General features: G+C 47.2%; 5 protein-coding genes across 12 annotated transcripts; 1 reads left to right on the top strand and 4 right to left on the bottom strand.

Moving 5' to 3' along the window:
- Nucleotides 1–9,121: 9,121 nt before the first annotated feature.
- Nucleotides 9,122–36,452, bottom strand: LOC146355943 (uncharacterized). 7 transcript variants are annotated; one of them, XM_084830897.1, is made up of 8 exons: nt 36,362–36,452; nt 26,270–26,784; nt 25,938–26,076; nt 25,540–25,610; nt 24,976–25,102; nt 16,927–18,111; nt 14,484–14,554; nt 9,122–11,778 (listed from the first exon to the last, which is right to left on the bottom strand). In XM_084830897.1, exons 2-6 carry the CDS (start codon nt 26,681–26,683, stop codon nt 17,078–17,080), a joined length of 1,785 nt encoding a protein of 594 aa, XP_084687023.1. In that variant the 5' UTR covers nt 26,684–26,784; nt 36,362–36,452; the 3' UTR covers nt 9,122–11,778; nt 14,484–14,554; nt 16,927–17,077. The 7 variants fall into 7 exon arrangements, with proteins under 7 accessions (XP_084687023.1, XP_084687019.1, XP_084687025.1 ...); XM_084830893.1 differs by having other exon boundaries at nt 14,484–18,111; XM_084830899.1 differs by having other exon boundaries at nt 14,484–18,108.
- Nucleotides 36,453–40,467: 4,015 nt separating this feature from the next.
- Nucleotides 40,468–48,843, bottom strand: LOC146355942 (uncharacterized). Its single transcript, XM_084830824.1, has 6 exons — nt 48,589–48,843; nt 44,551–45,065; nt 44,221–44,359; nt 43,830–43,900; nt 43,265–43,391; nt 40,468–41,749 (listed from the first exon to the last, which is right to left on the bottom strand). The coding sequence occupies exons 2-6, from the start codon at nt 44,962–44,964 to the stop codon at nt 40,545–40,547; spliced, it is 1,956 nt and encodes a 651-aa protein (XP_084686950.1). The 5' UTR covers nt 44,965–45,065; nt 48,589–48,843; the 3' UTR covers nt 40,468–40,544.
- A 16,303-nt stretch (nt 48,844–65,146) lies between these two features.
- Nucleotides 65,147–74,586, bottom strand: LOC146355941 (uncharacterized). Its single transcript, XM_084830833.1, has 7 exons — nt 74,526–74,586; nt 73,004–73,166; nt 72,096–72,610; nt 71,790–71,910; nt 71,541–71,611; nt 71,083–71,209; nt 65,147–69,253 (listed from the first exon to the last, which is right to left on the bottom strand). The coding sequence occupies exons 3-7, from the start codon at nt 72,507–72,509 to the stop codon at nt 68,046–68,048; spliced, it is 1,941 nt and encodes a 646-aa protein (XP_084686959.1). The 5' UTR covers nt 72,510–72,610; nt 73,004–73,166; nt 74,526–74,586; the 3' UTR covers nt 65,147–68,045.
- Nucleotides 74,587–78,545: 3,959 nt separating this feature from the next.
- On the bottom strand, nt 78,546–87,975 carry LOC146355940 (uncharacterized). Of its 2 annotated transcripts, XM_084830774.1 has the most exons (7): nt 87,443–87,975; nt 86,285–86,451; nt 85,405–85,910; nt 85,089–85,209; nt 84,837–84,907; nt 84,379–84,505; nt 78,546–81,817 (listed from the first exon to the last, which is right to left on the bottom strand). In XM_084830774.1, exons 3-7 carry the CDS (start codon nt 85,807–85,809, stop codon nt 80,361–80,363), a joined length of 2,181 nt encoding a protein of 726 aa, XP_084686900.1. In that variant the 5' UTR covers nt 85,810–85,910; nt 86,285–86,451; nt 87,443–87,975; the 3' UTR covers nt 78,546–80,360. The 2 variants fall into 2 exon arrangements, with proteins under 2 accessions (XP_084686900.1, XP_084686901.1); XM_084830775.1 differs by lacking the exon at nt 86,285–86,451 and having other exon boundaries at nt 87,443–87,948.
- LOC146355939 (uncharacterized) lies at nt 87,526–95,736 on the top strand. The gene is made up of 2 exons (XM_084831136.1): nt 87,526–87,801; nt 93,099–95,736. Exon 2 carries the CDS (start codon nt 93,308–93,310, stop codon nt 93,725–93,727), a length of 420 nt encoding a protein of 139 aa, XP_084687262.1. The 5' UTR covers nt 87,526–87,801; nt 93,099–93,307; the 3' UTR covers nt 93,728–95,736.
- Nucleotides 95,737–114,728: the final 18,992 nt, after the last annotated feature.

Genomic DNA, 114,728 nt, shown 5'->3' with positions numbered 1-114,728 from the left:
AGATACGATGGTCACCTGAATTAAATTCGCCCATGCCTGTCCATTTTAGTTCGCTGATTCCCAAGATGTCGATGTTCAGTCTCGCCATCTCATGTTTGACCACCTCCAGCTTACCTTGATTCATTGATCTTACATTCCAGGTTCCTAAACAATATTGTTCTTTACAGCATCGGATTTTCTTTTCACCACCAGACATATCCACAGCTGAGTGTCCTTTCGGCTTTGGCCCAGCCGCTTCACTCTTTCTGGCGCTACTTGGAAATACCCTCTGCTCTTCCCCAGTAGTATATTGGACACCTTCCGACCTGAGGGTCTCATCTTCCGGCGTCATCTCTTTTAGCCTTGTGATACGTTCCATGGGGTTTTCTTGGCAAGAATACTGGAGTGGGTTGCCATTTCCTTCTCCAGTGGACCACATTTTGTCAGAACTCTCTGCCATGACCTATCTGTCTTGGGTGGCCCTGCACGGCATAGCTTATGGCTTCACTGAGTTTCGCAAGCCCCTTCGCCACAACAAGGCAGTGATCCATGAAGGTGCTGGCCTACATTACCCCTGCCCAAACAAACTGTGCATCGGATTCGCAAAAGGCTTCTGCTATAAGGCTGACTCCAAATATGTTCCAGAAATGTCTGACTCTGCAGAAAAAACTCTTAAGAGAGCAGATGACACTACTTCACCAAGCTGAGCCACCGCTTATTATATTCTGCTGCTGCCTCTGCTTCTGCCTCTGGGACTCCTGATCCACCACATCACTGTGAGTGCTGCCTCTTCGCAGGATTAAGGCCCTGACTCAGCAGCTCCTCCCAAGATGGCCGCCCTCTCCCAACCTAACTGTGTCATCTTCCCAGGGCTGGGGGCATAAACGCTGGGCTCCTGCGGGGGCAAGATGGCCACCAAAAGGGAAACACCAAAGGGGGTCGCCTCTTTGGGGGAGCCACTTCGGGGGAACACGAGGGCGAGGGCCCTGCCCCTTGTCAACAGAGGGGTGGGGGTGTATTGGTTACACATCTATCTTTTGAGGGATGTGCTTCAAAGAAAGAAGGGAAGATGAAGGGACACAGGGAGCAGCCATCACAATTACACAGGGCAGAGGGAGATATGGTGGGGGGAGACAGTTGCTTGTTCAGGGGATTAGGGACCATAATAGGGTCTTGGTTGCCCCCAAGCGGTCCCCCCCAAGCGGTCCCCCCCAAGCGGTCCCCCCCAAGCGGTCCCCCAATACAAATAACCTGGATAGCCTTGGCAGCAGTCCCCCTGGGTTGAAAATACTGCTGGTGAATGCCAGGTCGGTGAATGGTAAGACAGCACCATCCAGGACTTGATCCTGGATGAGCATGCCAACCTGGCATGTATTACAGAGACCTGGTTGGATGAAGCTGGGGGTGTTAAATCTATCTCACCTTTGTCCCCCAGGGTTTTCTGTAGATCAGCAGGTTAGACCTGGGGGGGCGGGGCAGAGTTGCAGTGGTCTGTCATGATACTATCCCCCTCACCAGGTGCCCTGGCCCACAGTCTACTGGGTTTGAGTGCGTATATTTAAAAGTGGGTGCTTGGGACAGAATAGGGATTCTGTTGGTGTACTGCTCACGCCGCTGCTCAACAGTCTCCCTTCCTGAGCTAGCTGGGGTGATCTCAGCAGCGGTGATGGAGACTCCTTGGCTTGTTCTGCTGGGAGACTTCAACATCCATGCTGAGGCTGCCCTGTCGTGAGTGGCTCAGGACTTCATGTCCTCCATGACGACCATGGGTCTGTCCCAAGTGGTTTCTGGCCCCCCTCATACAGCACGTCACACTCTAGACCTAGTTTTCTATGCTGGTCAGGATGACGGAGATCTGGGTGTGGAGGAACTTTCTGTTGTTCCGTTGTCATGGACAGACGCCAACGTCGCTCTAGTCTCTGTCTCATTCGCTGCATCACCGCCAGTTCCCTAGAGAACCAGGGTGCTGGTTTGGCGCCACTCCATGAGAGGGGACACACAGGAGTGATTGTATCCTCCGCCCCAGCCATTTCCCTATTCCAGAGATCAGCCAGGGCTTCGACAGAATCGACTGCCAAGGCAGCAGGAAAATCCCCAAGAGCTGTCAGGAAACCATCTGGATCCATCAGCCTCCTGGGGCAGACCAGCTTAATCGATCCCCCACCCTGCGGAGGCACTGAGTTCCAGTGAGTCTAAACCCCACCAGGATCCTTGGAGCAGTGAGAGCCACCACATGTATGCTGGATCCTTGCCCCTCCTGGCTTATTAAAGAGGCCAGAGGAGGACTGGCTGAGTGGACAACAGGAGTGGTTAATGTCTCTCCGGAACAAGGCATCGTTCCATTATGCTTAAAAGAGGCAGTTGTGAGACTTCTGTTGAAGAAGCCTTCCCCGAATCCCACCATACTAGCTAACTATCGTCCAGTCTCTAACGTACCATTTTGGGGCAAGGTATCAGAGCATGTGGTGGCCTCCCAGCTCCAGGGGTTCCTGGATGAAACGGATTATCTTGATCCATTTCAATCTGGTTTCAGGCCTGGGTGTGGGGTGGAGACAGCTTTGGTCGCCTTGGTGGATGACCTACACTGGGAACTGGACAGGTGGAGTGTGTCCCTGTTAGTTCTGCTGGACCTCTCAGTGGCGTTTGATACCATCGACCATGGTATTCTTCTGGGACACCTCACTGGGATGGGACTTGGAGGTGCTGTTTTACAGTGGCTCCATTCCTTCCTAGGGGAGTGAACTCAGAAGGTGGCGTTGGGGGATGCCTGTTCAACTCCATGGCTGTTACCTTGTGGGGTCCCTCAGGGTTCTGTTCTGTCCCCCATGCTATTTAATATCTACATGAAACTGCTGGGAGAGGTTGTCTGGAGTTTTGGAGTTCGGTGCCACCAATATGCTGATGACACCCAGCAATGCTACTCCTTCCCACCAAATTCCAAGGAAGCTGTTTCTGTCCTTAACCAGTGTTTGGCATCAGTAATGAACTGGATGAGGGAGAACAAATTGAAACTTAATCCAGATAAGACAGAGGTGCTCCTGGTCAGTCGAAAGGCAGATCAGGGAATAGGGATTCAGCCTGTGTTGGATGGGGTTGCACTCCCCCTGAAGACTCAGGTTCGCAGTTTGGGGGTGCTCCTGGATTCGGCCCTAAGCCTGGATGCTCAGGTTTCAGTGGTGGCCAGGAGTGCTTTTGCACAGTTAAAACTAGTGCGCCAACTGTGCCCGCTCCTGGAGATGTCTGATCTGGCCACGGTGACACATGCCTTAGTTACATCCCGTTTGGATTACTGCAATGCGCTCTACGCGGGGCTTCCTATGAAGAGTGTTCGGAAACTGCAGCTGGTCCAAAGAGCTGCTGACAGACTGTTGACTGGGGCTGGCTACAGGGAGCATACAACTCCCTTGTTAAAACAGCTTAACTGGATTCCAGTCTGTTTCCGGGCACAATTCAAAGTGCTGGCTATGACCTATAAAGCCCTATACGGCTCTGGTTCAGGTTATCTGAAAGACCGTATCCTCCCTTATGAACCTGCCCGTGTCCTAATATCTTCTGGGGAGGCCCGTCTCTCAGTCCCACCACTGTCACAGGCACATTTGGTGGGCACCCGGGAGAGGACCTTCTCAGTGGCTGCCCCACGGCAGTGGAACACCCTTCCCAGGGAGGCTAGGATGGCCCCCTCCTTGATGTGTTTCCAGAGGCAGGCTAAAACATTCTTATTCCAGCAGGCCTTTGGAACATAGTTGGAACCTAGGGGTAAGCTGCTAAAATGCTGTTTTAAAATGCTGTTTTAGTGTTTTAATATAATTTTAATTGTATTGTTGTTTAATTGTATTTTAACTTTTGTATGTCTTCATATGTTTTAATTGTATATGTTTTAATGTTTGTAAGCTGCCTTGTGTCCCAGTACTGGGGAAAAGGTGGGGTATAAATAAAGATAATAATATTCCCCTCCTCCACATTTTCAGCCAGGTTGTGGATACAGATATTCTGGTTTCTACTGTGGCGTTCCAAGTCCTGCAACATCTTGGTTGAATGTTAAGTCCCTTAATTTGTTGACTCTGGCTAAGGCTAAGCTCTATGGTCGAGTTAGCTCTGCCTTCGATTTATGACAGCTGTTAAGACATCCTGATCAATTTTTGTTTTTGTTTCTGCCCCCGTCTACAGGTAAATCAAGTGTCCAGCTTGCTGGATAAAGAGCTGGGAAGTGGGTGGGGAGTGTTTTCCTGGGACCTGGAAGACTGGAATCCACTGGGGACACACCCTACAGTGTCTGGTTTTGACTCTGGAACCGCCATCATCAGCTACTCACCAAAATAATCCTGGCACAGATGTTTCCGAGAATGTTAAGGATCACGATTCCATTTGTAGCTGTTCGACCAGTAGCATCCTGGGTCCACACTACTGAACCCTTCTTGTTCTCCTGCCACTATTGGCAGGATTCCACCTGCTTTTCAGGGCATTGCAAATGTCAGAGTTCTGGTGCGCTGAGACAGAGAGAAGCAGATGTCTTTCCCATCCTTCCAACCCCATTAAGGAGGCTGTATACTGTGTGTGTGGGTGTGAAGAGAGACTGCAGTTTGATAGAAAGACTAAGCGAAAAACAGCTCACTTTGGGGTCCGTAAACTAACTGCATTTTGGGGTGCTTGCTACCTCCCTAAAGACCTCCCTCTCTGGCTTCAGTACAGCTGATCTGTCAAGCTTCTGGGATTCTATGATGGATCAGTTCTATATTTCCATTTTTTTAGATCTTAATATTTCCTGATGATTTGAGGACTGGATGATGGTCGTTGTTTTGATTCTGTTATGGTTTTCTAATATTCCGTATTCATGTCTCACCAATATTAGCTCCTGTGTGGATTGTTGTTCAATGGAAAGGCAGGATTAGGAATGATTTAGTACATAAAAACTGACAAATCCTGGTAGACTGAAAGAGGGATCTGGAGGTGCTGAAATTATCAATCGAACTCCACATGGCCCTTGCAGGGGAGGCCTTCAGCTATGCCTTGAAAGTAGGTCTGTTCTGGACTGCCATTCCCAAATCAGTGTTTTGCTGCTGGTGGCGTTTGGGACTCTGAACTGTCTTAATGTGTCTTGTGAAAATTTTATGGCATGTTTGAGGCCTGTGTCTTTAAGCTGCTGCCTTAGAATAGTGTTTTAAGTATTTGATGATTTTAATATAACTCAATGTATCTCATTTTCTTTTTGAACACTGAATGAATAATATAGGACATGTGCCAAAAAATTGTAAGATTATGTTCCTCACCATTATTGCATTTGGAACCCAACAGTATAATGAAACAAGAGAACAAGGAGCCTTACTGTGAAGGGAAGGGAAGCAGGATCCCAGCCGCCGGGACCGCCCCAACCTCCCTGTGAGGGAGGACCGCTCAGAACCCGATCCCAGAATCCCCTTCCCAAAAAACAGGACTGGCCAAACCCGGACTTTCAGTCTCCCCAAATACCCTGTAGCCACCCTCTTAAGCCAAGAGGCACTGAAATTAGCACTGAGGTTATGCAGAGAGAGCACACCCACTAAAGGTTGGATAAAGGTTTATTAAGATCAAAATAAAGGGGCAGAGAGAAAGGGAAGAATGGAAATAACAAGTTACACAAAGGGGTACAAAGCCAAATCACTTAACTATAAACAGCTTCATGAACGCACATCCAAGCACAATAATAAATCTACCTGTCCTGTCCTTGCATACCTAAGTATGGATCTCCCTGGATAGGAACCAGCTGGCTGCAGGTCCAGGACCACCAGGATGAAGGGAGACCCCATGCCTTGACCTCAGCCCTCTTTTAAAGCCCAGCCCTGGCAACCCAGGGCAGATTTTGCCTCAGCCAATCACTGGCTCAGTCCCTGGGTGGGCCGCCCTGGCCTCCGAGAGGCTGAGACTCCTCACCACCTCCAGCTTTTGCAGGGACTGCGCCCGGCCTTGAGCAAAGGGCCGAGGAGCCACTAGAAAGCACACAATCCCAGGTGGTTACATCAGACGCGACAGCCTGACTTTTCTTATGGTGGAAAACAGGCCCCTCATTCTTGACACTTACCAAGAGAGGCCACGATCCCACGGTTCTCCTCCATGGTTTGCCAGTACAGAGCTCTCTGGTCAGGATCCAGCAGTGTCCACTCCTCCTCAGTGAAGCACACAGCAACCTCCTCAAAGGTCACTAGTCCCTGGATGAATGAAGAAAATATTTCCTGCTTAAGGTGGGTATTACACTGCAGGATTGAAACCTGCTTGCTGTGAAAACCAGTTGCTGGGGGAACAAGAGCAAGAAATGGCTGTGGCCCTCCTGTCCAGCTTGTGGCTTCCCAAGAGGCCTCTGGTCAGCCACTGGGAGAAACAGGATGCTGGACTAGACAGGCCTTTCGCCCCATCCAGCAGGGCTTTCTGTATTAGCTTAGTTTTGCCAGAACCAAACAGAAGGAGAGAGATGTATTCTGGCCCTTGGAGGTGAGCAGTTTTTGGAGACACCCAGGCTCCTCCCTCCTGTCTCCCCAGTGTACCTGATCTGGTTCCACTCCGTCACAAAGAAAAATTGATGGCTTGGTACCCATTCCCGGCGTCATTCCAGCCCCTATGAGAGACAAAAGGAACGGGGAGCCAAGTGCAGACGGTGTCTCAGCGATTGAGATTACAGTCCTCCTGGGAAGTTAGTCGCTTGGAACACAATAGGACTGACGACCCAGTCAAATGCATAGAATAGCACTGAACAGCATAGACTAGCACTGGAAGTCTAAGTACGCCTGGGTGTTACAAGATGTCTCATCTTTAATTTGCTGTTTGACAGTTCATTTGAGTACAAATGCATATGTCTGTATTGTGTTCTTAGCCACAAATCAAACTGTTGGTTTCCATGTATAAAGTCTTCAAGTGTTGAAAAATAAACATAGTTTCAAATTGTGGAAAAGGCTAGAGACAAGCATCTTCTCCCTAAAACAATCCAGGGGGGACATAAAGGCAGCCCAACTTTCTCTTACATTCTCCAGAGAGAGAGAGACCAGGTTGAAATACAGCCACCCTGAAATTAATGCTTACCCTGCAAGGCAGCATGTCCGTCACCCTCCTGCCTGGTCCCCCTTTGTGGGGGCTCTGTCTGGTGTCTGATGGACCCTTCTCTGCTGCAGGGAAATCAGGCCCCACGTCTGCAAACAGACTCTGTACCTGAAACAGCAATGAGGATTCAAGACATGGAATGGTAAGGATTAGGAAAGGAATAGATGCAAAAATGTTGGGGGCAAGGTAAGGGATATCTCTCTTCGGGTGATTTCCAGAACGGGTTGGGCAATTAGTAGAATTCTGGGATGCCCCCCCTCACATTCCTAACCCCTTAGATGAAATGCTCTCACCTGCTGCTCTTCTGGCTTCCTGTCCTCTGCCTGGCTCAGGAGGAAACCTTCTGCCAGGGCCACCGCCTGGGAACTGGTCTCTGCTCCACAGTCTCTCACCCAGCTCGCCATCTCCGCTGGCAGGATGGTCAGGAACTGCTCCAGGATCACCAGGTCCAGGATTTGTTTTTTTGTGTGTTGCTCTGGTTTCAGTCACCCACGGGAAAGATCGTGGAGTTGGTGGCAAACCTCTCGGGGCCCCTCAGCCTCCTGGTAGCGGAACTGCCTGAAATGCTGGTGCAGCACGTCTGAGCTGACCACATCCTCACCTTGGATCTTCTGCACTGTTCTTTCCCAGAATTCCCCACTGCTCCCGGGCTCAGTGGCATCAGGATCTCTTTGTGCTTCAAACCCACCTGGGCCTTGCTTGGCCATCTCTGATCTGCATTTCAAAAAACACTCCAATTTCATCCAAGTCCCCAGCCTCATACCTTCTTTGTGACACCTTCTGCAGCTGCCATCTTCTCCTGAACCCTTGCTTATGCTAAACATCCTTAAAATTTGTTTAAATTAGGACTGTCAGTCATTTAAAGAAAGCTTTGTGGATTACTCATCTCATTTTTAAGGTCAATGTATTAATCAACCGAATTCACTAAAGCATAAATGCCAGAAATTCAGTTGAATTCACATGTTTCTCTTTACTTTATGCAAACTTTGTTTTACATGATACCATTTTTAATAACCTAACATTTCTCCCTGATTTTGTGAGGCATACTGCCTCAGATGGAGGCTCCATTCCTAACTACCATAGCTAGGAGCTGTGACACTGGAACACAGGAAAGTTTCTCCCAGGACAGCATCCTCCGTCTGAGGAGACCACAAGTGGTGTGCCCCCCAGAAACTCGGGGTCACTGCTCACTTGAGGTTTACTTTTTCCCTGTTCAGAATTTTTAACACCTCTTTTTCATTCTTTTTTATTTCGCCTCTCCCCCCTTCTATTTATTCAGTTATTTTATTTATTGTTTCTGCAGGCCTGCATCATAGGTTTGGACCAAGATCTTTTGCAGCCTTTAGGAAAAAAACAACCACAAATACTTCTCTCCTCCTCCCACACTGGTAGTAAAAGGCCATAAATAGTCATTCAAATAACTACAATCTTCTCTCTGTCAGGCCTCCCCAAATCAGCTGCCTTATGGCGGGGGGGGGGAGCTTTGGTGGGGCCCCTCATCTCCCTTTGTCCACCTTTGTTTGCTTTTGTCAGTCTAGCTAACCTAGCAGAGAACAGCGGGGAGTGTCTCAGCCACATGCAGAACTGCAGCAGGGGACCCACCTTTTTGGAGTGTGAGGAACAGAGCCAGATTAATGGGGGAATTATTTGAGTCGATGTAGAGCAGTTTAATCTGTGAATCAGTTTGAGAAATTGACTCAACGTTCCAGTTCTCCTTTAACCCCTCCCTCCCCCAGATCAAGGAAACCACCTGGCCTGCGGAAAGGAGAAGAGTGAAGTTCCCTGACATTGTGGGGGAACCCCAGGTGGATCAGCTGCAGAGGAGACCTCCCTATGGAGTGAAATGTGTGTGTGTGTGTGTGTGTGTGTGGGGTCCAACTCCCCTCCATGCCGCTAAATCAGATCTCATTCTGACACGCTGGGGGTTGAATTTGGGGATCTCCCTCCCCAAGTCTTCCCTCCCCATTCTCTCTCCTGCCCTCCATGTCCCCCCTCCCCTATAGCCAGAGACCCCCTTCACCCCAATGCACAAGGCAGGGAGTGGGGGTCTCACCTCATCCCACCCAGGAGGCACTGATGCAGCTCACAGTATGCTCCAAGTCGTCTTTCCTCTGGAGGAAGAAGGGGACACAGTGGGGCCTTTGTGGGGGAAAGTGTTGAGTGTAAATATAATTTTACACTCAACACAGTTACTTCATAAATAAGTGCTCATAGACTACATTTTAAACATTTATTAACATGAAGTGTATTTGAGTATACAAAGAAACTGATACTATATTTGCTGACAAAGGTTATAACAGGAAGAGAAAACAAGGCAAGACGCAGTGCGCACACGACCAAGACAGATTTCTGCCAGCAGAGATTGCTAAGAACGTAAGACATGCCCTGCTGGATCAGGCCAAGGGTCCATCTGCTCTAGCATTCTGTTCACACAGTGGCCCACCAGCTGTTGACAGGAATCCCACAAGCAGGACAGGAATGCAACAGCACCCTCTCGCCCATCTTCCCCAGCAGCTGGGGTTCACAGGCTTACTGCCTCTGATACTGGAGGCAGCATAGAGACATCTCCCACACGGGAGCAAACCCCCCCCCCCAATATCTCCCCTTTACTTTTACAAGTTTACACTGGCGCTTCTCCGTGTGTGTGTCCCCCCCCCCCGCCTTTTAACACTCTCCCCAGTCTCCAGCTATTCCAGAAAGGCGAGATATTAACTCCCCCCAACTTTCCCTGGCTCCTTTTTGGAGCCCTTTCCACTGCAGTTACTGCAGCTCCCTGACGGTTCTTTAAAAAAAAAAAAAGAGCCCTGAGAGGGCAGCTACAGGATAGTCAAAATGGGGTCCCACTGGGGAGGGGGCGGATGAAAGCACCACTGGTGCCAGCACCCATTTGCTCCGTCTTCTCTTCTGCCACCCTCTAACGGCTTTTTTATAATGCCAGGAATATCTGCACATTTTGGGGGACTGGCAAGTAAATGGAAGGGAGGTGCATGCAAATTTAAGGGCTGGGAAGTTAATGGAGGTGAAATTTGTCCAGATTTAAGGGCTGGGAAGTTGATGGAGGTGAAATTTGTCCAGATTTAAGGGCTGGGAAGTTAATGGAGGTGAAATTTGTCCAGATTTAAGGGCTGGGAAGTTAATGGAGGTGAAATTTGTGCACCTGCAGTAATGGAGCAGTTCATGCAGGTGCGGAAATTTCCTGTCCATGTACTTCCAAGCCCTGAAATTTGTGCACATTTTGACTCCATTTACTTTTGTTGTTGTTGTTCAGTCGTGTCCGACTCTTCGTGACCCCATGGACCATAGCACGCCAGGCCTTCCTGTCCTGCGCTCTCTCCTGGAGCATGCTCAAGTTCATATTCATTGCATCGGTGATGCTATCTAGCCATCTCAACCTCTGCCGTCCCCTTCTCCTTTTGCCTTCAGTCTTTCCCAGCATCAGGGTCTTTTCCAGAGAGTTTTCTCTTCGCATTAGGTGGCCAAAATATTTGAGCTTCAGCTTCAGTATCTGTCCTTCCAATGAGCACTCCGGGTTGACCATGAAATGTGTGCACATTTCTGCCTTTAAAAAAAAACTGTCAGGGGACCACAGTAACCACAGAAGTAATTACTGTGGAAAGGAGGGAGTGTTAATATCTCCCCTTTTAGGAGTACCGGAGACTCAGGAAAGGGCTGAAAGGGTGGGGGACACTGGGAAGTGCCAGTCAAATTCTTATAATTGTGAGGATCTCATTGGCAAGGGGGAGAAACTGTTCCCACCTCCATGGGTGCACCTACTCTGTTGGCTCCCCCTACCCCCCTTGGTACTTCTGAATGGCACTACTGGTTCCCTCCTTCCCTTTAGTATTATTTCTCCCCCATTCCTTCACAACTGCACAAATTAGACTACGCAACCTCATTTTGTCAATTTCCCTGTAGAATACCTTTTCCCCTTGGCTGTTGCCTTTGACAGTGGGAACAGACAAGGAGATTAACCAGTCAAGACTACACAGATGGGACAGCCGTTAAGCGTGCACTACTGGACTTGTGAAATAAATTCAAAATAAATTAAAACAATTTCAACCCTAGTTGTGCATTTTGGGGGCACTGAAAAATTGAAAAAAATGCCAGAGAATGAAAAGGACTAGTGATCAGAGCAACCAGAATTGCACATTTTTGAGACATCAAAAAATAATAATAAAAAAAAACAAGGAAGAAAAAGGAGGTAGTGATTGGATCAGGGAGAAAATATATTTTTGCTGCAAAATCCCCTGGAATGTGTGTGGGACCCAGCTGGAGTAGTAAATGGGAAGGAGAGGGAGAACAACCAAGAGCAAGCCCAATTGTCTGTTGGGCATACCATGGGTTGTGCAGCAAACGACACACACTGTGCAGCTTATTTGCAGGGGTGGCTTAGCGTTATGTGCTAAACCACACAATCAAATGCTTTCTCCCCTTTGTGAATTCGATGATGTTTAGTGAAAGATATCATTTGACAGAAGCTCGTTCCGCACTCCAAGCATTTGTATGGTTTCTGCCCTGCGTGCATTCTGTGATGTCGAGTGAGAGTTATCTTCTGACTAAAGCTCTTTCCACACTCCAAACAATTATATGGTTTCTTCCCGGTATGAGCTGTTTGAGGAAAAGTAAGAATTCCCTTGTCACTGAAGCTCTTTTCACACTCCAAACATTCATGTTTTCTCCCCTGTGTAAGTTCTTTGATGAGAAGTGAGATGTGTCTTCTGACTGAAGCTCTTCCTGCACTCAAAACAAAAATATGGTTTCTCTCTGGTATGAAATCTTTGATGATGAGTAAGATGTTCCAACAAGAAGAAAAGGTGGAAGACAACAGAAGAAGCCAATGTGGCTTCACAAAAAGCTTAGGGATGACCTGAAAACAAAAAAGGACACATATAGGAAGTGGAAAAAAGGCCAAGTAACAAAGGAAGAGTACAGGCAGATAGCACAGAATTGCAGGGATGGCGTCAGGAAGGCTAAAGCTGAGAATGAGCTGAGGTTAGCAAGGGATGTTAAAAACAACAAAAAGGCTTTCTTCAGCTATGTGCATAGTAAAAGGCAGAGGAAAGAAATGGTGGTTCAGCTATTAAATAAGGATGGCAAAATGATAACAGATGACAAAGAAAAGGCAGAAGTGCTCAATTCCTACTTTGGCTCAGTCTTCTCCCAAAAGAGGGTCTATGACCCCCCTGACAAAGGCAAAGTACAGGCTGAAGGGGTAGGATTGCAGCTTGAGATCGACAGGCATATGGTCAAGGAACACCTCATTACTTTGAATGAGTTCAAATCTCCAGGGCCAGATGAACTGCATCCTAGAGTCATAAAGGAACTGGCAGAAGAACTCTCAGAACCGCTGTCTATTCTCTTTGAGAAATCATGGAGGACGGGGGAAGTGCCAGATGACTGGAGGAGGGCTAACGCTGTCCCTATCTTCAAAAAGGGTAAAAAGGAGGAACCTGGGAACTACAGACCAGTCAGTCTGACATCAATCCCTGGGAAAATTCTGGAGCAGATCATAAAGCAATCCATCTGGAAGCACCTTGACAACAATGCCGTGATTACTCAAAGCCAACATGGATTTATCAAAAACAAGTCCTGCCAGACAAATCTGATCTCATTTTTTGATCAAGTAACCTCCCTTGTAGACCGTGGGAATGCTGTAGACATCATATACCTCGACGTCAGCAAAGCTTTCGACACAGTGCCCCATGATATCCTGATGAGCAAACTAGCTCAAAGTGGGCTAGATGAAACAACGATCCGGTGGATCCACAGTTGGCTACAGAATCGGACTCAAAGAGTGCTTATCAATGGGACCTTCTCAAACTGGGGAGAGGTAACGAGTGGGGTACCGCAGGGCTCAGTCCTGGGCCCAGTGCTCTTCAACATTTTTATTAATGACTTGGAGGAGGAGGTGCAGGGAATGCTGATCAAATTTGCAGATGACACAAAATTGGGAGGGATAGCTAATACTTTGGAAGACAGAAACAAAATTCAAAGTGATCTGGATAGACTGGAGTGCTGGGCAGAAAACAACAGAATGGCATTTAATAGGGACAAATGCCAAGTTCTGCACCTAGGAAAAAGAAACCAAATGCACAGTTACAAGATGGGGGATACGTGGCTCAACCACACTACGAGCGAGAAGGATCTTGGAATTGTCGTCGATCACAAGCTGAATATGAGCCAACAATGTGATGTGGCTGCAAAAAAGGCAAATGCTATTTTGGGCTGCATTCATAGAAGCATCGCTTCCAAATCCCGGGAAGTACTAGTTCCCCTCTACTCAGCACTGGTTAGGCCTCATCTGGAGTACTGTGTCCAGTTCTGGGCACCACACTTTAAGAAGGATGCAGACAAGCTGGAGAGGGTTCAAAGGAGGGCAACAAAGATGATCAGGGGACTGGAAACAAAGCCCTATGAAGAGAGACTGAAAGAACTGGGCATGTTTAGCCTTGAGAAGAGAAGACTGAGGGGAGATATGATAGCACTCTTCAAGTACTTGAAAGGTTGTCACAGAGAAGAAGGCCAGGATCTCTTCTTGATCATCCCAGAGTGCAGGACACGGAATAATGGGCTCAAGTTACAGGAAGCCAGATTCCGACTGAACATCAGGAAAAACTTCCTGAGTGTCAGAGCAATACGGCAATGGAACCAATTACCTGGGGAGGTGGTGGGCTCTCCCACACTGGAGGCCTTCAAGACGAGGCTGGACAGCCATCTGTCAGGGATGCTCTGACTTGGATTCCTGCATTGAGCAGGGGGTTGGACTCGATGGCCTTGTAGGCCCCTTCCAACCCTACTATTCTATGATTCTATGATTCTATGATCAGGAAAAACTTCCTGACTGTAAGAGCAATACGGCAATCGAACCAATTACCTGGGGAGGTGGTGGGCTCTCCCACACTGGAGGCCTTCAAGACGAGGCTGGACAGCCATTTGTCAGGGATGCTCTGACTTGGATTTCTGCATTGAGCAGGGGATTGGACTTGATGGCCATGTAGGCCCCTTCCAACCCTACTATTCTATGATTCTATGAAAGGAGGATGTGAGGGAAAAAATGACAGATAGAAATCTAGGGCCATAGAAATAAAGTGAGGTTTTGTTTACATCGAAACCTTGTTTCTGGATCCTCCCGAGAAGAAAATACAAACGTGTTGCTGCTCCATCTTGTGCTGCCGTGACCAAAGGAGGACCTGGAGTCCGTGGCGGTGCAAGGTGCCCCACTGCCCAAGGCGGGGGGATGCCTGCTGCCACTGCCGCCACAACCTAGCAGTCCAACCAGCTGCCTGTGGAAAACCCAGAAATGGGAGGAGTGCAAGAGCACCCTCCCATCCATGATCCCAGCAACTGGTGTACACGGGCATACCACTTCTAATACCGGAGGCAGCATGTAGCCATCAGGACTAATGCAGGTTTACTGGCTTCTGGTATTAACCACTTACTTTTAGTTCAGGAACCACTCTCTGAGACCAAGTGTTTGTCTCTTCTGCCTTTAATTATTTCAAGTAGATCTCTGGAACAGAATTAACACTAATTATACAATGCTGGTACAAGCAGAAAGCAGAACAACAAATCTTCAGGAACAAGACAAAACATGAGGAGCAAAATAGCATAGTAAATAAGGCATCATACCCGTTTTCCCCAATCAAGGAAGTTGTCTTCTGTAAACCGCGGTAAAAAGGGCTTTGACAATATTTGCCAAAGCCCAATAGTTGCCCCTCTGGGGGATAATTATTATTTTAATATATAATTATTTCTTTCATTTCTATACAGCCCAATAGCCAAGGCTCTCTGGGACAGTTCACAACAATTCATTAAAAAATACACAAACTACAACATTATAAACTTCATAATAAAACATTATAATAAAAAGTGGTCTAATTTTTTTTAAGATACAAAGTTTAAAACAAAATTCAGTACACAATTTCAGTAACAGACCTATTCAAGGCAGCAGACAAAAGTGCCCCATCATAAGCCACTAAATGCATGGCAGGAGAGAGCAGTCTGAACCTGGCACCAAAAGACACTTTTGGTGGCACACAGGCCTCAGTGGGGAGATGGTTCCATAACTGAGGGCCACCACTGAAAAGACCCGCTCCCTTGTTGCCACCGTCTGAGCCTCCCTTGGAGGAGGCGCTCGGAGAGAAGCCCCTGATGTTGATCGTAGCATCTGGGTAGGTTCATGTCGGGACAGGTGTTCCATCAGGTACTGTGGTCCCGGGTCATGTAAGGCCTTACAGCTTATAACCAGCACCTTGAATCGGGTTTGGAAACATACAGGCAGCCAATTCAAGGGGGCCAGAATTGGTCTTACATGCTCAGACCACCTGGTCCCAGTTATTAATCTGACTGCCGCATTTTGCACAAGCTGCAGCTTCTGAACAGTCTTCAAGGGCAGCCCCATATAGAGTGCACTGCAGTGTTCTAACTTGGAGATAACCAGAGAATTAGATTATAGAAACCAGGTTATCCCTGTCCACATAGGGTATAGATAATGAATATTTTTCATTCATACACCCAATCCATTCTATCCCAACCAAACGTCCCACATTCCAAAGCAATCCCAAATATCTTGCAGCACAGCTGTTCGTGGAAATCTCAATATAGTGGGAAATGATTTTTCATTCATTCATCGTAGTGCAATTCAAAATCTCTCATGGAATGTAGTCACCCTAGTAACTCAAAAAGCAGCGTAAAGATGGTGAGGGTCCTAGAAGAGGACACACAAACTCCTTCCAGGGACTGATGTAAGCAACAAACAGGGCTGCTGTCAACACACAGAAGGATTCCTCTAGTGTTAGATTAAGACTCAGATGGCAATACAACATGCGGCATCTTTCTTGGTCCCAGGGACTCTGCCCTCCTCATCGGGATTTGGGCCTGAAAGACCGATGGAAAGTGTGGGTGCATGGAAAGTAAGTTGTCAGAAAGCACAATTTGTGACATTGCACAACATCATCTCTGATCACAGGGCATGTCAATTAAGCTATGGGCCTTAGATTCAGTTCTCTGGCTTTGTGGAGCTTGATCCAGCCTGAGAAAGGCTTAACTCTGGTCTTAAATTAGCAGGTTTTTTGGATCAATGAATATATATTGGTTGAAGCTACACAGATCAGAAGCAAAGGCTGCTGCCTTAACAGACATGCCCCGTGATCAGCGAGGATGTTGTGCAATGTCACAAATTGTGCTCGCTTATAACATAGCCCTCCCCACCCCAAATGCACATGCAATTTTCCATATTCTTTCAGGCCCAAATCGATGAGGGGCTCAAGTGCCTGGGAGCAGCAAAGATGCCCCATGTTATCCTGGTCCTGTGTTGCCTTATGAAGCATCTGAGCCTTACTGTCTTGCAGGAGGCATCCTCCATGAGTCAACCCATCCCTGCTCGTTGTGTACATCAGTAGCAGACCTGTACATGAAGTGTTATCTGACCTCATGAAATCACGTTTCAAAACTAAAGGAATAGGCACTGCACACAGAATCCACTAGATTTCCTCTGCAACATCAGATGCATCTGAAAACTGTGGAATGCTGGCAACATTCTAGCTTTAGAATGATTCAGAGCATGCATGACATAACTTTGAGAGCAGTCGCTACCATCAGCTTTAATGGGGCAGGAAAACTGTAATAACTTTGGACCCACTGCTTAGAACGTCACCAAGCCAATGGAAACCTCCCTCCCTTAATTGTTAATGAGCCAACACATTGTTAATGAGCCAACACATGATGGATACATTTTCATTAAAGTTTGGGGAAAATGATCTTTTCTTTTCAAAAACTGGAGAGTGACAATTTCTCCCCTATATTAGGAGTTTGATGCAGAGTGAGATGCTTCTTCTGACTGAAGCTCTTTTCACACTCCAAGCATTCATAATGGATTCTGACCTGTGTGAATTCTTTGATGAGAAGTGAGATAAGTCTTAAGACCAAACGTCTTTCCACACTCCAAACCATGATATGTTTTTTCCCCTGTGTGAAATCTTTCATGATAAGTGAGATGTATCCCCGAGTAAAGCTCTTTTCACACTCCAGGCATTTATCTGGTTTCTCCCGTGTGAGTTCTTTGATGACAACTAAAACGATTCTTCTTACTGAAACTCTTTCCACATTCAAAGCATTTATATGGTTTCTCACCTGTGTGAGTTCTTCGATGACAAGTGAGATTATGATTGCTCCTGAAGCTCTTTCCACACTCCAAACACTGATATGGCTTCTCCCCTGTATGAGTTCTTTGATGACGAGTGAGATGTGCCTTCTTACTGAAGCTTTTTCCACACTCCAAACAATGATATGGTTTCTCCCCTGTGTGAGTTCTTTGATGATGAGTGAGAGTACCTTTATGACTGAACCTCTTTCCACACTCTGAACAAGGTTTCTCCCCTGTGTGAGTTCTTTGATGAGAAGTCAGATATGTCTTCTTACTGAAGTTCTTCCCACACTCGAAACAAACGTACACTTTCTCTCTGGTATGAAATCTTTGATGATGAGTAAGATTTGTCCTTTGACTGTAGCTCTTTCCACACTCTAGGCATTTATATGGTTTCTCCCCTGTGTGAGTTCTTTTATGTCGAGTCAGAGTTATCCTGTGACTGAAGCTCTTTCCACACTCGAAGCAGCGATATGGTTTCTCCCCTGTGTGAGTCCTTTCATGCTGAGTGAGATTTTTTTTCTGACTGAAGCTTTTTGTACATTCCAAGCATTTATATGGTTTCTCCCCTGGGTGAGTTTTTTCCTGCCGAGTGAGATGGATCTTTTGTCCGAAGCTCTTCTCAAACTCCAAGCATTTGTGTGGTTTCTTCAAAATGCGAATTTTGCAATGACCTTTAATGTTTGATTCAGAACTGAAAGTTTTCCTATGCATATGGGACGTATTCTTTTCCCGTCTATTAAGTATTTTTTCTTGAAGTGTGGTGTCATGGTTGCCATTGTCCTGAGAAGCAAAGGAATTCTTCCTTTTATTCCAATTTCCTTCCATTTTCCTTCTCTGCTGTTTCCTATTTTTACATCTGTCTTTCTTTGGTGACTTTCCACATGGTTCTCTCTTATTCTCCACTTCCCACCTGTCTCCTTCTGGAATGAAGACAAGAAATTGGTAAAATCCTGAGTTATCAACAGAATCTAATTAAGCACCCTCAATTAATGTTTTCAATAAAGCGAAGAATTGAGAGTACATATGTAGAATGATCTCAATTCCAATTCAGGGTAAGCCATTTAATATCACAGTGATCCAAATATACGCCCCAACCACAGATGCTGAAGAAGCAGAAGTAGATCAGTTCTATGAGGATCTGCAGCACCTACTGGATAGTGCACCAAAAAGAGATGTTATTTTCTTACAGGAGACTGGAATGCTAAGGTGGGTAGACAAACGACACCTGGCATTACAGGCAAGCCTGGTCTGGGAGAACAAAATGAAGCGGGACATAGGCTGATAGAATTTTGCTATGACAACTCACTGTGCATAACAAACACTCTCTTCCAACAACCTAAGAGACGACTTTATACATGGACTTCACCAGATGGTCGACACCAAAATCAGATTGACTACATCCTCTGTAGCCAAAGGTGGCGGATATCTATGCAGTTGGTAAAAACAAGACCTGGACCTGACTGTAGTTCAGATCACAAACTTCTTATTGCACAATTTAGAATCAGACTCAAGAGAATAGGGAAGACCCACAGATCAGTTAGATATGAGCTCACTAATATTCCTGATGAATATGCAGTGGAGGTGAAGAATAGATTTAAGGGACTAGACTTAGTAGATAGACTCCCGCAAGAACTATGGACAGAAGTTCACAACATTGTTCAGGAGGCGGCAACAAAAAACGTCCCAAAGAAAAAGAAAACCAAGAAGGCAAGATGGCTGTCTGCTGAGACACTGGAAGCAGCCCGAGAAAGAAGGAAAGCAAAAGGCAACAGTGATAGGGGGAGATATGCCCAATTCAATGCAAAATTCCAGAGGTTAGCCAGAAGAGATAAGGAATTATTTTTAAACAAGCAATGTGCGGAAGCGGAAGAAGATAATAGAATAGGAAGGACAAGAGACCTCTTCCAGAAAATTAGAAAGATCAGAGGTAAATTCCAGGCAAAAATGGGTATGATCAAAAACAAAGATGGCAAGGACTTAACAGAAGCAGAAGAGACCAAGAAAAGGTGGCAAGAATATATGGAAGATCTGCATAGGAAGGATAATAATACTGGGGATAGATTTGACGGTGTGGTCAGTGAGTTAGAGCCAGACATCCTGAAGAGTGAGGTTGAATGGGCCTTAAGAAGCATTGCTAATAACAAGGCATAGAATCATAGAATAGTAGGGTTGGAAGGGGCTACAAGGCCATCAAGTCCAACCCCCTGCTCAACGCAGGAATCCAAGTCAGAGCATTCCTGACTGATGGCTGTCCAGCCTCGTCTTCAATGCCTCCAGTGTGGGAGAGCCCACCACCTCCCCAGGCAATTGGTTCCATTGTCGTATTGCTCTTACAGTCAGGAAGATTTTCCTGATGTTCAGCCAGAATCTGGCTTCCTGTCACTTGAGCCCATTATTCCGTGTCCTGCACTCTGGGATGATGGCGAAGAGATCCTGGCCTTCCTCTCTGTGACAACCTTTCAAGTACTTGAAGAATGCTATCATGTCTCCCCTCAGTCCTCCCTTCTCAAGGCTAAACATGCCCAGTTCTTTCACTCTCTCCTTGTAGGGCTTTGTTTCCAGTCCCCTAATCATCTTTGTTGCCCTCCTCTGAACCCTCTCCAGTTTGTCTGCATCCTTCTTAAAGTGTGGTGCCCAGAACTGGACACAGTACTCCAGATGAGGCCTAACCAGTGCTGAGTAGAGGGGAACTAGTACTTCCCGGGATTTGGAAGCTGTGCTTCTATTAATACAGCCCAAAAGAGCATTTGCCTTTTTTGCAGCCACATCACATTGTTGGCTCATATTCAGCTTGTGATCGACAACAATTCCAAGATCCTTCTCGCTTGTAGTGTGGTTGAGCCATGTATCCCCCATCTTGTAACTGCGCATTTGGTTTCTTTTTCCTACATGCAGAACTTGGCATTTGTCCCTATTAAATGTCATTCTGTTGTTTTCTGCCCAGCGCTCCAGTCTATCAAGATCTGGAATTCTGTTTCTGTCTTCCAAAGCATTCGCTATCCCGCCCAATTTTGTGTCATCTGCAAATTTGATCAGCATTCCCTGCACCTCCTCCTCCAAATCATTAATAAAAATGTTGAAAAGCACTGGGCCCAGGACTTAGCCCTGCGGTACCCCACTCATTACCTCTCCCCAGTTTGAGAAGGTCCCATTGATAAGCACACTTTGAGTCAAATTCTGTAGCCAACTGTGGATCCACTAGATCGTTGTTTCATCTAGCCCACTTTGAGCTAGTTTGCTCATCAGGATATCATGGGGCACTGTGTCGAAAGCTTTGTTGAAGTCGAGGTATATGATGTCTACAGCATTCCCACGGTCCACAAGGGAGGTGACTTGATCAAAAAATGAATTCAGATTCGTCTGGCAGGATTTGTTCTTGACAAATCCATGTTGGCTTTGAGTAATTGCTGCATTGTTTTCAAGGTGCTTACAGATGGATTGCTTTATCATCCGCTCCAGAATTTTCCCAGGGATTGATCTCAGACTGACTGGTCTGTAGTTCCCAGGTTCCTCCTTTTTACCCTTTTTGAAGATAGGGACAACGTTAGCCCTCCTCCAGTCATCTGGCACTTCCCCCGTCCTCCATGATTTCTCAAAGAGAATAGACAGTGGTTCTGAGAGTTCTTCTGCCAGTTCCTTTATTACTCTAGGATGCAGTTCATCTGGCCCTGGAGATTTGAACTCATTCAAAGTAATGAGGTGTTCCTTGACCATATGCCTATCGATCTCAAACTGCCATCCTGCCCCTTCAGCCTGTACTTTGCCTTTGCCAGGGGGGTCATACACTCTCTTTTGGGAGAAGACTGAGCCAAAGTAGGAATTGAGCACCTCTGCCTTTTCTTTTTCATCTGTTATCATTTTGCCATCCTTATTTAATAGCTGAACAATCATTTATTTCCTTTGTCTTTTACTATGAACGTAGCTGAAGAAAGCCTTTTTGTTGCTTTTAGCATCCCCCGCTAACCTCAGCTCGTTCACTAATCCACTAAGTCATCTCTGTTGGTTAGGATCAAGTCAAGGATAGCCGATCCTCTAGTTCCTACCTCTACTTTCGGTAGGAGGAAGTTATCCACCACACAAATCAGGCATTTCCTGGAGGGGCCATGTTTTGCAGAATTTGTCTCCCAACAAATATCAGGGAAATATTTGTCCCCCATTATTACTACATCATGCTTCCTTAAAACATTGTCTATTTGCTTTTCAAAAGTTTCATCCTCGACTTCTCCTTGATTGGGTGGCCAGTAGTAGACTCTAACCACCAGGTTCCTTTTATTCTTCGCTCCATTTATTTTGATCCAGATGCTCTTGATGGGGCTACCAAGCTCATCCTCCTGTATTCCTGTGCAGAGATATGTATTTTTCACATACAGTGCAACCCCACCTCCCTTTCTGTTCCTCCTGTTGTTTTTGAACAAGTTATATCCTTCAATTGCTGTATTCCAGCCATTGGGCACTATTAGAGCTGTGCTCTCCGCTGCGGTGCATGAGTCCATTGTTACCCCAACTTTACTTCTCCCTTCCCCATAGGATTCAGTTTAAAGCCCTCCTGATGAAGTACTTCAAGCTGTGGCCAAACACATTCTTCCCAGCCTTTGTGAGGTGCAACCTGTCCCTTGCCAACAGCCCATCTTCCAGGAAGCATAGCCCATGGTCCAAGAATCCAAATCTCTCGCGCCGGCACCACCTTTGTAGCCAGTCATTCATCCGGAGTATTTTTCTTTCCCTTTCTATCCTAACTACTGGAAGGATGGATGAGAAAACTATCTGGGCCCCAAAGTTCTTGAGTTTCCTTCCCAAAGCTACAAAGTCTGACGTGATTTCTTCGTAGCTCTGCTTGGCGGTATCATTTGTTCCAACATGGATGAGAAGGGATACCTCTCAGTGGGTTTTATGAGTGCAGGCAACCTTTCAGTCACATAGCAGGAGACGACTGTATCCCAGCTGAACTGTTTAAAATCTTGCAAGATGATGCTGTCAAGGTGATACATGCCATATGCCAGCAAATTTGGAAAACACAAGGATGGCCACCAGATTGGAAAAAATCAACTTATATTCCCATACCAAAAAAGGGAAACATTAAAGAATGTTCAAACTATCGAACAGTGGCACTTATTTCACATGCCAGTAAGGTAATGCTCAAGATCTTGCAAGGTAGACTCCAGCAATTCATGGAACGAGAATTGCCAGATGGACAAGCTGGGTTTAGAAAAGGCAGAGGAACTAGAGACCAAATTGCCAATATCCAGTGGATAATGGAGAAAGCCAGGGGGTTTCAGAAAAACATCTATTTCTGTTTTATTGACTCTTCTAAACCCTTTGACTGTGTGAATCATAACAAATTGTGGCAAGTTCTTGGTGGGATGGGGATACCAAGTCATCTTGTCTGCCTCCTGAGGAATCTGTATAACGACCAAGTAGCAACAGTAACAGACCACGGATCAACAGACTGGTTTAAGATTGGGAAAGGAGTACGGCAGGGTTGTATACTCTCACCCTACCTATTCAACCTGTACGCAGAACACATCATGCGACATGCTGGGCTTGATGAAGCCAAGGCTGGAGTTAAAATTGCTGGAAGAAACATTAACAATCTCCGATATGCAGATGACACCTCTTTGATGGCTGAAAGCAAGGAGGAGCTGAGGAACCTTATGACGAAGGTGAAAGAAGAAAGTGCAAAAGCTGGGTTGCAGTTAAACCTAAAAAAAAACAAGATTATGGCAACCAGCTTGATTGATAACTGGCAATAGAGGGAGAAAACATGGAGGCAGTGACAAACTTTGTATTTCTAGGCGCAAAGATGACTGCAGACGCTGACTGCAGCCAGGAAATCAGAAGGCGTTTACTTCTTGGGAGGAGAGCAATGACAAATCTTGATAAAATAGTTAAGAGCAGAGACATCACACTGACAACAAAGGTCCACATAGTTAAAGCAATGGTATTCCTCGTTGTAACCTATGGCTGCGAGAGCTGGACCATAAGGAAGGCTGAGCAAAGGAAGATAGATGCTTTTGAACTGTGGTGCTGGAGGAAAATTCTGAGAGTGCCTTGGACTGCAAGAAGATCAAACCAGTCCATACTCTAGGAAACAAAGCCAGACTGCTCACTTGAGGGAATGATATTAAAGGCAAAACTGAAGTACTTTGGCCACATAATGAGAAGACAGGATACCCTGGAGAAGATGCTGATGCTAGGGCAAATGGAAGGCAAAAGGAAGAGGGGCCGACCAAGGGCAAGATGGATGGATGATATTCTGGAGGTGACGGACTCGACCTTGGGGGAACTAGGGGTGGCAACAGCCGACAGGAAGCTCTGGCGTGGGCTGGTCCATGAAGTCACGAAGAGTCGGAAGTGAATGAACGAATAAACAACAACAAGTCATCTCTGAAGTGATCTCCCTGAGATAAGTAAATTACCAGCTCAGGTGCTCAACCCTGAATTTCCTAGACTTTCAGGCATGTTGCAACCATGAATAGCTGCAGGCTCAGCACCTCCGGTAATGAGCACCCATCCCATATCGCACACTTTTACGTTTGAGATGGCTCTGGCAAGGAATTATCTGAGCGCCATTGCTTTCAGCCTGGAACAGTTGTCACCACCTGGGAATCGTCCTGTAACTCTTCCTTGTACGACAGCCTTGGTTATTGGGCAGTATAGAAATGTCGTAAATAAATAAACAACTCCTTTGCAGTATTTTAATAACAGATCTGGCACCCCGTGTGCCTTTGAAGCTTTTCTGGAAACTGGAGAAAAATCCACAGTTGTGTGTCCTCAGTGGGCCGGCTTACTAGAGCGGTTCCAATCGTTGTCTTTCTACTACTATCCCCACTCCACACTACTGAAACCACCTTGGTCTCCTGGCCTATCCACGCTCTGCAGGATTCCACCTGCTCTGAAGAGCATAGCAAACCCCGGAGTTCTGTTGTGCTCAGGCAGAGAGAAGCAGATCTCTTTCCCATCCCTCCACCCCAGCTGAGGAAGATGTAACCTGGGTCTGTATGTGTGAAGAGAGACCGCAATTTGGGAGAAAGAAACTAAAGGGGAAGCAGCTGGGTTTGGGTCCTGTAGACTCGCTGCATTCTGGGGGGCCAGCTGCCTCCCTGGAGACCTCCCTTTCTGGCTTCAGTACAGCGGATGTGTCAGGCTTCTGGGGTTCCATGATGGATCAATTCTGTGTTTGTATTTGTTGCAGCTCTCAGTGTTTCCCGAAGATTTCATGACCAGATGCTCATTAGTGTTTTATGTTGTGATTTTCTAGTATTTGTATTGATGCCTCACCAGTATTAGCTCCAAGTGGATATTTGTTTAATGCAACGGCAGGATTACAAATGTTTTAGTAAAAAAAATAGGCAAGTCCTGGTAGACTGGAAGAAGGGATCTGGAGGTGCTGAAATCTGCAATCGAATCCACATGGCCCCTGCAGGGGAGGCCTTCAACTCTGCCTTGAAAAGGTGCCTGTTCTGGGCCACCTTTCTCTAATCAGTATTCTGCTGCTGGTGGTTTTGGAGATTCTGAGCTGTCTTAACCTGTCTAGTGAACAAACTTGTGGTATGTTTGAGTCCTGTGTCTTTAAGCTGCCATCTTACAATGCTGATTTTCAGACAACTTAAGCTATCTTATTTTCATTTTGAATGCTGCCTTCTGAGGCCTATGTCCTTAAAGGCAGCCTCAAAATATTAAACGTTATATAGGATATGTGGCAAAAAATGGCAATACTCCCTTCCTCATCATGACTGGATCTGGAACCGGGTATTAGAATTAAGCAGGAAGACAGGGAACCTTACCGAGAGATGCCACGATCCCATGGTTCTCCTCCATGATTTGCTTGTGCAGGGCTCTCTGGTCAGGATCCAGCAGTGCCCACTCCTCCTCCGTGAAGCACACAGCAACCTCCTCAAAAGTCACTGGACCCTGGAGGAAAAAAGAAAATGTTTCCAGACGGCTGGTCATTATAATGCAGGACTGAAACCTGCTTGCTGTGAAAACCAGTTGGGGGGGGGGGGAGCAAGAAACGGCTGTGGCCCTATCATAGAATCATGGAATAGTAGGGCTGGAAGGGGCCCACAAGGCCATCGAGTCCAACCCCCTGCTCAATGCAGGAATCCAAGTCAGAGCATAAACCCTCCTGTCCTTCTTGTGAGCGTCCCAAGAGGCATCTGGTTAGGTACTGTGAGAAACAGGACAATGGACTAAATGGGCCTTTGGTCCCATCCAGCAGGACTCTCCTTAGGATCTTAGCTTGGCCAGAAGGAAACAGAGAGATGTGTTCTGGCCCTGGGAGGTGAGCAGGGGACGGAGGCACCCAGACTGCTCCCTTGCCTGTGTTCCCCAGTGATCCTTCCCCCTACCTGATCCGGTTCCACTCCGTCACAATGAAAAAGAGATGGCTGTGTACTTATTGCTGGGGTCATTCCAGTGCCTGTGGGATACAAAGGTGATGGGAAGACAGGTGCACAGAGACTGAGATTACAATCCTAAACTCCTCAGAAGTAAGCGCCTTGAAACACAACAGAACCTACTTCCAAGTCAAATGCATAGAATTGAACTGGAAGTGATGCGAGTCTAAGTACACCTGGCAGTTACAAGATGTCTTATCTTTAATTTGCATTTCAATAGTTTATAGGTGGGTAAAATGCATATTTCCCCATTTGGACTGTTGGCCACAAATCAAACTGTTGGATTCCATGTATAAGGTATAAGGGAGCGAGACCAGGTTGAAATACAGCCACCCCAAATTAATCCTTACCCTGCAAGGCGGCAGGTCTGACACCCTCCTGCCTGAGCCCCCTTTGTGGGGGGCTCTGTCTGGTGTCTGTTGGAGCCTTCTGTGCTGCAGAGAAATCAGGTCCCATTTCTGCAAACAGACTCTGAACCTGAAACAGACTCTGCATGTGAAAGAGCAATGAAGATCCAAGAAGTGGAACAAGGAGAAAGATTAGAAAGGAATGAGGCAAAAATGTTGTAGGGTGGTATGGGACACCTCTCCTTGGGCAATTTCCAGAATGGGTTGGCCAAAGAGCAGAGAGTTTTAGGATATCCCCCCTCACATTCCTGACCCCCTGGATGAAATGCTCTCACCTGCTGCTCTTCCGGCCTCCTGTCCTCTGCCTGGCTCAGGAGGAAGCCTTCTGCCAGGGCCACCGCCTGGGAACTGGTCTCCGCCCCACACTCTCTCACCCAGCTCGCCATCTCCGCTGGCAGGATGGCCAGGAACTGCTCCAGGATCACCAGGTCCAGCATTTGGCTTTTCGTGTGTTGCTGGGGCTTGAGCCACTGATGGGAAAGAGTGTGGAGTTGCTTGCAAACCTCTCGGGGGCCCTTGGTTGCCTCATAGCAGAACTGCCTGAAACGCTGGAGCTGTACATCTGAGCTGACCATGTCCTCACCAATAACCGTCTGGGCCTTTGTTTCCCAGAATACTCCGATCCTCCCAGGCTTCATGGTATCAGAGTCCCTCGGTGCTTCAGTGCCAGCTGAGTCTGTCTCAACCATCTGTCATCTGTGTTCCAGAAAACCTCCAAAGGTTCTGAAGGACCTCTTCCCTCTTCTGTATCGGGGCAAAGATTGCCATAGGAGGCAGTGAGACTAAGGCTCTGTAAAGGTAGGACATGGTTCCGGTAAGCAATTAGCATATTGTGAGTGCAGGAAGAAATGTGCAGGACTCCAGCTAGCAAGCAGGTCCTGTCCCGGAAGGAAAGGCAGCCAAATGCAAAGACTTTAAGAGAACCACAGACTTGGGGAGGGTCGTTCACCTGAGAGGCACTGACCTAGATCTTTCACTTGCTTGAGAGTCTGAAGATCTCTCATCCCCTCCCACCACACAAGTCCCTCACTAACCATTCATCCCATGAAAAGTCCTTCCCCCTCTCGGCCTTCTCCTGAGGTCTTATCTGCTCTTCAAGGAAGCACCTCCGTGACACCCCCTCGCTGTGTCACCTGCTGCCGCCGCCATCTTCTCCCCAAGCCACCCTTAGCATAAACTAACTTCACATCGGTTCAAGTTAAGGCTGACAGTCATTTTAAGGAATCTTTGTTGATTCGTCATATGATTCTTAAAAGGCCAACACAGGATCCTGGGAAGCTGCCCCAGGCCGAGTCAGCCCCTTGGTCCATCTAGCCCAGTACTGGTGGCACTGACAGACAGCAGCTCTCCAGGGTTTCAGGCAGGAATTTTTCCAGCCCTACCTGGAGATACCAGGCATTGAACCAGGGACTTCTGCATGCAAAGCCTCTACTTCTGCCACACAGCCATGGCTCAGACAGGCCCATGTATTAATCAACCAAATTCCTTTATGCACAGAAGACAGAAATTCTGATCAACACATACATTTTCTTTAGTTTAGACAGACTGTGCTAAACATTAAATAATTAAGAAGACCCAAAATATTTCGCTCTGATTTCCTGAGCTGTACTGCCTCAGCAGATGGAGCCTCCATTCCTAAGTAACATAGCTGGGAGCTCCCTCACTGGAACAGAGCAAGCATTCTCACAGGACAGCATCCTCCATCCCAAGAGACCACAGGTTTTGTGCCCCACATTAACTGGGATTCACCGCTTGTGCTCTCTTAAGATTTGCTTTTTCCCTGTTCAGGATTTTAATACCCCTTTTTCGTTCTGTATCGTTCCTCCTCCCCATTTATATATTTATATATTTATTCATTATTATCAGCCTTCAGCTCCTTCTCGAAAGGACTCCCCTCCAGCTGCCTCCAGTGGTGTTCTCCCTGTTACCAGTGCGAATTCCTCCTCACTGAGGTCTTTCTTGCAGCAGGAAGCACCTTCCGCACACACAGGAACATTGCCACCAGGACCTCTAGGCTCAGGTCCAACCCTTTTTACTTTGTCCTCAAGCAGTGGGAACATACTGGCTTGATTATAACCTGTATTATTTCTGTTATTACCCTAACCCTCATGTAGCCAAGAACGGAAGGCGTAAGATTTCATGAAAGAAAGAAACTTTTATTGTTTCCAGCATTAAGATGGTAAACAGCAAGTAAGTAACTTTTACAGCTTCTGTTTGCACATATGCACTTGAATCCTAGTCTTTCTCTGTCTGTCTGCAAATTCTCTTCAATTTAACTCTTCGCAGACCCCATACAAATCCCATCTCCCACAACCTCTCTCTCTCTCTCTCTCTCTCTGATCTATTCCGAGTCTCTGTTCCAAACCCTATCTGACTCACACAGGGACAGCACCAAGCTTATATACCACCCACACTTCACTCCCACCCCTGTCTCACTCACTCACCCAATCATCTCACATATGCAAGTACAGCTGTTTCCCGCCTCCCAGCTGAGCAGAGCAGAGCAGAGGAAGCTGCTCCAGCAGGTCCAGGGACTGCAGAAGCAAGCAAGCTCCCAGACAGCGAGCGACCAGAGTGAGCGAACAGGGGGAGCAAACAGGAGTTGGCCAGGGGAGCTGCAGTGGTTGAAGAGACAAAGGAGACAAAGGAGACAAAGAAGACAGAGGGTAAGCGGTAAGAGGGCTGCAGGAAGCCCAGGGGGCTGCCCTTTATCCTTCTGAGCAGCTGTGAGCTCACCAGGTGCTTCTGAGAGCTCCAACTGAATTGGGTGTGTGTGGCTTGAGTACTCCCAGCAGCTGAGTGGGCGGGAAGCTCCAGTCTGTTTCCCGCCTCCCAGCTGAACAGAGCAGAGCAGAGCAGAGCAGAGCAAGCTGCTCCACAGACTACAGAAGCAAGCAAGCTCCCAGAGAGCAAGCGACCAGAGTGAGCGGACAGGGAGAGCCAACAGGAGTTGGCCAGGGGAGTTAGGTAGGGGAGGTCAAGGGGGAGGCCCCTAACACATTTTTTTCTTTTTTTAACAAACTTTTTTTTTTCATTTATTTGTCTTGTAACACACACTTCCACAACAGTGGGACTCTGCTTTTAACGTCTAGTGAGTTAGCAAGCACAGGCTAGTCTAGAACAATCACAAAGCTAGACGCAAAAAGGGAAAAGAGGCTATGGAAGGACAAAACTCTCCAGCGGTGGTGACCTGCAAGGCCTGTGCCATGTTTGTTTTCTTGCCTGAGAACAACATGGCCTACACCTGTAACAAGTGCGAGTTGATCACACTGCTGGAAGAAAATGTAAGTGGACTGGAGCGGCGACTGTCGACCCTCCGAGGAATAAGAGACCATGAAGAGTTCTTGGACAGAATGGGGGAACTACAGCAGCAAAGGGAAGACCGGAAGCTTTAATGAGTCTTTAATGAGCTTCCGTCATGCATTAAAAACGTGGCTGTTCAGGCAGGCATTTGGGGTGGGTTAGGGTATTTTAGAAAATGTTTTTATTGTAGAATTTTATTGTTTTAAACTGTTTTTATTCTATGTTGTACATCACCCAGAGTGGCTGGGTGACCAGCCAGATGGGCGATTAATAAATGTAATAATAAATAAATAAATAAGCTTGAAGAGCAACAGCAAGATGAGGCAGTGGGAAATGCTGAGGTGAAGAAAAATGGAGTAGAGGATACTCCTTGGAAAAAGGTGACAGTTTGGAGAAGAAGAACTAGACGCCACTCTGCACCAGTAGAAGCAGTGGAGCTGTGGAATCGATTCCAGGTACTTGCGGATGAGATTGGAGGACAGCCTGCAGAGGAAGAATCACAAGGGAACCCACATGAGAGTGAGCAAGAGGCTGAAGGTCAGTCAAACAGAGGCGATGAAGCCCAGGCCTACAACAAGAAGAAGAGAAGAGTGGTAGTAGTGGGAGACTCCTTGCTGAGTGGGATCGAGACCCAAGTATGTCGCGAAGACCCATGGACTCGCCAGGTATGTTGTCTGCCGGGAGAATGGAGTAGAGATATACGCATACACAAGCACACTGCATGTACACACCACACACACACATATATATGAGATGTGCGCTTAGACTCGTATATGCAAATCTGTTATGGGCCTGTGCCCCCGATCTTTTAAGAACCTAGCAACACCCCTGCTTGGCTCAATATTACTACAAGAGAGAAGGATCTTGGAATTGTTCTAGATCACAAGCGGAATACGAGCCAACAATGTGATGTGGCTGCAAAAAAGGCAAATGCTCTTTTGGGCTGCATTAATAGAAGCATAGCTTCCAAATCCCGGGAGGTACCAGTTCCCCTCTATTCAGCACTGGTTAGGCCTCATCTGGAGTACTGTGTCCAGTTCTGGGCATCACACTTTAAGAAGGATGCAGACAAACTGGAGAGGGTTCAGAGGAGGGCAACAAAGATGATCAGGGGACTGGAAACAAAGAAGAATGTTCTTTGAAGAACCTATGAAGAGAGACTGAAAGAACTGGGCATGTTTAGCCTTGAGAAGAGAAGACTGAGGGGGGATAGGATAGCACTCTTCAAGTACTTGAAAGGTTGTCACAGAGAAGAAGGCCAGGATCTCTTCTTGATCATCCCAGAGTGCAGGTCATGGAATAATGGGCTCAAGTGACAGGAAGCCAGATTCTGGCTGCGCAATATGACAATGGAACCAATTATCTAGGGAGGTGGTGGGCTCTCCCTCACTGGAGGAGGTAAAGATGAGGCTGGACAGACACCTGTCAGGGATGCTCTGACTTAGATTCCTGCATTGTGCAGGGGGTTGGACTCGATGGCCCTGTAGGCCCCTTCCAACCCTACTATTCTGTGATTCTATTCTATGAGTCAAGGAGATAAACTGGCTCCGCGCAGCAGCGCCCTCGACATCCTCCCTCCCGCTCGCCACATCGAAGGCGCCGCCTGGGATGCTGAACGGAGGACGAGCGCAGCTCCCTGGCGTTGTGGGCGGCCCAAGCGGATCAGCTGCGCGGGGCGCCTCCCTAGGGGGCGGAGGCCCAGCTCCAGCCGGGACGCTCCTTCAGACCCCCCCGGGTTGAAGTAGGGCATCCCCCCCGCACGGCTCCCCTCCCCTGCAGCCCAGCCCCCTTCACCCCAGGGCGCCAGGCGGGGGGTCTCACCTGCCCCCAGCCAGGAGGCTCCGAAGCCGCACCGGAGGACGCGCCAAGTCCGCCCCCCTCTGCCGGGGGAAGGCGGGGCAGGAAGCGCCTTTCGGGGGGAGGCGCCCCCTGCCCTCCAGGAATCTCCTCCCTCCCTCCCACCCAGCCCTCGGGGGGCCACGCGGCGAGACCCTGCCTCTGCGCGCGGGACCAGGGCGCATCCCGCGGGGCACCGCGCTGCTTCGGCGGCGGCTTCCCCTCTCTGCTCGGGGCGTCGTTTCTGCTCGCCGGGCGCGGCTGCTCCGTCAGCAGGGCGAGTTTCGCTTTCGCTGGCAAAACAGCCCCCCGTCCTGGCCAGGAGGCTCACAAGGCCTCGGGAGCGCCACGTGCCCGCTCGCAAGCCCGGCCCGCGCAGCCCTGCGCGGCTGCCCCGGCAAGCGTGTGCAGCAGCCTTCTGCAGGCCTCCCGTCACGGCTGAGCGGCGCCCTGTCGCGGGGGCCGCTGTGTTCCGGGCTTGGCGTGGGGCTCAGCTTGACGTTTCTACGCGGCCGTTATCGGGCGCTGCATTTTTACCTTTCAACCTGGCTTGCGGTTTTCGTGTGGACTACCTGGGAGGACATTTTGCCATGAAAGGCAGTGTAGATACATACTTAATTTATGTATGGGACTTTAGAAAAAAAATCCCAATCTAAGCAAAAAGTTAAAGGCTTTTAGTGTCCCTTTCACTTCCCTGAAATTAACTTGCGTTACCTCCTTAACTCTTGAAAAGGTGCTTAATATTGGATGGCTTGTATCCAAAGTATGATTATTATACTCACTTCAGAGTCTTAAAATTGGGGCTGGGGCGGGAAAGCCTTCAGGCAAGACAGCTTCAGTATGCCACCCCTCAGAATGGGCTGACCTGCTTCCAACATCTCTACACTTTTGCCCTCACCACCTGGGCCCTCAGACTGGGCCTAAACAGCAAGAAGAACTAAAAAGGGTAGGGCCTGATAGGGTGTGGCCTCAACAGTTGCCTGACAATGGCAACTTCTGATTTTACTATTGTTCTGCAGTGAAACTGAATCCAAACATTGGTGGAAGAGCTAATGGCTATCAGAGGTGGTGATGCAGGGCAGGTGGGACTGTGTCCCCTAGACGGGGTCTCCCTCCACCCCTGAAAGAGGAGGGCCCCCGTTCCCACTCTTGCTCCTGGGAATCAGGTGGCGGCAGCATCATGGAGTCCCTTTTCCCCCACCAGGTGCCTCTGATATGGCTAGAACTTCTGGAGGACTGAGATCTGGCCTCCATCGTCCCTGCTCAAAGAAGTTCCACATCGGATTATTAAAAGGCCTTTGATGCAGGGCTGCCTGTAAATATGTTCCAGAATTGTATGACTCAGCGGGATGAATTATCCAGACAGCAGAGGACAGTACAGTTAACTGAGTGAGATGGGACGGAGATCTGCTGGGCATTTGTAATAGTTGTATGCACTTGCTTGTTTTGAGTTATTAAGAAATTTCTCCCTAGAGGGTCTCAGGAGGAAGGAGGAAGAAGGAAGGAAGAGAGAGAAAGGGGGAAAGGAGGATGTGAGGGAAAAAAATGACAGATATAAATCATGGATCACTGCCTTGTTGTGGTGAAGGGGCTTGCGTAACTCAGTGAAGCCATAAGCTATGCCGTGCAGGGCCAGAGGTGGTCAAACATGAGATGGCAAGATTGAACATGGACATCTTGGGAATCAGCGAACTAAAATGGGCAAGCATGGGCAAATTTAATTCAGGTGACCATTGTTATCTACCACTGTGGGCAAGAATGCCTTAGACGAAATGGAGTAGCACTCGTAGTCAACAACAGGGTGGGAAAAGCAGTACTGGGGTACAAACTCAAAAACGATAGAATGATCTCAGTACGAATCCAAGGCAAACCATTCAACATCACAGTAATTCAAGTCTATGCCCCAACCACTGAGGCCAAAGAAGCGGAAAATGATCGGTTCTATGAAGACCTACACCTTCTAGAACTAACACCAAAAAAAGATGTCCTCCTCATCATAGGGGATTGGAATGCTAAAGTAGGAAGTCAAGAAATCACCGGGATAACAGGCAAGCATGGCCTTGGTGTACAAAATGAAGCAAGACAAAGGCTAATAGAGTTTTGCCAAGAGAACACGCTGATCATAGCAAACACTTTTCCAACAGCACAAGAGGTAACTCTTGTCCTAGATCCTAAAAGATGATGCTGTTAAAGTGCTGCACTCAATATGCCAACAAATTTGGAACACTCAACAATGGCCACAAGACTGGAAAAGGTCAGTTTACATTCCAATTCCAAAGAAGGGCAATGCCAAAGAGTGTTCAAACTACCTTACAGTTGTGCTCATTTCACATGCCAGAAAGGTGATGCTCAAAATCCTACAAGCTAGGCTTCAGCAGTATGTGAACCGAGAACTACTGGAAGTACAAGCTGGGTTTCGAAGAGGCAGAGGAACTACAGATCAAATCGCCAACATTCGCTGGATCATGGAGGAAGCAAGAGAATTCCAGAAAAAGTCTATTTCTGCTTCATTAACCACGCTAAAGCCTTTGATTGTGTGGATCACAACAAACTGTGGCAAATTCTTAAAGAGATGGGAGTACCAGAACACCTTACCTGTCTCCTGAGAAACCTGTACGAGGGTCAAGAAGCAACAGTAAGAACCGGACATGGAACCAATTGGTTCAAAATTGGGAAAGGAGTACAACAAGGCTGTATATTGTCGCCCTGCTTATTTAATTTATATGCAGAGTACATCATGAGAAATGCCGGGTTGGATGAATCACAGGTCGGAATTAAGATTGCCAGGAGAATTAACAACCTCAGATACGCAGACGATACCACCCTAATGGCAGAAAGCGAAAAGGATCTAAAGAGCCTCTTGTTGAGGGTGAAAGAGGAGAGTGCAAAAGCTGGTTTGAAACTCAACATTAAAAAAACGAAGATCATGGCATCTGGCCCCATGACTTCCTAGCATATAGAAGGGGAAGAAATGGCAGCAGTGACAGATCTTATTTTCTTGGGCTCCAAGATCACTGCAGACAGTGACTGTAGCCATGAAATTAAGAGACGCTTGCTCCTGGGGAGGAAAGCTATGGCAAACCTAGACAGCACAGTAAGAAGCAGAGACATCACCTTGCCAACAAAGGTCCGTCTAATCAAAGCTATGGTTTTCCCCGTAGCAACGTATGGCTGTGAGAGCTGGAATATAAGGAAGGCTGTGCGCCGAATAATTGATGCTTTCAAACTGTGGTGCTGGAGAAGACTCTTACAAGTCCCCTGGTCTGCAAGGAGGTCAAATCAGTCAATCCTAAAGGAAATCAACCCTGACTGCGCATTGGAAGGACAGGTACTGAAGCTCAAATATTTTGGCCACCTAATGCGAAGAGAAAATTCCCTGGAAAAGACCCTGATGCTGGGAAAGATTGAAGGCAAAAGGAGAAGGGGATGGCAGAGGATGAGATGGCTGGATAGCATCACCGATGCAATGAATATGGACTTGAGCACACTCCGGGAGAGAGCGCAGGACAGGAAGGCCTGGCGTGCTATGGTCCATGGGGTCACAAAGAGTCGGACACGACTGAACAACAACAACAACAAGAAATCTAGGGCCTTAGAAATAAAGTCAGGTTTTGTTTACATCGAAACCTTGTTTCTGGATCCTCCTGAGAAGAAAATACAAATGTGTTGCTGCTCCATCTTGTGCTGCTGTGACCAAAGGAGGGACCTGGAGTCTGTGGCGGTGCAAGGTGTCCCACTGTCCGAGGCGGGGGGATGCCTGCTGCCACTGCCGCCACAACCTAGCAGCAGCAGCAGCACCCTCCACCTCCTCTCCAGCACTCTGCTCACACTCTGTCCAACCAGCTGCCCGTGGAAAACCCAGAAATGGGAGGAGTGCAAGAGCACCCTCCCACCCATGATCCCAGCAACTGGTGTACACGGGCATACCACCTCTAATACCGGAGGCAGCATGTAGCCATCAGGACTAATGCAGGTTTACTGGCTTCTGGTATTTAGTTCAGGAACCACTCTCTGAGACCAAGTGTTTGTCTCTTCTGCCTTTAATTATTTCAAGTAGATCTCTGGAACAGAATTAACACTATTTATACAATGCTGGTACAAGCAGAAAGCAGAACAACAGATCTCCAGGAACAAGACAAAACATGAGGAGCAAAATAGCATAGTAAATAAGGCATCATACCCATTTTCCCCAATCAAGGAAAGAGATTAAGTTGTCTCAGGGAGAACTGAAATCATGATTACTGGTGTGCCTTTTGGACATACTAAGCATTTTGATGCATATTCATCTGCTTACGTACATTCAGATTTTATGTTTTCTCTTAAAACAATAGAAATATCAACAAATTACTAAACCTACTCTAAAAAGTTGTATCTCCTAGTCTGAAAACCAGAGTTTTAGCTACAAAAAACATGTCCATGAAACTAAATCCGTGACCATTGTAACACACAATTGATATGTCAATAACAAATGAATCAGTTGTCTCAGAATGCATATATTTGCGTTTTTGCCTGGGAGACCTAATGTGTCCCATTTCAAACATACCTCCCTGGGTTGATAACATTCCCAGTTCATGGCTGTTATTTCTCGTGACATAAAACTATTGTGACCTGCTTGATTTAAACTGTTTTTGATCTTGTTTCTTTTATTTTTTTTAATTATAAAATATGCTTCACAACATAACCTCATATAGGTGCAGTGAAAGTTGTTCCACCATGAATTCAAACAATGCCTCTCCAGAATTTACATTTTGCATTCGGAGAACATTTTCCCCTAGAGTTCTTAGTACCATTTGCTATGAAAGGAAACGACTTAATACATTTGTCACAAGTTTCAATCCCTCTTGTTCTCATTTTATGCGTTAATTTCTCTGAGACTGCCAACACCCACACCTGTTGCATCCACTTCCCAGTTTTCCAGTGAGCTCATTACTCCAAGCACACGCCCACAACCTCAGCCACGTGGCACTCAGTGCAATACACGTGATAGCCCCCACTCTGCTACTGCCTTTCCACCTTCAGAAGCATTTTAAAAATTGCTCTTATTGGTTTTGTTTACCTGGAGGGAGATACTAGGAAAAACTAATTGTTTCCTAGGATAAGGTGGGGAATGTATTAATATTTGCTGATATTTATAGTTGTTTATTTACACTCAGGATGAGAAGGGTGGAAAGAGTTGACTGCCCTGGCCTCCTCGCCTTGCTGCTAGCCCCGCACGGTGCTTAACTCACCCGGGTGCCGACGCTTTGTCACGGGGGCTCCTCGCGTTCGGAAAGCTGGCTCGCTCGCAAGCCTGCCTTTTCACACAGCTCTGGCTAGCTCGGCCAACTGCTGATGCAGCCAATCTGATTAGGGGGCCCTGTTTGAAAAGCAAGGAAGGCGCTGAACTATGGTGTGCACTAGCTTTCAGTGCGTGGGAACGTAGGTCAATCGAGCCCCGTGGGAATGGAGATTTTCTATGTAGGAAGAAAGACAACAGTCAATGGGTCATTGGAGGGGACAATGGAAAACGGGTAGGTGATTTGGGAAGGCGTGCACATCAGGTGCCCCTGGGGATGCAAGGGGCTGAGGTGCTGACACTGGATGTCTGATTTAGGAAGGAATGTGGTTTGCAAAGGCCTAGTCCTTTTTGTCTGTTTTTTAAAGTTAAATGATAAGGCGACCTCTCAAACTTGGGACGAGTCTATTTCTGAGCTCTGAGATCTAAAAGCTGAGCCTAAGTCAAGCCCAAACTGAAGCTACCCTCCATTCCTTTTGTTTATAAGCAGACTCTTCCATTAGCTAAACTTGCACAGTGGCTCTTGTCAATACAGAGCTATATATTGCTTTTCTTGCCCTCTCTAAGCTTGGGCTTAGTTAAATATGCAGTTGAGGTTCTCTTCAACCACTCGGGAATGTCTACTGAAGCATAGCTGCAAGAACTGCAAGTTCCTGCTAGATTTGCCCCCTGGGCTTTATCTCCCAAACGGTATGTCTGTAAAGAGTTGCCTGTCTGGGATTTATCTCCCTTTGCTGTGCCCTTGTTTTGCCTTTAGCTGATAATGAGTTTTAAATGAGTTGCTGAGGTAATTCTATGAATAAGTAAATAATACTTATCTTCTGCTCAAACAGGTGCTTAACTCGCCTGTGTGCTGACTTTTTCTGTTTATAAGCAGACCCTTCCACTACCTAGGCCTGCACAGTGGCTCACTGCATCAAGGCTCACTGATAAGTTTCTTGTAGGAGCACTATATCTGGCTCATTATTTTTAACACTTTTGACTATTTTGTATCTCTTTGTGACAGATCTTAACCCTATAAAATGGAGAGACAAAATCCTTAGTTCACTCACATGTTCATTATTATTTTAGAGTTGAAGTCTCTGTACCAGGTTGCATCTACACTCACAACATACACAGCCAAAAATAACATCAGACAACAAAAACAATCCCAACACAGAAACCCCCAGCTGAAATGACCCAGTCAGGGTTTAAGGCCAGGAGGCAGTCCCCAAATACTGAAAACTCACATCTCCGGCCTTCCTGAAAGGATGAAGTGGAAAGGGCTGGTAAGCAACCCACAGCCACCTTCCCCATGCCCATCATTATTACTGAGTGTCCCAAAATACTTGCACACAGAATGGATTGACTAAGCCTCAAGCCCCAGAAAATAGAGTAACAAAGGTCAGAGTTACAAAGAAAAGCACTTGAGGGCTGAGATCTGGAGCACAAATATGGGTGCTCTCGCATCAGTGGTCATGTTCGCTGGTGACGTGCAGTTGTTAGGGTTGTTACAAGATGGCCGACTCATCTTTTCCTTTCACCTAAGAAGCGGTTCCATGTTCTCACACTGCCCAGGCAGTGTAGGGTTGTTCCTCCCTCCCTATTTCTTCTTCCTCCCAGTGCCCCAAACATTTTGCCAGCCCAAGTCTGCTTGAGGAGGCAGTAAGTGATCCTCCTCATTATCTTCTTCTGAAATTTTCCTCAGTGAGACATTTAAGACTTAAGAAATGGCCACCAGTTGTCTCCTCTAAACCGCAGTAAAAAGGCTTTCACAATAGATGCCAATGTCCAATAGTTGCCCCTTTGGGGGGAGAATTATTTCTTTCATTTCTATACAGCCCAATAGCCGAGGCTCTCTGGGGCAGTTCACAACAATTCATTAAAAAATACACAAACTACATTACAAACTTTGTAATAAAACATTATAATAAAAAGTGGTCTAATTTTTTTTTAGATACAAAGTTTAAAACAAATTTCAGTGCACAATTTCAGTAACAGACCTATTCAAGGCAGCAGACAAAAGTGCCCCATCATAAGCCACTAAATGCATGGCAGGAGACAGCAGTCTGAACCTGGCACCAAAAGACACTTTTGGTGGCACACAGGCCTCAGTGGGGAGATGGTTCCATAACTGAGGGCCACCACTGAAAAGACCCGCTCCCTTGTTGCCACCGTCTGAGCCTCCCTTGGAGGAGGCGCTCGGAGAGAGGCCCCAGATGTTGATCGTAGCATCTGGGTAGGTTCATGTCAGGATGGGTGTTCCATCAGGTACTGCGGTCCCGGGTCATGTAAGGCCTTACAGCTTATAACCAGCACCTTGAATCGGGTTTGGAAACATACAGGCAGCCAATTCAAGGGGGCCAGAATTGGTCTTACATGCTCAGACCACCTGGTCCCAGTTATTAATCTGACTGCCGCATTTTGCACAAGCTGCAGCTTCTGAACAGTCTTCAAGGGCAGCCCCATATAGAGTGCACTGCAGTGTTCTAACTTGGAGATGACCAGAGAATTAGATTACATAAACCAGCTTATCCCTGTCCAGATAGGGTATAGATAATGAATATTTTTCATTCATACACCCAACCCATTCTATCCCAACCAAACGTCCCACATTCCAAAGCAATCCCAAATATCTTGCAGCACAGCTGTTCGTGGAAATCTCAATATAGTGGAAAATGATTTTTTTTTCACTTATCATAGTGCAATTCAAAATCCAGGAGACGGAACTCTCATGGAAAGCAGTCACCCTAGTAACACAAAAAACTGCAGAAAGATGGTGAGGGTCCTAGAAGAGGATTCCTTCTCACAATCTCCTCCCAAGGGCTGATGTAAGCAACAAACAGGGCTGCTGTCAACACACAGAAGGATTCCTCTAGTGTTAGATTAAGACTCAGATGGCAATACAACATGCGGCATCTTTCTTGGTCCCAGGGACTCCGCCCTCCCCATCTGGATTTGGGTCTGAAAGACCGATGGAAAGTGTGGGTGCGTGGAAAGTAAGTTGTCAGAAAGCACAATTTGTGACATTGCACAACATCATCTCTGATCACAGGGCATGTCAATTAAGCTATGGGCCTTAGATTCAGTTCTCTGGCTTTGTGGAGCTTGATCCAGCCTGAGAAAGGCTTAACTCTGGTCTTAAATTAGCAGGATCAATGAATATATATTGGTTGAAGCTAAACAGATCAGAAGCAAAGGCTGCTGCCTTAACAGACATGCCCCGTGATCAGCGAGGATGTTGTGCAATGTCACAAATTGTGCTCGCTTATAACATAGCCCTCCCCACCCCAAATGCACATGCAATTTTCCATATTCTTTCAGGCCCAAATCGATGAGGGGCTCAAGTGCCTGGGAGCAGCAAAGATGCCCTATGTTATCCTGGTCCTGTGTTGCCTTATGAAGCGTCTGAGCCTTACTGTCTTGCAGGAGGCATCCTCGATGAGTCAACCCATCCCTGCTCATTGTGTACATCAGTAGCAGACCTGTACATGAAGTGTTATCTGACCTCATGAAATCACGTTTCAAAACTAAAGGAATAGGCACTGCACACAGAATCCACTAGATTTCCTCTGCAACATCAGATGCATCTGAAAACTGTGGAATGCTGGCAACATTCCAGCTTTAGAATGATTCAGAGCATGCATGACATAACTTTGAGAGCAGTCGCTACCATCGGCTTTAATGGGGCAGGAAAACTGTAATAACTTTGGACCCACTGCTTAGAACGTCACCAAGCCAATGGAAACCTCCCTTCCTTAATAAGCCAACACATGATGGATACATTTTCATTAAAATTTGGGGAAAATGATCTTTCCTTTTCAAAAACTGGAGAGTGACAATTTCTCCCCTATATTAGGAGTTTGATGCAGAGCGAGATGCTTCTTCTGACTGAAGCTCTTTTCACACTCCAAGCATTCATAATGGATTCCGACCTTTGATGAGAAGTGAGATAAGTCTTAAGACCAAACGTCTTTCCACACTCCAAACCATGATATGTTTTTTTCCCTGGGTGAAATCTTCCATGATAAGTGAGATGTATCCCCGAGTAAAGCTCTTTTCACACTCCAGGCATTTATATGGTTTCTCCCGTGTGAGTTCTTTGGTGACAACTAATATGATTCTTCTCACTGAAACTCTTTCCACATTCAAAGCATTTATATGGATTCTCCTGTGTGAGTTCTTTGATGACGAATTAGATTATGATTGCTCCTGAAGCTCTTTCCACACTCCAAACACTGATATGGCTTCTCCCCTGTATGAGTTCTTTGATGACGAGTGAGATGTGCCTTCTTACTGAAGCTTTTTCCACATTCCAAACAGTGACATGGTTTCTCCCCTGTGTGAGTTCTTTGATGACAAGTAAGATGTGTCTTCTGAATGAAGTTCTTTCCACACTCCAAACAATGATATGGTTTCTCCCCTGTGTGAGTTCTTTGATGATGAGTGAGAGTACCTTTATGACTGAACCTCTTTCCACATTCTGAACAATGATATGGTTTCTCCCCTGTGTGAGTTCTTTGATGAGAAGTGAGATATGTCTTCTGACTGAAGCTCTTCCCGCACTCCAAACAAAGATACAGTTTCTCTTTGGTATGACATCTTTGATGATATGTAAGATATATCCTCCGACTGAAGCTCTTTCCACACTCCAGGCATTTATATGGTTTCTCCCCTGTGTGAGTTCTTTGATGAGAAGTGAGATTTGTCTTCTGACTGAAGCTCTTCCCACACTCGAAACAAAGGTACGGTTTCTCTCTGGTATGAAATCTTTGATGATGAGTAAGATTTATCCTCTGACTGAAGCTCTTTCCACACTCCAAGCATTTATATGGTTTCTCCCCTGTGTGAGTTCTTTGATGTCGAGACAGAGTTATCTTCCGACTGAAGCTCTTTCCACACTCGAAGCAGTGATATGGTTTCTCCCCTGTGTGAGTCCTTTGATGTTGAGTGAGATTTTTTTTCTGACTGAAGCTTTTTGTACATTCCAAGCATTTATATGGTTTCTCCTCTGGGTGAGTTTTTTCCTGCCGAGTGAGATGGATCTTTTGTCTGAAGCTCTTCTGAAAATCCAGGCATTTGTGTGGTTTCTTCAATATGTGAATTTTGCAATGACCTTTAATGTTTGATTCAGAACTGAAAGTTTTCCTATGCATATGGAACGTATTCTTTTCCTGTCTATTAAGTATTTTTTCTTGAAGTGTGGTATCATGGTTACCATTGTCCTGAGAAGCAAAGGAATTCTTCCTTTTATTCCAATTTCCTTCCATTTTCCTTCTCTGCCGTTTCCTATTTTTACATCTGTCTTTCTTTGGTGACTTCCCACATGGTTCTCTCTTATTCTCCACCTCCCACCCGTCACCTTCCGGAATGAAAACAAGAAATTGGTAAAATCTTGAGTTATCAATAGAACCTAATTAAGCACCCTCAATTAATGTGTTCAATAAAGGGAAGAATTGAGAGTACATGCGTCATCCCTGAAGTGATCTCCCTGAGATAAGTAAATTACCAGCTCAGGTGCTCAACCCTGAATTTCCTAGACTTTCAGGCATGTTGCAACCATGAATAGCTGCAGGCTCAGCACCTCCAGTAATGAGCACCCACCCCAAATCGCCCACTTTTACGTTTGAGATGGCTCTGGCAAGGAATTATCTGAGCGCCATTGCTTTCAGCCTGGAACAGTTGTCACCACCTGGGAATCGTCCTGTAACTCTTCCTTGTACGACAGCCTTGGTTATTGGGCAGTATAGAAATGTCGTAAATAAATAAACAACTCCTTTGCAGTATTTTAATAACAGATCTGGCACCCCGTGTGCCTTTGAAGCTTTTCTGGAAACTGGAGAAAAATCCACAGTTGTGTGTCCTCAGTGGGCCGGCTTACTAGAGCGGTTCCAATCGTTGTCTTTCTACTACTATCCCCATTCCACACTACTGAAACCACCTTGGTCTCCTGGCCTATCCACGCTCTGCAGGATTCCACCTGCTCTGAAGAGCATAGCAAACCCCGGAGTTCTGTTGTGCTCAGGCAGAGAGAAGCAGATCTCTTTCCCATCCCTCCACCCCAGCTGAGGAGGATGTAATCTGGGTCTGTATGTGTGAAGAGAGACCGCAATTTGGGAGAAAGAAACTAAAGGGGAAGCAGCTGGGTTTGGGTCCTGTAGACTCGCTGCATTCTGGGGGGCCAGCTGCCTCCCTGGAGACCTCCCTTTCTGGCTTCAGTACAGCGGATGTGTCAGGCTTCTGGGGTTCCATGATGGATCAATTCTGTGTTTGTATTTGTTGCAGCTCTCAGTGTTTCCCGAAGATTTCATGACCAGATACTCATTAGTGTTTTATGTTGTGATTTTCTAGTATTTGTATTGATGCCTCACCAGTATTAGCTCCAAGTGGATATTTGTTTAATGCAACGGCAGGATTACAAATGTTTTAGTAAAAAAAATAGGCAAGTCCTGGTAGACTGGAAGAAGGGATCTGGAGGTGCTGAAATCTGCAATCGAATCCACACGGCCCCTGCAGGGGAGGCCTTCAACTCTGCCTTGAAAAGGTGCCTGTTCTGGGCCACCTTTCTCTAATCAGTATTCTGCTGCTGGTGGTTTTGGAGATTCTGAGCTGTCTTAACCTGTCTAGTGAACAAACTTGTGGTATGTTTGAGTCCTGTGTCTTTAAGCTGCCATCTTACAATGCTGATTTTCAGACAACTTAAGCTGTCTTATTTTCATTTTGAATGCTGCCTTCTGAGGCCTATGTCCTTAAAGGCAGCCTCAAAATATTAAACGTTATATAGGATACGTGGCAAAAAATGGCAATACTCCCTTCCTCATCATGACTGGATCTGGAACCGGGTATTAGAATTAAGCAGGAAGACAGGGAACCTTACCGAGAGATGCCACGATCCCATGGTTCTCCTCCATGATTTGCTTGTGCAGGGCTCTCTGGTCAGGATCCAGCAGTGCCCACTCCTCCTCCGTGAAGCACACAGCAACCTCCTCAAAAGTCACTGGACCCTGGAGGAAAAAAGAAAATGTTTCCAGACGGCTGGTCATTATAATGCAGGACTGAAACCTGCTTGCTGTGAAAACCAGTTGGGGGGGGGGGGGAGCAAGAAACGGCTGTGGCCCTATCATAGAATCATGGAATAGTAGGGCTGGAAGGGGCCCACAAGGCCATCGAGTCCAACCCCCTGCTCAATGCAGGAATCCAAGTCAGAGCATAAACCCTCCTGTCCTTCTTGTGAGCGTCCCAAGAGGCATCTGGTTAGGTACTGTGAGAAACAGGACAATGGACTAAATGGGCCTTTGGTCCCATCCAGCAGGACTCTCCTTAGGATCTTAGCTTGGCCAGAAGGAAACAGAGAGATGTGTTCTGGCCCTGGGAGGTGAGCAGGGGACGGAGGCACCCAGACTGCTCCCTTGCCTGTGTTCCCCAGTGATCCTTCCCCCTACCTGATCCGGTTCCACTCCGTCACAATGAAAAAGAGATGGCTGTGTACTTATTGCTGGGGTCATTCCAGTGCCTGTGGGATACAAAGGTGATGGGAAGACAGGTGCACAGAGACTGAGATTACAATCCTAAACTCCTCAGAAGTAAGCGCCTTGAAACACAACAGAACCTACTTCCAAGTCAAATGCATAGAATTGAACTGGAAGTGATGCGAGTCTAAGTACACCTGGCAGTTACAAGATGTCTTATCTTTAATTTGCATTTCGATAGTTTATAGTTGGGTAAAATGCATATTTCCCCATTTGGACTGTTGGCCACAAATCAAACTGTTGGATTCCATGTATAAGGGAGCGAGACCAGGTTGAAGTACAGCCACCCCAAATTAATCCTTACCCTGCAAGGCGGCAGGTCTGACACCCTCCTGCCTGAGCCCCCTTTGTGGGGGGCTCTGTCTGGTGTCTGTTGGAGCCTTCTGTGCTGCAGGGAAATCAGGTCCCATTTCTGCAAACAGACTCTGAACCTGAAACAGACTCTGCATGTGAAAGAGCAATGAAGATCCAAGAAGTGGAACAAGAAGGATTAGAAAAGGAATGAGGCAAAAATGTTGTAGGGTGGTATGGGACACCTCTCCTTGGGCAATTTCCAGAATGGGTTGGCCAAAGAGCAGAGAGTTTGAGGATATCCCCCCTCACATTCCTGACCCCCTGGATGAAATGCTCTCACCTGCTGCTCTTCCGGCCTCCTGTCCTCTGCCTGGCTCAGGAGGAAGCCTTCCGCCAGCGCCACCGCCTGGGAACTGGTCTCCGCCCCACACTCTCTCACCCAGCTCGCCATCTCCGCTGGCAGGATGGCCAGGAACTGCTCCAGGATCACCAGGTCCAGCATTTGGCTTTTCGTGTGTTGCTGGGGCTTGAGCCACTGATGGGAAAGAGTGTGGAGTTGCTTGCAAACCTCTCGGGGGCCCTTGGTCGCCTCATAGCAGAACTGCCTGAAACGCTGGAGCTGTACATCTGAGCTGACCATGTCCTCACCAATAACCGTCTGGGCCTTTGTTTCCCAGAATACTCCGATCCTCCCAGGCTTCATGGTATCAGAGTCCCTCGGTGCTTCAGTGCCAGCTGAGTCTGTCTCAACCATCTGTCATCTGTGTTCCAGAAAACCTCCAAAGGTTCTGAAGGACCTCTTCCCTCTTCCGTATCGGGGCAAAGATTGCCATAGGAGGCAGTGAGACTAAGGCTCTGTAAAGGTAGGACATGGTTCCGGTAAGCAATTAGCATATTGTGAGTGCAGGAAGAAATGTGCAGGACTCCAGCTAGCAAGCAGGTCCTGTCCCGGAAGGAAAGGCAGCCAAATGCAAAGACTTTAAGAGAACCAGAAACTTGGGGAGGGTGACCTGAGAGGCACTGACCTAGATCTTTCATTTGCTTGAGAGTCTGAAGATCTCTCATCCCCTCCCACCACACAAGTCCCTCTCTAACCATTCATCCCATGGAAAGTCCTTCCCCCTCTCGGCCTTCTCCTGAGGTCTTATCTGCTCTTCAAGGAAGCACCTCCGTGACACCCCCTCGCTGTGTCACCTGCTGCTGCCGCCATCTTCTCCCCAAGCCACCCTTAGCATAAACTAACTTCACATCGGTTCAAGTTAAGGCTGACAGTCATTTTAAGGAATCTTTGTTGATTCGTCATATGATTCTTAAAAGGCCAACACAGGATCCTGGGAAGCTGCCCCAGGCCGAGTCAGCCCCTTGGTCCATCTAGCCCAGTACTGGTGGCACTGACAGACAGCAGCTCTCCAGGGTTTCAGGCAGGAATTTTTCCAGCCCTACCTGGAGATACCAGGCATTGAACCAGGGACTTCTGCATGCAAAGCCTCTACTTCTGCCACACAGCCATGGCTCAGACAGGCCCATGTATTAATCAACCAAATTCCTTTATGCACAGAAGACAGAAATTCTGATCAACACATACATTTTCTTTAGTTTAGACAGACTGTGCTAAACATTAAATAATTAAGAAGACCCAAAATATTTTGCCCTGATTTTCTGCCTCAGCAGATGGAGCCTGCATTCCTAAGTAACATAGCTGGGAGCTCCCTCACTGGAAAAGAGCAAGCATTCTCACAGGACAGCATCCTCCATCCCAGGAGACCACAGGTTTTGTACCCCACAGAAACTGGGATTCACCGCTTGTGCTCTCTTAAGATTTGCTTTTTCCCTGTTCAGGATTTTTTTTGTTGTGTTGTTTATTTGGTCAGTCGCTTCCGACTCTTCATGACTTCATGGACCAGCCCACGCCAGAGCTTCCTGTCGGCCATCGTCACCCCCAGCTACTCCAAGGTCGAGTCCGTCACCTCCAGAATATCATCCATCCATCTTGTCCTTGGTCGGCCCCTCTTCCTTTTGCCTTCCACTTTCCCTAGCATCAGCATCTTCTCCAGGGTATCCTGTCTTCTCATTATGTGGCCAAAGTACTTCAGTTTTGCCTTTAATATCCTTCCCTCAAGTGAGCAGTCTGGCTTTGTTTCCTGGAGTATGGACTGGTTTGATCTTCTTGCAGTCCAAGGCACTCTCAGAATTTTCCTCCAACACCACTGTTCAAAAGCATCTATCTTCCTTCGCTCAGCCTTCCTTATGGTCCAGCTCTCGCAGCCATAGGTTACTACAGGGAATACCATTGCTTTAACTATGCGGACCTTTGTTGTCAGTGTGATGTCTCTGCTCTTAACTATTTTATCAAGTTTTGTCATTGCTGTCCTCCCAAGAAGTAAACGTCTTCTGATTTCCTGGCTGCAGTCAGCATCTGCATCTTTGTGCCTAGAAAGACAAAGTCTGTCACTGCCTCCACGTTTTCTCCCTCTATTTGCCAGTTATCAATCAAGCTGGTTGCCATAATCTTGGTTTTTTTGAGGTTTAACTGCAACCCAGCTTTTGCACTTTCTTCTTTCACCTTCGGCATGAGGTTCCTCAGCTCCTCCTCGCTTTCAGCCATCAAAGTGGTATCCTCTGTATATCGGAGATTGTTAATGTTTCTTCCAGCGATTTTAACTCCAGCCTTGGCTTCATCAAGCCCAGCACGTCGCATGATGTGTTCTGCGTACAGGTTGAATAGATAGGGTGAGAGTATACCCTTTTTCGTTCTGTATCATTCCTCCTCCCCATTTATATATTCATTATTATCAGCCTTCAGCTCCTTCTCGAAAGGACTCCCCTCCAGCTGCCTCCAGTGGCGTTCTGCCTGTTACCAGTGCGAATTCCTCGTCAGTGAGGTCTTTCTTGCAATAGGAAGCACCTTCCGCTTACACAGGAATGCTGCCACCAGGACCTCTAGGCTCAGGTCCAACACTTTTTACTTTGTCCTCAAGCAGTGAGGACACACTGGCTTGATGATAACCTGTACTATTTCTGTTATTACCTTAACCCTCATGTAGCCAAGAATGGAAGGCGTAAGATTTCATGTAATAAACTTTTATTATTTCCAGCATTAAGATGGTAAACAGCAAGTAAGTAACTTTTACGGCTTCTGTCTGTGCATATCCTCTTGTACACTTGAGTACCAGTCATTCATTCTCTCTCTCTCTCTCTCTCTCTCTGTGTCAGCAAATTCTCTTCAATTTAACTCTTCACAGTTGTTGCTGTTGTTCAGTCGTGTCCGACTCTTCGTGACCCCAGGGACCATAGCACGCTAGGCCTTCCTGTCCTCCGCTCTCTCCCGGAGCGTGCTCAAGTCCATATTCATTGCACTGCCGTCCCCTTCTCATTTTGCCTTCAGTCTTTCCCAGCATCAGTCAGCAAATTCTCTTCAATTTAACTCTTCACAGACCCCACACAAATCCCATCTCCCACAAACACTCTCTCTGTTCCAACCCCTATCTGACTCACACAGGGACAGCACCAAGCTTATATACCACCCATGCTCCCCCCACAGCCGCCATTCAGCCAATCATCTCACATATGCAAATACAATTCCTCCTGTCACTCATCCCACTCTCACCCTAGACATACTCCCCACAAACACATAGAGTTAGAACATCTAGAACCACAGACTCGTTGCAGGTACGTGTATTACACCTCCCCTCTTAAGACCGCATCTAGGGGTGGCCGGAGACCATCTGCTGCCTTCAGCAAACGCCGCCACGAGCACCTGCCCCTCCGCCCGGCCCCGAAATGTCAGCCAGAAAGCGAAGCACCTGCTTCCCGCTCGGGGCTCCCCGGATCAGCCGCCCACGGGAGGGCCGGCCCGGGCGGGGCCCTCGTCTCCCTCCGCCCAGGTTTGTTTGCTGCTGTCAGAAGAGGCCCAGGGCAGCGTCTCAGCCCCACGCAGAACTGCCTGGGGACCCACACCTGCGCGGGGGGGGGGCCCGTCCGATTAGCGGGGGAAGAATCATAGGACCACGGAATGGTAGGGTTGGAAGGGGCCTACGAGGCCATCGGGTCCAGCCCCCGCTCAGCGGGATTCGGGCCGGTGCAGAGCAGCTCCCTCAGCGGATGAAGGAGATAACTGGCTCCGCGCAGCAGCGCCCTCGACGTCCTCCCTCCCGCTCGCCACATCGAGGGCGCCGCCTGGGATGCTGAACGGAGGAAGGGCGCAGCTCCCTGGAGGGGGGTCCCAAGGGGGTCAGCCGCAGGGGTGAGCGCATCCAGCCTCCCCCCGCCCCGAGCGCAGACCCGCCCCGACACGCTGGGGTTGAAGTAGGGCATCCCCGCCCCACCTCCCCCCGCCCCCAGGAGCCCCTCCCCGGCTGCACAAGGCGGGGGGTCTCACCTGCCCCCAGCCAGGAGGCTCCGAAGCCGCACCGGAGGACGCGCCAAGTCCGCCCCCCTCTGCCGGGGGAAGGCGGGGCAGGAAGCGCCTTTCGGGGGGAGGCGCCTTTCGGGGGGAGGCGCCCCCTGCCCTCCAGGAATCTCCTCCCTCCCTCCCACCCAGCCCTCGGGGGGCCACGCGGCGAGACCCTGCCTCTGCGCGCGGGACCAGGGCGCATCCCGCGGGGCACCGCGCTGCTTCGGCGGCGGCTTCCCCTCTCTGCTCGGGGCGTCGTTTCTGCTCGCCGGGCGCGGCTGCTCCGTCAGCAGGGCGAGTTTCGCTTTCGCTGGCAAAACAGCCCCCCGTCCTGGCCAGGAGGCTCACAAGGCCTCGGGAGCGCCACGTGCCCGCTCGCAAGCCCGGCCCGCGCAGCCCTGCGCGGCTGCCCCGGCAAGCGTGTGCAGCAGCCTTCTGCAGGCCTCCCGTCACGGCTGAGCGGCGCCCTGTCGCGGGGGCCGCTGTGTTCCGGGCTTGGCGTGGGGCTCAGCTTGACGTTTCTACGCGGCCGTTATCGGGCGCTGCATTTTTACCTTTCAACCTGGCTTGCGGTTTTCGTGTGGACTACCTGGGAGGATATCATAACATGCAGTTGATAAGTCAATGAGAAATAAATCAGTTGTCTCAAAATGCACATAGTTATGTTTTAGCCTGGGAGAACCTATGTATCCCATTTCAAGCATACCTCCCTGGGTTGATAACATTCTGAGTTTATGGCTATTTCTCATGACATAAAACCATTGTGACCTGCTTGATTCACGGTGCGTTTTTTTTTTTTTTAAATTATAAGCAATTAAAGTAAAATATGCTTCACAACATAACCTCATATAGGTGCAGTGAAAGTTGTTCCACCATGAATTCAAACAATGCCTCTCCAGAATTTACATTTTGCATTCGGAGAACATCTTCCCCTAGAGTTCTTAGTACCATTTGCTATGAAAGGAAACGACTTAATACATTTGTCACAAGTTTCAATCCCTCTTGTTCTCATTTTATGCGTTAATTTCTCTGAGACTGCCGACACCCACACCTGTTGCATCCACCTCCCAGTTTTCCAGTGAGCTCATTACTCCAAGCACACGCCCACAACCTCAGCCACGTGGCACTCAGTGCAATACACGCGATAGCCCCCACTCTGCTACTGCCTTTCCACCTTCAGAAGCATTTTAAAAATTGCTCTTATTGGTTTTGTTTACCTGGAGGGAGATACTAGGAAAAACTAATTGTTTCCTAGGATATGGTGGGGAATGTATTAATATTTGCTGATATTTATAGTTGTTTATTTACACTCAGGATGAGAAGGATGGAAAGAGTTGACTGCCCTGGCCTCCTCGCCTTGCTGCTAGCCCCGCACGGTGCTTAACTCATCCGGGTGCCGACGCTTTGTCGCTTTGTCACGGGGGCTCCTCGCGTTTGGAAAGCTGGCTCGCTCGCAAGCCTGCCTTTTCACACAGCTCTGGCTAGCTCGGCCAACTGCTGATGCAGCCAATCTGATTAGGGGGCCGTTTGAAAAGCAAGGAAGGCGCTGAAATATGAACACTAGCTTTCAGTGCGTGGGAATGTAGGTCAATCGAGGGAATGGAGATTTTCTACTTAGGGGGGAAGACAATCGTCAATGGGTCATTGGAGGGGACAAGGGAAAACGGGTAGGTGATTTGGGAAGGCACGGACGTCAGGGTGCAAGGGGCTGAGGTGCTGACACTGGATGTCTGATTTAGGGAGGAATGTGGTTTGCAGAGGCCTAGTCCTTTTTGTCTGTTTTTTAAAGTTAAATGATAAGGCGAGCTCTCAGACATAGGATGAGTCTATTTCTGAGCTCTAAGGTCTTACGTCGAGCCCAAACTGAAGCTAGCCTCCATTCTTTTTGTTTATTTTTTCTTTTTTTCATTAGCTCTTTCTATTTCTATTTTTACAGTGCTGACAACAGTATATAAAAGAATACAAACAAATAATAAGACCAAGTATTATCAACAATTTAAACAATAGAGAATATAATCAGATTTATCAATAAAACCAACAAATATCACGAGGTTCCCAATAACACAAGAGGCTGCACATTCTCCTGATTCTTGTTACACCAGTACATTACAAATAAGGACTACTTTTCGATAAATTATTATTTTGTTGTCTTCCCTGTCTAACCCTTACTATGTTAGTTAACCATATATATTATTTCCCATACTTCGATAATCCAATCATCAAGTGTGGGGGCTTTCAGTTTCTCCCGTGTGAGTTCTTTGATGACATCTAAGATGATTCTTCTCACTGAAACTCTTTCCACATTCAACGCATTTATAGGGATTCTCCCCTGTGTGAGTTCTTTGATGAGAAGCGAGAAGTGTTTTCTGAGTGAAGCTTTTTTTCACACACCAAGTATTTATATGGCTTCTCCCCTGTATGTGTTCTTTGATGATAAGTAAGATGTGTTACATAGCACAACAGATCTCCATCTTGGCACAATTCACTTCGCCTCACAGCTGCAGCAGAGGCTTTTTCCCCATAATCAAATCAATATTCTGGTATGATTAGACTTTCAGCCTTTTCCTGGAAAGCCTGTAGATTTTCTTTTAAATACTCAACAGGTAAAAACACTTTAGAACTGAACCTAGAAAAATTAAAGACAGCATAATAATAACAAAAGACATTGAGGGCCAATTAATGGTAAAGTTTGACCTTTGATTTCAGTATCAGGTCCTCTGCTCCAGTTCAAACTCTCTTTAAAAAAAATGCATGCAGAAGTATTAGACAATACAACGGACTCAATATTATTTAACTTAATTGCTTCCTTTTCCCAACAAACCTGATAGCTTACTGCATAGAAAAGGCCAGCGGTAACCTGATTAATTTGAAATGGTCCCGTTGTTCATAGCACTCATGAGTTCCTCTCCACAATCTAAATATCTTGGCATTTGTTGTATCTGAAATATATGTTTTCACTGGATTACTGAGGACTTCCATCACTCCAGCTTTCTTGTGCATGACTCAGTCTCATATGCAGCTTTGTCACCATCCTGGCTGCATTTCGATTGCTGGTGCCTGTTTCTTATCCACTAGGCTCACTGCTGAAAAAGGGGCAACTGACTTTGTTTCAAGTCTAACTGAAAAATTTCCAAACACGTCAATATTGCCAAAGACGCCAGGGGACTCCATGGTTTTTCTGGATCTTTCTCTTGGCCAAACCTCTTTGTCTCACATCAGTTTTGATCATCTGGAATGTCTGGTTCAGGAATCACTGCAGCTGGGCACACCTGATATTCCTGGAGAAGCTTTTGCTTCTCCAGGCTTGATGATCTCATCCATTAAGTTCTCCAAAATCTCTTGGATGTAGCACTCCAGGGCCACTGTATGCTTCACCGCCTGTGAAACAAGCTGGACAGTTGCTAAATCAGCTCTGGTGATTAGACCCACTGCTTTTTCTAACTGTCCCAGCTTGGAGTCTCGTAAGGCCCCAGGCTGGAGATTCCATACATTTGCAGCCAAGTTTGCTCTGCCCCATAAAAATCCCGATCAGATCACGCCTCTGTCTTTCTGTACCATTATATAATTCACTTCATACCTTTCCATGTAATCTTTACTCTATAATTCTTCTTCATTGTTGCTTCATCTAGGATTTTCTCACCTCTAGACAATAAGGGTGGAGGTCATCTTCAATACGAGGCAGTGGCCACAGATCTTGAATGGCAAAGTGGTCTGTGGGTGGAATTTCTGCAACACTTGATAAACTTGGTAGAGAGTTAGTTTCGTAGAAGTCGGGGTGGAGAGAATTGGATTGATATGATCATCAAGGACCTGATCTGGCAGATTTTTGCACTACTATGAAATCTGTGGCTCCAACATTTTCTTGCAGTAAGAATAAACTTTCAAACCTATCTTATCACAAAATTTCAAACACTCTCTACAACCCTCCCCCTTTTCTACCAGAGCCAATTCTTGACCATATTAGAATTTACCTTGTCTTGGGCATGTGTGTTCAGGAATACCTGCAGCAAAGCATAAAACATAAGCCACCTGCACATTTCTCTAAAAGCCATATGAAATCTTTGGTTAGAAGCAGCAAGAACAGACACCTTGGGGTTTCTGCTATTACTGCTTCTTCCCAAGAAACATGAGAGAGAGCGAGAGAGGTGAGGAAATAGAGAAAGCGCGGCTAAGATCTTCAGGCATTTTCACCTAACCCCTTTTCTTGTCCTCCTGCTCACCCCTCCCATTAGCCTCTCTTATGAGGGCACATTGGAATTCACTTTTGAATGGGATGGTGATATCTAAAGGATTCCACCTTCTTTTCCAATTAAATCCTGGGTCCTACATAAGCACAGTATTATGAAAACAATCTTCTACCCATGGCAAGTCAGGAGCTTTCCAGCAAGTCATTTTGTAGCAGCCATATCGGGGGTCAGACTAAGTGGCCTCATGCAGTCTCATGCTTCATGTTCTTGCTGAGCTCTTGCTCTCTGAAATATATGTTTGTAAGCTGACGAGACACAGGAATTTCTTATCTTGTCAACAAAGGCTAAGGTCATATAATTGTATATCATGTTCTCTGCTGTTCTCTGCTTATCATGGCTACCCTATAACCCATTTCTTGTATTATAAACAATGGTGCTAGGAGAAGAAATGTTAAGGACTGCAACCCCACACGGGAGGGAGAGGAGGAGCCGTTTCCTATATGTCACAATATCTATAAAAACAATGTGCTGATGTAAATTGGGGCTTTTGGCTCTTTGGAAATGATTCCAGTCTTAAGCCCGCGCGTTGCATAAAGAAACTCTTTTTCCTTCACTCCGTGGTCTCTCTGACTCTGAGTTCTGCAACAATTTCATTTCCCTTTTCTATGCGGACAACACAAAAGGGCCACTCATACGTTTGCTTTAGTTAGGAAGTCTGTGTTTTACATCAAATAATTAAAAAGACCCAGAACATTTCGCCCTGATTTTCTGAGCTGTACTACCTCAGCAGATGGAGGCTGCATTCCTAACTAACAGTGAGCTCCCACACTGGAAGAGAGCAAAGGTGATGCAAGCGGACAGCAAGAGATGCGAAAAAGCATTTTGAAGAGCATATCGCTAACAACATCACGGCCAACAATAAAGAATTCTTTAAATATATCAGAAGCAGAAAACCAGCTAGGGAGGCAGTTGGACCACTGGATGACAATGGAGGTAAAGGAGTACTGAAGAAGGACAAGGAGATTGCAGAGAAGCTGAATGAATTCTTTTCATCTGTCTTCACTGCAGAAGATATAGGGTTGGACCTGAGCCTAGAGGTCCTGGTGGCAGCGTTCCTGTGTGTGGGGAAGGTGCTTCATGCTGTGGGAAAGGCCTCAGTGAGGAAAAGTTCTCACTGGTAACAGGCAGAATGCCACTGGAGGCAGCTGGAGAGGAGTCCATTCGAGAAGGAAGTGAAGGCTGATAATAATGTATAAATATATAAATGGGGCTCCAGCAAAGGAGATTGTTACTTTGTCGTGGTGCTGGAGCTTGAGCACCTCAATGATGCCATGAGCGGGAGAGTGGTGGCAGCGTCCGTGCGGAGGGTCTTTAGCCGTGGGAGGAGAAATGAGTCTGCTTGATCAGGTTTCAGGGACCTAGAGGACCTTACTCTCTCCCAGCCTGGCTATGTCACAGGCTTTTTATTGGGCTACTCATGAGTAGGGATGGGACTACAGACTTCAATGAAATTCAGGAAGAATGGATACGGTTCCTTTAACAAAGTCTTGCCTGTGCTAAGGAGGAAAAAATAATGACAAAGTCATCTTACCTGATAGCCCTATAGGTCATTTAGGCAACGTCAGATCTGGCGTTATGAAGCTCACCAAAAGTACACCTATTCAGAAAGCCTTGGGATGGGCAAACGCAAATCTACCTGTACATGCATATGCCAGCCCCGAAGTGACCTCTCCAAGCTAAGTAAATTACCATTTCAAGTGCTAAATTCCAAATTTCTTAGCCTCTCAGGGAAGATGACATCTTGAAGAGTGGCAGGCTCAACACCTCCGTTAATGACCAGCCATCCCAAATTGCCCACTTTTACATCTCGCATAACTCTGCCAAGGACGTGTCTGAATGCCACTGCTTTCAGTCCAGAACAGCTATTGTTACCATCTGGGAATCTTCTTGTCACTCCTTTGTGGCTTTGTAAAATTGGACCTCATAGAATAGTAGGGTTGGAAGGGGCCTACAAGACCATCAAGTCCAACCCCCTCCTTAATGCAGGAATCCAAGTCAAAGTATCCCTGACAAGTGGCTGTCCAGCTTCACCTTGAATGCCTCCAGTGTGGGAGAGCTCACCACCTCCCTAGATCACTGGTTCCATTGTCGTATTGCTCTAACAGTCAGGAGTTAGTTCAGCTGGAATCTGGCTTCCTGTAACTTGAGCCCATTATTCCGTGTCCTGCACTCTGGGATGATCGAGTAGAGATCCTGGCCTTCCTCTCTGTGACAACATTTCAAGTACTTGAAGAGCGCCATCGTATCTCCCTCAGTCTTCTCTTCTCAAGACTAAACATGCCCAGTTCCTTCAGTCTCTCTTCATAGGGCTTTGTTTCCAGTCCCCTGACCATCTTTGTTGCCCTCCTCTGAACCCTTTCCAGTTTGTCTGCATCCTTCTTGAAGTGTGGTGCCCAGAACTGGACACAGTGCTCCAGATGAGGCCCAACCAGTGCTGAGTAGAGGGGAACTAGTACTTCACGTGATTTGGAAGCTATACTTCTATTAATGCAGCCCAAAAGAGCATTTGCCTTTTTTGCAGCCACATCACATTGTTGGCTCACATTCAGCTTGTGATCTACAACAATTCAAAGATCCTTCTCGCTTGTAGTATTGTTAAGCCAAGTATCCCCCATCTTGTAAGTGTGCATTTGGTTTATTTTTCCTAGGTGCAGAACTTGGCATTTATCCCTATTAAATTTCATTCTGAGGTTTTTTGACCTGGCACCCATTCTGTCTTTGAAGGTTTTGTGGGAACTAGATAAATATGCAGAGTTCCATGCAATCAGTGTGCCAGCTTAGCCATTCCATTCGTAGCTCTTGTGCCAGTACCAACCTGGATCCACTCTACTGAAACTACCTCACTCTCCTAGGCTCCCCATGACTGGCATGATTCCACCAGATTTCAGAGTGTGGTAAACCCCAGACTTCTGTGGCACTCAGGCAGAGAGAATCAGATCTCTTTCCCATCCCTCTACCCCAGCTAAGGAAGATGTATTCTGGGTATTTGGGGGTCTATGTGTGAAGAGAGAGTGCAGTTTGAGAGAAAGAGACTAAGAGAGAAACAGCTGGTTTTAGGTCTTGTAATCTAACTGCATTTTGCGCTGCTGGCCACTGAGATTCTATGATGGGTCAGTTCTGTGTTTGCATTTGCTGCAGCTCTTAGTGTTTCCCAATGATTTGTCGATCGGACCCTGATTGAAGTTTGGATATGTCAAGGTTCCCCTTGTGACCTGGACTCCCTGGAGTCCCACCTTCCTTCTTTTAAACTTCCCCTTCCCAGTAACGTCGGGTTTAGGCTGTAGATGTGGGGTGACTGACAGTCTAGACACAGGGTTTAACCCCAACAGTTAAGTAGTAGATTTAAAGTAGACTGGAATAGGGGTCTGGAGGTGCTGAAATATTATTATTATTATTATTATTATTATTAACATTTCTATACCACCCCATAGCCAAAGCTCTCTGGGCAGTTTACAAAGACTAAATATACAATTGAACACCACATGGCCACTGCAGGACAGGCCTTCAACTGTGCCTTGAAAACCTGCGTGTTCTGTGCTGCCTTTCCCTGATCAGTGTTTTGCTTTATTAACACTGACTTCTGAGGACTGTGCCCTAAAAGGGAGCCTGAAAAGAAAAAGAAAAAAAAATTCCTCACCATTATTGCATTTGGAATGTGACAATATAATTAGACAAGAAAACAGGGAGTCTTACAGGGAGAGGCCACGATCCCACGGGTCTCCTCCGTGATTTGCCTGTGCAGGGTTCTCTGGCCAGGATCCAGCAGTTCCCACTCCTCCTCCATGAAGCACACAGCAACGTCCTCTAAAGCCACAAGAGCCTGGAGGAAAAAAGAAAATGTTTCCTTCTCAAGGATCACTTAAAGTGAGGCGGCTGGGCATTATTGTGCGGGATTGAAACTTGCTTGCTGTGAAAACCAGCTGCTGGCAGGAAAACAGCAAGAAACAGCTATGGCCCTCCTGTCCTGCTCGTGGGCTTCCCAAGAGGCATCTGGTTGGCCCCTCTGAGAAACCGGATGCTGGACTATACGGGCCTTTGGTCCCATCCAGCAGGGCTCTCCGTTGGATCTTAGCTTTGCCAGAAGGAAACAGGAGGAGAGATACAGACACTTGTGCCCTAAACCATATTGGTCTTTAGAGATTCCAGTTTCCTGGATATCATTTGGAGGTGCGCTAAGTGGGGTCTATTGGGGGCTGCATCATAAAGAGCTCATTGTGCCACAGGTCTGCACTCAAGATCCTGAATACTGCCCAAGGCATGGTGACCTCCGTGAGTCCATAACTGGAACCCTTTGGATTGCCAGATAACCCAGATTAAGATTCTAAACTTTAACATCTACTGGACTAGGGCGATCTGGCATTGCTTTAATGCTGCATCTTGGCCTGTGTAGGGAAGCCATCTAGACTAAGCTTAGATCAGGGGTGCACAATCCTTTTGGCCCCGAGGACCAAATCCAGTTGGGGGTCTCCTGGGGGCTCACGCAGCACACACAGGCTTGAGCGGGGACACACTTTGGTGGGACACACAGACACACGGATGGGGCGGGAGACGCTGGGAGCCGGACACGCCCCTGCTCTGGGGTCGCTCGGGAAAGAAGGCTGCAGCCTCCCGCCACCGCTGCGCCCGACACGGTCAGGAGAGGCCGCAGACCGGCGCAGGGACCCCCCGGGCTCCCCTGGCGCCAACCGGGGCGCCCCTGGCGGATCTCCGGGGGCTCTGAGCGAGGGCCGGGAAGTGCTGCTGTGGGGGCAGATAAAGGAAGGGCCGGGGGGCATTTCTCTGGAGGACACGGCCGCTCCCCCCCAGGGATCCCCTTCGCCCCCTGAACCCCGAGGCGGCCACGCAGCGAGATCCCGGCTCTGCCTCTCCCCACGCGGGACCGCGCAACGCTCCCCGACGGCCCTTCCCAGGGAGCCCGCACGGGATGGCCCCGCGGAAGGAGGCTGTGGAGCCCGCTTCTCCTCGGGACTCTCGGGCTGGGTCGGGGGCTCCCGCTGCTTCTCGCGAGGCGCCTGCACTCGCCAACGTGCCCCCAGGGCATTCGGAACGACAGGCCGGGGGGGGGGGGAGCATGGAAAAGACCCAAGGCAGCTGCGGGAAACTCTCCACCCTCGCGTGGCTCCAGCAACTGAAGCTGGAGCTTATAGATCACTAGGCAAACCAGCTCTTCCCACGGAACATCCTCTCCCACACTGTTTCCTGGAAATCAGGCACGGATAACAAAGGCGCTTTATGTAAAACATGTATAAACTACCCTCCATCCTTCCTTGGATTTCCAAGTGGTGTGCAATCAGCTGGGTCACATTACACATATAAGAGTAAAAAACCAAATAAAAGCCATAAGGGCACTATCCTATGCATCCCCAAGGCAGCCATGCTGGGATTTGGGAGACTTGGCTCTGCCTAAACCTGCTTAGGATTGCTACCTATATCAGCTTTAAAAAAAAAAGTAAAAGTGTCTGGATGTATAAGAATAGTTTGACCTAGGACCAAAAAGATTGCAATGGAGGCATCAGATAAGCCTCTCTGAAGGAGGGCATTGGAGATCTGGGGTGACATGGCTGAGAAAAACCTTTCAACTGATTGTAGCTAGGGTACCTCTGATAAAGGAGGGTTGTGGAGAAACTCTTGTTTTGTAGGACATGGAGCCAGAAAACTGGAACTGAAGGCTGATGCCTCAACACCATGCCCCGTGATCAGTGACGATGTTGCGCAATGGCACAAACTGTACTTGCTTACAACTCACCCTCCATACAGCCACACTTTAGTCCGGATGGGGAGGACGGAGTGCCTGAGACCAGCAAAGATGCCTCACACTGTCCTTGTCCTGTATTGCCTTTTGAAACATCTGAGCCTTACTGTGAGCTCTACGTGAGGCATTCATTGTGCGCTCATAGTTCTCTACACACAGTTGTTTACTGGTTCTTTCGTCAATGGCGTGACCCTCCCATTTCACTTCTGTTGCCAGTAATGAGAAATATTAAAGCAGTTTGTAAAAAGAATAAACACCTATTACATATATTTTGAAGCGGCACTAAGAAATGGTATATCTTGGCAGTGTGGGGGTGGGAAACATCTTGATTTAGAGCAGGAATGGGTTGCTGGTGGTGAACGACGAATCCGATGTTCTAAAGATCAACACACCATAGGAACCTGGAATGTAAGATCTATGAGCCAGGGCAAATTGGATGTGGTTATTGGGGAGATCACTGCCTTGTCGTGGCAAAGGGGCTTGCGTAACTCAGTGTAGCCATAAGCTATGCCGTGCAGGGCCACCCAAGACGGACAGGTCATGGTGGAGAGTTCTGACAAAATGTGGTCCACTGGAGAAGGAAATGGCAACCCACTCCAGTATTCCTGTCAAGAAAACCCCATGGAACGTATCACAAGGCTAAAAGATAGGATGCCAGAAGATGAGCCCCTCAGGTTGGAAGATGTCCAATATACTACTGGGGAAGAGCAGAGGGAATTTCCAAGTAGCGCCAGAAAGAGTGAAGCGGCTGGGCCAAAGCCGAAAGGACACTCAGCTGTGGATGTGTCTGGTGGTGAAAAGAAAGTCCGATGCTGTAAAGAACAATATTCTTTAGGAACCTGGAATGTAAGATCAATGAATCAAGGCAAGCTGGAGGTGGTCAAACATGAGATGGCAAGATTGAACATCGACATCTTGGGAATCAGCGAACTAAAACAGACAAGCATGGGTGAATTTAATTCAGGTGACCATCATATCTACTACTGTGGGCAAGAATCCCTTAGAAGAAATGGAGTAGCACTCATAGTCAACAAAAGGGTGGGAAAAGCAGTACTGGGGTACAATCTCAAAAATGATAGAGTGATCTCAGTACGAATCCAAGGCAAACCATTCAACATCACAGTAATTCAAGTCTATGCCCCAACCACTGATGCCGAAGAAGCTGAGGTTGATCGGTTTTATGAAGACCTACAACACCTTCTAGAACTAACACCAAAAAAAATGTCCTCTTCATCATAGGGGATTGGAATGCTAAAGTAGGAAGTCAAGAAATCACCGGGATAACAGGCAAGCATGGCCTTGGTGTACAAAATGAAGGACAAAGGCTAATAGAGTTTTGCCAAGAGAACACGCTGATCATAGCAAACACTCTTTTCCAATAGCACAAGAGACAACTCTACAATGGACATCACCAGATGGTCAGTATCGAAACCAGACTGATTATGTACTTTGCAGCCAAAGATGTAGAAGCTCTATACAGTCAGTAAAAACAAGACCTGGAGCTGACTGTGGCTCATATCATGAGCTTCTTGTTGCAATATTTCGGCTTAAATTGAAGAATGTAAGGAAAACCATTAAACCATTCAGGTATGACCTAAATCATATCCCTTATGAATATACAGTAGAGGTGAGGAATAGCTTTTAAGGGATTAGACCTGATAGACAGAGTGCCTGAGGAACTATGGACGGAGGTCCGTAACATTGTTCAGGAGGCAGCAACTCAATCCATCCCAAAGAAAAAGAAATGCAAGAAAGCAAAGTGGCTGTCTGAGGAGGCTTTACAAGTAGCTGAGGAAAGAAGGGAAGCGAAAAGCAAGGGAGAAAGGGGAAGATATACCCAACTGAATGCAGAGTTCCAGGGAATAGCAAGGAGAGACAAGAAGGCCTTCTTAAATGAACAATGCAAAGAAATTGAAGAAAACAATGGATTGAGAAAGACTAGAGATCTCTTCACGAAAATCGGAGATATCAAGGGAACGTTTTGTGCAAAGACGGGCATGATAAAGGACAAAGAAGGCAGGGACCTAACAGAAGCAGATGAGATTAAAAAGAGGTGGAAAGAATACACAGAAGAACTATACAGGAAAGATCTGAATGTCCCTCATAGCCATGATAGTGCGGCCACTGAACTTGAGCCGGACATCCTAGAGAGTGAAGTCAAGTGGGCCTTAGGAAGCATTACTAACAACAAAGCTAGCGGAGAGGACAGTATTCCAGCTGAGCTATTTAAGATCCTAAAAGAGGATGCTGTTAAAGTGCTGCACTCAATATGCCAACAAATTTGGAACACTCAACAATGGCCACAAGAATGGAAAAGGTCAGTTTACATTCCAATTCCAAATAAGGGCAATGCCAAAGAGTGTTCAAACTACCATACAATTGCGCTCATTTCATATGCCAGCAAGGTGATGCTCAACATCCTACAAGCTAGGCTTCAGCAGTATGTGAACCGAGAACTACCGGAAGTACAAGCTGGGTTTCGAAGAGGCAGAGGAACTAGAGATCAAATCGCCAACATTCACTGGATCATGGAGAAAGCAAGAGAATTCCAGAGAAGCACCTATTTCTGCGTCATTGACTACGCTAAAGCCTTTGATGGTGTGGATCACAACAAACTGTAGCAAATTCTTAAACAGATGAGAGTACCAGACCACCTTACCTGTCTCCTGAGAAACCTGTATGAGGGTCAAGAAGCAACAGTAAGAACTGGAGATGGAACAGCCGATTGGTTCAAAATTGGGAAAGGAGTACAACAAGGCTGCATATTGTTGCCCTGCTTATTTAATTTATACGCAGAGTACATCATGAGAAACGCCGGGTTGGATGAATCACAGGTCGGAATTAAGATTGCTGGGAGAATTATCAACAACCTCAGATATGCAGATGATTCCACCCTAATGGCAGAAAGTGAAGAGGATCTCAAGAGCCTCTTGTTGAGGGTGAAAGAGGAGAGTGCAAAAGCTGGTTTGAAACTCAACATTAAAAAAACAAAGATCATGGCATCTGGCCCTATCACTTCCTGGCATATGGAAGGGGAAGAAATGGAAGCAGTGACAGATTTTATTTTCTTGGTTTCCAAGATCACCACAGACGGTGACTGTAGCTGTGAAATTAAAAGACGCTTGCTCCTGGGGAAGAAAGCTATGGCAAACCTAGACAGCATTGTAAGAAGCAGAGACATCACCTTGCCGACAAAGGTCCGTATAATCAAAGCTATGGTTTTCCCAGTAGCAACGTATGGCTGTGAGAGCTGGACTATAAGGAAGACTGAGCGCCGAAGAATCACAAAATCAATGCTTTCAAACTGTGGTACTGGAGAAGACTCTTACGAGTCCCCTGGACTGCAAGGAGGTCAAATCAGTCCATCCTAAAGGAAATCAACCCTGAGTGCTCATTGGAAGGACAGATACTGGAGCTGAAGCTCAAATATTTTGGCCACCTAGTGCGAAGAGAAAAGTCCCTGGAAATGACCCTGATGCTGGGAAAGATCGAAGGCAAAAGGAGAAGGGGATGGCAGAGGATGAGATGGCTGGATAGCATCACCGATGCAATGAATATGAATTTGAGCACACTCCGGGAGAGAGCGCAGGACAGGAAGGCCTGGCGTGCTATGGTCCATGGGGTCACGAAGAGTCGGACATGACTGAACGACTGAACAACAACAAGATTAAATATAGACATGTTGGGTGTCAGTGGACTGGAATGGGCCACTTCACATCAGACGACCACCAAATCTACTACTGTGGACAAGAGGACCATAGAAGAAATGGAGTAGCCTTCATAATTAATAATTAAGTGGCTAAAGCAGTGCTTGGATACAATCCAAAAAACGATAGAATGATCTCAATTCGAATTCAGGGTAAGCCATTTAACATCACAGTGATCCAAATATACGCCTCAACCACAGATGCTAAAGAAGCAGAAGTAAATCAGTTCTATGAGGATCTGCAGCACCTTGTTGTTGTTGTTCAGTCTTCTCCAGCACCACAGTTCGAAAGCATCAATTCTTCGGCGCTCAGCCTTCCTTATAGTCCAGCTCTCACAGCCATACATTACTACTGGGAAAACCATAGCTTTGATTAGACGGACCTTTGTCGGCAAGGTGATGTCTCTGCTTCTTACTATGCTGTCTAGGTTGGCCATAGCTTTCCTCCCAAGGAGCAAGCGTCTTTTCATTTCATGGCTACAGTCACCATCTGCGGTGATCTTGGAGCCCAAGAAAGTAAAATCTGTCACTGCTGCCATTTCTTCCCCTTCTATATGCCAGGAAGTGATGGGGCCAGATGCCATGATCTTCGTTTTTTTAATGTTGACTTTCAAACCAGCTTTTGCACTCTCCTCTTTCACCCTCAACAAGAGGCTCTTGAGATCCCCTTCGCTTTCTTCCATTAGGGTGGTATCGTCTGCGTATCTGAGGTTGTTGATAATTCTCCCGGCAATCTTAATTCCAACCTGTGATTCATCCAACCCGGTGTTTCTCATGATGTACTCTGCATATAAATTAAATAAGCAGGGCGACAATATACAGCCTTGTTGTACTCCTTTCCCAATTTTGAACCAATCGGTTGTTCCATGTGCGGTTCTTACTGTTGCTTCTTGACCCTCAGCACCTACTGGACAATATGCCAAAAAGAGATGTTATTTTCATTACAGGAGACTGGAATGCTAAGGTGGGTAGTTAAACGACACCTGGAATTACAGGCAAGCATGGTCTGGGAGAACAAAATGAAGTGGGACATAGGCTGATAGAATTTTGCCAAGACAACTCACTGTGCATAACTAACACTCTCTTCCAACAACCTAAAAGACAACTTTATACATGGACTTCACCAGATGGTCGACACCGAAATCAGATTGACTACATCCTTTGTAGCCAAAGGTGGCGGACATCTATAGTCGGTAAAAACAAGACCTGCAGCTGACTGTAACTTCTTATTGCACAATTTAGAATCAGACTAAGAGAATAGGGAAGACCCACAGATCAGTTATGAACTTGAGCACGCTCTGGGAGAGATCGGAGGACAGGAAGGCCTGGTGTGCTATGGTCCATGGGGTCACAAAGAGTCGGACATGACTTAACGACTGAACAACAACAAATCAGTTAGATATGAGCTCACCAATATTCCTGATGAATATGCAATGGAGGTGAAGAATAGATTTAAGGGACTAGATTTAGTAGATAGGGTCCCGGAAGAACTATGGACAGAAGTTCACAACATTGTTCAGGAGGCGGCAACAAAAAACGTCCCAAAGAAAAAGAAAACCAAGAAGGCAAGATGGCTGTCTACTGAAACACTGGAAGCAGCCCAAGAAAGAAGGAAAGCAAAAGGCAACAGTGACAGGGGGAGATATGTCCAATTCAGTGCAAAATTCCAGAGGTTAGCCAGAAGAGATAAGGAATTATTTTTAAACAAGCAATGCGCGGAAGTGGAAGAAGATAATAGAATAGGAAGGACAAGAGACCTCTTCCAGAAAATTAGAAACATCGGAGGTAAATTCCAGGCAAAAATGGGTATGATCAAAAACAAAGATGGCAAGGACTTAACAGAAGCAGAAGAGACCAAGAAAAGGTGGCAAGAATATATGGAAGATCTGTATAAGAAAGATAATAATATTGGGGATAGAGTTGACGGTGTGGTCAGTGAGTTAGAGCCAGACATCCTAAAGAGTGAGGTTGAATGGGCCTTAAGAAGCATTGCTAATAACAAGGCAGCAGAAGACGACGGTATCCCAGCTGAACTGTTTAAAATCTTGCAAGATGATGCTGTCAAGGTGATCCATGCCATATGCCAGCAAATTTGGAAAACACAAGAATGGCCACCAGATTGGAAAAAATCAACTTATATCCCCATATCAAAAAAGGGAAACACTAAAGAATGTTCAAACTATCGAACAGTGGCACTTATTTCACATGCCAGTAAGGTAATGCTCAAGATCTTGCAAGGTAGATTCCAGCAATTCATGGAACGAGAATTGCCAGATGGACGAGCTGGGTTTAGAAAAGGCAGAGGAACTAGAGACCAAATTGCCAATATCCGCTGGATAATGGAGAAAGTGAGGTAGTTTCAGAAAAACATCTATTTCTGTTTTACTGACTCTTCTAAAGCCTTTGACCGGGTGGATCATAACAACTTGTGGCAAGTTCTTGGTGGTATGGGGATACCAAGTTATCTTCTCTGCCTCCTGAGGAATCTGTTTAACGACCAAGTAGCAACGGTAAGAACAGACCATGGATCAACGGACTGGTTTAAGATTGGGAAAGGAGTACGGCAGGGTTGTATACTCTCCCCCTACCTATTCAACCTGTATGCAGAACACATCATGCGATGGGCTGGGCTTGATGAATCCAAGGCTGGAGTTAAAATCGCTGGAAGAAACATTAACAATCTCAGATATGCAGAGGATACCACTTTGATGGCTGAAAGCAAGGAGGAGCTGGGGAACCTTATGATGAAGGTGAAAGAAGAAAATGCAAAAGCTGGGTTGCAGTTAAACCTCAAAAAAACCAAGATTATGGCAACCAGCTTGATTGATAACTGGCAAATAGAGGGAGAAAACGTGGAGGCAGTGATAGACTTTGTATTTCTAGGCGCAAAGATTACTGCAGACGCTGACTGCAGCCAGGAAATCAGAAGATGTTGACTTCTTGGGAGGAAAGCAATGACAAATCTTGATAAAATAGTTAAGAGCAGAGACATCACGCTGACAACAAAGGTCCACATAGTTAAAGCAATGGTATTCCCCATAGTAACCTATGGCTGCGAGAGCTGGACCATAAGGAAGCCTGAGTGAAGGAAGATAGATGCTTTTGAACAATGGTGTTGGAGGAAAATTCTGAGAGTGCCTTGGACTGCAAGAAGATCAAACCAGTCCATACTCCAGGAAATAAAGCCAGACTGCTCACTTGAGGGAATGATATTAAAGGCAAAACTGAAGTACTTTGGCCACATAATGAGAAGACAGGGCAAGTGGAAGGCAAAAGGAAGAGGGGCCGACCCAGGGCAAGATGGATGGATGATATTCTGGAGGTGACGGACTCGACCTTGGGGGAGCTGGGGGTGACGACGGCCGACAGGAAGCTCTGGCATGGGCTGGTCCATGAAGTCACGAAGAGTCGGAAGTGACTGAACGAATAAAAACATGGATTGCCTAGCTTACCGTGCCTTTGAAGACCACTGCCTTTATCCCCCCCGAACAGTGCTCACTGGGGCCTCCATAGAATTTGAAGTGAGACAATGCAACTCACAAACTTTGGTCCACAGACTTTTTCTGTTGTGAAGTGATGCTGGGAGGATGGAATTTGAAGCAAAGACCTCGTGTGCGGGAAGAGGGTGCTTCATCTTTCCACCTATTGCTGTTTAGTGTAAGTTGTGACAAATCTGTCTCTGCCCAGGAATTCTGTAAGATGGAACTCTGGGATTAAGCTGGCCCTACACCACCAGGTAACCGCTCCCACTTGATTCTCCCCATGAACAAGTGTCATCAGGAATGCAAGTTTTTACTGAGAAAGTCTTCCACAGTCTTATTCTCAGACTTAAAAAATAATTCACTAGGATATCAACCAGAGAGTGATCATTATCCCATTAAACTAGTTATCCAGCTAGTTAACAACTAGTTAATTTACAAATGAAATTAGAAGCATATATCCCATTGAGATGGCTGCTTCTGGTAAGAGACGACTTAAATGGTCCGAGACCCTGAGCACAGAGATCACAGATTTATTACATGGTCCCGTCTTGCAAGAGCTAAGAAATAGAATCTTGACAGGTAATGTGGAGATCATGGAGGGTTACCCCCAAATCTCAGACCAATTGAAACCCCATTTAGTGCACTCAGGCCATTCACAGACCCCCAGGATGCATAATGCAAGTTGGTACGATGGGGAATGTTGGGCAATGAAAAAAGAATTATCTAGGTTAATTCGTGGTGCTAGAAAGACTACATCAGAGGATCAAATTCAGATCCTGATCAAGAAACAATCCTCGTTGAAAAGAGAGAAGGATGCATTAACAAGAGAAAGGTGGATGGATCTGGGTTTGGCCATGAGGCAAACGCATGACATTACTTTTTGGAAGATGGTCCATCCAGGTTTACACACTTCCAAGCTTCATCTAGAAGCTCGAATCCCTGCCCTTAAATGGCAGCAGGATACTCCGAGTCTCTTCCAAGGCCCCACACCTGCAGGGGAGGATTCATTGGCCGAGGACCTTCCTGAGTGGATGCCTGCCCTTGCACAGGAGATTTGCCATCCGCTTCAATGGCAGTTGTGTGGACGTCTCTGCAGGTATGTTCTTTTATCAAGGGGGAGCAGTGTGGCGGATTATTTTCCGATTTCCCTGATCTTATTCTTCAGCTTAAAAAAAATGCAGTAAAAGATCGACCAAAGAGCAAAGAATTCGAGCACCCAGGAAGAACTGAAAGCTATGATCACTGCACTCCTTGTAATACAACAGAAATATCAACACAGTACTAAATCTACTCTAGAAAAATCCTGGTCTCAAAACAGGATTTGGGGAAAGCCAGGAAAGGCACCTGTCCTCAATCAGCCAGAATAAAATGCATCCGAAGTTTTTACCCAAGTTTGACAAAAAAGTATGATCCATCTTTGGAAAATTGGAGTGAAAAGGATACCTGTGTCAATTGTAAGCTCTTTTTAACTAGCTGTACCTGTTCCAATAATTATCATAACGATTTGAAATGTCGCACAATTATACACTTCACGAAGTACACCTCCAAAGCTCAAGAGGTTTCCTTTTTAGAATGAATACAATGTTGAGGCTTATCCTACCAGAACATGTTTTCCACTTGCCTTTCCTAAAAGAGCAACCCCTACCCTCTTTAATGAAGCAGTGTCTTAGGCTTGCTAATTCCACATATTTATTCAATATTGGGATATGTATTTTTTTTCTTCTTAACCCTCTTACAAAATTAAATATTTATTAAAGAAATGTGAAATGCATGTAACTGAGAAAAACCATCCTGCCCGGTATTCTGGGAATATTTATGGTCTCCACGTCATTATTTTCAGTGTGTGCTGTTATAAGAGAAAAGATTCTTTATTGAAGTTTCTTGGTTGTCTTAGTTTCAGCGTATTAATGGACTCCTTGGCTGGCATTCCTTTATGCAGTGTATCTCCTATGTGGGTCCTTCATGTGAAATATGGCTTGATTGTAAATGAATGTCATTCAATCCTCCAAACATTCCTATGGTTTTTCCCCGGTGTGATTTCTTTGATGAGAACTACAATCAGATTTAATTTCTGCCCACATTCCAAGCAGTTTTACAGATTTTCCCAAGTGGTTTCTTTGATGAGAACTGAGAGTTTGCTTCTGACTGAAGCTCTTTCAACACTCCAAATATTTATATTGTTTCTCCCTGTGTGACTTCTTTGATGATAAATTAGGATTATCTTCCGGCTGAAGCTCTTTCCACACTCCACACAATCATACGGCTTCTCCCATGTGAGTTCTTTGATGACGAGTGAGAGTTATCTTATGACTGAAACTCTTTCCACACTCAAAGCATTTATATGGTTTCTCTCCTGTGTGAGTTCTTTGATGACAACTGAGGGTTCCTGTATGATGGAAGCTCTTTCCACACTCCAAACACTGATACGGTTTCTCCCCTGTGTGAATTCTTTGATGACAAGTGAGATTTGCCTTCATTATGAAGCTCTTTTCACATGCCATGCATTTATATGGTCTCTCCACTGTGTGAGTTCTTTGATGTTGACTGAGATACCTATTCTCACTGAAGCTCTTTCCACACTCCAAACAATGATATGGTTTCTCCTTTGTGTGAGTTCTTTTATGTTGAGTGAGAATTATCTTGTCCCTGAAGCTCTTTCCACATTCCAAACAATCATACGGTTTCTCCCCTGTATGAGTTCTTTGATGGCGAGTGAGAGTTATCTTCTCACTGAAGCTCTTTCCACATTCCAAACAATGATATGGTTTCTCCCCTGTGTGAGTTCTTTGATGACGAGTGAGATGTGCCTTCTTACTGAAGCTCTTTCCACACTCTAAACAATGATATGGTTTCTCTTTTGTGTGAGTTCTTTTATGTTGAGTAAGAGTTCCCTTCTCGCTGAAGTTCCTTCCACATGCCAAGCAATTATATGGCTTCTCCCCTGTGTGAGATCTTTGATGAGAAGTGAGCTGTGTCTTCTGCCTGAAGCTCTTCCCACACTCCGAACAATCATATGGTTTCTCCCCTGTGTGAGTTCTTTGGTGACGAGTGAGTGTTACTTTATGACTGAAGCTCTTTCCACACTCAAAACAATGATATGGCTTCTCCCCTGTATGTGTTCTTTGATGATCAGTAAGATGTGCCTTCTGACTGAAGCTCTTCCCACATTCCAGGCATTCATACGTTTTCTTCACAGTGTGAAGTTTGCAATGAGCTTTAATGTCTGAGTCAGAATTGAAAGTTTTCCTGTGCATATGGAACCTATTCGTTTCCAGTCTTTCATGTATTATTTCTGGGATTGTGTTATGATGGTAGCCATTGACCTGAGAAGCAAAGGAATTCTTTCTCATATTGCAATTTATTTCAGTTTTCCTTCTCTGCTGTTTACTATTTTTGCATTTTTCTCGTTTTGGTGACATCACACATGCTTCTCTCTTATTCTCCCCGTCCCACCTGTCACTTCCTGCAATGAAACCATGAAATTGCTAAAAGTTAGCAACGGAACTTCAAATAATAGAGCACCCCCAATTAATGATTTCGATAAAGGGAAGAACAGAAAAGACTTCGATGAGATGCACTTGTTACCATAGAAATAACCAGCTCAGATACTCAACTATGAATTTCTGAGCCTTTGTGGAAAGAAGCAATCCTGAATCACCTTATCACCTCCTTTCCTGGGCACCCATCCCAAATCGCCCACTGTTACTCTGGCAAACAGCTGTCCGAACCTCATCGTTTTCAGCCCGGAACTGCTCTTGTCACCACCCAGGAATCTTCTTATACCCCCTTTCTGGCTTTGTATGATCAGACCTGGGTCCACGCTACTGAACCCTCCTTGGTCTCCTGGCCTGTCCAGGATCGGCAGGAGTCCGCTTCCTTTTCAGGGCGTGGCAAACCCCGGAGTTGTGTTGCTTTCAGGCAGAGAGAAGCAGATATCTTGCCCATCCCTCCACCCCAGCTATTTTGGTTTTCTGTGTGTGAAGAGACTGTCGACTGAGAGGGAGACTAAGAGAGAAAGAGCTGGGGTTGGGTTCTGTAAACTAACTTCAGCTTGGGTGGGTGGCTGCTAGGATTGCATGGTGGGAAAGTTCTGTGTTTGTATTTGTTGCAGCTCTTAATGTTTCCTGACAATTTCTTGACCAGATGCTAACTGATGTTTTGATTCTGTTGTGGTTTCTTAATTTTTTTTTATTGATGTCTCACCAGTATTAGCTCCTCTGTGGATTGCTGTTTAAGGGCATGGCAGGATTATGAATGACTACGTACATAAAAATAGACAAGTCCTGGTAGACTGAGAAAAGTGATTTGGAGGTGCTGAAACATGCAGAGTTTCATGATGAAGGCACACCAGGCCTTCAACTACGCCTGGAAAACGTGTCTGTTCTGGGCTGCCTGTCCCTAATGCACGTTGTGATGCTGCTATTTTCTGAGACTCAGCTGACTTAATATGTCTTGTGAAAATTTTGTGGCATGATTTCTATCAGCTGCTGCCTTAAACTGGTGTTATTTATTGGTTTAAATATGACTCCATGTGCCTTATTTTCTTTCTTAACTCTGTCTTCTGAGGGCAGTTTCCTAAGAGGCAGCTTGAAAATGCTAACCAACATCAGGACCCTGTGGGAAGGACGAGCGAGGGAGGCAGGAGCAGGCAAAGGGGACATCAGGGCCTGCTCCAACTGGACTGCCGCTCCTTCGGGAGAGAAGGGCGGGGAGCAGGGCCATCCCACCCACCCTGCTGAGAGACTACTTAATTCCCCCCCCCTTCCTCATGTGTCAAGTCTTTTTCAGATTGTACCACAAGGGCAGGGACTGTCTTCTTTGCTCATGGATTGTCAGCCGCTGTGGGAGGCTTTTTTGGCTGAGGAGAGGGATAAAAATGCTACCAATAAATAAAGAGAATAGAAAATATATGAATAATATAGGATATGAGCCCAAAATTGGTAATATTATCTCCCTCGACATTATTGCCTTTTGAACCGGATACACTCATGATCAGGAAAACAGGGAGCCTTACCAATATTGGCCACGATCCCATGGTGCTCCGCCACGCTTTGCTTGTGCAGGGCCCCCGTGGCTTCTTTTCCCCATCCTGCGTGAGCAACAGCCATTTCCGTAATTACCCACAAACGCTGTGCAGGTTACCGTGCTGTCTTCTTACCCACCCCAACACCCCTACTACAAGGCATGGCTTCTTTGACCCCCATGATCATCTGAACCTGGTTAGCATCTTCCTCATCATGATTGCACTTGGAAATCCAGACTATCCCTAAGGAGGAAAAGAAGGAGCTTTACCCAGAGAGGCCACGATCCCACGGTTCTCCTCCATGGTTTGCCAGTGCAGGGCTCTCTGGTCAAGATCCAGCAGTGCCCACTCCTCCTCAGTGAAGCACACAGCAACGTCATCAAAAGTCACCAGAGCCTGGAGGAAAAAAGAAAATGTTTCCTTCTCAAGGATAGCATAAAGTGAGGTGGCTGGGCATTAACCTGCAGGATTGAAACTTGCTTGCTGTGAAAACCAGGAACTGTCCTGCTTGTGGGCTTCCCAAGAGGTGTGTGGTCAACCACTGATAGAAACAGGAGATGATGGACTAGATGGGCCCTTGGTCTGGTCCAGCAGGGCTCATCTCACGACCGTGGCTTTGTCAGAAGGGAACGTAAGGAGAGACCTACATTCAGCCCTACGAGGGGAGCCAGGGATGGAGGCACCCAGGCTGCTCCCTGCCTGTCTCCCCAGGGATCCTTCCCCCTACCTGATCTGCTTCCATTCCATCACAACCGAAAAGAGATGGCCAAGTACCCACTGCTGGCGTCATTCCAGCCCCTGCGCGAGAGAAAAAGAACGAGAAGCTAGGAGCAGACGGTGTCTCAAAGATTGGGATTACAGTCCTAAACTTCCTTGGAACACAGGAGGAATGGAGTCCTAGTCAAATAGAATTGCACTAGAAGTAATGCATTCGAAGACCAGGTTAAAATACAGCCACCCCCAAATTAATCCTCACCCTGCAAGGTGACACGTCCAGCACCATCCTGCCTGGTCCCTCTTTGCGGGGGGCTCTGCCTGGTGTCTGATGGAGCCTTTTCAGCTGCAAGCAAATCTGGTCCCACTTCTGCACACAGACTCTGTATGTGAAAGAGCAACAAAGATGCAAGAAGTGGAACGACGAGAAGGAATGAGAGGCAGAAATGTCGTAGGGTGGTATGGGACATCTCTCCTTGGTAGATTTCCACAACGGCCTGGGCAATTAGTAGAGAGGTTTAGGATACCCTCCCTCACATTCCTGTCCCCTTGGATGAAATTCTCTCACCTGTTGCTCTTCCCACATCCTGTCCTCTGCCTGGCTCAGGAGGAAGCCTTCTGCCAGGGCCACCGCCTGGGAACTGGTCTCCACCCCACATTCTCTCACCCAGCTCGCCATCTCCCCGGGCAGGATGGCCAGGAACTGCTCCAGGATCACCAGGTCCAGCATTTGGATTTTCGTGTGTCGCTCTGGCTTCAGCCACCGATGGGAAAGTTCGTGGAGTTGGTTGCAAACCTCTCGGGGCCCTTTGGTCACCTCATAGCAGAACTGCCTGAAACGCTGGAGCTGCACATCTGAGCTCACCATGTCCTCACCAATAACCTGCTGCACCTTTCTTTCCCAGAATGCTCGGATGCTCCTGGTCTTCGTGGCATCAGGGTCCCTTGGTGCTTCAGTGCCAGCTGAGTCTGTCTCAACCATCTGTCATCCGTGTTCCAGCAAACCTCCAAAGGGGCTGAAGGATCTCTTCCCTCTTCCGTATGGGGACAAAGATTGCAACAGGAGGCAGTGCAACTAAGGCTCTGTAAAGGCAGGACATGGTTCTCAACCGTATTGATAAAATGAAAGCAAATAAGTCACTGGGCCCAAATGGGATCCATCCTAGAGTTCTCAAACAACTCAAATACGAAACTGCTGATCTTCTAACCAAAATATGCAACACGTCCCCAGGATCAGCCTCTATACCAGAGGACTGGAAGATGGCCAATGTAATACCATTTTTCAAAAAGAGATCCTGGGGAGATCTTGGAAATTACAGGCAAGTTAGCTTAACGTCTGTTCCGTTAACAATTAACGTCAACTGTTAATTGGTTGAAGGCATTATTAAAGGTGAAAATAGTAAGCATATAGAAGGACAAGCCCTGCTGAAAAAGCATCAACACAGCCTCTGCAAAGGTAAATCCTGTCTCACTAACCTTTTAGAGTTGAGAGTATCAATAAACATGTAGATGGGGGTGATCTGGCAGACATTGTTTACTTGGACTTCCAAAAGGCTTTTGACAAAGTCCCTCACCAAAGAGTCCTGAGCAAACTTAGCAGTCATGGAATAAGAGGACAGGTCCTCTTATGGATCTGTAACTGGTTAAAGAACAGAAAGCAGAGAGTACGCATAAATGGTAAATTCTCCCAATGGAGGGAAGTAAAGAGTGGGGTCTCAAAGGGATCTGTATTAGGACCAATGCTTTTCAAGCTGTTCATAAATGATCTGGAATTAGGAGTGAGCAGTGAAGTGACCAAGTTTGCAGATGACAACAAATTATTTAGGGTGGTTAAAGCAAAAAGGGATTGTGAAGAGCGTCAGAAGGATCTCTCCAAACTAGGAGAATATGCATCTACATGGCAAATACGATTCAAGATAAACAAGTGTCAAGTGATGAATGTTGGAACAAAAAATTTCAACTTCAAGTATAGCCTGATGGGATCTGAGCTAGTGGTGACTGACCAAGAAAGAGATCTTGGGGTTGTGGTGGACAGCTCAATGAAGATGTCAACCCAGTGTGGCCGCTGTAAAAAAGGCAAACTCCATGTTAGGCATAATTAGAAAAGGAATTGAGAATGAAACTGCCAATATCATATTGCCCCTATACAAATCCATGCTACGACCACACTTGGAATACTTTCTACAGTTCTGCTCACCACACGTAAAAAAAAGGTACTGTAGAGCTGGAAAAAGTGCAGGAAAGGGCATCTAAGGGCGCAATCCTATGGGGATAGGCGGCCGCCTCCGAACTTGGGGGCGACCACCTATCCAATGAAGGGCAGGAGAGCGTGCAGGGGGTCATCCCTTCAGCCGCCCTGCATTTGAGGCTAGACAGCTGATTTCGGCTGTCTAGCCGCAGGAAGGCAGAGCTAACTATGCATCCGCTTCCCGCTCGGGGCTCCCCAAATCAGCTGCCCACGGGAGGGCCGGCCCGGGCGGGGCCCTCGTCTCCCTCCGCCCAGGTTTGTTTGCTGCTGTCAGAAGAGGCCCAGGGCAGCGTCTCAGCCCCACGCAGAACTGCCTGGGGACCCACACCTGCGCGGGGGGGGGGCACCGTCAGATTAGCGGGGGAAGAATCATAGGACCACGGAATGGTAGGGTTGGAAGGGGCCTACGAGGCCATCGGGTCCAGCCCCCGCTCAGCGGGATTCGGGCCGGTGCAGAGCAGCTCCCTCAGCGGATGAAGGAGATAAGTGGCTCCGCGCAGCAGCGCCCTCGACGTCCTCCCTCCCGCTCGCCACATCGAGGGCGCCGCCTGGGATGCTGAACGGAGGAAGGGCGCAGCTCCCTGGAGGGGGGTCCCAAGGGGGTCAGCCGCAGGGGTGAGCGCATCCAGCTTCCCCCCGCCCCGAGCGCAGACCCGCCCCGACACGCTGGGGTTGAAGTAGGGCATCCCCGCCCCACCTCCCCCCGCCCCCAGGAGCCCCTCCCCGGCTGCACAAGGCGGGGGGGCTCACCTGCCCCCAGCCAGGAGGCGCCGAAGCCGCTCCGGAGGACGCGCCAAGACCTCCTCCCTCTGCCGGGGAAGGCGGGGCAGGAAGCGCCTTTGGCCGAAGGAGGCGCGTTTCCGGGGCACGCGGCCTCTCCCCTCCTCTCTGGGAATCCCCCGCTTCAGCTCCTTTAACCCTTGCGGGGCCACGCAGCGGGATCCTCTCCGCAGCTCCCCAAGCAGACCCGGGGGACCCCCCCCCCCCGCCGCATAGGTGCAGGGTTTATATTTTCTTTTAAAGGGAACTGCCAATAACGTTTTAATTCCTTGGAAGAATTGGATAAAAATGTCAGGATTCATTGCCCCATCAGAGGAGTTCCTGTCTGCCAAATTTCAGAATGCTAGCCACAAGGGGGTTTGTGCAAGGGTAGCCTTGACATTGTGAGGTCTCCAAAAGAGGACATACTTACCTCCCTATGTTCCTTGTGGACCATTGTTTTGAAAATTACAGACAGCCTACAGTTGTCCATAAATAAGAAACCAGCAAAGTAATAAAAATTAGCAGACCCTGGTAGACTGGATTATTATTATTATTAATAATAATTACATTTCTATGCTGCCAAAGCTCTCTGAGCAGTTTACAAAGATTAAATATACAATCGAACACCACATGGCCGCTGCAGGGCAGGCCTTCAACTGTGCCTTGAAAACCTGCGCGTTCTGTGCTGCCTTTCCCTGATCAGCGTTTTGCTTTTTTAACACTGACTTCTGAGGACTGTGCCCTAAAAGGGAGCCTAAAAAAAAAATTATATCTACCTCACCATTATTGAATTTGGAATGTGACAGTATAATTAGACAAGAAAACGGGGAGTCTTACGGGGAGAGGCCACGATCCAGCAGTGCCCACTCCTCCTCCGTGAAGCACACAGCAACCTCCTTAAAAGCCACCAGAGCCTGGAGGAAAAAAGAAAATGTTTCCATCTCAAGGATCGCTTAAAGTGAGGCGGCTGGGCATTATCGTGCGGGATTGAAACTTGCTTGCTGTGAAAACCAGTTGCTGGCGGGAAAACAACAAGAAACAGCTATGGCCCTCCTGTCCTGCTCGTGGGCTTCCCAAGAGGCATCTGGTTGGCCCCTCTGAGAAACAGGATGATGGACTACATGGGCCTTTGGTCCCATCCAGCAGGGCTCTCCGTTGGATCTTAGCTTTGCCAGAAGGAGAGAGATGTATTGGAAACTGAAGGAGAGATATAGACACTTCTGCCCTAAGCCATATCGGTCTTCAGAGATTCCAGTTTCCTGGATGTCATTTGGAGCTGCGCTATGTGGGGTCTATGCAGGGCTGTATCTTAAAGAGTTCATTGTGCAAAGCGTCTGCACTCAGGATCCTGAAAACTGCCCAAGGCATGGTGACCTCCGTGACTCCATAATGGAACCCTTTGGATTGCCAGATAACCCAGATTAAGATTCTAAACTTTAACATCTACTGGACTAGGGCGATCTGGCATTGCTTTAATGCTGCATCTTGGCCTGTGTAGGGAAACCATCTAGACTAAGCTTAGATCAGGAGGGCACGATCCTTTTGGCCCCAAGGACCAAATCCAGTTGCGGGGGGGCTCCTGGGGGGCACACGCAGCACACACAGCACACACAGACTTGAGTGGGGACACACAGGCCCACATTGGGTGGGACGCACCAACACACGGATGGCGCGGGAGACACAGCACGCTATGCTGGGACCCGGACACACCCCTGCTCTGGGGTCGCTCGGGAAAGAAGGCTGCAGACCGGCGGAGGGACCCCCCAGCTAGCCCCAGCGCCAACAGGGGCACCCCTGGCGGATCTCCGGGGGCTCTGAGCGCGGGCCGGGAAGTGCTGCTGTGGGGGCAGCTATAGAAAGGGCTTGAGGGGGGGGCATTTCTCTGGAGGACACGGCCCCTCCCCCCTCCCTTCCGCTCTAGGGATCCCCTTCGCCCCCCTAACCCCGAGGCGGCCACACAGCGGGATCCTGGCTCTGCCTCTCCCCACGCAGGACTGCGCAATCCTCCCCTGCGGCGCTTCCCAGGGACCCCCGCATGTTATGGCCCTGCAGAAGGAGGGGCGCTGCTGTGGAGCCCGCTTCTCCTCGGGACTCTCGGGCTGGGTCGGGGGCTCCCGCCGCTTCTTGCGAGGCGCCTGGACTCACGCCAATGTGTCCCTAGGGCATTCGGAACAACAGGCCGCTTGCCAGGCGAGGGCCGGGGGTCTGTAAGCCCGGAAATAACCCAGTGCAGTTGTTGGAAACTCTCCACCCTCACATGGCTCCAGCAGTTGAAACTGGCGGTTATAGATCATTAGGTAAAGCAGCTTTTCTCACAGAACATCCTCTCCTACATTATTTCCTGGAAATCAGGCAAGGATAACAAACATGTATAACATGTATAAACTACCCTTCATCCTTCCTTGGATTTCCAAGTGGCGTACAATCAACTGTGTCCCATTACAAATATAACAGTAAAAATCACGAATAAAGTCCATAAGGGCACTATCCTATGCATGTTTAGACAAAACCAACCCTCCAAATCCTAAAATGGCTGCCTTGGGGATGCTGGGATTTGGAGGACATGTTTCTGTCTAAACATGCATAGGATTGCAACCTACATCAACTAAAAAATAAAAGTATGGATGCATAAGAATAGTTTGATCTAGTACCAAGAAGATTACAATGTAGGCACCAGGGGAGCCTCTTTAAAGGAGGGCATTGGAGAACTGGGGTGACATGGCTGAGAAAAACCTTTCATCTGGTTTTAATTAGGGTACCTCTGATAAAGGATGACTGTGGATAATTTTTTTCTGTTTTGTAAGACATGGAGACAGAAAACTGGAACGGAAGGCTGATGCCTTCACTGATGTGCCCAGTGACGATATTGTGCAATGGTACACACTGTGCTTGCATACAACTTACCCTCCATACAGCCACACTTTAGTCCGGATGGGGAGGATGGAGTGCCTGAGACAAGCAAAGATGCCTCACATTGTCCTTGTCCTGTATTGCCTTTTGAAACATCTGAGCCTCACTGTGAGCTTCTCTACGCGAGGCATTCATTGTGCACTCATAGTTCCCTACTCACAGTTGTTTCCTGGTTCGTTCCTCAACAGCGTGACCCTCCCATTTCACTTCTGTTGCCAGTAATGAGAAATATTAAAGTGGTTTGTAAAAAGAAAAACACCTCTTAGAAATATTTTTAAGAGCTACCAAGAAATCGTATCTCTTGGCAATGTGAGAGTGGGAAACATCTTGATTTAGAGTAGGAATGGGTTGCCTAGCTTACCGTGCCTTTGAAGGCCACTGCCTTTATACCCCCGAAAGCTGCTCGCTGGGACCTCCATAGAATTTGAGGTGAGACAATGCAACTCACAAACTTTAGTCCACACACTCTTTCTGTTGTGAAGTGATGCTGGCAGGAAGGAATTTGACGCAAAACCTCGGGTGCGGGAAGAGGGTGCTTCATCCTTCCACCTATCACTGTTTAGTGTAAGAGAAATCTCTCTCTGCCCAGGAATTCTGTAAGATGGAACTCTGGGATTAAGCTGGCCCTACATCACCAGGTAACCACTCCCACTCGATTCTCCCCATGGACAAGTGTCATTGGGAATGCAGGTTTTTACTGAGAAAGTCTTCCACGGTCTTATTCTCAGACTTAAAAAATAATTCACTAGATCAACCAGAGAGCGATCATTATCCCATTGAACTAGTTATCCAGCTGGAAACTAACTCAAATCAAATTAGAAGCATATATCTGTTGAGATGGCTGCTTCTGGTAAGAGACGACTTAAATGGTCCGAGACCCTGAGCACAGAGATCACAGATTTGCTACATGGTCCTGTCTTGCAAGAGCTAAGAAACAGAATCTTGGCAGGTAATGTGGAGATCATGGAGGGTTACCCCCAAATCTTAGACCAATTGAAACCCCATTTAGGGCACTCAGGCCATTCACAGACCCCCAGGATGCATAATGTAAATTGGTACGATGGGGAACGCCGGGCTATGAAAAAAGAATTATCTAGGCTCATTCGTAGTGCTAGAAAGACTACAGCAGAGGATCAAATTCGGATCCTGATTGAGAAACAATCATTACAGAAGTCCTTGTTGGAAAGGATGCATTAATGAGAGAAAGGTGGTGGAATTTGGGTTTGGCCGTGAGGCAAACGCATGACAGTACTTTTTGGAAGATGGTCCGTCCAGGTTTACACACTTCCAAGCTTCATCTAGAAGCTCGAATCCCTGCCTATAAACGGCAGCCGGATTTTCAGTCTCTTCCAAGGCCACACACCTGTTGGGGAGGATTCATTGGCTGAGGACCTTTCTGATGGATGCCTGCCTCTGCACAGGAGATCTGCCGTCTGCTTAAATGGCAGTTGTGGGGCCGTATCTGCAGGTACGTTCTTTTATCAAGGGGGAGCAGCGTGGCGGATTATTTTCTGATTTCCCTGATCTTATTCTCTGGCTTGAAAAAAATGCATCAAAGATTGACCAGAGAGCAAAAAAAACGAGCTCCCAGGAAGAACTGAAAGCTATGATCACTGCACTCCTCGTAATACGACAGAAATATCAACACAATACTAAATCTGCTCTAGAAAAATCCTGGTCTCAAGAGAGGATTTGGGGAAAGCCAGGGAAAGCACCCGTCCTCAATCAGCCAAAATAAAATGCATCCATAGTTTTTACCCAAGTTTGACAAAAATGTACGATCTGTCTTTGGAAAATTGGAGCAAAAGGGATACCTGGGTCAATCGTAAGCTCTTTTTAACTAGCTGTACCTGTCCTAATATTTATTATACCGATTTGAAATGTGGCACAATTATACACTTCACGAAGTACACCTCCTTTAAAAAAACACTTTTTATTCTATTTTTAATCTTTAAAAATGTAATGAACAATAACAACCCAGTCATTATCTACAGTTTCCAACAATACATTCTTTTTAAGAGGACACAGCAATAATAAGGGAAAAAAGGGGGGGGGAGAAAAAAATGGGGGGAAGGAAAAAATAAAAGAAAGAGAGAGGGAAAAGAAAAAAAAAGACAAGGGGGAGGAAAGCAAAAGGGGAAAAGAAAAAATATAAAAAAGTTACTTCAAGGATAAAATTTAGATTGGATTACACACAGACTTCAAGTATCATTCTATTTAAAAAACTATGCCTATATCATCGCCATTATTACACTTCAGTAGAGCATAGGTAATCAACCTTAAATTTCAGTATCATGTCATAACACAGAAGGAAGCATACAATTCATTTCCACTAAGCATATATTGCCCTTCAATACATGAAGTACACCTCCGATGATGAGGTTCACGTTATTAGCTCAAGAGGTATCCTGTTTAGAATCATTACAATTTTGAGGCTTATCCTCAAAAGAGCAACCCCTACCCTCTTTAACGAAGCAGTGTCTTAGGCTTGCTAATTCTACATATTTATTCAGTATTGGGATATGTATTTTTCTTCTTCTTATCCCTCTTACAAATTTACATAAAATATTTGTTAAAGAAATGTGAAATGCATGTAACTGAGAAAAACCATCCCGCCTGGTATTCTGGGAATATTTATGGTCTCCACATCATTATTTTCAGTGTGTGCTGTTATAAGAGAAAAGACTCTTTATTGAAGTTTCTTGGTTGTCTTAGTTTCAGCATATTAATGGACTCCTTGGCTGGCATTCCTTTATGCAGTGTATCTCCTATGTGGGTCCTTCATGTGAAATATGGCTTGATTGTAAATGAATCTCATTCAGTCCTCCAAGCATTCCTACGGTCTTTCCCCTGTGTGATTTCTCTGATGAGAACAACGATCAGATTAAATTCATGCCCACATTCCAAGCAGTTTTACAGATTCTCCAGAGTGGTTTCTTTGACGAGAACTGAGAGTTTGCTTCTCACTGAAGCTCTTACAACACTCCAAATATTTCTATTGTTTCTCACTGTGTGAGATCTTTGATGAGAAGTGAGCTGTGTCTTCTGCCTGAAGCTCTTTCCACACTCCAAACAATCATACGGTTTCTCCCCTGTATGAGTTCTTTGATGACGAGTGAGAGTTGTCTTCTCACTGAAGCTCTTTCCACACTCAAAGCATTTATATGGTTTCTCTCCTGTGTGAATTCTTTGATGACAACTGAGGGTTCCTGTATGATGGAAGCATTTTCCACACTCCAAACACTGATACGGTCTCTCCCCTGTGTGAGTTCTTTGATGATGAGTGAGATGCGTCTTCTGCCTGAAGCTCTTTCCACACTCCAAACAATGATATGGTTTCTCCTTTGTATGAGTTCTTTTATGTTGAGTGAGAGTTCCCTTCTTGCTGAAGCTCCTTCCACACACCAAGCATTTATATGGCTTCTCCCCTGTGTGAGTTCTTTCATGACAAGTGAGAGTTACCTTCTCGCTGAAGCTCTTTCCACACTCCAAACAATCATATGGTTTCTCCCCTGTGTGAGTTCTTTGATGACGAGTGAGAGTTATCTTCTCGCTGAAGCTCTTTCCACACTCCAAACAATCATACGGTTTCTCCCCTGTGTGAGTTCTTTGATGACGAGTGAGATGTGCTTTCTTACTGAAGCTCTTTCCACACTCCAAACAATCATACGGTTTCTCCCCTGTGTGAGTTCTTTGATGACGAGTGAGAGTTATCTTCACGCTGAAGCTTTTTCCACATTCCAAGCATTTATATGGCTTCTCCCCTGTGTGAGATCGTTGATGACGAGTGAGATTTGTCTTCTGACTGAAGTTCTTTCCACACTCCAAACAATGATGTGGTTTCTCCCCTGTGTGAGTTCTTTGATGAGAAGTGAGAACTGTTTTGTGACTGAAATTCTTTCCACACTCCAAGCATTTATATGGCTTCTCCCCTGTATGCGTTCTTTGATGATAAGTAAGATGTGCCTTCCGACTGAAGCTCTTCCCACACTCCAAACAATCATACGGTTTCTCTCCTGTGTGAGTTTTTTGATGATCAGTAAGATGTGACTTCTGACTGAAACTCTTCCCACATTCCAGGCACTCATAGGTTTTCTTCACAGTGTGAATTTTGCAAGGAGCTTGAACGTTTGAGGCAGAATTAAAAGTTTTCCTGTGCATATAGAACCTATTATTTTCCAGTCTTTCATGTATTATTTCTTGGATTGTGTTATGATAGTAGCCATTGACCTGAGAAACAAAGGAATTCTTCCTCATATTGCAATTTATTTCAGTTTTCCTTCTCTGCTTTGTGCTATTTTTACATTTTTCTCGTTTTGGTGACATCACACATGCTTCTCTCTTATTCTCCCTGTCCCACCTGTCACCTCCTGCAATGAAACCATGAAATTGCTAAAAGTTAGAAACGGAACTTCAAATCATAGAGCACCCCCAATTAATGATTTCGATAAAGGGAATAACGGAAAATACTTCATTGGGATGCACTTCTTACCATAGAAATAACTATCTCAGGTACTCAACTATGAATTTCTGAGCCTTTCAGGAAAGAAGCGATCCTGAATCACTGCAGGCTTAGCACCTCCTTTACTGGGGCACCCATCCCAAATCACCCCATTACATTTGAGATGGTTCTGGCAAGCAGTTGTCCAAACTGCATCATTTTCAGCCCAGAATCACTCTTGCCACCACCCAGGAATCTTCTTATATCCTTTTCTGGCTTTGTATGATCAGACCTGGGTCCACACTACTGAACCCTCCTTGGTCTCCTGACCTGTCCACTTGCTTTTCAGGGCATGGCAAACCCCAGAGTTCTGTTGCTTTCAGGCAGAGAGAAGCAGGTATTTTATTTATTTATTTATTTCTATACCGCCCAATAGCCGAAGCTCTCTGGGCGGTTCACAAAAACTAAAACCAAACAACACACAATAAAACAATTTAAAATATATAGAACATTAAAACCACAATATAACAATACAACCACAATAAAACCTAGCAGCAGTACAGGAGTTTAAAATACAGATTTAAAACAGCAAAGATAAAAATTTAGAAAGCTAAAATGCCTGGGAAAATAAAAAGGTCTTCACCTGGCGCCGAAAGGAGTACAATGTAGGCGCCAGGCGAACCTCACTAGGGAGCTCATTCCAGAGCCGGGGTGCCACAACAGAAAAAGCCCTCCTCCTAGTAGCCACCCGCCTCACTTCCTTTGGCAGGGGCTCACGGAGAAGGGCTGCTGCTGATGATCTTAAGGTCCGGGCAGGCACATATGGGAGGAGGCGATCCTTCAGGTAACCTGGCCCCAAGCCGTTAAGGGCTTTGAATGTTAACACCAGCACTTTGAATCGGGCCCGGAAATGGACCGGCAGCCAGTGCAGCTGGAAAAGTACTGGCGTAATATGAGCTCGCAGGCCAGTCCCTGTTAACAATCTTGCTGCCCTATTTTGGACCAGCTGAAGTTTCTGGACCGTTTTCAAAGGCAGCCCCACGTATAACGCATTGCAGTAATCCAGACGAGAAGTTATCAGAGCATGGATAACTGTAGCTAGGCTATCTCTGTCCAGATAAGGGCGTAGTTGGTATACCAGCCTAAGCTGATAAAAAGTGCTCCGTGCCACTGAGTTCACCTGTGCCTCAAGTGACAGTTCTGGATCCAAGTATCTTGCCCATCCCTCCACCCCAGCTATTATGGGTTTCTATGTGTGAAGTGAGACTGTCGATTGAGGGGGAGACTAAGAGAGAAAGAGCCAGGGTTGGGTTCTGTAAACTAACTTCAGTTTGGGTGCTGGCTGCTGGGAGTCTACGTTGGGTCAGTTCTTTGTTTGTATTTTTTATGCTCTTCAGAGCAAACTAAACCCCAGAGCTCTGTTGCTCTCAGAGGGAATCAGCTCTCTTTCGCATCCCTCCACCTCAGATAAAGAAGATGTGAGCTGGGTACCCATATTTGTACTGATGTTTCAGGAGTATTAGCTCCTCCGTGGATTGATGTTGAAGGGCCTGGCAGGATTATGAATGATTTCGTACATAAAAATAGACAAGTCCTCGTAGACTGAGAGAAGTGATTTGGAGGTGCTGAAACATGCAGCTGAACTGCTCAGAGCCCCTGCTGCCTTAAACTGGTGTTTCTTATTTGTTGGTTTAAATATGACTCCATGTACCTTATTTTCTTTCTGAACTCTGCCTTTCCTAAGAGGCAGCCTTAAAATGCTGACCAACATCACAAGCCTGTGGGTAAGAAGGTAGAACGAGGGAGGCAGTAGCAGGCAAAGGGGACATCAGGGCCTGCTCCAGCTGGACTGCCGCTCCTTTGGGAGAGAAGGGCGGGGAGCATGGCCATCCCACCCACCCTGCTGAGAGTCTACTTAATTCCCCCTCCCTTCCTCGTGTGTCAAGTCTTTTTCAGATTGTACCCTGAGGGCAGGGACTGTCTTTTTTGCTCATGGATTGTCAGCCGCTGCAGGAGGCTTTTTTGGCTGAGGAGCAGAATAAAAATGCTACAAATAAACAGAATAGAAAATATATGAATAATATAGGATATGAGCCCAAAATTGGTAATATTATCTCCCTCAACATTATTGCCTTTTGAACCGGATACACTCATGATCAGGAAAATAGGGAGCCTTACCAATATTGGCCACGATCCCATGGTGCTCCGGCATGCTTTGCTTGTGCAGGGCCCCCGTGGCTTCTTTTCCCTGCCCATGCTGCATGAGCAACAGCCATTTGCATAATTACCCGCAGCGCTGTAAAGGTTACCATCTTCCCCAAACACAGCACGGCGCACAGCGGGGGTGACTTCTTACCCACCCCAACACCCCTACTACAAGGCATGGCTTCTTTGACCGCCGTGATCGTCCAAACCCGGTTAGTATCTTCCTCATCATGATTGCACTTGGAAATCCAGACTATCCTAAAGGAGGAAAAGAAGGAGCTTTACCCAGAGAGGCCACGATCCCACGGTTCTCCTCCATGGTTTGCCAGTGCAGCGCTCTCTGGTGAGGATCCAGCAGTGCCCACTCCTCCTCAGTGAAGCACACAGCAACCTCCTCAAAAGTCACCAGAGCCTGGAGGAAAAAAGAAAATGTTTCCTTCTCAAGGATAGCATAAAGTGAGGTGGCTGGGCATTATCCTGCAAGACTGAAACTTGCTTGCTGTGAAAACCAGGAACTGTCCTGCTTGTGGGTTCCCAAGAGGTGTATGGTCAAGCACTAATAGAAACAGGAGATGATGGAGTAGATGGGCCCTTGGTCTGGTCCAGCAGTGCTCATCTCACGACCGTGGCTTTGTCAGAAGGGAATGTAAGGAGAGAGCTACATTCAGGCCCTGGGAGGGGAGCAGGGGATGCAGGCACCCAGGCTGCTCCCTGCCTGTCTCCCCAGGGATCCTTCCCCCTACCTGATCCAGTTCCACTCCATCACAATGGAAAAGAGATGGCCGAGTACCCACTGCTGGCGTCATTCCAGCCCCTGCGCGAGAGAAAAAGAATGAGAAGCAAGGAGCAGACGGTGTCTCAAAGATTGGGATTACAGTCCTAAACTCCCTTGGAACACAGTAGGAATGGAGTCCTAGTCAAATAGATAGGATTGCACTACAAGTAATGCATTGGAAGACCAGTTGAAATACAGCCACCCCCAAATTAATCCTCACCCTGCAAGGTGACATGTTCGGCACCATCCTGCCTGATCCCTCTTTGTGGGGGGCTCTGCCTGGTGTCTGATGGAGCCTTTTCAGCTGCAGGCAAATCAGGTCCCACTTCTGCACACAGACTCTGTAGGTGAAAGAGCAACGAAGATGCAAGAAGTGGAACGAGGAGAAGGATTAGAAAAGGAATGAGAGGCAGAAATGTCGTAGGGTGGTATGGGACATCTCTCCTTGGTAAATTTCCAGAAGGGGCTGGGCAATTAGTAGAGAGGTTTAGGATACCTCCCTCACAATCCTGTCCCTTTGGAAGAAATGCTCTCACCTGTTGCTCTTCCGGCTTCCTGTCCTCTGCCTGGCTCAGGAGGAAGCCTTCTGCCAGGGCCACCGCCTGGGAACTGGTCTCTGCCCTGCATTCTCTCACCCAGCTCGCCATCTCCCCGGGCAGGATGGCCAGGAACTGCTCCAGGATCACCAGGTCCAGCATTTGGATTTTCGTGTGTCGCTCTGGCTTCAGCCACCAACGGGAAAGTTCGTGGAGTTGGTTGCAAACCTCTCGGGGCCCCTTGGTCGCCTCATAGCAGAACTGCCTGAAACGCACATCTGAGCTCACCATGTCCTCGCCAATAACCTGCTGGGCCTTTCTTTCCTGGAATGCTCCGATGCTCCCAGTCTTCGTGGCATCAGGGTCCCTAGGTGCTTCGGTGCCAGCTGAGTCTGTCTCAACCATCTGTCATCCGTGTTCCAGAAAACCTCCAAAGGGGCCAAAGGATCTCTTCCCTCTTCGGTATCGGGGCAAAGATTGCAACAGGAGGCAGTGCAACTAAGGCTCTGTAAAGGCAGGACATGGTTCTCAACCGTATTGATAAACTGAAAGCAAATAAGTCACCGGGCCCAAATGGGATCCATCTGAGAGTTCTCAAATAACTCAAATATGAAAATGCTGATCTTCTAACCAAAATATGGAACACGTCCCCAGGATCAGCCTCTATACCAGAGGACTGGAAGATGGCCTATGTAACACCAATTTTCAAAAAGAGATACCGGGGGAATCCCGGAAATTACAGGCCAGTTAGCTTAACGTCTGTTCCGGGTAAATTGGTTGAAGGCATTCTAAACATAAAATTAGTAAGCATATAGAAGGGCAAGCCCTGCTGAAAAAGCATCAACACGGCCTCTGCAAAGGTAAGTCCTGTCTTACTAACCTTTTAGAGTTCTTTGAGAGTGTCAATTAGCAAGTAGACTGGGGTGATCTGGCAGACATTGTTTACTTGGACTTCCAAAAGGCTTTTGACAAAGTCCCTCACCAAAGAGTCCTGAGCAAACTTAGCAGTCATGGAATAAGAGGACAGGTCCTCTTACGGATCTGTAACTGGTTAAAGAACAGAAAGCAGAGAGTACGCATAAATGGTAAATTCTCCCAATGGAAGGATGTAAAGAGTGGGGTCTCAAAGGGATCTGTATTAGGACCAATGCTTTTCAAGCTGTTCATAAATGATCTGGAATTAGGAGTGAGCAGTGAAGTGACCAAGTTTGCAGATGACAACAAATTATTTAGGGTGGTTAAAGCAAAAAGGGATTGTGAAGAGCGTCAAAAGGATCTCTCCAAACTGGGAGAATCGGCATCTACATGGCAAATACGGTTCAAGGTAAGCAAGTATCAAGTGACACACGTTGGAACAAAAAATTCCAACTTCAAGTATAGCCTGATGGGATCTGAGCTAGTGGTGACTGACCAAGAAAGAGATCTTGGGGTTGTGGTGGACAGCTCAATGAAGATGTCAACCCAGTGTGTGGCCGCTGTAAAAAAGGCAAACTCCATGTTAGGCATAATTAGAAAAGGAATTGAGAATGAAACTGCCAATATCATATTGCCCCTATACACATCCATGCTACGACCACACTTGGAATACTTTCTACAGTTCTGGTCACCACACGTAAAAAAAGGTACTGTAGAGCTGGAAAAAGTGCAGGAAAGGGCATCTAAGGGCGCAATCCTATGGGGATAGGCAGCCGCCTCCGAACTTGGGGGCGACCACCTATCCAATGCAGGGCAGGAGAGCACGGAGGGGGTCGTCCCTTCAGCCGCCCTGCATTTGAGGCTAGACAGCTGATTTCAGCTATCTAGCTGCAGGAAGGTAGAGTTAACTACGAATCTGCTTCCCTCTCGGGGCTCCCCAAATCAGCTGCCCCTGATCAGCTGCGGGGTCAGCCGCAGGGGTGAGCGCATCCAGCCTCCCCCCGCCCCGAGCGCAGACCCGCCCCGACACGCTGGGGTTGAAGTAGGGCATCCCCGCCCCACCTCCCCCCGCCCTCCCCGCCCCCAGTTGCCCCTCCCCGGCTGCACAAGGCGGGGGGCTCACCTGCCCCCAGCCAGGAGGCGCCGAAGCCGCACCGGGGGACGCGCCAAGCGAGACCCCCTCTGCCGGGGGAAGGCGGGGCAGGAAGCGCCTTTGGCCGAAGGAGGCGCGTTTCCGGGGCACGCGGCCTCTCCCCTCCTCTCTAGGAATCCCCGCTTCAGCGCCTTTAACCCTTGCGGGGCCACGCAGCGGGATCCTCTCGGCAGCGCTCTCTCCCCGCTCCGGGCCTCCCCCCTCGCCGGACGACTCCGCTCGGCCTCCGCGCGCTGTTCGTGGCGCGAAACGTCGCTCTCGCTGGCGGGCCGCCTCGCCCTCGCCCGGGGGTCGCGGCGCTGCCTTAGACTGGGCAGCTGCCCACGGAGGTGCGAGAGAAGCTGCCCTTTCCAGCCCTCGCGGAGGCCCAGCGGCGCCTCTCCGCTCCCGCTCGCAGTGCTGGCCGTGGGGCTGAGACGTGCAGCCGCACAGGGTTGTGCGTTGCCCGCAGAGCAGAGCCCAGCGGCGGGCTACAAGCTGGCCGGGCCGCCCCGCCCCGCCCCACCCCGAAATTGCCATGCCCAACCGCGCAATGGCGTTGGCCTAAGGGGCCATTTCAGGGGCGAAGGGGGCATAGAAAGAAGTGCGGGTTTCGGCCGTGGGTGGGAAGACACTGTCTGGACACCGGGTCTACCCGCTGAGAAACCGCAGAGGAGTAGACCTGGCATACAACCGTCCCAGAGGCTCCAGCTGCCTATCTTGGTAGACCTGGTGCCCAGGCCGTCTTGCTGCTCAGTGCCCAGGCCGTCTTGCTGCTCAGTCATCACCAGGGGCGTCAATAAGAGACAGCCCAGAGCTGTCCTAATTGCTTTTTTTTTTACATTTTCCAGTTGACTTGTACTGAAAAATAAAACTGGCATATCTCTTTTAGTTTGTATGATAAATACATGAAACTTGGAGGCTTGGTAGCCCCCGTGGAGCTGATGGAACCTGCCAAATTTCAGGCAGTTAGGTCCAGTGACTTTTGTGCTTGTTGTTGTTCAGTCATTAAGTCGTCTCTGACTCTTCGTGACCCCATGGACCATAGCACGCCAGGCCTTCCTGTCCTCCGTTCTCTCCCGGAGTGTGCTCAAGTCCATATTCATTGCACCGGTGATGCTATCTAGCCTCATCCTCTGCTGTCCCCTTCTCCTTTTGCCTTCAATCCTTCCCAGCATCAGGGTCTTTTCCAGTGACTTTTCTCTTCGCATTTGGTGGCCAAAATATTTGAGCTTCAGCTTCAGAATCTGTCCTTCCAATGAGCACTCAGGGTTGGTAATTAAATTCGCTCATGCTTGTCCATTTTAGTTTGCTGATTCCCAAGATGTCGATGTTCAGTCTTGCCATCTCATGTTTGACCACCTCCAGCTTACCTTGATTCATTGATCTTACATTCCAGGTTCCTAAACAATATTGTTCTTTACAGCATCAGATTTTCTTTTCACCACCAGACACATCCACAGCTGAGTGTCCTTTTGGCTTTGGCCCAGCCACTTCACTCTTTCCGGCGCTACTTGGAAATTCCTCTGCTCTTCCCCATTAGTATATTGAACACCTTCCGACCTGAGGGGCTCATCTTCTGGCGTCATCTCTTTTAGCCTTGTGATACGTTCCATGGGGTTTTCTTGGCAAGAATACTGGAGTGGGTTGCCATTTCCTTCTCCAGTGGACCACATTTTGTCAGAACTCTCCGCCATACCCTGTCCGTCTTGGGTGGCCCTGCACAGCATAGCTTATGGCTTCACTGAGTTACGCAAGCCCCTTCGCCACAACAAGGCAGTGATCCATGAAGGGGGACTTTTGTGCTTGTCGCAGGTAAAGTTTGCTATTTTCAAGAAAATGCATCAAAGCAAAGAGCTATATTTTACTTGTGCTTCCACATATCATGGAATTTGGGGACCTGGAAGCCCATATAGAGATGACTGAGGCTGCCAAAGTTCAGGCAGTTAGGTCCAGTGGCTTTTGTGCTAGCCACAGGTGAAATTTGCTTTTTCAAAGAAAATCTGTCAAAGTAAAGAGCTATATTTTTTTTCTACTTTCACATAAATTCATGGCATTTAGGGACCTAGCAGGCCCTGTGGAGCTGACTGAACCTACCAAATTTCAGACAGTTAGGTCAGGTGGCTTTTGTGCTAGCCATGCGTAAAGTTTCCTTTTCTCAAAGTCTAAAACAAAAAGTAAAAACTGTCAAGTCACCCAGGGGATTAGAGATCCTAATCAGAAGGTGTTTAAGGTGACCATTAGGGGATCACTATCCCTAATCTTTTGTGTAGGGGGGTTTTGAGGTGCAAAAAACTTCTCTCCCCCTACTTTTCTTTTCTGCACTTACATGCCCACTGTTGGGAGCTTGAAGGCAATGAAATTTTGAAGAGGGAGAAGGAAGGGAATAAAAAGAGCTCCATGTGAAATACTAGTATTTCACATAGCATCAGATTTTACTGCCCTGAACTGGAACCTTTGGCTACTGCAGATGTTTAGTAGCTTTAGTACAGCAAAGGAGCCAATCAGCCTCCACAAACTTCTTTCTCCCCCTCCACTTTAATTTCTCCTAAACAGCTGTAGGACTCAATCCCAAAGGGAGGGTTAGAACTATGTTGCATTATGATCGAGGAACTGCTAGGGCTTTTAAATAGGTTTTTAAAAAGCTAGAAAAAGCCCTCAGCCACCTCACCTCATAAAGCTTATTTCAGTACGTGCAATCCTTGCAAACCCTGCACAGCCTCCTAAATTCCTCTGAAGTACTACCTCTCAGAAAGGAGCCACTTGGCTTAGTGGAATTCTCTCTGCCCCTCACCCCTGCGCACATTTCCAATCACCACTCTTCTTCTTCCCTCCCCGATCCTGTTCTTTCTTTCTCTTCTTTATTCCACCCAGAACATATCTTGGGGAATTCTTAAAGAGAATTCTCTTCAGTGGGCAAGAGAAGTTCTGAACTGTATTTGACTTTATACAAACAGACAAGAGGGTTGTTTTTTCTCCTCACTCAAGCAAGTCTTGTAGAAAAGTGGGTTCACATGGTTGCAGAGAAACAAAACTGGGGCTGTTTTGTTTGTCAGTTGCCATTACCCAGCAACAGAAAGGCTGTAGCTCTGCACATACTCAGAGGCAATCTCTATTTAAGAACATAAGAAGAGCCGTGCTGCATCAGACCAAGGTCCATCTAGTCCAGCATTCTGTTCACACAGTGGCCAACCAGATGCCCATTGGAAACCCACAAGCAGGACATGAGTGCAATAGCACCTTCCCACACATGTTCCCCTGCTGCTAACATTGGTGAAATGTAAATAAATTCTAGTCATTGTAAATTAGAATGCATGTATATCCTTCTGAAACTTTGCTGGTTTCTTACTTGGGGACAACTGTAGGCTGCCTATAACTTTCGGAACAATGGTCCACAAGGAACATAGGGAGATAAGTATGTCCTCACTTGGAGACCTCACAATGTCAAGGCCACCCTTGCACAAACCCCCTTGTGGCTAGGATTCTGAAATTTGGCAGATATGGTCTCCTCTGATGGGGCAATGAATCCTGAAATTTGTATCCAATTCTTCCAGGAATTAAAACATTATTGGCAGTTCCCTTTAAAAGAAAATCAAAATATAAACCCTGCACCTATTTTTCTGACATTGGGCAGGTGTGATCCCCTTCTTTGTTGTTCAGTCGTTCAGTCGTGTCCGACTCTTCGTGACCCCATGGACCATAGCACGCCAGGCCTTCCTGTCCTGCGCTCTCTCCCGGAGCGTGCTCAAGTTCATATTCATTGCATCAGTGATGCTATCTAGCCATCTCATCCTCTGCCGTCCCCTTCTCCTTTGGCCTTCAGTCTTTCCCAGCATCAGGGTCTTTTCCAGGGAGTTTTCTCTTCGCATTAGGTGGCCAAAATATTGGAGCTTCAGCTTCAGTATCTGTCCTTCCAATGAGCAGTCAGGGTTGATTTCCTTTAGGATGGACTGATTTGACCTCCTTGCAGTCCAGGGGACTTGTAAGAGTCTTCTCCAACACCACAGTTCGAAAGCATCGATTCTTCGGCGCTCAGCCTTCCTTATAGTCCAGCTCTCACAGCCATACATTACTACTGGGAAAACCATAGCTTTGATTAGACGGACCTTTGTCGGCAAGGTGATGTCTCTGCTTCTTACTATGCTGTCTAGGTTTGCCATAGCTTTCCTCCCAAGGAGCAAGCGTCTTTTAATTTCATGGCTACAGTCACCGTCTGCGGTGATCTTGGAGCCCAAGAAAGTAAAATCTGTCACTGCTTCCATTTCTTCCCCTTCTATATGCCAGGAAGTGATAGGGCCAGATGCCATGATCTTAGTTTTTTTAATGTTGAGTTTCAAACCAGCTTTTGCACTCTCCTCTTTCACCCTCAACAAGAGGCTCTTTAGATCCTCTTCGCTTTCTGCCATTAGGGGGGCTACTATGCCTGAAATTATGATCCAGATCTGACCAGGAGAAAAAAGTGATTTTCTTTTCACCACCAGACACATGTACAGCTGAGTGTCCTTTCGGCTTTGGCCCAGCCGCTTCACTCTTTCTGGCGCTACTTGGAAATTCCCTCTGCTCTTTCCCAGTAATATATTGGACATCTTCCGACCTGAGGGGCTCATCTTCCGGCGACATCTCTTTTAGCCTTGTGATATGTTCCATGGGGTTTTCTTGGCAAGAATACTGGAGTGGGTTGCCATTTCCTTCTCCAGTGGACCACATTTTGTCAGAACTCTCCGCCTTGACATGTCCGTCCTGGGTGGCCCTGCATGGCATAGCTTATGGCTTCACTGAGTTACGCAAGCCCCTTTGCCACAACAAGGCAGTGATCAGATAAGGAAGATGTGAGCTGGGTACCCATATTGTGTATTAATACTCATGAGACATCAATACAAAATATGGGTACCCAGCTCACATCTTCCTTATCTGAGGTGGAGGGATGCGAAAGAGAGCTGATTCCCTCTGTCTGAGAGCAACAGAGCTCTGGGGTTTACTTTGCTCTGAAGAGCATAAAAAATACAAACACAGAACTGACCCACCATACAGTCCTAGCAGCCAGCACCCAAACTGAAGTTAGTAGAGAACCCAACCCCGGCTCTTTCTCCCTTAGTCTCCCTCTCAGTTGACAGTCTCCCTTCACACATAGAAACCCATAATAGCTGGGGTGGAGGGATGGGCAAGCAACAGAACTCTGGGGTTTGCCACGCCCTGAAAAGCAAGTGGACTCCTCCCGATAGTGGACAGGCCAGGAGACCAAGGAGGGTTCAGTAGTGCGGACTCAGGTCTGATCATACAAAGCCTGAAAGGGGATATAAGAAGATTCCTGGTTGGTGACAAGAGCAGTTCGAGGCTGAAAACAATGAGGTTCAGATAACTGCTTGCCAGAGCCATCTCAAATGTAACGGGTTGATTTGGGATGGGTGCCCAGTAAAGGAGGTGCAGTGATTCAGGAGTGATTAAGCCTGCAGTGATTCAGGACTGCTTCTTTCCTGAAAGGCTCAGAAATTCGTAGTTGAGTAACTGAGCTAGTTATTTCTACGGTAAGAAGTGCATCCCATCGAAATCTTTTCCGTTCTTCCCTTTATCGAAATCATTAATTGGAGGTGCTCTATGATTTGAAGTTCCGTTGCTAACTTTTAGCAATTTCATGGTTTCATTGCAGGAGGTTGCACGTGGGACAGGGAGAATAAGAGAGAAGCATGTGTGATGTCACCAAAACGAGAAAAAAGTAAAAATAGCAAACAGCAGAGAAGGAAAACTGAAATAAATTGCAATATGAGAAAGCATTCCTTTGCTTCTCAGGTCAATGGCTACCACCTTAACACAATCCAAGAAATAATACATGAATGACTGGAAAAGAACAGGCTCTATATGCACAGGAAAACTTTTAATTCTGACTCAAACATTAAAGCTCCTTGCAAAATTCACACTGTGAAGAAAACCTATGAATGCCTGGAATGTGGGAAGAGCTTCAGTCAGAAGGCACATCTTACTGATCATCAATTAATGCCTACAGGGAAGAAGCCATATAAATGCTTGGAGTGTGGAAAGAACTTCAGTCTGAAGACAAATCTCACTCGGCATCAACGATCTCACACAGGCGAGAAACCGTATGATTGTTTGGAGTGTGGAAAATGCTTCCATCTTACAGGAACCCTCACTTGTCATCAAAGAATTCATGCAGGAGAAAAGCCATATAAAAGTTTTGAGTGTGGAAAGAGCTTCAGGCAGAAGACACAGCTCACTTCTCATCAAAGATCTCACACAGGGAGAAACAATAGAAATATTTAGAGTGTTGTAAGAGCTTCAGTGAGCAGCAAACTCTCAGTTCTCATCAAAGAAACCACTCGGGAAAATCTGTAAAACTGCTTGGAATGTGGGCATGAATTTAAAGTTCTGCACTCAATATTCCAACAAATTTGGAACACTCAACAGTGGCCACAAGACTGGAAAAGGTCAATTTATATTCCAGTTCCAAAGAAGGGCAACGCCAAAGAGTGTTCAAACTACTGTACAATTGCGCTCATTTCACATGCCAGCAAGGTTATGCTCAAAGTCCTACAAGCTAGGCTTCAGCAGTATGCGAACCGAGAACTGCCGGAAGTACAAGCTGGGTTTCGAAGAGGCAGAGGAACTAGAGATCAAATCGCCAACATTCGCTGGATCATGGAGAAAGCAAGAGAATTCCAGAAAAACGTCTATTTCTGCTTCATTGACTACGCTAAAGCCTTTGATTATGTGGATCACAACAAACTCTGGCAAATTCTTAAAGAGATGGGAATACCAGACCACCTTACCTGTCTCCTGAGAAACCTGTACAAGGGTCAAGAAGCAACAGTAAGAACCAGACATGGAACAACCGATTGGTTCAAAATTGGGAAAGGAGTACGACAAGGCTGCATATTGTCGCCCTGCTTATTTAACTTATATGCAGAGTACATCATGAGAAATGCTGGGTTGGATGAATCACAGGTCAGAATTAAAATTGCCGGCAGAATTATCAACAACCTCAGATACGCAGACAATACCACCCTAATGGCAGAAAGCGAAGAGGATCTAAAGAGCCTCTTGTTGAGGGTGAAAGTAGAGAGTGCAAAAGCTGGTTTGAAACTCAACATTAAAAAAATGAAGATCATGGCATCTGGCCCCATCACTTCCTGGCATATAGAAGGGGAAGAAATGGAAGCAGTGACAGATTTGACTTTCTTGGGCTCCAAGATCACTGGAGACGGTGACTGTAGCCATGAAATGGAAAGACGCTTGCTCCTTGGGAGGAAAGCTATGGCAAAGCTAGACAGCATAGGAAGAAGCAGAGACATCACCTTGCCGACAAAGGTTCGTATAATCAAAGCTATGGTTTTTGCAATAGCAACGTATGGCTGTGAGAGCTGGACTATAAGGAAGGCTGAGCGCCGAAGAATCGATGCTTTCGAACTGTGGCGTTGGAGAAGACTCTTACAAGTCCCCTGGACTGCAAGGAGGTCAAATCAGTCCATCCTAAAGGAAATCAACCCTGAGTGCTCATTGGAAGGACAGATACTGAAGCTGAAGCTCCAATATTTTGGCCACCTAATGCGAAGAGAAAAGTCACTGGAAAAGTCACTGATGCTGGGAAAGATTGAAGGCAAAAGGAGAAGGGGACAGCAGAGAATGAGATGGCTAGATAGCATCACCGATGCAATGAACATGAATTTGAGCACACTCCGGGAGAGAGCAGTGGAGAGGAAGGCCTGGCATGTTATGGTCCATGGGGTCACGAAGAGTCGGACATGACTTAACGTCTGAACAACAACTCATGACTATTGGCTCCTCTGTGGATTGCTGTTTAAAGGCTTGGCAGGATTATGAATGATTTCGTACATAAAAAGAGACAAGTTCTGGTAGACTGAGAGAAGTGATTTGGAGGTGCTGAAGCATGCAGAGCCCTGGCACACCAGGTCTTCAACTATGCCTGGAAAATGTGTCTGTTCTGGACTGCCTGTCCCTAATGCATGTTGTGATGCTGCTATTTTCTGAGACTGAGCTGACTTAATATGTTTTGTGAACATTCTGTGACATGATTTCTTTTAGCTGCTGCCTTAAACTGGTGTTAATTATTTGTTGATTTAAATATTTTTATTTATTTATTTATTTATTTATTAAATTTATTAATCGCCCATCTGACTGGTCACCCAGCCACTCTGGGCGATGTACAACCCACCATAAAACAATTTAAAACAATAAAATTTTACCATAAACATTTTTTTAAAATACCCTAACCCACCCCAAATGCCTGCCTGAACAACCACGTTTTTAATGCACGACGGAAGCTCATTAAAGAGGGGGCATGACGGAGTTCCCTAGGGAGGGAGTTCCACAGAGTGGGGGCCACCACAGAAAAGGCCCTCTCCCTCGTCCCCACCAGTCTAGCTGTCCTGGCTGATGGGACAGAGAGAAGGTCATCCGAGGCTGATCTTGTTAAGCAGCCTGTCTGGTGTTGCTGGAGGCGCTCCTTAAGATAGGCTGGGCCGGAACCATATAGGGTTTTAAAGGTCAAAACCAACACCTTGAATTTGGCCCGGAAAACAACTGGTAACCAGTGCAACTCCTTCAGCACTGGAGTGATGTGATCTCGCCGGCGGCTGCCTTTAATCAGGCGAGCTGCCGCATTCTGTACCAGCTGCAGCTTCCGAACCGTCTTCAAGGGTAACCCCACATAGAGCGCATTACAGTAGTCTAAACGAGAGGAGACCAGGGCATGTACTACCGATGGGAGCAGATGGTCGGGAAGGAAGGGGCGCAGCCACCGTATCAGATGGAGTTGATACAGCGCTGTCCGGCTCACAGCTGACACCTGAGCCTCCATGGACAGCTGGGAGTCCAAAATGACCCCCAGGCTGCGGACCTGGTCTTTCAAGGGTAGCCATACCCCATTCAACACCAGGTCAACATCCCCCAGCCTCCTCTTGTCTCCCACCAAAAGTACCTCGGTCTTGTCAGGGTTCAGCTTCAGCTTATTCCTCCCCATCCAGCCACTCACCGTCTCCAGACATTTGGACAGGGATTCTACGGCCAACCTTGGTGAAGATTTGAATGAGAGGTCGATTACCTCTCCAGTTCAGCTGCCCCCGGACCCCCACCGGCATCGGGCAGGCCCCCACCGGGCTCCCTCTCCCGCTCCTGGCCGCAGGGGCAAAGCGCAGTCAGTTCGGCGCGGGGGGGGGCGCCCTGCAGCGGGGCTGGGGCTCCTCCTCGTAAGGCAGGGAGGCGCCCGCGGGCAGCAGCGCGGCCGGAGCCCTCTGCCCCGCGGCGGCTCCGTTCGGGGGGGGGCGACTAGCTCTTCTCCCCAGTGAAGTCACAGCAAAGGTGAACACACGCACTCCCTAGGTGTGTTAATCCCCCTGGGTGTGTGAAGCCTTCGCGGGCCCTCCCCTGTTAGGAAGCAATTGCAGCCTCATAAAAAAACAATTTAGAAATCCAGGAGTTTCCTATAGCTGGGGTTGGACAGTAGTGTATCTACCAAAGAACAAAAAGGAGCAGAAACGACAGGAGTCCGTGATCTTTCCAACTTGGGTACTTGTTAATGCTTTTTCTGAGTTTATAAAGGTTTTAAAAATACCTGGATGTGTGCAGATAAGGCTCATCCTTATTACATCCATATTGCAGGAGGCAGGGCTGCGGCCGAGAAAGTGCGGGTTACCCAAGGCCTGCAAAGCGGCCCAGCGTTGTTATTTTGTGGAGGGTGTGTGTGTTAGAGTGGTCTGTGACAACTCTGCAGTGTAGTCCAGTGTAGTTGATGATTTAGAGAAATGCAGATGGGGCTGTCAATTGATGGTAGCAGCAAAGCAATGTATTAAGGGTTAGACTGGGCAGTTTTGACACAGATGTGTAAGAGAAGCTGCCATTTTCAGCCCTCGCAGGCGGGCCAAGTGGCGCCTCTCCACTCTCGCTCGTAGTGTTGGCCTTGGAGCTGAGACATGTAGCCACACAGGGTTGTGCATTGCCTGCAGAGCAGAGCCTAGCAGTGGGCTACAAGCTGGCCAGGCCACCCCACCCCGATATTGCCATTCCCAACTGTGTAATGGCCTTTGGCCTAAAGGGCCATTTCAGGGGTGAAGGGGGGCATAGAAAGAAGTGCGGGTTTCAGTCGTGGGTGGCTTCACCAGGTCTACCCACTGAGAAACCACAGAGAACCATCCCAGAGGCTCCAGCTGCCTATCTTGGTAGACCTGGTGCCCAGGCCGTCTTGCTGCTCAGTCACCACATTTTATTTATTTGTTTGTTTATTTATTTATTTATTTCTATACCGCCCAATAGCCGAAGCTCTCTTCTGACATCTGTCAGAAATGGGGGATCTGTTTTCTGATGCTGTCAGGGCTTTCTAAGAATGCGCAGCCATGCAGGAAATCTACCATTCAAGAAAAATTAAGCAATTCCAAAAGAACATAGCTGCAGTTCAAAATTCAAGCCATGTAAAAGTTGTATTGTTAGCTGATGGGAAAAGTGGCTGATAACAATGTGAACGGTAAAGTGGATCGGCCAGACTCCTCTAGGTCCCTGAAACCTGATCAAGCAGACTCATTTTTCCTCCCACAGAGACCCTCCACACGGATGCCACTGCCACTCTCTAGAGCTGCCCCCCCCCCAGTGCCCTTCAGATGTTTCGTACTTCAGCCTCAATCAGCCCCGGCCAGCATGGCCAACGTCGTGGGATGCTGGGGTTGCAGTCCAAAACAAATGGAGGGGACCAGGTTGGGGAAGACTGTTCTAGAGAGAGGTCACCAATGTTTCCAAGATGAAGGAAATCATTCTAGGGCAAGTCATGTGAAGTTGTCCATGTTATGTTATGGCAGTGATGCCATAAAAGATAGGATATTCTCAAGACAGCTCTACTGTGCCCATTTGGGTTTTTTTTTTCTCTTGTTCCTAGGTGTTTTCTTTTATCCCTCACTCCAAATGAAGTTTTGTGGAGTTCATGATGCTTCTTGAGTAGAACATCCTTCTGCATTAGTGCTGTTCGGTTCCCAGGGCCTCCTACTACCATGTGTCAGCATCTAAGGGCGCAATCCTATCTGGAGAGTCACCCGCCTCCAAAATTGGAGGCTACCAACTATCCCAAGCAGGGTGGCTGCCCATGGGGATCCTCTCCTCCATGCTGTGGCCGACCTGCATTTTTGCCTGGTTGGGCGATTTCACCCATCTTTCTGAACTTCCATGAGACGACTTGACCTCACCCTTCCTTACAGGCATTGAGGAAGTGCTCCCAGGCTGCAGAAGCCTCTCTGCAAAGCAAGAACAAATGGGTCTTTTAGAGATTTAGAAAAACACTGTTCTTCCTCGCTGCAGCACAAACCTCCTTGCAGAAGGGCTTTCTGCAGAGAGGCGTTCAGAAACTACTCTGGCCTGCAAGCCTCTCTGCAAAGCGCTCTGTCCTGCAAGTGAGATGAGAGTTTTTCTAAAGCTCCCAAAGTCCCATTTGTTCTTGTTCTTCAGCCAGGGAACCCTTCCTGATTGCCTATGAGAGAGGGCAACGTCCTGTGGTCTCACGGGAGTTCAAGAAGCGCTGTTGGGTTGGAGAAGCCTGTCTGTAAAGACTCTCATGCTGCTGCAAGTGTACCAGACATCTGTAAAGTTAAAAATGTAGAGAAAGAAGATCCTTCAGCCACCTCCTAAACTTAAAAGGGTGTGTGTCCCCCGCCCCAAGGAGCGAATTACTTGAAATCCCCCCCACCCACCTGTGAAAGAGAAGGAAAAAACAATGCCTCTTCTGCAGGGAGAAAAAAATCCTCCAAATTAGAGGGCAGGATTCAGCACAACACTAGTAATCACAGCAGCAACAAAGGACTCCTTCCCACCCTAAATTGTACAGCTGAACTGAAGCACCAGCATCCCTGGGGCTTCCTCCTTTCCCTGGTCTTAGGGTTTTCTCCTTTCAGCTTCCACAGGATCATATTCGAGGTGCAGTTCTAGCACTTGACCAGACCCTCAGTCTGAGGATGGAAAGGGCAAATCTGTAACCAGAACAGGAGCTTGGTGCAGCGGTGATGTGGAGGCCATTCCTTGTCCTGAGGGTAGTTAATGGGGAAACACCCCTCCCCCCAATAAAACCCTCAGTGAACTCACAGGGAATGGCTGCCGTGACTCCCTGAAGGAGAGCCTCCTGATATCTAGTGGAATCGTCTCCCCTCGTTGCACTATAGATCTCTAGTCCTGGAATAGAAGAGGGATGGGCCCTAGTATAAGTCATAGTTGCCCCAAAGGTTCATCTCCCCCCTCCCTCCAGCATAAGGCCAAGCAGGGCCTTTCCCTGGATCTCTGGAAGCTCCCAGTTCACACAGGAGACAGGACCGAAATGAGCCAGCTGAGGTTACGAAGACATCCAAATAGTCCACTGACCTGTTGCCCCCCTCCCAAGGTGTGTGGCCTTGGAGTGATACCACTCAGATGGCATCTCTTAGGTTTAGGCAATCTCTCCTGGGGCTGACCCATGACTTCTCATGGCTGCATGGGGACCACCATTAATACACCAACACTCAATCAGACTGAGGTGGACGGTTAATTGCTGCAGGCATCTCAGAGAAAGATACATGCAACAAAAGATGTAGTTTGTCCTGGCAACATTCAGGGTGCAGTAATAGCAGCAGTTGCTTTAGCGTGTCTCGAGTGCTATTTGGGCCTGTTGAGCTGTGCCTTGCACCGTCACTTCCCAGACTGTTGACAGATAAAGGCCTTTGGCGAGTTGTCAAGGCCAGCCAAGAGCAGAGATGGGAGCTATCTGTGTTGGGCTGGCTGCCTGCCAATGGCTGAGACTGGCTGTTTTCCAGTCTACAAGAATGTGTGAAGCAGTCTGAAGGATTGGACTATGACCCCTTGGGACCCTCCCGAGGCAGAACCTCACTGTAGGCCGAGCCGCAGAGGTGCTACGGGCCAGGCCACTGGAGTATGTTCATCACTGCTCCAATCTGATTAGCTGATCTGAGATGAGTGTGGGGTTCCTGGTGGTTGAAGGAATGTATGTTTTATGATTGTCTCACTTTTTCTTGCTTTATTAGTCTATTCTAGCTAAATAAGCCTCTTTATTTCACCCATTGTGTGTTCATTGCCTCTGAATATCTAAAAAAAGAACCGTTTCCTGTTGACCAGACAATTGGCAAAACATCCCAGCACTGGGCAATGGCCCCTTCCTGCCCACCTGTCCCACAAGCTCAGCTCCTCCCCCCCCCATTCCTAGGTATTTCCGCTCCACATCAGAGTGAATGGGGAGAAAGAATGGAGGCATATTGGGGGCTTGTACTCCTTCCAGGAGACCGTGTGGGCCACTTTGAACCTGCCAGATGTTGGCACCATCACAACTGGATTTCCCCGTTTGCCTCTGAAAGGCTCAACTGCCCCTGATGTTCACACATTTTGCGTCTCCTCCTTGAAAGGGCTGCGTACTTTCTGGGGCCTCAAATGTAGCTGAACCTGGAGATGTTTTGCATCCCTGGTATAATTGGTATAGACCCGCCTTCCTCTACCTGATGCTGTCTAGTGTTTGTTTGTTTTTTGGAATCCAAATCATAGCCAATGGCCAAACTGGTGATGGGATTTTAAACCCAAATGATGGGAGTTTGAATCCAAAATATCTGGAAGTCCCTAGATTGGGGGACGCTGGCATACACAGTGCTCTCTGGAGCCTGAGAAGACTGAAGGCCAAGGGTCAATTAAAGTGCAGAGTGGGTCATCTGAGACGGGATCAAGGCACCACGTTGTCCAAGGTCTGAGGGTTCTCCTGGACACCCTTCCACAGCAACGTTCTCAGGGTGCTGTTCTGGCACTCAACCAGAACATCCGTTTGGGCATGGCAGGGGAAGTTCCCTGTTGCCTTGATTCCTGAGATGTGAACCTCGGCGTTAGGGGCTCAGCTTCACACAACGCCAAGGGCAGACACTGACAACTCCAGTCAAATCCATCTACTTGAGGGCGTGAATGCGCGATGGTGGCCAAGAACGTGGCCTCCTTCACTTCTGCCACCACCACATGGGAGGCACGATATCGTGCTCTCAGCTGTGCCAAGCCACATTTGTCCTGATCCTCACGGCACTGGAGCTCCAGCTGTTCTCCAGCTTGCTTCATAGCCCCAAGTGCTCCTGAAATCTAGGGGGCCACCTGAGCCCCGCAGTGCCAGGGTGGATGCTTTGGCATGGCAGTGAGAATTGGGCCTGGGCAAGACAAAAACTTCCCCAAACCTTCAGGAAACCCTGACATTGCACAAGTCTCTGAGTGTGGACCACCCTAATCGGCCCTCTGCACCCTGCAGGATGTAACTGCAGATGGCCCAGTCGTGTCCTCTACAGTGCCTCATTGCCCAGCCCTGCACTGCTGCAAGCTGGCACCGTCTCCATCAGTACAGATAAACGTTGGCACCATCCCAGCCTCCATCTTGGATTCATGTGACCAGATTGACACAGGCCAAAGATCAGAATCTGAAAATTAAGACAAGTCCAACTGGCCCACAGCCAAGCAAAGATTGACAGAGCCCAGTGTTCCGGGGCTGTGATTATTTCGCTACCCTGGACTTATCAAAATGACAGTAATTCTTGAGGAATCCCCCATGGATTTCCACCTAGCAAGTCAATAACAAAGAAATCCTGGACAAAACGTGCTTAATTTCAGTACGCTCTGAGCCCTTCCGTGTCGGCCTGGGTGGTGTCTGATCACTTGGTGTCCGGTCATTTCTGGCTAAGATCTAATTCCCCTGCTGGGGCCTGTGTAGTCAGGCCTTTCTCAGGTTCTGCTTGTCTCTGATCTAGAAGGGAAATTCTCTCTGTGCCTCTGATTTGGCAGCTGGTGCTGTTCTGGCCCCTGCCCAAGGCCACCCAGGGGATGCTGAGGACCAAGTGCCTCTTGATCAAGAACGATGAACTGAAAGGTGATTGCAGGGCACATCTTTAATGTGCACAAATTCCAGCAGAATCAAATGACTCCATTCATATCCCAGAGAGGGAAGAATCGTATCAAATCAAAGGCATGTGTAGCTACAAATCGGAAGTCCCTAGTTCAAGTGTCGGCCCTGCCATGAACTCACTTGGTGGCCTTAGGCAAGTCCCCCCCCCCCCTCAGCCTCAGTCCCTTCATCTGCAATATGGGTGATAATAGTACTGACTTTACAGGGTTGTATTAAAATTACCATGAGAAATTACTACTACTACTACTGCTACATTTATATCCTGCCTTTTATTTTCGCTTGCTAGGAACCCAAAGCAGGTCACATTGTCCTCTTCCTCTCCATTTTGCTTACCTCAACAACGCTGTGAGGTAGGTTAGGCTGAGGGTGCGTGACTGGCCTAAAGTTACCCAAAGTGGTTCCTGAGTCCCAGTCCAAAGCTCTTACTACCCCACACTGGCTCTCTAATGCTTCTGAGGCACTTAGAAGACTTGAATTATTATTATTATTATTATTATTATTATTATTATTATTATTATTAACATTCCCACAATCCTTTTAAAATAGAGTAGAAACCAATCAAGCATTTGAGGAAATGTTTACAACCATCGTGGTGCCACCATTGAAAAGGCCCTGTCCCACCGGGATCAGTCCTACCACGTGGCAGAGCGAGGCGGCCACTGATTTGGGGTGTCAGAAAAGGGCAACACATTGTTACTTCCCAATGCATTATGATTCTTGCCGTTTTACACTGAGAGAGAGGGTTTTGTCGGATATTCTGCTACAGGTGTGTATTGTGTGTGTTGGGGGTGTGCGTGTGTGTTAGGTGTGCAAGTGTGCGTGTGCCATTTGCTGTTCTCTCTCAGGCAGGAAATTGTCTTGGGATGGCTCTGGGTCACTCACTCTGGGTGTAATAGAAAACAAGGTGTAGCCAGGTTGATTTGCTCCCAGTGTAGTGATCGATGCCAGTACATACTTTTAAAGTCCTAAATGGCTTGGCCCCCAAATGTATGCACTTCAAAAAATGGCCTTTAATAATCTTCTTTCGGGTCATAATTCTTGTTCAGAGGCGCTTGGCCCTCAGCAACCTCGGGTGGCCTCAGGCAGGGGCCAAAACAGCAACAGCAGTAGCCAAACCCACAGTGGCATAGAGAAAGCTGCCCTCCTAGGTCAGAGACAAACAGAAACGGAATGGGAGCTGATTTTGCAGGCCCCAGCAGGGAAATTAGATCTTAGCCAGAAAGGACCAGGCACCAGGTAGTCAGACACCACCCCAGCCCCCATGGAAGCATTCGGATTCTGGGGGACCATGGTCAGCGGGGGACCCTGCACTGTTCAGGCAGAAGGCCCCAGGTTTGATCCACAGCATCTCCAGGTAGGACTGGGGCTCTTGTCTGAATCCCTGGGAAGCCACTGCCAGCCAGTGTAGACAGTGTTACGTATCCCATTGTTCCCCAGTCTGGGGCATTCCAGATGGTTTGGATATCAGCTCCCAGCATTCCTGACCCTTGGCCATGTTGACTGGGGCTGACTGGGGCTGAAGTCCAAATCACCTGGAGGGCACCAGGTTGGGAAGGCTGGGGCAGACGATGCTGAGCGGGGCGGACCAAGGGCCTGACTCTGTCAGGCAGCTTCCCATGTTGCTATTTTCAGGCAGCCCCTCTTTCATGCCACAGTATGCAGTGCTGCCCCCCACTGGAGTCCTCCGAGTTCAACCATTTTTCACCCTGATGGGTTTTGTTTTGAGGAACAAAAAGGAGAAAGAGATTGTGAAGAAGGTCCCTGAGGGGGCTAAGAAAAGACTGGGAAGGACAGCACCAGCCGCTGTAGCATCCTCTCCTTCCCCGGAGATAGTTCATCTCCCTCTGAGTCCTCAACTGGAGACCTAGGGACAGTTCTTAAGAAATAACCTGACCTTTGCGGACCATATGGCGGAATATGATAACCAGTCAAAGAGGCCTAGGTGCCACAGCAAACCCTGCTTTTCCAGTTTTGTCACGATAGCATATTCACATATTTCACATCGCCACCTTGCACATAAGGGGATAACCAACATTTTTCATAATTCAGCACAATACTCCCTTTAATACTGAAAACAGGTGGTGAGTGCTGATAGAAATCGAGCCAAAGGGGGCTACTAAGAAACGCAAGTGAGGTATCCGCATGCTCTGGGGCACATTTGCTGAGGAACACCCACCCCCAAGGGAGACCCAGCCCCCTCAAAACAACCCAGTGAGAACGTTCAATAGCCACACTGCATTACGCCAGTTGGAGAGAAGAAGAGGAAACGATGGTGTCATGAGGAAGGTGGAATGCTCCCCTTGCAGTAGAATGGAACTCCATATAAACTGTAGTATCCCAGAAGACAGCAGGGGTGGCTGGCAGGAGTCCCTAACCCTTAGGGGTGGAGGATATCCTGCAATACTCCATCGCAGGTGCCGTGGGTTATATATACCACACCAATTCCTGATAGTGCACTGGGGTTCACTGTGCATTCCTGACAGTGATAGGGTTCACAAACTTTTTCTCACCACTGCAGAGATACTTCACAGGGAACTAGACTGGTAGGGCATGTTCCGAAAGTGATAGTTCCTTTAATTATTTTTCCGTATAAGATGATCCCTGGTGTTGAGATGGGGCCTCAGCACAATAATGTAGCATTTGGGTAGAAAGATGCAACTCAGGAGACCGGCTGCAGAGGCCAGGATGGAGAAGACCTCCACGGCCACCACGGTCTTCCCCTTGGTGCTCAGGTAGGTTGGAACAAAGGAGACCCAGACACTGCAAAACACCAGCATGCTGAAGGTGATAAACTTGGCTTCGTTAAAGCTGTCAGGCAATCTCCTTGCTAGGAAAGCCACTGTGAAGCTGATGACAGCCAGGAAGCCCATGTAGGCCAGGACAGTGTAAAACATGGTGACTGAGCCTTCATTACATTCCACTATGGCCTCTCCAGCCAAGGAATGGAAGTCCAAATTTGGGAACGGGGGAGAAGTCACCAGCCAGACAGCACAGATCACGGCCTGGATGAGTGGACAGGCCAGGACAATGGAGTTTGTCAGTTGTCTCCCCAAGAGTGTTCTTGCCATGTTTCCTGGCTTGGTGGCCATAAAGGCCAGAACCACCATGACCGTTTTTGCCAACATGGAAGAAACAGCAACAGAGAAGGTGAGGCTGAAAGCAGTTTGTCGGAGAAGACAGGTGACCTTTGTTTGTCGGCCAATGAACAGGAAAGAGCAGAAGAAGCAGAACAGGAGGGAGATGAGGAGTACATAGGTGAGGTTTCGGTTGTTGGCTTTGACTATTGGTGTGTCACGGTATTTAATGAAGATTGCCAGCACTACAGTTGTGATCAGAGACAGGGCAAGGGCAAGAGACGTTAAAACGAACCCCAGCATCTCTTGATAGGAAAGGAAATGGATCTTCTTGGAGACGCACCGGTCTTGGCTCCTGTTCGGGTGTTGATCTTCTGGGCATGGGGTACAGCGATCTGCATCTGGAATGAGCAGAAGGGATGGAAGTATCTCAAAAATGACATACATGTTCTTTATATGGGGCAGTTCAACCCACAAAGAAGGAGGTGGAAATATCAATTCCATAGCTTCCTTTACACCTAAGGCACAACTTCCCTTTTATTGTTTTATCTTTAAACACCAGCATCATATTTCATATGACAAGAGTCAGAAAAGGCATGAAATGCCTTTTCTCACCTCCATATCATGGCCCCAGGTGCTGGACTCATGTTCAGTATTCTGCAAGGAAGAAACCTTTCAAAACTGTAACCAGAAGTGAAAGTCTGGGAACTGTATGAAGTGAGCCTCCAACTGACACCTGCCGTGCCTCCTGAACAGGCAAAGAAATGAAGAAATAACCTGTAATTTTCTTCAGCTTATGGACTGTCCTCTTAGGAGAACTGTTGGTGCAAAGGCTGGCAAAAACGTTGAAGTAGTCACTATCGATAGAGGGGGCAATCTGTTTGAGATTGGGGTAACGTGCTCCGGTTGTTCCAAGGATGTCCAACCACCTGCCCTGATCCATGTTCTGCCCAAACAGCTTCAGGTCTGATGCCAGAACATTTGAAAATGGAGGCATGGAGTTAAAAAATGCGGTATGGAGAGATTAGCCAATGTGAGTACCTAAGAAACCCCGACAGGTTCTGTACTTGCAAATATTAATAATTTAATGAGAGTCATTGTTTTATTATTTAAATAGAAGATTTCTTCTAGAAATTGTGAATACTTTGCAAACCACTAAACCACTGGCTTAGGCAATTACAGTGGGATTTATCGAGAAAATATTCCTAGGGAAATGGCTGACCCTTCTTCTTGTCTATGGTCTTCCTATGTCCATACTTGACTCTTGCCCCAGTATACTCTGCACTTTTACAAGGCTCTCAAAGTTTGCAGTACCTGTCCAGTTAGAAATTGTCCCTTCCGGACAACGATCACATCTATAGCAGCAAACGGGCTTCCCCTCTGGAACTCTTCTCCGATGCCCTGGAGAGCACTGTTCTACACACCTGGCAAGGGGTGTCTTCTTAAAGGGAAGAGAGAAACAGTTGAGATTTTACATGCGATAGGCATTGCACTAGAAAGGACTTGGAGTTACTCTGCCAAGTTTTCCACTACACAATGGATAGGACCACTGAAAGGCTGAATCTTTTCTGGACCTGGCCACCGAGTGCTCCAGAGCTCCGCGAGTGGCTGGGAGCCTCGCCGAGGACTCGTCTTTCCTCCTCTGGCTGTCAAGGAAGTCCTTGACGCCCTTCCGGTTGGGACCGATGTCGCTCTGGTAGCTTCCCACGGGTCTCCGTGGGAGCTTTCTCAAACAGCTTTTTAAAAGGTTGAAAAACCTTGTCATCTCCCCCCTGGAATGGAAAGGCGGGGCAAGGCAACAGCTTAGGACAACATCTTGGAGAAAGGTAACTCCCACGCGATAATGAGGGGGCTGGATTCCAAGACTATCTCCCCAGAGCTTTACCAATGCAAAAAGCTGTACTGAGACTCCTATTTTATAGGAGAAAACAGGGCTGACGTGTTCTACAATAATATATGCTTTAAGAAATATCAACAACCTCTGACGGATAATTTAAGAAATGTTCGCAATATTTGAGAACATCTGAGGACCTGTAAGATCTGTTTGAGAGAAACATGTCTGTGCCGAGGAGAAGAAAGGAGCTGGCATCTACTCCCCCCGCATCCTCAGTGTCAAAAGTGTCAAAGATAGAAGATATAGGGGAATTATTTATGCTGATAAAGACTTTATCTTTGCAATTTATGGAGCAAGTCAAAAGGCTGGATTTAATCCAAAATTCCATCACTGCCCTGCAAGGTGCTGTAGATTTAATTAATGTGTCACGGCAAAAAACGAAAATTAATGAGCTTGAAAACCGAGAGGCAGGAAATGAAACTACATCACAAATTTGCTTTAAAAATATCTCTAACAGAATCTCTCAACTGGAGGCCTTCACGAAAAGATCCAATGTACGGAGTATTGGGATTAAAAATCTGCCTAAGGATGTAAAATTGTCTATTTTTGTGGATAAACTTTTGCATGAGATACTCCCTATTTCATCTGATTATTTACTTGATATTGAACAGGAATTTCATGTGCCAAATGCTAAAGGGACTGATTACACCATCACAGTTCAATTTGCAAAAGTCTCCACAAAGAATTATATCCTGCGCTTGGCAAGGGAGGCTGGAAGCCTTTCTTGGACACAAGATAAAGTTGTGTTATTCCCAGACTACATCAAAGAGGTGGTGAATAAAAGAAGGCAAAGCAAAGAATATGGCAAAACAAATGAACTTAAAATATTATTTAAAATATCCTGCTACACTTTGTATTGTGTCTGAAGGTCAGATGAATAAGTTTCTAAATCATGAAATGGCAGAGGCTTGGCTTAATGTAAAAATGCGTGAGAATTCTGTTACAATCCCATGAACTTGGAGAGCCAGTGTAGTGTGGAGAGCCAGTGTAGTGTAGTGGTGAGAGTGATGGACTGGGAGCCGGGAGATCCGGGTTCTAGTCCCCACTTGGCCATGGAAGCTCACTGGGTGACTTTGGGCCAGTCAGACTCTCAGCCCAACCTACCTCACAGGGTTGTTGTTGTGAGGATACAACGGTGAGGAGGAGGATAATGTAAGCCGCCTTGAGTTCCTTGCGAGAGGGAGAAAGGCGGGGTATAAATGCAATAAATAAATAAATAAATAAATAAATAAACTGGAATCTTTAAACAAGCTTTGTTAACTGTTTGTGCTTAGTCTATATGACTCAGGCTAATTCAGAAGACAAATGATTATATTTATATTGGTTTATTCTCTTTTATCTTTTATTTTTTCTTGCTTTTCTTTATATTTTTTATTTTAAAATAGATAATATATCTAGTATAAAATTTATTACTGATGGTTGAAGGTTTATATTAAGTTTTATTATTATATAATACTATAGATATATTTCATTATTATTATTATTACTAATAATAATATAGGCTTTTAGGAATGAATTGTAGATCTGTTTCCTCAATATAAGATTGATGGTATGATATAGAAATGTAAGGTTGTTTATTAAACTGTAAGATTGTTAAGGTTATAGATATAGTTTTTTAAATGGAATGGCATCGGAGGCCGGGGGGGTGTTGGAGTTTAAACTTAATTTTTTAAAGGGGAGGGAGGGGGGAAGGGGGAGGGAACGGGAGGAAAAACATTTTCTTTTCTTCTTCACTTCCTTTCCTCCTCCCTTTTCCCCTTTTCCTCCTTTTCTTTCTCTCTTTTTTCTTCTCTCTTTGTTATTGTGGTGTCCTCATCATAATATTGTACTGTTGGGAAATTGAAGTATTGATTAGGCTGTTGGTAATTTTGGTATTGTTTATTTCATTTATAAAAATAAAATAAATAAAAATATATTTTAAAAAAGGAAGTCCTTGACAACCAGCGTGGGCAGGAAGGGCCTCAGTGGCACCCCAGTGCTCTAGTCCTGTCCTCCTTGGGAGGAGGGCAGGGCTAGAGTGTTGAGGGCTGGCCACGCCAGGACCTGTCCTGACTCCACCCTCTGTCAAGGAATTCCTTGATAACCAACGTGGGCAAGAAGGGCCTCGGCGGCACTCCAGTGCTCTAGCCCTGGCCTCCTCAGGAGGAGGACGGGGCCAGAGTGCTTGGGGGGGGTGCCACACCAAGGACTCCAGCAGTCAAGCCGTTGTGTTCATAAAGCACAAGGGCTTGACTGCCAGAGTCCTTGGCGTGGAAAGGTGGGCTTGCTCATGCGGCTCATCAGGGAAGCAGGGAGGCTCACCGAGTGGATCCGGGCTGCGCGCGTGGAGGGGGCAGCTCGTCAAGCTCCCTCATGCCCTGGACAGAGATGGGTCCATCCTTCCCTACCTACGGGTTATTTAGAACCATCGTAATAGATGATGTTATCAAAAATGTTCCAAGACAAAAGCAGGATCATTGGAAGCTCTCTTCTACCGAGTCAGGCCCTTGACCCAACTAACCCTGTACAGTCTGCACTGACTGGCAGCAGCTCTCTGGGCAGTGAAGGAGAGGCTATTTTCCAGCTTCATCTGGAGATGCAAGGGGCTAAACCTGGGTTTTTTGCATGCAAAGATTGTTCTTTATCACTGGACTCAATAGGCCTTTGGTCTCGTCTAGAAAGGCAACTTCTCAAGTGACAGATCTACGATATTTTTTTGTTCTCCCTTGACATTCACCACAAACTCACTTCTGTAGCCCACACAATCACATCGGAGTGAATGGTGAAATCTTGGCCTGGGGGAGCTTCTGGGTCCACCTGTCCAACCTTCCTGGGAGCAAAAGATAAATTCGGGAAGAAAATCCAGTTCTCAATATCGTATCTCTCCCTCTCTTTATAATAAGAGACTTCATCTCCAACACTGTTGTTAAACCGGACTTTCCTCAAAGAGGCAAGAACCTGAAATGGAAGAGAGAATTGGGAAACGGGGTAAGTGTGACTGAGTTCTGTTTTCTCCTAACATACCTGTCAGGACTGGGCCCAGTCTCCCTGCAGAGACTGTGGAAGAGCAACCCAAGCCTCAGGGAGCTCACAGAGACAGGGAAGGACCTTCCCAAGGCCAATCAGTGGGATCGAAGTCCGACCTTAACTCCTCCTTCCGTGAGAACCCGGCGACTCGGGGGGGGGGGGAGGTGAGCGTGGCAGACGCATGGATCAGACGCGCAGTCAAGAGCGAGGAGCCGCGCAAGGAAGCAAGGCACTCCACCAAGCTGGCCCAGCACAGGAGGTCTCTAGGGGAGGATGCTCGCTGAGGGCGGGACTGAGGAAGCCTGTCAGGATCCGTGCGGTACAGCAGCGTCAGAACTGCGACGACTTTCTCCTCTGCTGGTGCGCATCCCTCAGAGTGAACTTCAGATAAGCTGTTTAGGGCCGCAGCAGCTGAATCAGGGGTCTTCGTCTTGGGTCGCCAGACAATGACCAGGATGACCAGCTGAGGGGATGCTTGCTTCGCTCAGTGACACCTACTTACTCGGAGACCGACGCCTTCGTTTGACTATAAACAGGTCGGAAGGGCTTGAAACCTGACAAAACCGTAACTGCCATGAAGTTATGGGCCTCCTTCTCTGTGCTCCGTTGTTTCGTGTAACACTGAAGATCCATCGCTGGGCAGCAGTTGCTCAGATCTGCTTGCCCGGTGGTCGGGCTTTTCCCTTCCGCGCTTGCTTGCTGCAAGGCCCCTCACGCGTCCGAATGCGCGGCAGCGCTATTAGGCTCGTATCCTCAGGGAAGCAGCTTCTGGGGCTCTGCAGGTGTCTGGCGGGGGGGGGGTGCGCCTCCAGGTCTGCTTCTGCAGATTGGGGGGGGACACACACCAGCAATGCTTACTAGATTAGCACTATGGCTTTGGGCTGAGGACTTGCTTGATTTCTTGCTCAGTAGCCATATTAGTAAATACATAATTGTTACAGAAACCGTATGAGTCTGTGCTGCTCTTCACTCACTTATGAATGCTCTATATGGGAAATGAGCCCCATGGAAAAATACCTATGGGGAATGTCTCTCTCGGGATCTTTGCAATGGACTAATAGCCAACCACATCTGGGGCTCTCCAGCCGGAAGAACACGGGGAATGGGGACCTGCCTGCTGCTTGCTTCTGAGGGTTGGTGGGATCAATACCGCTTTGCATACTAGAACCTTGTGTTTGGGGTAGAGGCTTGCCTGATCCCTCCCTCCTCAATATCCCAAGTTTTAATTGCATAATTATCACAGAAGCACTATACGTCTCCTCTACTCCTGACTCACTTCTTAAGGCTCTTCAAGGGAAACGACAGCCATGAACGAATATCCATGGGAAATGTCTTTCTTTGGAGCTTTAGAGCAGACAAATAGCCTTTCTCCCAGGCTCGCCCTTTGCTTCCAGGATCAGACCATTGAGAAAGCACCAAGGCACCTTCTAGAAGATTGCCCAATTTGAAGGAGGATGTTACCTGCCACGGCTGGATATTCGGAAGCCACTTGCCTTCCCCCTTCATTCCACGTTTGTCTCCAGATGAGGACACGGAATGTAGCGCATGTCCCACAGAATAGACAGCATTGAAGATGCTGTAGCTGCGACTGGACATGATCATTTCCGACTTGTAGACCCCCAGGTCCTGTTCCTTCTCCTCCCCTGTACATTTTCTCTCTGCCTTTGGAGATGTTTGGCCTGATTTCAGAAACTGACAGTCAAATATGTTTTCCCACCATTGATGGAGGAAGACATCTCCTTGTGGCTGGTGTGGATCTAAAGCCCAGAGGAAATGCGTGAATTCTGGCACATCCCTCCTGTGGACTCTGAAGTGAAAAGCACCTTGGAAGAGTTTGGCCAGTTCTAATGTTGGTCCTTTAGAAGACCTTTCCCAGTGGGATGTCAGGATCCAAACCTTCCTAAATGAGATCTTGGTCTTTTGTTCATGAATCACCAAGAACACTGTTAATATATTTATAACACTGGGGTCCCCAAAGACAATCATCACTTGAGGCTCAGTCCAAGAATGAGGAACAGAGCCAGATAGTGCTTTCTGTAGAAGGAGGTGGTTTGTTGGGCTGAACATTTCGGTGATGGCAATACAGATGTCATTATGCTTGAGCATTGGTGTCAGTGACTGGATGAAATGTTCACCACTGTCATTGTTTAAGGCAACCATCCCAATCCAGTTCCAGTGGAAATGCAGGAGCAGCCGGACTAAGCCCACATACTGAGAGGTTTCACTGGGATCAATGTGGTAGAAGGAAGGAAATTCCATTGTCTCGAGCAAGCCATAACCAAGCTGAAGGAAGGAATTTGCTGTTAGTCTGTTGAGGCAGAATTTTGTGGCACTCTAAAGACCAACACAATTTTTAATGGCATAAGCTTCCATGGACTACTACAGCCCACTTCAGATCCATGAAGTGCTACCCACTGGGAAGATGTCCATTTTAAAATGGATATCTAAATACAGAGTGAAGCTTTATGAGATCTTTAAGCCCCTCTTCCTGTGTAGATATCACCACAAATGTCAGTGCTTCTATGGAGGTAACCCAGACACAATCCCTAACCATTGCAATGAACAGGCCCATGTGTGAATATTCAAGAAGTGTGACTCTTTGTAAGCATATTGGGGGCTTCCTGGCTTCTGGGTTCTTTCCTGTAAAGGATAGTTTGGTCACACCGGTTCCATTCTGTGTTGAAATACATCACAACACACAAAATAGAAAACATTGACACAATGTTAGCAGGACTTCATTAGAAATTCCCAAAGTTACACCAATCCAAAAACTTTCTGTTTACATCCTAAGGTAAACATTTAGACCAGGTGGAACTGGTAGACATTGTTTCCTCGGACTTCCAAAAGGCTTTTGACAAAGTCCCTCACCAAAGACTCCTGAGCAAAATTAGCAGTCATGGAATCAGAAGACAGGTCCTCTTATGGATCAGTCACTGGTTAAAGAACAGAAAGCAGAGAGTAGGAATAAGTGGTAAATTCTCCCAATGGAGGGAAGTAAATAGTGGGGTCCCACAAGGATCTGTATTAGGACCTATGCTTTCAACCTGTTCATAAATGATCTGGAATTAGGAGTGAGCGGTGAAGTGGCCAAGTGGGCAGAGGACACCAAATTATTTAGTGTGGTTAAAATACAAAGGGGTTGTGAAGAGCTCCAAAAGGATCTCTCCAAACTGGGAGAATGGGCTTCTAAATGGCAAATGTGGATCAATGTAAGCAAGTGTAAAGTGATGCACACTGGGGCAAAAAATCCCGACTTCAAGTATAGCCTGATGGGATCTGAGCTAGTGGTGACCGACCAGGAAGGAGACTTTGGGGTTGTGGTGGACAGCTCAGTGAAGATGTCAACCCGGCATGCGGCCGCTGTAAAAAAGGCAAACGCCTTGTCAGGCATAATTAGAAAAGCAACTGAGAATAAAACTGCCAATATCATACTGCCTCTATACAAATCTATGGTGCGGCCATGTTTGGAATACTGTGTCCAGTTGTGGTCACCACACCCAAAAAAGATATTGTAGAGCTGGAAAAAGTGCAGAAAAGGACAACTAAAATGGTCAAGGGGCTGGAGCATCTTACCTATGAGGGAAGGTTACAACAGCTGGGATTGTTTAGCCTGGGAAAAAGGAGGGTAAGGGCAGACATGGTAGAGGTGTACAAAATTATGCATGGTGTGGAGAATGTGGATAGGGAGACATTTTCTCCCTCTCTCATAATACTAGAACCCAGTGGGGGTCATCCCATGAAGCTGAAGGGTGGGAGATTCAGGACAGATAAAAGGAAGTCCTTCTTCACACAGCGCATAGTTAAACTATGGAATTCGCTACCACAGGATGTCGTGATGGCCACCAATTTGGACAGCTTTAAAGGGGGGTGGACAAATTCCTGGGGGAGAAGGCTATCAATGGCTACTAGTCCTGATGGCTCTGTGCTACCTCCAGAACCAGAGGCAGTGAGCCTGTGTACACCAGTTGCTGGGGAACATGGGTGTGAAGGTGCTCTTGCACTCATACCCTGCTTGTAGATTCCCAGTTGACAGCTGGTTGGCCACTATGTGAACACAAGGCTGGACTAGATGGACCCTTGCTCTGATCCAGCAGGGCTCCTATGTTCTTATGTTCTAAGGTGTGTGGATGAAACAGAAGCTATTTTGTATGGAAATGTGTCCCAATACATGCAACACTGACACGTTTTATCTTGCTGGGGTAGGGGGCTCCCCCCAATCCCCGGAGGGGAAGCTGCGTTAGTCAACCGCAGCAAGAACAACAAGGAGCCTTTTGGCATCGTGCACGTTCTTGATTCTTTAAGGTGTCGCAAGACTCCTCGTTATGTCTCCCAGCACAACCCTTTTGAGCAGACTGATGCTGGCTGGGGTCAGTCACGCAGTAGCCACTTCAG

This window comes from Heloderma suspectum, chromosome 2, assembly GCF_057233095.1.
Source record: "Heloderma suspectum isolate Gila_16-S chromosome 2, 16-S_ref, whole genome shotgun sequence".
Lineage (NCBI taxonomy): Eukaryota > Metazoa > Chordata > Lepidosauria > Squamata > Helodermatidae > Heloderma > Heloderma suspectum.
The sequence above is the reverse complement of the archived record's forward strand: the minus strand, read 5'-3'. Positions and strand labels throughout refer to the sequence as shown.

Coding starts and splice junctions, on each gene's coding strand:
- LOC146355943 (XM_084830893.1), bottom strand. CDS start 26,683: ATGGTTGAGACAGACTCAGCTGGCACTGAAGCACCGAGGGACTCTGAT. Junction 25,611..25,937: donor CAGACCTGCCGCCTTGCAGG/GTAAGGATTAAT, acceptor TGTATCCCACAG/GCACTGGAATGACCCCAGCA. Junction 25,103..25,539: donor ACGGAGTGGAACCGGATCAG/GTAGGGGGAAGG, acceptor TTTTTCCTCCAG/GGTCCAGTGACTTTTGAGGA.
- LOC146355939 (XM_084831136.1), top strand. CDS start 93,308: ATGCACAGGAAAACTTTTAATTCTGACTCAAACATTAAAGCTCCTTGC.
- LOC146355942 (XM_084830824.1), bottom strand. CDS start 44,964: ATGGTTGAGACAGACTCAGCTGGCACTGAAGCACCGAGGGACTCTGAT. Junction 44,360..44,550: donor GGAGGCCGGAAGAGCAGCAG/GTGAGAGCATTT, acceptor TTTCACATGCAG/AGTCTGTTTCAGGTTCAGAG. Junction 43,901..44,220: donor CAGACCTGCCGCCTTGCAGG/GTAAGGATTAAT, acceptor TGTATCCCACAG/GCACTGGAATGACCCCAGCA.
- LOC146355940 (XM_084830774.1), bottom strand. CDS start 85,809: ATGGTTGAGACAGACTCAGCTGGCACCGAAGCACCTAGGGACCCTGAT. Junction 84,908..85,088: donor CGAACATGTCACCTTGCAGG/GTGAGGATTAAT, acceptor TCTCTCGCGCAG/GGGCTGGAATGACGCCAGCA. Junction 81,818..84,378: donor TGGGATCGTGGCCTCTCTGG/GTAAAGCTCCTT, acceptor GTTTCATTGCAG/GAGGTGACAGGTGGGACAGG.
- LOC146355941 (XM_084830833.1), bottom strand. CDS start 72,509: ATGGTTGAGACAGACTCAGCTGGCACTGAAGCACCAAGGGACCCTGAT. Junction 71,612..71,789: donor TGGACGTGTCACCTTGCAGG/GTGAGGATTAAT, acceptor TCTCTCGCGCAG/GGGCTGGAATGACGCCAGCA. Junction 69,254..71,082: donor TGGGATCGTGGCCTCTCTGG/GTAAAGCTCCTT, acceptor GTTTCATTGCAG/GAAGTGACAGGTGGGACGGG.